General features: G+C 44.0%; 1 protein-coding gene across 2 annotated transcripts; it reads right to left on the bottom strand.

The window, feature by feature from the left end:
* Positions 1–74,362: 74,362 nt before the first annotated feature.
* On the bottom strand, positions 74,363–140,233 carry tmem64 (transmembrane protein 64). 2 transcript variants are annotated; one of them, XM_055633624.1, is made up of 3 exons: positions 139,395–140,233; positions 91,730–91,885; positions 74,363–79,426 (listed from the first exon to the last, which is right to left on the bottom strand). In XM_055633624.1, the coding sequence occupies exons 1-3, from the start codon at positions 140,082–140,084 to the stop codon at positions 79,235–79,237; spliced, it is 1,038 nt and encodes a 345-aa protein (XP_055489599.1). In that variant the 5' UTR covers positions 140,085–140,233; the 3' UTR covers positions 74,363–79,234. The 2 variants fall into 2 exon arrangements, with proteins under 2 accessions (XP_055489599.1, XP_055489600.1); XM_055633625.1 differs by lacking the exon at positions 91,730–91,885.
* Positions 140,234–144,179: the final 3,946 nt, after the last annotated feature.

The raw sequence follows: 144,179 nt of genomic DNA, 5'->3' as shown, positions 1-144,179 counted from the left end.
TTACAGCGCCAGAGACTCGGGTTCAATCCTGACCAGGGTGCTGGCTGCACAGAGTTTGCACGTTCTCCCTGTGACCTGTGTGGGATTTCTCTGGGATAGACAATAGACAATAGGTGCAGGAGTAGGCCATTCAGCCCCTCGAGCCAGCACTGCCATTCCATGTGATCATGGCTGATCATTCACAATCAGTACCCTGTTCCAACCTTCTCCCCATATCCTTTAACTCTGCTATATTTAAGAGCTCTGTCTAGCTCTCTCTTGAAAGCAGAGAACCAGTCTCCACCAGAGGCAGAGAATTCCACGGATTCACAACTCTCTGCGTTAAAAATGTTTTTCCTCATATCTGTTCTAAATGGCTTACCCCTTATTCCTAAACTGTGGCCCCTGGTTCTGGACTCCCCCAAGATTGGGAACATGCTTCATGCCTCTAGTGTGTCCAAACCCTTAATAATCTTACATCTATATAATTAAAAGTGTCATCTTGACCACTTCCTGTCTGCGCTGTATATTGATTTTAGAGAAAACGCTATCATATATTGCTATGATTTTTGGTGTTCTTACTCACAGTCCTCCTCCACTGAGCAGGCCCTGAGGATTTTCCCATCGATGAAAAATAAAAAAGTTATGCGTGTTTAAAAAACCTTGAGATCCTCTCGCCTGTCAATCACTACGATGAAGGTAATCCGAGGAGGGACAGGACTACAAAACCCCGGATGCCTGGACATGACTCAGTCACTCTGCAAGATAGCGAGGGAGAGGACATGACTCTCATTCTAAGCTGAGAATCATCTGAACTGTGAGTCTGCAATGTACTTGCAATAAATGATCTGTTAGCCCTTAATGAAAATGCAATGAGCTGTTTGGCCTGCCCTGTGCTTGAAACTGCAATGGCAATGGAAATCAAAAGAAAATGCAGTGAGCTGATTGGCTTGGCCTGCCCTTTGCTTGAAACTGCAATGGCAATGGAAATGAAATGAAAATGCAATGAGTTGTTTGGCTTGGCCTGCCCAGTCCTTGAAAATGCAATGGCAATGGAAATGAAATGAAAATGCAATGACCTGTTTGGCTTGGCCTGCCCTGTGCTTGAAACTGCAATGGCAATGTAAATGAAATGAAAATGCAATGAGCTGTTTGGCTTTTCCCGCCCTGTGCTTGAAACTGCAATGACAATGGAAATGAAATGAAAATGCAATCAGCTGTTTGGGCTGCCCTGTGCTTGAAACTGCAATGGCAATGGAAATGAAATGAAAATGCAATCAACTGTTCGGCCTGCCCAGTGCTTGAAACTGCGATGGCAATGGACGTGAAATGAAAATGCATTGAGCTATTCGGCCTGCCCTGTGCTTGAAACCGCAATGGCAATGGAAGTGAAATGAAAATGCAATTAGCTGTTCAGCCTGCCCTGTGCTTGAAACTGCAATGGCAATGAAATTAAAATGCAATGAGCTGTTCAGCCTGCCCTGTGCTTGAAACTGCAATGGAAATGGAAATGAAATGAAAATGCAATGATCTGTTTGGCTTGCCCTGTGCTTCAAATTGAAATGGAAATTATATGAAATGAATTGTTTGGCCTGCCTGAAACTATTAATTTCAGCCCACAAGGCCCCTATTAGCTGAGAAACCAGTCCCTTTTGCCCAAGTGCCCGTATTAGCCCAGGAGGAGCATTTTGACTCAAAAGTCCGATGCCAGGTCAGGAAAAGTCCATTAAAAGTGCCTTTGACTGAGATTTCAATCCGATTTTTTTTGAGCCCCTTCGGTCCAATTAGGCCTATACTAGCCCAGGAGGAGTCCCTTCGGCCCATCAGTAAGTATTTCCCCTGCAAGTATTAAACCTCACCCTAGTATTTTTCTCCCTCCCTTCATTGGCTCCCTGTGAGATCCAGGCCAGGATAGACTTCCCTCCTTCATTGCTGTGAACTGCAGAAAAAGAAGAAAAATGTCTAAAATTGATTATCCACCCTCTACTCCTTCTCTCTCACAGTCTCTCTCACCTGGGCAGAATTTCTGGTTGTTTCAGTGCTGCCAGCCCACCAGGCCTGAGTGACTGAGCTGCCAGCTGCCAGCCCAAGAATCCATCGGCCCACAATGTCCATACTAGCCCTCTGGAAACCATTCCCTTTGGCCCACAACTCCCATACTAGCGCTCCTATTACTGATTAATTACCTTGAATTTCAAACCGACCAGCTTCAAATGATGTCATCTTTGAATTTCAATCCGACCAGCTTCAACTGATGACATCACGATGGCTCGACTAGGGGGAGGGTGAATTGCTATTGCAACACGCAGGGCAAGTGCAATTGGATTTTTTTTTAAAAGATCACTGCTGAGGAAGGCAAGGGGAGTACTGGAATCTTATGTTCGGGAACGGCTTGCTTGGGACGACCACGCCTCCCGTGGGGGTTACGGATAGAGAATGGGTGCATTGGGGGAGCAGACCCAATGGCTCTACACTTGGTCTAGTATGACAATAAAATACTCTTGAAAGGCATTTGTTGTGTAATTTTTCATGTCAACAAGTTGTCAATGTACCCCTTGGGAACATTTGTTTTGCTATTGCATCAATTACGATTCAGCCTCAACCTGTGTGAAAAACAAGCAGTGGGGTAAATCATCCATCCGATACTATCAGATTACCTAGGGCAGCATAGTGGTGCAGCTGGTAGAGCTGCTGCCTCACAGCGCCAGAGACACAGGTTCAATCCTGACCTTGTGTGCCATCTGTGCGGAGTTTGCACGTTCTTCCTATGACCACGTGGGTTTCCAGTTTCCTCCCACATCCCCAAAGACACGTGGTTTTGTCAGTTCATTGGCCCTCTGCAAAACTGCTCCTAGTGCCTAGGGAATGGATGAAAAAGTAAGATAAGGTAGAACCTGTGTGATCGATGGTCGGCATGGACTTTGTGAGCTGAAGGGCCTTTCTCCATGCTGTATCTTTCCAATCAGTTCAGAAAATTTTCAATGGACCGCTTGAGAACTTCTTTGTTTTGCTTTTTGCATGGGTTTCAGTGTGAAATCCAAGCAATAGGAATACAACTTCCATTAGATGGTATCAGACCACCAGTCAAGTGTTACTCTGTTAGTGCAGCTACTGGGGTGGGAGATTGCAACCTCACGTGGTCCACCCTGCTTCGACTAATGCAATCAACCTGACGTGCACAAACAAGATCAAATAGAACAAGTTGACCTACAATTTTTAGTACGAATTAGTACGAATTAGTACGTATTAGTACGAATGCATTTCGTTGTCTACAACTTTAGGCTGTGCACGTCATACACAAGAAGAAGAAGAAGTGCAGTTACTTTCCAACTCACTGCAATAGCTAGATGAAAGCAAATATACTTAGTGCGGCAGACCTGCATCCATTTCACAATGCCTCGTGCAAATGCAATGTTGTAATGAGACATTTTAACGGTAAATTATCAAGCCTTGGATTTTCTGCCAAATGACAAATATCAATTTACTCCTGCAGCGAATGTAAATTATTTATGGGCAAGATGAAGCTCAATTGAATTTCTAAATCTAATTCTGCGTGATTGCTAACTGTCTTATGTCAAGATGATGAAAGTTTGGTCCAAGGTTTGGTGATGCATCTGTGGAACTCATTGCCACAGAAAGCAGTGGAGGCCTAAACAATGGATATTTTTAAGGTGGTCTGATAGATTTTTGATTAGTACGGGTGTCAGGGGTTATTGGGTGAAGGCAGGAGAATGGGGTTGAGAGGGAAAGATAGATCAGCCACCACTGAATGGCGGCGTAGGCTTGATGGGCTGAATGGCCTAATTCTGCTTGTATAATTTATGAACGTGAACTTAAGACCAAAGCTATGGTTGTTAGATTAGTAAATGTATTCATTTTCTGCCTGGTTCCATTCTGTATCTTTCAACCTTAATCATTGATTTTTTTTTTGGGGTGGGGGGGGGGGGGCAGCACAGTGGCGCAGCTGGTAGAGCTGCTGCCTCACAACACCAGAAACCCAGGTACGATCCCGACCTCAGGTGTGGAGTTTGTACATTCTCCCCATGACCTGCTTGTGTTTCCTCTGGTTTCCTCCCACATCCCAATGACATGCGGGTTTGTAGGTTAATTGGCCTCTGTAAATTGCCGCCTCATGTGTAGGGAGATGATGAGATAATGGGATGACATAGAACTGGTGTGAACGGGTGATCGATGGTCGGTGTGGATTCTGTGGGACGAAGGGCCTGTTTCCATGCTGTATCTCTAAACTAAACTAAACTAAACTATTGAATTTATGTGAATTGACTTGAACTATTGAATTGAGGTGACACAGTGGCTTGGCAGTAGAGTTGCTGCCTTTCAGCGCCAGAGACCCAGGTTTGATCCAGACTACTGGTGCTGTCTGTACGGAGTTTGTACGTTCTCCACGTGACCCATGGTTTCTATGAGATAATCGGTTTCCCCCCTCTGCCCCTCTCCCCATAACCTCTGATACCTGTACCAATCAAGAGGTGTAAGTGTGCGGGGATCGCTGGACGCTGCAGACTTGGTGGGATGCTGGGCCTGTTTCCGCACTGTATCTCTCAATTGAACTAAACTAGTGAATTGGGAAAAGAAACATTTGGAAAAGATACGATACTCAAAGAAGAACGATTTTCTTGCCATTTAATGAACATCAATCAAAAACCAATAGTCTCCAGCTTGTTATAAAGCTTGTATTTCATTTAGGCATCCAATACTCAGTGTTAACTGCTACAGGCTTCATTCCTGGCATATTCTATTGAGCAATCAAATAACATTATCAACTGGCAATAAAAAACAACTAAACAGCAGGTGATGAAGACCTGAAAAAGATAACATGGAAACTGTTTCAAACATTGAACACCAGCATTTAGAAGGATGAGTGGGAATTTTATAGAACCATGTAAAATTATTAAGGGATTGGACAGGTTAGAACAAGCAAGAAACATGTGCCCGATGTTGGGGGAGTCCGGAACCATGCGCCACAGTTTCAGAATGAGGGGTAAGCCGTTTAGAACTGCGATGAAGAAAATCTTTTTCACACAGAGTGTTGTGAATTTGTGGAATTCTCTGCCTCTGAAGGCAGTGGAGGCCGATTGACTGAATGCATTCGAAAGAGAGTTGGTTAGAGCTCTTAGGGCTAGCGGAATTAAGGGGTATGGGGAGAAGGCAGGAACGGGGTACTGATTGGGGATGATCAGCCATGATCACATCGAATGGCGGTGCAGGCTCGAAGGGCCGAATGGCCTACTCCTGTACCTGGTATCTATGTATCTAGTAGCATCTCTGGTCAGAAGCCGTGTGTCAGTTCTGAATCTTTTACAGACACATCTGTCTTCTCAACAAAAACTGCCCAATTTTTCCAACAATTAGTTTTCATGACACAGTTCCCAATTAATCCATGTGTAGGAAGGAACTGCAGATGCTGGTTTAATTGGGAACTTTGTAATGAATCACATGCGATGGCATGCAAAACAAAGCTTTTCACTGTTCCTCCGTACACCTGACAATAATAAACCTGAACCTGTAAACATAGAAAATAGGTGCCGGAGGAGGCCATTCGGCCCTTCAAGCCAGCATTGTATACAGCATTGTTGTAATAAAGCCAGCACTGTCTGCCATTTGTGGATATTCAATGTGCTACATTCATTAGCATTAGGATTGTATTTTCAATGTAGTTGCACCATTGCATTTTGGTTTATTCAGATGCATTACAGTGAGCTTTTTGAATTATCTTTGGGCAACAATATTTTTAACATATCTGCTGGGTTGCTGACAGACGCTGTCAAAGGTGACTCATCAGTCTTCAAGTCTTGTTCGTACGTGATATAACCAGAGCAACACAAAGTGGAGATGGATCGAGAGAGTATCCTCCCACAGGCATGAGATCTTCCCGTTGCTTTATAGCAAAGGCTTGGAGTGAAGCAACCTGTGTAGTATCTGTTTGGAAGCCTGTGGACGTCTCTTTGATCGGGTCCCTCGCAATAGACAATAAACAATAGACAATAGACAATAGACAATAGACAATAGGTGCAGGAGTAGGCCATTCGGCCCATCGAGCCAGCACCACCATTCAATGTGATCATGGCTGATCATCCACAATCAGTTCCCCGTTCCTGCCTTCTCCCCATATCTCTTGACTCTGCTATCTTTAAAAGCTCTATCTAACTCTCTCTTGAAAGCATCCAGAGAATTGGCCTCCACTGCCTTCTGAGGCAGAGAATTCCACAGATTCACAACCCTCTGTGTGAAAAAGTTTTTCCTCATCTTCGTTCTAAATGGCTTACCCCTTATTCTTGGCCCCTGGTTCTGGACTCCCCCAATATCGGGAACATGTTTTCTGCCTCTAGCGTGTCCAATCCCTTAAAAATCTTATATGTTTCAATAAAATCCCCTCTCATCTTTCTCAATCCCAGTGTATACAAGCCCAGCCGCTCCATTCTTTCAGCATATGACAGTCTCGCCATCCCGGGAATTAACCTCGTGAACCTACGCTGCACTCCCTCAGATATAACAAGAATGTCCTTCCTCAAATTTGGAACTACTCTTCTCCTCAGATATACCATCTCCATGCACGGCATGTTTTGCCTGGGAAGCATGCAGAACAAACTCAATGTATCTCAGTGCACGTGATATTTTATTACCAATACACGGCTCTCCATTCAGGTGCAGTTTAGAGACAGAGTCCAGAATTATTTTAGAGAGTGAAGAAGGGTCCCGACCCAAAACCCTGCCCATCTATGTCCTCCCGAGATGCTGCCTGAAGATAGACACAAAAAGCTGGAGTAACTCAGTGGAACAGGCAGCATCTCTGGAGAGAGGGAATGTGTGACATTTCGGGTCGAGACCCTTCTTCAGAACCTACTTCTGAAAAAAGGTCTTAGACATAGAAACATAGAAACATAGAAATTAGGTGCAGGAGTAGGCCATTCGGCCCTTCGAGCCTGCACCGCCATTCAATATGATCATGTCTTACCCTGAAACGTCACCTATTTCTTTTCTCCAGAGTTACTCCAGTACAGTTACGCTGAATTACTCCAGCTTTTTGCATCTGTCCCAATTAATCCATTCACACCGTTATGTCCCAATGTTTGTTTTAGTGTCTCTCTGTGTGTCTTGTGTGGGGGATGGTGAGGGGGAAACCGCTTTCGATCGCCTCCTCCACGGAGAGGCGACTTTTTCTATGTCGCCTCCCTCGCGGCCTAACATGAAGGATTGGTGCGGCCTTTCCCGGAGTCGGGCCCGGAGCTTCAGCAGCGGGTGCAGCGTGGACTTTTTCTGATCGCTGGCCCGTGGACTGTTCAGCTTGAAGCTGCGGTCTGCGGAGCTCAGATTCAGATTCAATTTTAATTGTCATTGTCAGTGTACAGTACAGAGACAACGAAATGCATTTAGCATCTCCCTTGAAGAGCGACATAGCAAACGATTTGAATTAAAAAAATAATAATAAGTGTCCGGGGGGGGTGATTGGCAGTCACCGAGGTACGTTGTTTAGTAGAGTGACAGCCGCCGGAAAGAAGCTGTTCCTCGACGTGCTGGTTCGGCAACGGAGAGACCTGTAGCGCCTCCCGGATGGTAGGAGGGTAAACAGTCCATGGTTGGGGTGAGAGCAGTCCTTGGCGATGCTGAGCGCCCTCCGCAGACAGCGCTTGCTTTGGACAGACTCAATGGAGGGGAGCGTGGAACCGGTGATGCGTTGGGCAATTTTCAACACCCTCTGCAATGCCTTCCGGTCGGAGACAGAGCAGTTGCCATACCATACTGTGATGCAGTTGGTAAGGATGCTCTCGATGGTGCAGCGGTAGAAGTTCACCAGGATCTGAGGAGACAGATGGACCTTCTTCAGTCTCCTCAGGAAGAAGAGACGCTGATGAGCCTTCTTGATCAGAGTAGAGGTATTGTGGGTCCAAGAGAGGTCATCGGAGATGTTGACTCCCAGGAACCTGAAGCTAGAAACACGTTCCACCTTCGTCCCGTTAATGTGGATGGGGGTGTGCGTGCCACCTCTGGACTTCCTGAAGTCTACAATGAGCTCCTTGGTCTTCTTGGAGTTAAGGGCCAGGTTGTTGTCAGCGCACCATGCTGCTAAGTGCTGGACCTCCTCCCTGTAGGCCAGCTCATCGTTGTTGCTGATGAGGCCAATCACCGTTGTATCATCTGCATACTTGATGATGGTGTTAGTACCATGTACAGGTGTGCAGTCATAGGTGAAGAGGGAGTAGAGGAGGGGGCTCAGCACACAGCCCTGAGGAACGCCGGTGTTCAGGGTGAGGGTTGAAGAGGTGTGCTTGTCTAACCTCACAGACTGGGGTCTGTTGGTTAGAAAGTCCAGTATCCAGTTGCAGAGGGAGGGGTCGATGCCCAGGTTACCGAGCTTCTAGCCACAGGCGCGGTGTCCGGAGCCTGGGATCCCTCCACCCTCATCTCACCCATAGCCATAACAACACCAGCTCCACTGTTTCCTCCCATTATGATTTTCCATATGAATTGAAGAAACAGGAAAAAGGTGGCATTAAACTTGCATCTCTGTCTATGATGCCCAGCCCACGCCCCATATCAGTACCATCGCCACATCACGGCCGCAGGGAGATAACAACCAAGCGGAGGGCGCCACAGCCCCCCCCCCCCCCCCCCCCTCCTGTATTGATGGCAGTCCTGAATATTATTGAGACAAGGAAGGGTTCAGCCGTAGACACATTACGAAGGAATCAGCTGAACCCAAGGTCGCCTACGTCAAACTATGGCACCTTCTGCATTCCTGTTGTGACTACTAAGAGAGTAAACAAAGGGAAACTTAGACACACTGCTAACCTTACAAATCTAATACCTATTACATCCAAACCAAAACCAACCATAAAGCCTATCAATAATACCACCAGGATGGGTCTGCTTAATGTTCGGTCTCTTAATAACAAATCATTTTTAGTCAACGGTTTTATTACCACCTCTAAACTGGATTTTATGTTTTTAACTGAAACATGGCTAGAACAAAATAACAGTGCAACCATTCTGATCGAGACAGCTCCTCCCAACTATAACTTTTTTGATGTATGTAGATCTGGAAAAAGAGGTGGAGGGGTTGCTGCTATATTTAAAAATGTATTTCAGGGGAAACAGATATCACTTGGTGATTTTCCATCATTCAAATACCTTTGTGTTGTATTGAAATGTTCCCCCTGAGTTCTATTAATTATTTACAGGCCTCCTAAATATTATGCTAATTTTTTCGATGACTTTACAGAATTATTGTCTAGCATCTCCACTGACTTTGACTGTCTAGTTATAACTGGTGATTTTAATTTTCATACTGATGATTTGAATGACAAGGGTGCAAAATAATGTTTTACTATTTTAGACACATTTGAACTGTCTCAACATGTGAAAGAGGCTACTCATTGTAAGGGGCACACTCTGGACTTGATTATCACAAAGGGTCTCAATGTTTCTGATATTTTCGTGACTGATCCTTCATTGTCTGACCACTTCTGTGTTTTCTTTAATATATCTTTTATTCCCGACATAGACAAAATCAAATACTGTCAAAAAACGGTATATAAATGAACATTCTAATGTACTCTTTAAAAATGCCATCTCCTTGTTACCACCTCTAAACCCATGTTCTGCTGATGATCTGGTAGATAACTTTAACTCCAAAATTGTGAAAGTTATAGACGTCATTGCACCTGTTACGGTTAAAACGATTTCTGGTAAGCAAAAGGCACCCTGGAGAAAAGCTGCTTTTGTAACAGCCCAGAAAAGAGAATGCCGGAAAGCTGAACGCATCTGGCGGAAAACAAAACTTCATATTCACCATGACATCTATAAAGAGAGCCTCCGTGCCTACAATTTAGACTTAAAAAGTGCTAGAGAAACATTTTTCTCCAATATCATTAATTACAACACTAATAAGGCAAAAACCCTTTTTGCAACTGTTGACAGACTGACTAACCCCCCAACACAAATCAGATTCAGATTCAGATTCAATTTTAATTGTCATTGTCAGTGTACAGTACAGAGACAACGAAATGCATTATAAATGCAAATACCACCTGAACTCCATTCCACGCAGAAATGCAATGAGTTTGCATTAATTTATACAGAAAAAATTGAAGGCATCAGACGTGCCATCAATATCACCGCTTCAAATAAAAATGTTGGATCACCACCCTATTTAGGCAAAGGTAATGTGGCAATGATGACATGCTTTAATGTCATAGACTCTAAAACTCTTGTGGAAACGGTGACACAACTAAGGCCATCCACCTGCCGCCTTGATGCTTTACCTACCAACTTCTTTAAGAATGTTTTTGACTGCCTAGCAATAGACATACTGCAAATAGTTAACAGCTCTCTTCAATCAGGCAATTTCCCAAAAGCCTTGAAAACTGCAGTTATTAAACCTCTTTTAAAAAAGCGGAGCCTAGATGCCTCTAAAACTGCAGTTGATTAAACCTCTTCAACTTTTCCAAAAAAGCGGAGCCTAGATGCCCTCAGTCCTGCATTATTAACACTCACTAGGCACAGTCTTAGACCAATATCATCAAACCAACCAACGTATCTTCTTTATTCATAAGTAAAATCATTGAGAAAGTTGTCCTCCGGCAACTTAATCACTTCCTGGCTTCAACTGACTGCTACGACAACTTCCAGTCAGGATTTCAACCTCTTCATAGCACCGAGACCGCCCTTATTAAAGTTGTAAACGACATCCGTCTTAACACAGACTCTGGCAAAGTTTCAATATTAATGCTATTAGACCTCAGTGCTGCATTCGACACTGTTGATCACTCAATACTTTTGGACAGGTTGGAAAAATGGGTGGGGCTCCTGAAGAAGGGTCTCCACCCAAAATGGCACCTATCCACATTCTCCAGAGATGCTGCCTGACCTGCTGAGTAACTCCAGTACTTTGTGTCCATTTGTGTATGAACCAGAATCCACAATTCTTTACTCATAAATACATCGTAGAGCTTATTATAATTTGTACAGTATATTTTTCATTTAAATTCTGTATACTTTTGTTCCTTTGTTAATAAAATTCTCTGAATCGGGCTATTTTGGTATAAAATTGCTTTTCGATATATTGGGATAATTAAAGCTTCGGGGTTGAATAAGTTATGACACTTTGCAAATTTATATGTTAAGCAAACAGTGTAATTGCAGTCGAGAGAAAATGTTGCTTTCTCTAAAACAGTTTTAATATCAGAATATTAAAGGCAGTTATGGAAGCATAAACGATACTTTTCAGAATTTTAATGCTGCAGCTTAATCTACATACAGTATAGATAGACAGAAGTGCTGGAGTAACTGAATGGGTCAGGCAGCATCTCTAAAGAAAAAGGATGGGAGATGTTTGGGGTCAGGACCATTCTTCAGACAGGAGGACAGTTTAGAGGCTGGAAAGTACTCTTGTCATTAGGGATTGAATACGTATGTTGCTGTTTAAAAACAGGCAAAAATAGGTTACTTTATATAAAACTGTATACAGGGACTGTCAACTGAACACATTATAGAGGCACAGAGTCATAGGCTCATACAGCACAGAGACAGGCCCTTCAATTTTAGTTTATAGATACAGTGCGGAAACAGGCCCTTCGGCCCACTGAGACCACACCGACCAGCGATCCCAGTACTCTAGCACTACCCTACACACACCAGGGACAATTTACATTTACCAAGACAATTAATCTACTGACCTGTGCTTCTTAGGAGTGTGAGAGGAAACCGAAGATCTCGGAGAAAACCCACACAGGTGACGGGGAGAACGTACGAACTCCGTTCAGACAGCACCCGTGGTCAGGATCAAACCTGGGTCTCTGGTGCTGTAAGGCAGTAGCACAGGTGGCCACAACTTGTCCATGCTGACCCATCTATACTAGTCCCACCAACCTGCATTTGACCCATATCACTCTAAACTCTAAACTACATAAACTATTATTGTTATTATTGCACAATTTGTGTTTGTTTTTGTATGTGTACACATGTGTGTATGTTTTCTTCTTCTTCCCTCTGGAGAATGGGGTCGAGAGTGAAGGATAGATCAGCCATGTTTGAATGGTGGAGTAGACTTGATGGGTGGGTGGACCTACTCACCATCACGAAGCTGGCTGAGTCCGGAGCGGGAGGAGCAGTGGTGGCGCGCTGCTGCGACCCGACCCTCGGAGATTCGGAGGCTTACCGCTGGTCTGGTGGACAGTGACACCGGGAGCCCACGGGTCCCTGCTGGGAGAGCGCTTTTCGGGGCTTCCGCAACAGCGACTTCTCCCGCCCGAGTAGCAGGGGTCGAGGATGACCTGGAGCGGGGCCTTACATCATCGCCCGGCGCGGCTTCAACTGCTGCGGGACTTTGCCAGAGCCCGCCCAGGGCTCCAACAACAAGACCCGGAGCGCGGCCTTGCATCACCCGGCGCGGCGTTAGTGGCCGCGGGACAATTGTTATCGCCCGCCGGGGGCTCTGACTTTGACTCTGACATCAGGGGGAGAGGGAAGTGCAGGGGAGAGATACGTTTTTTTTGCCTTCCATCACAGCGAGGTGGAGATGCGCTGTGATGGATGTCTGTGTAAATTGTGTTGTGTCTTGGGTCTTTTTTTTCTTGTATGTATGACTGCAGAAACAACATTTCACTTGAGCCTCTATGAGGTTCAAGTGACAAATAAATTGTATTGTATTGTATTGTATATTGTATTGTATTGTATGGGCCGAATGGCTAAAACGAGAGTTTTGCGGACAGGATCTACAGTGAGGTTGTCACGCCAAGGACACAGGAAGAGCGAAGGTGGGTGACTGTGAGAAAGGGGAGTAACCGTGGAGAGCGGGAGACCCCAGTGGCTGTGCCAAATGGAAACAGGTACACACTTTTGGGAGCTGTCGGGGCAGACAACGCTTCCAGTCCAAGCGGCGGACAGGTCGGTGGCTCCAAATCTAGCGATGAGACTCGACTGGCGAGACCGGCGTCGGGCAGAGCTATAGTGGTGGGTGACTCCATTATCCGAGCTACGGACTGGAGATTCTGTGGCGACTGGCGAGACTCGAGGATGGTCGACTTCGGAACATCCTCGAGAGGGAAGGTGACAAGAGAAGAGTTCAAGAGACATTTATTATCACATGCACCAATTGGTACAGTGAGATTTGAGTTACCGTACAGCCATACGAATAAAAAGAACACAATACACGACAGAGTTTAACATGAACATCCCCCACACAGCGGAATCAACGTTTCCCACTGTGAGGGAAGGCAATAAAGTTCAGTCATCTTCCTCTGTGTTCACCCGTGGTCGGGGCCTTTGAGCCGTCCGCAGTCGCCGCTAAGGACGGCCCGATGTTTCAGGCCCTCTCACCGGGATGATCAGAGCTCCCGCCGTCAGAATGGAGAACACTCTCAGTGGCTTGGAGTTTCGGAATCGGCCACTTCCTACTGGAGACCGCGGCTCCCAAAGTCCACAGGCCGGGCTGGACGGAGCTCCAACACTGGCGATCCTCGGCAAAAATCCTAGACCCCGCGTTGTTAAAGTCAGCGCCGCCCGCGGCTGGAAGCCCCACAAACCACAGCTCCACGGGGTAAACCAACAGGTCCACACGGTGATCCCCGGTAAGGCATCGCCCGCTCCGCTTGCTGCTGAAGCTCCACGTGCTGCTTCAGTGCTGCGTGCTGCTGAAGCTCTGGCCGGTCTCCGGCAGGAAAGGCCGCGCCAATCCAGATGGTAGGCCGCAGGGGGGGGGGGGGCGAAGATGTGACTCGGAGAATAGACCCATCCCGACCAGGAAGTGACTGGGAAACGGTTTTCCCCTTCCCCTCCCCACCTCCCCCACATAAAAAAGATTAAGAAACCTCCAGGAACATACTTTTAAATACACTAAAAATAACAAAAAACGTGAAAGGATGTACAGACTGGTGGCGGTTGCTTCCTGTACCTCGTGCTAGTGAGGGCAGGAACGGAGATGAATGTGTGGCTGGAGCGCTGGTGCAGGGAGCAAGGATTTAGCTTGATAGACCATTGGGATCTATTCTGGGGTTGGAGCAACCCGTGCAAAAGGGATGGGTTACACCTTAACTGGAGGGGGACCAACGTTCTGTCAGGCAAGTTTTTCTAGAGCTACACGTGTGGGTGTAAACTAAATAGCACTTTAGGGAGATCAGATTGTTAATGCGGACCGAGCTGAGGTGTCGCTTGGTGTCACCGATGTAGATCAGCTGACATCTAGAGCAGTGGATAGCAAAGATGAGCGGGAAGCCAGAGGATTGGGACACTTTTAAATAGCAACAGATGATACCTAAAAAGGTAATACGGGGAGAAAAAAGATGAGGTACGAAGGTAAGCTAGCCAAGAATATAAAGGAGGATAGTAAAAGCTTCTTTAGGTATGTGAAGAGGAAAAAATTAGTTAAGACCAAAGTTAGAACCTTGTAAACTGAAACGGGTAAATTTATTATGGGGAGCAAGGAAATGGCAGATGAGTTCAACAGGTACTTTGGAACTGTCTTCACTAAGAAGGACACAAACAATCTCCCAGATGTACTAGTGGCCAGAGGATCTAGGGTGATGGAGGAACTGAAAGAAATTTACATTTGGCAGGGTAGACTGATGGGACTGAAGGCTGATAAATCCCCAGGGCCTGGTGGTCTGCATCCCAGGATACTTAAGGAAGTGGCTCTAGAAATCCTGGAAAACATTGGTGATCATTTTCTAATGTTCTTTAGATTCAGGATCAGTTCTTGTGGATTGGAGGGTAGCTAATGTTATCCCACTTTTTAAGAAAGGTGGGAGTGAGAAAACAGGGAATTGTGGACCAGTTAGCCTGACATCAGTGGTGGGGAAGATGCTGGAGTCAATTATAAAAGATGAAATAGCAGCACATTTGGATAGCAGTAACAGGGTCAGTCCAAGTCAGCATGGATTTACGAAGGGGAAATCATGCTTGACTAATCTTCTGGAATTTATTGAGGATGTAACTAGGAAAATGGACAAGGGAGACCCAGTGGATGTAGTGTACCTGGACTTTCAGAAAGTATTTGATAAGATTAGTGTGCAAAATTAGAGCACATGGTATTGGGGGTAGGGTACTGACATGGATAGAAAATTGGTTAGCAGACAGGAAACAAAAAATAGGGATTAACAGGTCCCTTTCAGAATGGCAGGCAGTGAGTAGTGGGGTACCGCAAGGCTCTGTGCTGGGACCGCAGCTATTAACAATATACATTCATGATTTAGATGAAGGGATTAAAAGTAACATTAGCAAATTTGCAGATGATACAAAGCTGGGTGGCAGTGTGAACTGTGAGGAGGATGCTCTGAGGATGCTGGGTGACTTGGACTGGTTGGGGGTGTGGGCAGATGCATGGCAGATGCAGTTTAATGCGGATAAATGTGAGGTTATCCAATTTGGTTGCAAAAACAGGAAAGAAGATTATTGTTTGAATAGTGTCAAGTTAGGAAAACGGGAAGTACAACGGGATCTGGGGGTCCTTGTTCATCAGTCACTGAAAGTAAGCATGCAGGTACAGCAGAGAGTGAAGAAAGTGAATGGCATGTTGGCCTTCATAACAAGAGGAGTTGAGTAAGGTACTTCTGCAGTTGTACAGGGCCCTAATGAGACCACACCTGGAGTATTGTGTGCTCTCCAATTATGGTCTCCAAATTTGAGGAAGGGCATTCTTGCTATTGAGGGGGTGCAGTATAGGTTTACGAGGTGAATTCCCGGGATGGCGGGACTGACATATGTTGATAGAATGGAGCGGCTGGGCTTGTATACTCTGGAATTTAGAAGGATGAGAAGGAATCTTATTGAAACATATAAGATTATTAGGGATTTGGACGTGCTAGAGGCAGGAAACATGTTCTTGATGTTAGGGGAGTCCAGAACCAGGGGCTACGGTTTAAGAATAAGGGGTAAACCATTTAGAACGGCGATGAGGAAAAACATTTTCACACAGTGGGTTGTGAATCTGTGGAATTCTCTGCCTCAGAAGGCAGTGGAGGCCAATTCTATGCTTTCAAGAGAGAGTTGTATAGAGCTCTTAAAGATAGCGGAGTCAGGGGATATGGGGAAAAGGCAGGAACGGGGTACTGATTGTGGATGATCAGCCATGATCATATTGAATGGCGGTGCTGGCTCGAAGAGCCAAATGGCCTACTCCTGCACCTACTGTCTATGGTCTATTCTGCTCCAAGAACTTCTGAACTCTAGATGTGAAACTCGATCTTTTGAAAAAAGAGGCTTTAAAAGTTACATTTTGAGGAGTGTTGAGTTAAATAAATGATCTGGGCAAAAATAAATGATCCTTGCTCGTCTTCCTTTGTGCCACAAGGACACCTCCCGCAGCCGAGCTTGAGGGTGCAGCAGGCCAGACCACGGTTCCCTCTCGTACCAGCCTTGCTCTTCACCCATCACGTCCGTCATCATCACCGGCTCCATCCTCCCGGTCTCTGGTCTTCGGGAGACGAGCGGGAACCTCTCATGCGTATTTTGATCGGAAGGCAGAAGTTAAAAACCTCCACCATTTTACTTGCAGATTAATCTGGCTTGCAATCAGGATTCTGAGAGCAGATATCAGCCAAGCATGAAAGAAAGCCCTTCACTTATTATAGAATGCTGAATTGCTGGCTTAATATTATGTATTATTTATTCAAATGTACAGAGGTAAAGAATCCAACATCTATATTAAAAAAATATGCTAGCACAGTGCACGTACTGCATTTAGTTTAGTTTAGAGATACAGCTTGGAAACAGGTCCTTCGGCCCATCGAGTCCGCACCTTCCAGCAATCACCCATATACTAGTTATATCCTACACATCAGAAGCCAATTAACCCACAAACCTGCACATCTTAGGAGTTTGGGATGAAACCGAAGAACTCGGAGAAGACACTAGTGTGAACGTTTCCTGCATTAAGATACTTGTTTATCACATCTAATAGTTTGGTTGCTCACTATCTTTACTCAGCCTAGTTTTACTCTGCATTTTCTTTTGTTTCTTTTGTTTAGAGAACTTTTCTCTGCATTTGTCTTTTGTTTAGTGCGGAAACAGTCCCTTCGGCCCACCGAGTTCACGTCGTCCAGCGATCCCTGCACACTAACACGATCCTACACGCATGCGCTCTACAATTTTACCAAGCCAATTAACTTATAAACCTGTACGTGTGGGAGGAAACCGGAGCACCCAGGGAAAACCTACGCAGGTAACGGGGAGAATGTATAAAATCCATACAGCAAGCACCCATTTGCCACTTTCATTTCACTGCACATCTCGTATGTGTTTGTGACAAATAAACTTGACTTGACTTGACTTGATTGAACCCGGGTCTCTGACACTGTAAAGCAGCAACTCTACCGCTGTGCCCCTTGCTATTAAATAGGGCAGAATTTGAACTTTTTTGTTTCAATATAATCAAGTTCTGAAGAAGGGTCTCAACCCAAAACGTCACCTATTCCTTTTCTCAGAGATGCTGTCTGAACCGCTGAGTTACTCCAGCTATTTGCATCTATCTTTGGTGTAAACCAGCATCTGCAGTTCCTTCCTACACAATACATTCTAATAGCTGGCAGCTGAGATTTGTGAGTGAGTCAATTATTATTCAGCTCTCAGCAGATATAAAGTACCATGACAACATCGTTCGCCAATCATGAATATATCCCATGGTCCTCTGTGGCACTTCGAATATCTATATGTATCTGAGTGTTACCCTAGCCATGATTATTTGTAATGTTCAATGATAACTGGCCTTCAGCTGAATTACAATTCACCCACTCGCAGACTGCTCAATAGGATATTAACAGCCTTACTGCACCTGTCTTGTGGGAGAACATGGTGTTACATGTGAATAGATTGTAATCGGAGATCGTATTATTGTATAACTTCTGTGCTCAAATCCCAGCATGGCATAAGTACGATGAGCTCTCAAATACCGGTGTGTTTTATACAAGTCCTGAGGGCTTCTTATGCTGAGTTTCGCCCCTCGTGGTATGACTCTGGGTTTGTCTCCGATTCACAAGATGGTCATCTGCAAAATAAAAACATTGGGTTCTCAGAAATGCTGAAGGAACGGTTATGGATGAAGCATAATCATAACAGCTGATCAGATTAACCCGCTTAAATGCTCAGAAAGTGATGAAAAATGGTGTTGTGAAATCGCTTCATCGCATGATTAGGAAGAAGGCACAAGGAATTTCCTGAGGCTTTCTTTGTAACTCCAATGCCCAGCTTATTTATCCTGGCTGAGTGGTAAACCTTATCGTGAAAGCATCTTAATTGAACTAAAATAAGATAAGTTGCAACAGGCACTCTTTTTTTTAAACCCGTGATTTATTTAGTTGTCATTGGATATCATGGAAACATATATCTCTGCATTAGATGGAGTCATGATGCAGCTTTATCTGGCACTGGTCAGGCTGCATTTGGAGTATTGCGCGCAGTTCTGGTCGCCCCATTACAGGAAAGACGTGGAGGCTTTGGAGAGGGTGCAGAGGTTTACCAGAATGGTGCCTGGATTAGAGGGGTTCAGCTACAATGAGAGGTTGGAGAGGATGCAGAGGAGGTTTACCAGAATTGTGCCTGGATTAGAGGGTTTCAGCTACAAGGAGACGTTGGAGAGACTTTAATTGTTTCCTCTGGAAAATTGGAGGTTGAGGGGAGACTTGATAGGTATATAAAATTATGAAAGCATAAATAGTTCCTTCGGCCCATGCGGACCAGTAATCCACCCCGTTACACTAGCATTACCGTACACACCAGCGACAATTTTACCAGAAGCCATTAGCCTACAAGCCCGCAGTTCTTGGGCTAGCAGAACTGTTGCAACGGTTTTAAAAGCCAAGCCAAGGCAAACAATTTGGCTGCAGCCACTCGACAACCCAAAGTAAAGCATTTTTGTGAACACAGACTTTTTTTTAAAAGGCGAGACAAAGATAGATCAGCCATGATGGAATGGCAGCAGATGGGCCACCCATTCAACCTAAATTCATTTTGTCCCTGGAACACATATGAGGAAACTTTTTTATTCAAAAGAAGGCGACGCAAAAATTACAATAAGTGGGCAGCCCAGCATCACTTGGTACCAGCCGTATCGAGGGGACTCACCGCCAGTGGGGGAGTGTAGGGGACGTGCGTTCAGTGTTGTATTCGCAGCTCAGAGAGCAGTATAGACCCTTCGATTCCTGGGTCTGGTAGAGACTGAGTGAGGGACTACACTTCCGGGTTTTATAGTCCCTCCCCCCTGCCGCCAGCGGGGGCAGCAGAGAGAATGGCAATTTTTTTTTAAACATTAATATCTCTCTGATTTTTCATCAATGGGAAAAATCCTCCAGTGCCGGAAGGCAGAAGGGGGCTCTGAGCGAGGTGGCAAAAAATGACGGCCATTGGTGGCGGCGTTCTCTCAGAAATCGCAGCACAGTGGGCCAAAAGCGGTCAAGATCAGACATTTAGAAATATAGATGAAAGGACTGGACAAGCTAGATGCAGGAAAAATGTTCCCAATGTTCGGTGAGTCCAGAACCAGGGGCCACAGCCTCAGAATAAAGGGGAGGCCATTTAAGACTGGGTGAGTAAAAACGTTTTCAACCAGAGAGTTGTAAATTTGTGGAATTCCCTGCCACACAGGGCAGTGGAGGCCAAATCAACGCCGAGGCAACTTGACGTGTAGATGGAATCAATGGAAGGAAGGCTGGTTTGTGTGATGTCTTGGCTGCGTCCACTATTTTCTGAAATTTCTTGCGGGTAGAGCAAAATTAGGCCATTTGGCCCATCAAGTCTACTCCGCCATTCAATCATGGTTGATCTTATCTTTCCTTCTCTACCCCATTCTCCTGTTTCCTCCCCATTACCCCTGACACCCATACTAATGAAGAATCTATCAATCTCCGCCTTAAAATATCCACGGACCTGGCCTCCACAGCCTTCTGCGGCAATTAATTCCACAGATTCACCACCCTCTAACTGAAGAAATTCTTCCTCAGATCCTTCCTTATGTTACATCCTTTTATTCTGAGGCTATCGCGTCTGGTCCTAGACTCTCCCACGATAGACAATAGACAATAGGTGCAGGAATAGGCCATTCGGCCCTTCGAGCCAGCACCGCCATTCAATGTGATCATGGCTGATCATCCACAATCAGTACCCCGTTCCTGCCATCTCCCCATAACCTCTGACTCCGCTATCTTTAAGAGCCCTATCTAGCTCTCTCTTGAAAGTACCAAGAGAATCGGCCTCGACCGCCCTCTGAGGCAGAAAATTCCACAGACTCACAACACTCTGTGTGAAAAAGTGTTTCCTCATCTTCGTTCTAAATTGCCTACCCCTTATTCTTAAACTGTGGTCCCTGCTTCTGGACTCCCCCAACATTGGGAACTTGTTTCCTGCCTCTACCATGTCCAAACACTTAATAGTCTTATATGTTTCAATAAAATTCCCTCTCATCCTTCTAAATTCCAAAGTATACAAGCCCAGCCACTCTATTCTCTCAGCATATGACAGTCCCGCCATCCCGGGAATTAACCTTGTGAACCTGCGCTGCACTCCCTCAATAGCAAGAATGTCCTTCCTCAAATTTGGAGACCAAACTGCACACAATACTCCAGGTGTGGTCTCACTAGGGCCCTATAGACCTCTTTGCTCCTATATTCTACTCCTCTTGGTATGCCATTCGTTTTCTCCACTGCCTGCTGTACCTGCGTACTTACTTTCATTGACTGATGAACAAGAACCCCAGATCCCGTTGTACTTCCCCTTTTCCCAACTTGACACCATTTAGATAATAATCTGCCTTTGGTTTTTTTTGCTACCAAAGTGGATAACCTCACATTTATCCACATTAAACTGCATCTGCCACTCACCTCACCCTGAATTCTCATAGCATCCTCCTCACAGTTCACACTGCCACCTAGCTTTGTTAATGTTACTTTGAATCCCTTCATCTAAATCATTGAGGTATATTGTACATAGCTGCGGTCCCAGCACCGAGCCTTGCGGTACCCCACTTGGCACTGCCTGCCCTTGTGAAAGGGACCCGTTAATCCCTACTCTTTGTTTCCTGTCTGCCAACCAATTTTCTATCCATGTCAGCACTCTACCCCCAATACCATGTGCCCTACTTTTACCCACTAATCTCCTATGTGGGACCTTATCAAATGCTTTTGGAAAGTCCAGGTACACTACATCCACTGGCTCTCCCTTGTCCATTTTCCTAGTTACATCCTCAAACAATTCCCGAAGATTAGTCAAGCATGATTTTACCCTCGTAAATCCATGCTGACTCGGACCGATCCTGTTTCTGCTATCCAAATGTGCCGCTATTTCATCTTTTATGTTTGCCTTCAGTATCTTCCCCACCACCAATGTCAGGCTAACTGGTCTGTAATTCCCTGCTTTCTCTCTCCCACCTTTCTTAAAAAGTGGGATAACATTAGCTACCCTCCCATCCACAGGAACTGATTCTGAATCTATAGAACATTGGAAATGATCACCAATATGTCCAGGATTTCTAGAGCCGCTTCCTTAAGTACCTTAGGATGCAGACCATCAGGCCCTGGGGATTTATCAGCCTTCAGTCCCATCAGTCTATCCAACACCATTTCCTGCCTAATGTGATTTTCCTTCAGTCCCTCCATCACCCCATATCCACTGGCCACAAGTACATCAGGTAGATTGTTTGTGTCCTCCTTTGTGAAGACAGATCCAAAGTACCTGTTCAACTCATCTGCCATTTCCTTATCCCCTGTAATAAATTCACCTTTTTCAGTCTTCAAGGGTCCAACTTTGGTCTTAACTAATTTTTTCCTCTTTACATACCTAAAGAAGCTTTAACTATCCTCCTTTATATTCTTGGCTAGCTTACCTTCGTACCTCATCTTTTCTCCCCGTTTGCCTTTTTAATTATCTTCTGTTGCTCTTTAAACATTACCCAATCCTCTTGCCTCCTGCTCATCTTTGCTACGTTGTACTTCTTCTCTTTTATTTTTATACTGTCCCTGACTTCCCTTGTCAGCCACGGTCGCCCCTTACTCCCCTTGGAATCTTTCTTCATCTTTGGAATGAACTGATCCTGCACCTTCTGTATTATTCCGAGAAATATCTGCCATTGTTGTTCCACTGTCATCCCTGCCAGGGTATCTTTCCAATCAACATGGCTCCATCGTCCCCTTTGTTCAACTGTAACACGGACACCTCCGATTTACCCTTCTTCCTCTCAAATTGTAGATTAGAACTTACCATATTATGGTCGCTACCTCCTAATGGCTCCTTAACCTCAAGTTCCCTTATCAAATCTGGTTCATTACACAACACTAAATCCAGAATTGCTTTCTCCCTGGTAGGCACCAGTACAAGCTGCTCTAAGAATCCATCACGGAGGCACTCCCTTTCTTGGGGTCCAGTACCAACCTGATTTTCCCAGTCTACCTGCATATTGAAATCTCCCCATAGCATTACCTTTACGACATGCCAATTTTAACTCTTGATTCAACTTGCACCCTATATCCAGGCTACTGTTTGGGGGGGCCTGTAGATAAATCCCATTAGGGTCTTTTTACCTTTACAATTCCTTAGTTCTATCCAAACTGACTCCACATCTCCTGTTTCAATGTCACCCCTTGCAACGGACTGAATTTCATTCCTCACCAACAGAGCTACCCCACTCCTTCTGCCCACCTGTCTGTCTTTTCGATAGGAACATCCTCTCCACGTCCACTCTATCCAGACCTTTCATTATTAAGTAAGTTTCAATAAGTTCCTCCCTGCAGACTAACCAATGCATCGAGAGGAGCTGCCAGTCTGCTGGGATTCACTTGAACACACTGGAGAAGTTCCTCATTTATCTCAGTCTGCATAATCTGCGCCTGGGTGCAGTGACTCGGACATGTAGTTTGATCCAGTGAACTAAAACATTTGGCAACTATGCTTAAATATGTATATACGCATCTTGAGAGACCTCAAGGATCAATCTCATCAGACGTCAAAGAAAGCAAAGTTGCCTTGGTGAAAGAACTCAGGCAGAGAGTGTGTAGATGGAAGGAACTTGTGATTCTCTGTCTCTTTTCACTGAATCGCTGCCTTACAGTGGCGCCAGAGACCCAGGTTCGATCCTGATCATGGGTGCGGTCTGTATGGAGTTTGTATGTTCTCCCCACATGGGTTTTCTCTGGGTGCTCTAGTTTCCTCCCACACTCCAAAGACATACAGGTTTGTAAGCAAATTGCCTTGGTAAAATTGTACACTGTGCGTAGGATAGTATTAATGTGCGGGGATCGATGGTCGGTGCGGACTCATGCGGACTCCGAAGGGCATGTTTCAAGGTTCTAGGTCAGTTTATTGTCACATGTAGTATCAGTTAAGATGCAGTGAAACGTGAGTTACCATACAGCCATATTAAGTGAAAAGCAACAAGACACACAACCAGATAAAAGTTAACATACACATCCATCACAGTGGATTCCACATTCCCACTGTGATGGAAGGCAATAAAGCTCAATCTTCTTGTCTTTGTTCTCCCGCTGTTGGGGCAGTCAAGCCATCCGCAGTCGGGGCGATCAAACCCCCGGCAGCCGACGATCGAAGCCCCCTGTCAGAGTGATCGAAACTCCCACGTCGGTGAGGTTGAAACTCTCTCCACAGCATGGAGTTGTCGAATCGGCCTCTTCTTACCAGAGCCCGCGGGCTTCACAATGTTAAAGTCCACAGGCCCCGTGGTTGGCTCTTCCATTCCCGGCAAAGGGATTGCAAGCTCCGCGATGTTAAAGTCCCGCTGACTCTGCTAGGCTAGGAGCGCCGGGTCGGTTTTGAGGAAAGGCCGCCAACTCCACGATGTTAGGCCGCAGTGGGGACAGAGACACGATATGGAAAGAAATGGCATCTCCATCGAGGTAAGAGAATGAAAAGAAAGTTTCCCCCCCACCCCCCACATAAAACAAACTAAAGAACACTAAAACATACATTTAACACATACTAAAAATAACAAAAAATAACAAGAAAAGCCAGACAGAGTGTTGGCGAGGCAGCCTCTGTTGGTGGTGCCGCCCGCTGTGTCTCTAAACTAAACCATGCTGTATTGCTGAAATCCTTGGCTTAATCAGCTGCATATATACATGTCAGCACAATATATGCAGATAAAGGCAACACAACGGCATAGCACATTTCGTTCTTGGCCTATTTTAAATTATGAGGTCAATTATGTTCCATGTTTGAAGGTATGAAAGGGCTTTGTATCTTAAAGATTGTAATTAGGGCTGTGACTGAAGATGTTTGGTATATGAATGACCATTTGAATATCTGTGTCTCTCACAAAGTGCCTTCTTTGCGATATTTTTGGGATGTACCTGTTTATAGATTTGCACCTTATGAAGATCTGTGCATACCTCAGTTACTTTTTTTCACACTGAATAACTTGCACTCAAGTCCTACTTACAGTCTGCGTGTATCTCTTTGTAATTTCCTGCTTGAATTAACATGGTTTATTGTGATTCCTAATTTGCTTTCATCTGCAAACTTGCATTTACAGTTGTCTCATTCTTTCATCCAAGTAGTTATTATACCTCACGCTGCCTCCGCAAGGCCACCAGCATAATCAAGGACATCTCGCACCCTGGCCACTCCCTCTTCTCTCCTCTCTCATCAGAAGTGGGAAAACGCACAGCTCCAGATTCAGGGACAGTTTCTTCCCAGCTGTTATCAGGCAACTGAACCATCCATGCAACTGGAGAATAGTCCTGAACAATTATCCACCTCGAAGATGGATGCAAAATGCTGAAGTAACTCAGTGGGACAGGCAGCATCTCTGGAGGGAAGGAATAGGTGACGATTCGGGTCGTCTGAGTTACTCCAGCATTTTGTATCTATCTTCGGTGTAAACCAGCATCTGCAGTTCCTTCCTACACATACCTCATTGGAGACGCCCAGGCTATCATTAATCGGTCTTTACTGGCTTCATCTTGCATTACACGTTACATAGAAACATAGAAACATAGAAACATAGAAAATAGGTGCAGGAGGAGGCCATTCGACCCTTCGAGCCAGCACCGCCATTCATGTGATCATGGCTGATCGTCCCCAATCAATAACCCATTCCTGCGTTCTCCCCATATTCCTTGATTCCACTAGCCCCGAGAGCTCTACCTAACTCCGTCTTAAATCCATCCAGTGATTTGGCCTCCACTGCCCTCTGTGGCAGAGAATTCCACAAATTCACAACTCTCTGGGTGAAAAAGTTTTTTCTCACAGTCTTAAATGGCCTCCCGTTTATTCTCAGATTGTGCCCCCTGGTTCTGGACTCGCCCAACATTGGGAACATTTTTCCTGCGTCTAGCTTGTCCAGTCCTTTTATAATTTTATATGTTTCTATAAGATCCCCCTCATCCTTCTAAACTCCAGTGAATACAAGCCTAGTCTTTTCAATCTTTCTTCATATGTCAGTTCCGCCATCCCAGGGATCAATCTCGTGAGCCTACGCTGCACTGCCTCAATCACAAAGATGTCCTTCCACAAAATAGGAGACCAAAACTGTACATGATATTCACGTTATTTTCTTTATCATGTAACCGTACACTGTGGATGGCTGGATTGTGCCCATGTATAGTTTTTCCGCTGACTGGTTCGCACGCAACAAAAGCTTTTCACATGTGATAATAAACTAAACCAAACTAAACTAAAGCAGACTAAACTAGAATGGAAAATATTGGTATTGGTCCAATACAGCTAGCAAAGGAATTCAACTTGTTGTACCCTATCAAAGAATGGGCCTTTTATCCAAATTCTCTATCTCGTAACGACCCATGTCACAAGATCTTCTCTGCCTGCAGGCCTGTTCATTTTTACCAATACTTTCTGATGTAAAACAGATCTTCTGATGTCTATATAAAAACATACACTGCACATCTATCCACGGGTTGAAGAGCTCCTGGAGCGGGGCCTAACACCATTGCCCCGCGCGGCTGGAACGGCCGCGGGACTTTGCGAGCGCACACCGGGGGCTCCAACACCAAGACCCGGTGTGCGACCTCGCACCACCCGGCGTGGCTTCAATGGCCGCGGGACAATCGCCATCGCCAGCCGGGGGCTTTGAATTTGACTCTGACATCGGGGGGGGGGAGAGTGCAGTGGAGAGATAAGTTTTTTTTGGCCTTCCATCACAGTTATGTGATGGATGTTTATGTTAAATGTAATTATGTTGTGTCTGGGGTCTATTTGTGTGTAATGTATGGCTGCAGAAACGGCATTTCGTTTGGACCTCCAGGGGTCCAAATGACAATTAAATTGACTCTTGACTCTTGAGCATCAAATTGCCAAAACTTATTCAATATAGGTTGCAAACTCACCATCTATAGACTTTAAGACTTTAGAGATACAACGCGGAAACGAGCCCTTCGGCCCGCCAAGTCTGCGCCGACCAGCGATCACCCCGTACACTAGCACTATCCTACGCACTAGGGACAATTTACAATTCTTTACCTTGAACCTAGAAACAGGCCCTTCAGCCCACCGAGTCTGCACCGACTATCGATCCCCGCACAAAAGTTCGGAAGTGGCGGCGCTGCCCTAGCAGCTGTAGCTCGCCTGCAGTCCGTCTGTTTTTTCTTTTTTTTTGTTTTCTTTTGTCTTGTTTTAGTTAATTTTAGTTTAGTAGGTTGTGTATGTGTAGGGGGTGGAGGTGGAAGAAACATGTTTTTGGTCTCTTTCTTCGGGGGGATGCGACCTTTTTCTGTCGTATCCCCCATCTCCGTCTGCGCTGAGGCTTAGTGGCGGAGCTGGCGGCCTCCAACTGAGACTGACCTCCGGAGGCCAAGCCAGCCAAGACATACCAACGCGAGGCTGGCCGACTTCGGGGCTGTGGTGGCGTTGCGGCGGCGATGACCCAACTTCGGGGCTGTGGCGGCGTGGAAAATATTGGTATTGGTCCAATACATCTAGCAAAGGAATTCAACTTCTTGTACCCTATCAAAGAATGGGCCTTTTATCCTCATTCTCTATCTCGTAACGACCCATGTCACAAGATCTTCTCTGCCTGCAGGCCTGTTCATTTTTACCAATACTTTCTGATGCAAAACAGATCTTCTGATGTCTATATAAAAACATACACTGCACATGGATCCACGGGATGCAGAGCATCAAATTGCCAAAACTTATTCAATATATGTTGCAAACTCACCACCTATAGACTTTAAGACTTTTGAGATACAGCGCGGAAACAAGCCCTTTGGCCCGCCAAGTCTGCGCCGACCAGCGATCACCCCGTACACTAGCACTATCCTACACACTAGGGACAAGGTACAATTCTTTACCTTCAACCTTGAAACAGACCCTTCGGCCCACCGAGTCCGCACCGATTATCGATCCCCGCACATTAATACTATCCTACGCACAATTTACAATTTTACCAAGGCAATTAGCCTACAGACCTGTATGTCTTTGGAGTGTGGGAGGAAACCCGGAGCACCCGGAGAAAACCCACGCGGTCACAGGGAGAATGTTTAGACTGTGCACAGACCGTATCTTTAGTCAGGATCAACTCTGGGTCTCTGGCGCTGTAAGGCAGCAACTCTACCGCTGCGCCACCGCTGCGCTATCGCATCAGCCTCCATCACCACCCCAAGTGTAAAAAAACTTGCCCCGCACATCTCCATTAAACGTGTTCGCTCTCAACTTATAGCTATGCCCTGATTCTGACTGTCTACCCTATCCATGCATCGCATAAATTTACATACTTCTATCAAGTCTCACCTCAACCTCCGATGTTACGGAGAAAACAATCCAAGTCAATGCAATGTCTTCCTGTTGTTGAACCCCTCCTTTAAGGCAGCACAGTGGCGCAGCGATAGAGTTGCTACCTTACAGCGCCAGAGACCCAGGTTCCATCCTGACTAGGGGTGCTGTCTATAAGGAGTTTGTATGTTCTCCCTGTGACCACGTGGGTTTTCTCTGCCTCAGAAGGCAGTGGAGGTCAATTCTCTGGACGCTTTCAAGAGAGGGTTAGATACTCTTAAAGATAGTGGAGTCAAGGGATATGGGGAGAAGGCAGGAACGGGTACTGATTGTGGATGATCAACCATGATCACAATGAATAGTGGTGCTGGCTCGAAGGGCCAAATGGCCTACTCCTGCACTTACTGTCTTTTCACTATTGTCTCCAAGAACTTCAGTTTCCTCCCACACTCTAAAGACATACAGGTTTGTAGGGTCATTGGCTTGGCATTAATGTAAATTGTCTCTAGGATGGTGTTAATGTGCGGGAATTGCTGGTTGGTGCGGACTCGGTGGGCCGAAGGGCCTGTTTCCGTGCCGTATCTCTAAACTAAACTTAACTAATCCAGGCAGCATTCTGGTAAACCGCCTGTGCACCCTCTCCAATCCCTCCACATCCTTCCTGTAATGGGCCGACCAGAACTGTATGTGATACTCCCAATGTGGCTTAGCCAACGTCTTACAGAGCTGTGTTCTTATGGAGCTGAGCTATTGTTCTTAGATCCCCACCGCTATTTGCCCTTTAATTGTTTGAATAGTCGCAATTCCGATGCATGGGTTATTCAGTTAAAGTTTTATTTCTGTTTTTTATCACCACAGAAGCTGCTTCACCTGGCGGGTATTTTCAGAATCTTCTGTTTTGAACGTCATAAATTCATAACTCATTTCGATCAACTCAAACTTGTATCCCGTCTCATGAGCCCCAATGATGGGGCTGCTTCCAAGATGGGGCTGCCCAAACCCAGGCGATTATTTGCGCGCTGGCCACAGAAGCAGATCTACAATCACATATTACAATCGCTCCACACTCTTAAATCTCTATTCTTACAGCACAATCTCTCACACTGTAAATAGCCCGATTATAATCACTTTATCTTTATGATGACTGGTTAGGACGCAACAAAAGCTTTTCACTGTACCTCAGTACACGTGACAATAAACTAAACTGAACTGAACTGATAAATTCCAATAACTCCCACAGCTGATGTTAAACTGACAGCTCTATAGTTATTTGCATTCCCCTATATTCAAAAATAACTGTGTAATATATTTGCTAAATCTGGGCAAACTTTGAAAATGATAAGTGAAGTTTCTGCATATGTTTTATCAACTTTAACTCTCTTGTTCGGAAAACATCAGATCTTGGATTTTCCTTTATTTATTATATGTCTCATTATTTTCTCTGCTCCTGCCATTAAATTATAATATTTCTTCCATAGATATTCCTTCTATGTTCTCGTGCTTGGTTGACATTTGATTTTTTTTTTCACTGAGAGAACAAATACATTTGTTATCATTTGTCAAATCTGATTTATTGTTCTCTATTCTGCAACTAGGGCAGCGGGCAAAACATAGTCTTCTTCTTGCGTATGGTGTGCACAGCCTAAAGTTGTAGGACAACTTGTTCTATTTGATCTTATTTGATTGTGCACGTTGCGTTGATTGCATTTGTCGAAACAGGGCGGACCATGTGAAGTTTGCAATCTTCCACCCCGTAAAACATAGTGAAGTTCTTTATATCAGATCATGTCACCCACTGCATCCTTCTGTCTAGTTTAGTTTAGAGATACAGCGCGGAAACCAGTCATTTTGCCCACCGAGTCCGCACCGACCAGCGATCCCCGCACATTAACACTATCCTACACTAGGGGCAATTTAAACATTTTTATACTAAGCCAATTAACCTACAAACCTGCATGTCTTTGGAGTGTGGGGGGAAAACCGAAGTTCTCGGAGAAAACCCATGCAGGTCACGGGGAGAACGTACAAACTCCATATAGACAGCACCCGGGATCGAAGCCGGGCCTCTGGTGTTGTAAATGCTATTAGAAACATAGAAAACTAGAAACATAGAAAATAGGTGCAGGAGTAGGCCATTCGGCCCTTCGAGCCTGCACCGCCATTCGATATGATCATGGCTGATCATCCAACTCAGTATCCCATCCCTGCCTTCTCTCCATACCCCCTGATCCCTTTAGCCACAAGGGCCACATATAACTCCTTCTTAAATATAGCCAGTGAACTGGCCTCAACTACCTTTTGTGGCAGTGAATTCCACAGATTCATCTGTGTAAAAAATGATTTTCTCATCTCGGTCCTAAAAGACTTCCCTCTCATCCTTAAACTGTGACCCCTAGTTTTGGACTTCCCCAACAGAACAATCTTCCTGCATCTAGCCTGTCCAACCGCTTAAGAAATTTGTAAGTTTCTATAAGATCCCCCCTCAATCTTCTGAATTCTAGCAAGTACAAGCCGAGTCTATCCAGTCTTTCTTCATATGAAAGTCCTGACATCGCAGGAATCAGTCTGGTGAACCTTCTCTGTACTCCCTCTATGGCAAGAATGTCCTTCCTCAGATTAGGAGACCAAAACTGTACGCAATACTCCAGGTGTGGTCTCACCAAGACCCTGTACAACTGCAGTAGAACCTCCCTGCTCTTATACTCAAATCCTTTTGCTATTATGGAGCGAAGGAAATAGGCAACGTTTCGGGCCGAGACCCTTCTTCAGACACCAAAACACCAATAATATACAGCTTGGTGAGTTAATTGGCTTTGATAAAATTTGGTAAAAATTGCAAATTGTCCCTACTGTGTGTAGGACAGTGTTAGTGCGCAGGGATCGCTGGTCGATGCGGACTCAGTGGGTCGAAGGGGCCTGCTTCTACGCTGTACCTAAACCTAAAACTAAGAAACTATGTGGGTAAATGCTTAAAATGGATGAACTTTGCAGGCATGTCCTTCATCCTTAAAATGTTAAAGCCATTAATCTCCAGAGTTTAAACATTGCATCGATAATTAGACATTGCCAACAACAACAATTGTATTTTGAATTTGTTTTTTCAGGTAAAAGGATTATTTTTGATTAAAGGTGACTGTTAGCCTGGAAGTGGCTGTTTTACTGAGAGCACGAGCAATCAGTCACAAGGTTATTCTTCCCTCAGAGTTCAGGCTGCAGATATTTGTTTGCATTTGATTTTTTTTTTTTCGATGTACTGGTTGCCTTGGCAACAAAGCACGTATGAAGGTAATGATAACAAAGGTAAGATTCCAAACAAAGTTCCTTTTTTTTAACAGCAGGCGGGGTGGTGAGTCAGACATTTGAAGCATATTTTCCAGTACTGTCAAAACTCATAAATTCATAATTTCATAAGTGATAAGAGCAGAATTAGGCCATTTAGCCCATCATGTCTACTCCGCCATCCAATCATGGCTGATCTTACGCTCCCTCCTAAACCCATTCTCCTGCCCACTCCCCATAACTCTTGACACTTGTTCTAATATAACCATATAACCATATAACAATTACAGCACGGAAACAGGCCATCTCGGCCCTACAAGTCCATGCCGAACAATTTTTTTTCCCCTTAGTCCCACCTGCCTGCACTCGTACCATAACCCTCCATTCCCTTCTCATCCATATGCCTATCCAATTTATTTTTAAATGATACCAATGAACCTGCCTCCACCACTTCCACTGGGAGCTCATTCCACACCGCCACCACTCTCTGCGTAAAGAAGTTCCCCCTCATATTACCCCTAAACTTCTGTCCCTTAATTCTGAAGTCATGTCCTCTTGTTTGAATCTTCCCTATTCTCAAAGGGAAAAGCTTGTCCACATCAACTCTGTCTATCCCTCTCATCATTTTAAAGACCTCTATCAGGTCCCCCCTTAACCTTCTGCGCTCCAAAGAATAAAGCCCTAACTTGTTCAACCTTTCTCTGTAACTTAGTTGCTGAAACCCAGGCAACATTCTAGTAAATCTCCTCTGTACTCTCTCTATTTTGTTGACATCCTTCCTATAATTTGGCGACCAAGATCTATCATTGGCGATCAAGATAATCAAGAATCTATCATTCTCTGCCTTTAATATATCCACTCTTTGCCTCCATAGCCTTCTGTGGCAATTAATTCCACAGATTCACCACCCTCTGACTAAAGAAATTCCTCCTCATCTCCTTCCTAAAGGAACGTCCTTTAATTCTGTGGCTATGACCCCTCATCCTAGACTGTCCCACTAGTGGAAGCATCCTCTCCACATCCACTCTATTCAGACCTTTCACTATTCGGCCTTTAAGTCAACAACAGCTGCTCAAGATGTGTAGGAAGGAACTGCAGATGCTGATTTACACTGAAGTTAGACAGGAAATGTCAGAAGAAAGGTTTCATCCCGAAATGTCATCCATCCTTTTTCTCCTGTGATGTTCACTGACCCGCTGAGTTACTCCAGCACGTTGTGTCCAACAACAGCCCAAATTTGCATTTTAACTTTTAACTACAGTTTTTTAAACTTTATTTTAACCTCATATTTCACTTGGGCAGGAAATTCACTTAGGTATGAGATTGATTACTCTTACTTGAAGTAACCTTGCTTTCCTTCTCTGTCTGTCACTTCCCCTTCCTTGAAAGATACAAGCATGGAACCAGACCCTTCAGCCCACCAAGTCAATGCCAACCATCGATCACTAGTTCACACTAGTCCTACGAATAATTCTATGAACATGAGAAAATAAAGATTGGCAAAAGATGAAAAAACACTAAGAAGTTTCCAACACCGGTAGCTGGAACTAATTTACCTGCAGAAAGAACTCTGAATTATATAGATTACTAGACTAAGTGGGACCCGTTGGGTCTCATGTTCACACGGGAGGGCTGATCCACCAACGCAATATTCCAACTCTCCACCAATTCCAATATTGGTGGCCAGTGGAGGGGTGGGAGGGGGCGCACTTTCTGGAGCGCTAGTATTGGTGTTGTGGGCTGAAGGGACTGGTTTCCAGAGGGCTAGTATGGACATTGTGGGCCAAATGGATTCTTGCGGTGGCAGCTCAGTCACTCAAGCCTGATGTGCTGGCAGCTCACTCACGGCTGGTGGGCTGGCAGTTGACTCACGGCTATTCTTTGAAATTCCATTTCAAGCAGGGTGCAAGGCACCAAATTCAAATGCAGCTTCCTACCATTTCAAGCAGGGTGCAAGGCCACCAAATTCAAGTGCAGTTTCATACCACTTCAAGCAGGGTGCAAAGATACCAAATTCAGGTGTAGTTTCCGACCATTTCAAGCAGGGTGCAAGGCCACCAAAATCAATATACAGTGCAAACAGGAAGTTGTCAAGTTTAGACTTTCAACCATTTGCTGTGCTTTATTTCAAACCAACCACCACCAACAATTTGCTGGGCTTTATTTCAAACCAACCACATTTTCATTTTCAAACCACATTAAGGGCACTCAAGGTCAGTAAAACCACACTTACAGTTCAGTAGACTAGTGTTCATTGTAATTCACAGCTCTGAGAGACGTGACCCTCTCGCTCCCCCATTTTGCAGAGACTTAGGCACTCAACACTTCCAGGTTTTATAGTCCCTCCGGAAGGGGTATGGCCTTCAGGAGAAAGAATCTCAACATTTTTAAACACTAATAACTCTTTTATTTTTCATCGATGGGAAAAATCCTCTTGTCCTGCACAGTGGAAGGGGACTCTGAGTAAGATGGCCAAAAATCACAGCCATAAGTGGCAGCATTTTTTCTAAAATCAATATACAAAACAACAGGAATTGGTCAAGATCAGACTTTAGATGAATTGCACCAATTAGTTTGTAAGGTTTAGTTTTGTTTAGTTTAGTTTAGTTTAGTTTAGTTTAGTTTAGTTTAGAGATGCAGTGCGACAACAGGCCCTTTGGCCCACTGAGTCCGCACCGACCAGTGATCACCCCATATATTAGCACTGTCCTACGCACTACGGAAAATTAACAAATTTTTAACCAAAGCAAATGAATCTACAAACCTGTACATCTTTGTAGTGTGGGGGGAAACCAGAGCACCTGAAGAAAACCCACGCAATCACAGAGAGAACGTACAAACTCGGTACAAACAGCACTCATAGTCAGGATTGAACCCGGGTCTCTGGCGATGTAAGGCAGCAACTCTACCGCTGCGCCACCATGTTTGTAAGGTATGAATAAGAAAATACAAATACTTACTACAACCTCTTGAAGTTTGAAAGCAGAGGCCCCAAAAGGCATATTTTGAAAAGTGTTGAATTAAATAAATTTACTAGTGATTTAATCACTAATAGGTAGGCCACCCTTCAGCCATCCTAGCTGTTGGCCGCTTGCTCCAAACCTCGGCTAGAGCAGCGTCGCTTGTGGCGGAAGAGATCAATGCAGGAGTGACAGTCTCTGTTGCAAAGGTCACAATTGTGTGTGGTCTCTGGTCCGTTGAAGTTGCTGCGCTCCTTTCTGTGCGCTAATAGATAGGGGAGAAATGCAGTAAAAGGTCATTTTCAGCATAGTTTAGTCATATGTACCGAGGTACAGTGAATAGCTTTTTTTGTTACGTAAGTCTGTCCTAACCCAAATCATCACCTATCTATGTTTTCCAGACAGAGATGCTGCCTGACCCATTGAGTTCCCCCAGCTCATTGTGTATCTTTTAGGTTGATTACTGACTGCTGAGTTAAAATGATTTTAGATATTTTTGTAATGAGAAATCTATTTTCCCCCTTAGTAAGCAAACCTTACCAAGTTTATCATTCAATAAATAAAGGAACATTTTTTTTTTTAATTATTAAATATTTATGTTTCCAAACAGCATCTGGTTGAATGGCCATTTGGATTATTTTTTGGATTTTAGAGATAGAGTGTGGAAACAGGCCCTTCGGCCCACCGTGCCCATGTCGACCAGCGATCCCCGCACACTATCGCTATCCTACACACACTAGGGACAATCTACAATTTTACCAAAGCCAATTAACTTATAAACCTGTACGTCTTTGGAGTGTGGGAGGAAACCGGAGCACCCAGGGAAAGTCCAGGCAGGTCACGGGGAGAATGTACAAACTCCATACAGACAAGCACCCATAGTCAGGATCGAACCTGTGTCTCTGATGCTGTAAGGCAGCAACTCTACCGCTGCGCCACCGTGCCGCCCTAATTGAATCCTTGCAAGGGTGGTATTGGATATCTGGGTAAACCACCAGAGACAGGACCTCTGTGCATGTATTTCAATGATATCTTCTGCAGTGCTGCATGGAGTAGTTGGTTACTCCACAGGTACTGGTGTGGGCCGTGGAATTAACACCCACTGCTGACTCAGAGGGACGTAGTGAGTAAACTTTTCATCTTTTTTATCGGGTTTTTTTTTTTAACAAAGCATACAAAATGTTCCAGCAAGAGGTGAAAGCCTCTTCACAAAATAGTGGGAGGCTGTGAAGCACCCTCTGAATTTATAGTTTTCCAGAATTAAAATGAGTCATGAACATAATGGTTATAACAAAAGGTTTGCCACAGTGGAAACAAAACAGAAATCAGGACTGATTGAAAGGAGGCTTAATCATCTATTCCACACAAGGGCACACTCAGTGAAAGGCCCGGATAGAGTGGATGTGGAGAGGATGTTTCCACTAGTGGGAGAGTCTAGGACCAGAGGCCACAGCCTCAGAATAAAAGGACGCTTTAGAAAGGAGATGAGGGGGACTTTCTTTTGTCAGAGAGTGGTGAACCTGTGAAATTGATTGCCACAGACAACTGTGGAGGCTAAATCAATGGATTTTTTAAGGCAGAGATTGACAGACTCTTGATTAGTGCGGGTGTCAAAGGTTATGGAGCAAAGGCAGGAGAATGGGGTTGAGAGGAAAAGATAGATCAGCCGTGATTGAATGGTGAAGCAGACTGGATGGGCCGAATGGCCTAATTCAGCTCCTATCACTTATGAATTGGTATAATTGTAAAGTGTCTCCAGATCTGAGAATAAAAGGGAGGTCATTTAAGACTGAGGTGAGAAAAAACCTTTTCACCCAGAGAGTTGTCTTCTTCTTTCGTGTGGCGTGCACAGCCTAAAGTTGTTGGACAACTTGTTTTATTTGATCTGCCGTTTGTGCACGTCAAGTTGATTGCATTAGTCGAAACAGGGCGGACCACGTGAAGGTTGCAATCTTCCACCCCCCCAGAGAGTTGTGAATTTGTGGAATTCCCTGCCACAGAGGGCAGTGGAGGCCAAATCACTGGATGGATTTAAGAGAGAGTTAGATAGAGCTCTAGGGGCTAGTGGAATCAAGGGATTTGGGGAGAAGGCAGGCACGGGTTATTGGTTGGGGACGATCAGCCATGATCACAATGAATGGCGGTGCTGGCTCGAAGGGCCAAATGGCCTCCTCCTGCACCTATTTTATATATATATATGAACTTGTGAACTTATCAATTGGAATTGCCACCATTGTTTGTAAAACTCATTGATGTCAGTTTTCTCCCATTCGTTTCTTTCATGCCCACTTTGCAAATGAGGGCGTTCATCTTTAAGTGTGAGGTCTCTTTAAAATAACATCAGACCTTAACTTCTTTCTTCCACCTTCCCTTGAGCATTTGGTCTCTGAGATTGTTTCCTCTGCATCACTGTGGAGAAAGGCAGCAGGTACGTTTGACTATCTCACACAGCATTATTCGTATGTAGGGCAGCACGGTGGCGCAGTGGTAGAGTTGCTGCATTACAGCGCCAGAGACCCGGGTTCGATCCTGACGATGGGTGTGCTGCCTGTACAGAGTTTGTACGTTCTCCCCATGACAGAGTACGTTTTCTCCAGGTGCTCCGGTTTCCTCCCAAAATCCAATGTACCAGTTTGTAGGTTAATAGGCTAAGAGTCATACTGCAGAGTCATAGAGCAAACATGTGGAAACAGGCCCTTCGGCCCAACTAGCCCACACCGGCCAACATATCCCAGCTACACTAGTCCCACTTGCCTGCGCTTGGTCCATATCCCCCCAAACCTGTCCTATCCATGTACCTGTCTAACTGTTTCTTAAACGTTGGGATATTCCCAGCCTCAACTACCTCCTCTGGCAGTTTGTTCCATACACCCACCGCCCTTTGTGTGAAAAAGATACCCCTCCGATTCTGATAAAATATTTTCCCCTTCACCTTAATCCTGTGTCCTCTGGTCCTCGATTCACCTAATCTGGGCAAGAGACTCTGTGCATCTACCCGATCTATTCCTCTCATGATTTTATCCACCTCAATAAGATCACCCCCCATCCTTCTGCGCTCCAAGGAACAGATCCCAGCCCACTCAACATGTCCCTCCGGATCAGACCCTCGAGCCCTGGCAACATCTGTGTAAATCTTCCCAGTACCCTTTCCAGCCTGACAGCAAGCCTTCTGTAAATTGTCCCAGGAGTGTAGGATGGTGGCAGTGTACGGGGTGATTGCTGGTCGCTGGGGGCCGAAGGGTCTGGTGCCGCGCTCTATCTCCAAAGTCTAAAGAAAGGTTTTGACCTGGGAACACCCAAAGGAGAGGCCTCCTTGGCAACACCTCAGTTGACGGCTCGAGCTAACCAGAATGGCAAAGCCCAGGAAAACCATTCAAAATCAGATGGTTACAATGGCCTTTGTTACCTAGACAAATGTAACAATCGTATAATCCTATTGTGGTCTCATAAAGAAGAAATGACAGCACGGTTAATCGCTTTATGTTACTGTTGTGTGTGTGTGGGGGGGAAATGGAAGAGCTCCCTGCTCTTCTGTGAATAGATCCAGGAAGTGTTATTTTATCAACGTGTCTAGACAGGCAGAGACTTTAAAATGTTAATCTGCGAAAAGAAGTGGCAGCTAAATTGGAAGGTGGATCAGAGCAATGCTGGGATCATGATGCACAATTAACCTGAGTGTTTGTTGATTAGTACGGGTGTGAGAGGTTATGGGGAGAGGGCAGGAGAATGGGGTTAGGAGGGAGAGATAAACCAGCCATGGCTGAATGGCGGCGTGGACTTGATGGGCCGAATGACCTAATTCTACTCCTTTTCCTTATGACCCTATGAAGAAGGAGGACTTTCATATGAAGAAAGACTGGATAGACTTGGCTTGTACTCGCTAGAATTTAGAAGATTGAGGGGGGATCTTATAGAAACTTACAAAATTCTTAAGGGGTTGGACAGGCTAGATGCAGAAAGATTGTTCCCGATGTTGGGGAAGTCCAGAACAAGGGGTCACAGTTTAAGGATAAAGGGGAAATCTTTTAGGACTGACATTTTGTACACAGAGAGTGGTGAATCTCTGGAATTCTCTGCCACAGAATGTAGTTGAGGCCAGTTCTTTGGCTATATTTAAGAGGGAGTTAGATGTGGCCCTTGTGGCTAAAGGGATCAGGGGGTATGGAGAGAAGGCAGGGATGGGATACTGAGTTGGATGATCAGCCATGATCATATCGAATGGAGGTGCAGGCTCGAAGGGCCGAATGGCCTACTCCTGCACCTATTTTCTATGTTTCTATGTTTCTATGATAAGTGCAGAATTCATGCAAAATATGACCTCCCAGTTTATTTTCATGAATATACAATCTAACATGTGCTGACTGCCCTGTTTATTGAAACCAAAGTTAAAAAAAGAAAGAACATTTTGGAAATGTTCAACAGTCCAATCAGCATCCGTAGAGGGAGAAACGTAGACAACAATTTGAGATCAATAAGTGATTGGGTGGGAGGGAGGGAGAGAGAGAGGGAGGGAGGGAGGGAGTGAAGGTGTGAAAGAGAGCAAGAGAGAGAGGGTGGGTGGAGAGAGGGGGGGGGGGGGGGGAGGGAGAGGGAGAGGGGATGGGGAGGGGGGGGGAAGGGAGAGAGGGAGAGGGAGAGGGAGAGGGAGAGAGGGAGAGGGAGAGGGAGAGGAGGGAAGGAGGGGGAGAGATAGGGAGGAGAGGGAGGGAGAGGGAGGGGACAAACGGGGTGTGTAACAAATAGGGGGAGAGGGGGAGAGGGGAGAGAGAGGGAGAGGGAGAGGGAGAGAGAGGGAGGGAGAGGGAGAGAGGAGAGGGAGAGGGAGAGGGAGAGGGGAGGGAGAGGGAGATGTGGAGAGAGTAGTAAAAGGGAACACTGTGGATGCTGGAGAACAGAAGACTTAAATACCCGAGATCTCAGTCAGCATCTGAGGAGAGGGAATGGAATTAATGTGTCAGGTTGATGATCATTCAGCAGAACATAGACAAAGCCTAAAAGGGGAGACATGGAATGCAACAGTGATGGCACCCAAGTTTCAGGGGCTTCATTGATTATGTTATAGTGTGCACCCATCGTTGTAACAGAAAACTAGATTTACTATCAACCGTTACACTTGTGGATAATAGAAACATAACATAGAAAATAGGTGCAGGAGTAGGCAATTCGGTCCTTTGAGCCAGCACCACCATTCAATATGATCATGGCTGATCATCTAAAATCAGTACCCCGTTCCTGCCTTCTCCCTATATCCCTTGATTCCGTTAGCCCTAAGAGCTAAATCTAACTCAATCATTTGATTCTGTAATCAAGACCTAGTGTGTTACATGATTAAGTCTTTCTGTAAGCTCCATTCTGCAATCAAGATCAGTTTTACAGTTAAGTGTGCAGGAAGGAACTGCAGATGCTGGTTTAAACCTGAAGATAGACACAAAACGCTGGAGCAACTCAGCGGGTCAGGCAGCATCTCTGGAGAGACAGAATGGGTGACGTTTCGGGTTGGGACCCTTCTTCAGCTTACTTTCATAGACTGATGAACAAAGGACCCCCAGATCCCGTTGTACTTCCCCTTTTCCCAACTTGACGCCAGCTAGCTTTAAGAGATCTCTCTAACTCTCTATTGAATTTATCCAGTGAATTGGCCTCCACTGCCTTCTGAGGCAGAGTATTCCACAAATTCACAACTCTCTGTGTGAAAATCTCATCTTAGTTCTAAATGGCCTACCCCTTATTCTTAAACTGTGGCCTCTGGTACTGGACTCCCCCAACATTGGGAAAATGTTTCCTGCATCTAGCGTGTCCAATCCCTTAATAATTGTATATGTTTCCATTAGATCCCTCTCATCCTTCTCAATTCCAGTGAATACCAGCCCAGTCGCTCCATTCTTTCATCTGAGCCCACGCTGACCTGTGATCCCCGTACACTAACGCTATCCTACACAATTGGGACAATTTATAATCTTTACCGAAGAGCATCTAACCTACAAACCTGCGCATCTTTGGAGTGTGGGAGGAAACTGGTGCACCTGGGGAAAACCCACGCAGGTCACCGAGGAGAACGTACAAACACGGTACAGACAGCACCCGTGGTCAGGATTGAACCCAGGTCTCGGGCACACTGTGGCAGCAGCTTTACCGCTGCGCCACCCTGCAGTTTCGCACATTAATCTCCCGTTCCCAGGTCAAGAGGAAAAAATCTGTAAAAGTATATGCAAGAGCTACAGAGTCTAGGAAATCTACACAGATTTTTGAAAAACCTTCGAAAATTAGTAGATTCATAAAATCAGTCGGAACATGTGGAGTCAGTCAGTCAGCAGAATTAAATGATAGACAGCTGCAAAATTAATGAAGAGCTTTGAGAGGTTTTGATTAGGCAGAAATTGGCCACTAATATCCTGCAGGAATATTCACTGGTGCTAATATTGTGCATTAAATACATGCATTATTTGAGGTCAGAACTCATTGGAATGCTGTTGGGATTTGTAGATGAATTAGGGACTGTACCAATTTAGGATGATGGAAATGGACTTAAGGCTTCAGATGGCTTGTTTTAAGAGACCACTTACACTTTGGAGCACATGTAACCACTAGGTAGAGGCTCAGTAATAACTCCAGGAGTGCAAGTGCTTGGAATATATGAAATGTAGTTAGCTACAGAAGCAAAAAATATATCATTCAGAAATCATTCTTGGCCAGTTTAGGTTTTCTTTGAGTAGGAAGGAACTACAGATGCTGGTTTATATCGAAGAAAGATGCCAAATGCTGGAGTAACTCAGCGGGTCAGGCAGCATCTCTGGAGAAAAGGAAAAGGTGAAGTTTTGGGTCAGAACCCTTCTTCAGATAGTGTTTGACAATCTGAGTTACTCCAGCGTTTGTGTCTGTTGTTTTCTCCTCTCTGGAATGTTCCACTGGGAGATGTCAGCTAAACTTCTGACACTTTCCATCAAGGCTTCAACATGACTATTGGTTTCTTAAGCAGACGTGGAGTAACTAATGCCCACAGATACTGGAGCGGGAGGAGTGGGCCTGCTGCCAGGTGCGGCGGCAGGCAGTAGATTGGGCTGTTCGGTACTTTTTGTAACGTTGTCGGCGCCAACACGTGGCGCCATTTGTGCACTGCCTAGGTACCCAGGTTGTACGCAAAACAAAGCTTTTCACTGTACCTAGGTACATGGGACAATAAAGTGACATTAATTCATTTATTCATTAGTGTGAAGATGGCACGGTGGCACAGCGGTAGAGTTGCTGCCTTACAGCGCTTTCAGCGTCAGAGACCCAGGTTCGATCCCGACTACGGGTGCTGTCTGTACGGGGTTTGTACGTTCTCCCCGTGACCACCTGGGTTTTCTTCGAGATCTTCAGTTTCCTCCCACACACAAAAGACGTTCAGGTTTATTGGCTTGGGTTTGTATACTTGGTATAAGTGTAAAATGTCCCTCGTGTGTGTAAGCTTGCAGTAATATGCGGGGATCGTTGGTCTGTGCGGACTCGGTGGGCCGAAGGGCCTGTTTCCGCACTGTATCTCTATATTAAACAAAAGAAGGGTCCCGACCCGAAACGTCACTCATCCTTTTCCTCCAGAGATGCTGCCTGGCCCGCTGAGTTACTTCACCACCTTGAGTCTACCCACAGATTCATATCCAAGTACGAGTTGGGAGAAGATGGAAAATAGTTTTTTCAAATATATTTCAAATTTTTTCCATGAACATACAACTGGGTTGACAAACCCATAGCACCCTCTAGTGTATCAATCTATATAACCGATTAAAATATGTGCAATTTGAAAAATATCAGTTTTACCTCTACCTTGTTATATTTTGGAAATTATTTTTGCCTGGGTTACGCTCTATAAAATGGATATGAAATTGTACTGGTTATATTAGATTACATTTCTGCTAAAATGTATTGGTAATTGCAAATGTTAATCTTCCATGAAACATAGAATAATAGCAAATAGGTGCAGGAGTAGGCCATTCGGCCCTTCGAGCCTGCACCGCCATTCAATATGATCATGGCTGATCATCCAACTCAGTATCCTGTACCTGCCTTCTCCCCATACCCCCTGATCCCTTTAGCCGCAAGGGCCACATCTAACTCCCTCTTAAATATAGCCAATGAACTGGCATCAACTACCCTCTGTGGCAGAGAATTCCACAGATTCACCACTCTGTGTGTGAAAACATAAAGCAGTGCTATTGGTCAGTATGTAGTTTTCTTTAAATTAAAAATTGTAGATATATGTGCATATATTTCTTATATATATATTATTATTGTGCACAAGGTATATATATATATATATATATATATAATATATATATGCTTGTATATAGAAATATATATATAATTTTAAAAATCTGTTTTAATTTATACTTTCTGAAGTATTAATAAAGTGCACAAGGTATACATTTATATAATATATATATATCTTGTGTACTTTATTAATACTTCTGAAAGTATAAATTATATATATATATATATATATATATATATATATATATATCTTGTGTACCTTTATTAATACTTCTGAATATATAAATTAAAACTGAAACAATTAATATGTAGACACAAGGAACTGCAGATGCTGTTTTACAAGGTGCTGGAGTAACTCAGCAGGTCAGGCAGCATCTCTGGAGAACATGGATAGGTAATTTTTTGGGTCGGGACTCTTCTTCAGACTGGCTTTAAAGCATGTTTAGCTCTCTACCTGTGGTTGGCTTAATTTCAGATCTTGAAAATATTGCATCGGTAAATGCTTTTGAACACATCAAAGATATTTTCAAACGTGACTATTAGAACTCACACCATTAAGTTAAAACTCTCTTTGCAGATACCTCAAATGACTGCAATGGACCACAGTCAGAGAAGACCCACTTTCTTGATCAACAATATTAGGCTGCACACGCAAATTGGAGGAACAGCACCTCACATTTCACTTGGGTAGATTACAAACCAGTGATATGAATATTGACTTGTCTAATTTCAAGTAACCCTTGCATTCCCTCTCTCTCCGCCCCTCCCCCGCCCATGTCGCCCTGCCAGTTACACTGTTTTCTGTCAAGACATCCCTTCGTTATCACCTCTTCCACAGCCAACAATGGACCATTGTGGGCTTCACCTCTCCTTGGTCATCGGTGTCAGCTCTGGTTTGTTCTGAACGTTTTTGTATCTCTAGTTTTCCTTTCCCCGACTCTCAGACTGAAGAAGGATCTCGACCTGAAACCTCACCTATTTCTTTTCTCCAGAGATGCTGTCTATCCTGCTGAGTTACTCAACCATTTTACATTGAAACATAGAAACATAGAAAATAGGTGCAGGAGGAGGCCATTCGGCCCTTCGAAGCAGCACCGCCATTCAGTGTGATCATAGCTGATCGTGTTTTATCAATTAACCCATGCCTGCCTTCTTCCCATATCCCTTGACTCCACTAACCCCTAGAGCTCTATCTAACTCTCTCTTAAATCCATCCAGTGACTTGGCCTCCACTGCCCTCTGTGGCAGGGAATTCCATAAATTCACAACTCTCTGGGTGAAAACTTTTTTTCTCACCTCAGTTTTAAATGACTTCCCCTTTATTCTAAGACTGTGGCCCCTGGTTCTGGACTCGCCCAACATTGGGAACATTTTTCCTGCATCTAGCTTGTCCAGTCCTTCCAGTCCTTGTATAATATTATATGTTTCTATAAGATACCCCCTCATCCTTCTGAACTCCTGTGAATACAAGCCTAGTCTTTTCAATCTTTCCTCATATGACAGTCCCGCCATCCCAGGGATCAATCTCGTGAACCTACGCTGCACAAGGATGTCCTTCCTCAAATTAGGAGACCAAAACTGTACACTTTACTCCAGGTGTGGTCTCACCATTTTGTGCCTATCTTCGGTGTAAACCAGCATCTGCAGTTCCTTCCTACACATTTAATCTTGTGTACCATCTGTATGGACAACGTTAGTCCGATGGTTAGACATCTTCATTCTCATACTGGAAAGATTAGCAGGCGATGCTTTTGCACATCATCACGCTGTGGAGTATTTCAACTGTCTTGTTCCCCTCCACATCTCTCTCACTATGCTTTTGTATATTGAACAATATATTTACATAAATGTAGCAGTCATTCATTAATAATTGAGGCTACCTTTTCATGCCTGGCATATTATTGCAATAATGAGTTGCAAATGACTTTTAAGAAACTTTTTTGAAGGCATCAATTATTCTTCACACGAAAAGAAACACCAAAGAGATAAACAGTGATGGGTTTATGAAACATCATTTGATCACAACCTGCTCCTTGTATGCAGTGATACCTTTCAGAGAGCTCACATATTAACAGCTTTAAGCACAGTGTTGATAAAGTACAGATGATTACAGAAAGCTGCCGCTGGGAGACAGCAATCAAAGATTAAAAAAACGTTTTAACTTCAAAATCCCTTCATGAATATTTAAGAGATATTAATGGAAGCACTGAAAGTAAAAATCAAGAGGATCTTTCAATTTCTTCATTCAAAGAAGATAATGCGTTCATACACTTTGTTTTGAAGCTTTGCCATTTAATTACATGAGCAAGCATTGTTACATTGAGGTTGTTGCTCCAACTTAAAGAATGAAGGAGGAACATTGCCCTTTTGACCATCGTGATAATGAACAAATACTTTATTTGTTGCCACATGTGACAAGTCACAGTGAGATTCTTTATTTTGCCTCTTCATCTGGGGCAAAGCGGAATCTCCGGATTGCCCGCAATGCTCAGGCAAGGGGACGTTGGAACACATCCTGAGCTGTTGCCCAAAGTCTCGTGGGCAGGGCCGGTACACATGGCGTCACGATCAGGTTCTTAAACCCATTGCAGAAGCCATCAGCATGGGAATCAGCAGCTGTAGACGAGAACGCCCCACCACCCAGATGATCACCTTCGTGAAGGCCGGAGTGCAGCTGCCAAGAACCACAGCAGCCAGGAATCAGTCAGGAATCCTGGCGACTGCGCAGGACTGACAGCTTTCCGTAGACCTGGTGAAACAGCTGAAGTTCCCACAGCACATTGCCACGACCACCCTGAGGCCAGATATCCTCCTGGTCTCAGAGGCGACCAAAAACATTGTCTTGTTGGAACTGACAGTGCCGTGGGAGGACCGTCTGGAGGAGGCCCACGAGAGGAAGATGGCCAAATATGAAGAACTGGTCATAGACTGCCGTAAGCAGGGCTGGAAGGCAAGGTGTATGCCCATCGAGGTTGGCTGCAGAGGTTTTGCAGGGCAATCGCTCTACAAAGCCTTGAGTGCACTGGGCATCAACGGAGTGGCGAGGAGAAGAGCCATCAAGAACACCACAGAGGCAGCGGAGAAGGCCTCCAGATGGCTCTGGATCAGGAGAGAAGGTCCATGGGGAGGAGTGAATGCCACCTGAACACAAGTCGTGGTCTGATCAACCACGGCTGGGTCGCCTAGGTGAGGGTGTCTGATGTTGAAAGACCCGAAACACCCAATGACCCTAGGTTACATCACTGATGATGTGTTCAGGTGCATCTATCGATGTATTTGTATCAATGCATCCCAAGGTATGCAAAGAAACGCCACATAAAGGGCGCCGATTGGATCCAATCTGGTTGGATCAGAAGAATATGGTGATTCTTGTCTTTGCAAAGATGGGTTTTACATGAAATAAATGAGTTCAGGTCACAATAAGAGTCAAGTTTTACTGCCATGTGTTCCAAAATAGAAGAATTAAATTCTTTCTTGCAGCAACACAACAGATATAGAGTCATAGAGTGATACAGCGTGGTAACAGGCCCTTCAGCCCAACTTGCCCACAATGTAGCGGCCAACATGTCCCAGCCTGCGTTTGGCCCACATTCCTCCATATCTGTGGTGGAGTCATAGAGTGAGACAGTGTGGAAACAGGCCCTTTGGTCCAACTTGCCCACATGGGCCAACATGTACCAACCACACTAGTCCCACCTGCCTGCATTTGTAGTACTCTGTACTCTATAGTACTCCATAAAACCCATAATAAACAGTAACCTCTTCATTTCCTCTCTCTCTCCATCCCTCCCCCAGCCTAGTCATTGTACTGCTGAGTTTCACTGTTTGTATCACTCATTATCACCTTTCCCACAGCCAACAATAGACCATCGTGGGCTGAATCTTTCCTTGATCATCGTCGCTTTTTGCAAATCTATCATTCATTTGTTCCACGTACCTTCTGTATCTCTCGTTTCCCTCTCCCCTGACTCTCAGTCTGAAGTAGGTTCTCGACCCAAAACGCCACCTATTCCTTTTCTCCAGAGATGCTGCCTGACCCGCTGAGTTACTTCAGCTTTCCGTGTCTGTCTTCGGTGTAAACCAGCATCTGCAGTTCCTTCATAAACAAAAAAAAGTTTAGTATATATTAAAAAAACCACAAACAGACAAATAAATAGAGAATAGTAATGCAAAGTCAAAAATAATGTCCCCAAGTCGGATGTCAAGGGTTATGGTGTGAAGGCAGGAAAATGGGATTAGGAGGCAGAGATCAGCCATGATTGAATGGCGGAGTAGACTCGATGGGCTGAATGGCCTAATTCTACTCCTATAACTTGTGAACTTGTGCACTTGTGAAGCCTATTTTGAGGTTGTGCGGTTTAATAGCCTGATAGTTGTAGTGAAGAAGCTGCTCCTGAACCTGGACGTTACAGTTTTCAGGTTCCGATACCTTCGTCCCGATGGCAGGAGTGAAATGAGAGTGCGGCCAGGGTGGTGTGTGACTCTAATGATACCGGCTGCCTTTTTGAGTAACGTGGCATAATAATATATAATGTGGCACTTTGACTGCAAAACCATTATGACTCACTTTTATTCATCTATTTACATTTTCTTATGTCGCAGTAAGATATAGTGTACCAACTCTTAAACCAGTTTAGTATTTTCTGCTCTGCGTCATTTTAATGCAACATTCCACAATTGGAATATGGAACTAGCATGATTCCATTCATGGAGGACCACAGTGAGGGGGGGGGGAGGGGGAAATGGAATGGAGGACCCGGCGTGGGGGGGGACTATTTGGGGGGGGGGGGGGACAAAAAAGGGGGGGGGGGGGGGGGGGCGTGCTTTGTAACTTTGTCAGTGCCGTAGGTGGCTACTATTTGTGTACATTGTGTACGCAAGCAAATAATCTCACTGTGCCTAACATGTGACAATAAAGTATCCCTATTCCTATTCACTGGAGTTCTCTCTCTGAAATCTCTTTGTAGTAAAGTACCTCTTTAATCATCTTCTTAATTTTGCATTCTTTGGTTTATTCATTCTAGCCATTCTTGCAACTTACAATTAACATTGCCATTCACTGCCTCCTTTAGAGTGACAATTCCATTCATTCCATCTTGATGGTGAGGCTTGATAAGTACTTGGAGTATTGTGAGCAGTTTTGAGCCCCGTATCTTGAGGAAGGATGTGCTGGCGTGGGAGAGGGTCCAGAGGAGGTTTACGAGAATGATCCCAGGGATGATTGGGCTAACATGCGATGAACGTTTGATGGCACTGAGCCAGTTATGGAACACATTAAGTCCAGTATACCAAGCGACCTTGACCCACTGCAATTTGCCTACCACCACAACAGGTCCACGGATGATGCCATCGCCCTAGCCCTGCACTCATCCATGGAACACCCGGATAAGAGAGACACCTACATCAGACTCCTATTCATAGACCACAGTTCTGCCGTTATACCATCCAAGCTTATTACCAAACTCACAGGACTTGGAGACAGGACTCCTCTCTGCAACTGGATCCTCAACTTGCTGTTCAACAAACCCCTATCAGTGAGGATAGGGGACAAATCATCCTCTGCAATAATACTCCATGCTGGTGCTCCACAAGGATGCGTTCTCAACCCCCATCTTTACTCCTTGTACACCCACGACTATGCAGCCATCTACAAATCTAATTCGATTTTCAAATTCGGGGGAGACACCATCATTGTGAGCCGCTAATCAAATAATGATGAGACGAAGTACAGGAAGGAGATTGAGAACCTCGTGTCCTGGTGTTGAGACAACAACCTCTCTCTCAATGGATATCATAAGGTCATTAGGAATAGAAGTAGAATTAGGCCATTCGGCCCATCAAGTCTACCCCGTCATTCAATCATGGCTGATCTATCTCACCCTCCTAACCCCATTCACCTGCCTCCTCCCCATAACCTCTGACACTTTTACTAAATCAAGAATCTATCTATCTCTGCCTTAGACATATTCACTGACTTGGCCTCCACAGCCTTCTGTGGCAAAGAATTCCACTGATTCACCACCCTCTGACTCAAGAAGTGACTCCTCATCTCTTTCCTAAAAAAATGTCCTTTAATTCTGAGGCTATGACCTCTAGTCCTAGACTCTCCCACTAGTGGAAACATCCTCTCCACACCCATTCTATCTAAGCCTTTCACTATTCTGTACGTTTCAATGAGGTCCCCCCTCATTCTTCCAAACTCCACCGAGTTCGGGCCCAGTGCTGACAAACGCTCATCATACTCCACTGACTAATTCCTGGGATCATTTGTGTAAACCTTCTCTGGACCCTCTCCAGAGCCAGCACATCCTTCCTCAGATATTGTGCCCAAAATTGCTCACTTATGGAATCCACACATGGATATGGAAAGATGCTGTCTGACCCGCAGTTACTCCAGCTTTTTGTGTGGATGGAGGTAGGCAGGCGAGACTAGTGTTGGTCGGTGTGGGCAAGTTGGCCGAAGGGCCTGTTTCCACGCTGTATCACTCTATGACTCTATGTAACTGGCTCCAAGCCATCATTCGATACAGCAGACAGCGTTTTGACTAGTGGAAATGTTCTACTGAATGCAGCAAATAACTCTTCATTCAAAAATAGACACAAAGTGCTGGGGTAACTCAGAGGGTCAGGCAGCATCTCTGGAGACCATGGATAGGTGACGTTTCGGGTCGGGACCCTTCTTCAGATCTGTGATCAATTTAGCAGTGCTCGTTAGTTGCAAGTTTTTGTGCGGCCAAATTAATCACGATTAATTTGATGTCCAGGCTCAACATAAAGGTGCAGCAAGGTTAACTTTAGCAATAATTGTGCAGGAGCCTAGTTGCTAATCTCAGCATCATCCTTTAATACATTTCATTAGAGCAGTAGAGTTTCATTTTGTTATAGCGCAGATTATCATTGTTCTGACATAGAATAACAAAATCTGTTGGAACTCACTCAATATCACCAGAGCACCTTCAGTATGGAGCGTATCGTTGCGTCACAACTTCATTCCCACCTCCTTGCATATAACCTACTTGAACCCCTCCGATCTGGCTTTCGCCCTCTCCATAGCACAGAAACTGCTCTCCTCAAAGTCCTCAACGACCTCCTCACCTCTGCTGACACTGGCTCCCTCAACATCCTCATCCTGCTCGACCTGAGCGCAGCCTTCGACACAGTGAACCATAACATCCTGCTCACCAGACTCAAAGACCTTGGCATTGAAGGCTCTGCACTCAGCTGGCTCCATTCCTACCTTTCCAACAGATTCCACTTCATCTCTCTCCACAACCACACCTCTGCTACAGCCACAGTCACTCAAGGCGTTCCCCAAGGCTCCGTACTCGGCCCCCTCCTCTTCATCATCTACATCCTCCCCCTTGGTCAGATACTCCGCCACGTCAACCTGGACTTCCAGGTTGCGCCGATGACACCCAGATCTACCTCGGCACCAAATCCCCTCACAACCCCCCCCTCTCCCATATCAACTCCTGTTTGTCAGCTATAAAAACCTGGATGCAACACAACTTCCTCAAACTCAACAGCGATGACAGAATTCCTCCTCATAGGCTCCAAAACCACACTCAGCAAAATCAATAACCCCACTCTCACCATCGACGGCACCACTGTCTCCCCATCTCCTCAGGCCCGCAACCTTGGCGTGATCTTTGATTCCACCCTCTCCCTTGAGCCTCACATCCGCCATGTCATTAAAACCTCCTTCTTTCATCTCCACAACATCGCCAAACTCAGACCCTCTCTCACAGCTCCCGCTGCTCAAAGACTCATCCATGCCTTCATCTCCTCCCGACTGGACTATTGCAACTCACTTCTCCTTGGCATCAGCTCCACCTACATCAACCGACTCCAACTGGTCCAGAACGCAGCTGCCCGACTCATCACCCACACCAAATCCTGGCATCACATCACTCCAGTCCTCAAACAACTTCACTGGCTTCCCATCTCCCACCGGATCACCTACAAAATCCTGATCCTCACGTACAAAACCCTCCACCATCTGGCCCCCCCATATCTCACTGACCTCCTCTCCCCCTACCAACCCTCACGGTCCCTCAGATCCACATCAGCTGGTCTCCTCTCCATCCACAAGTCCAACCTCTGCAGTTTTGGGGACAGAGCCTTCTCCAGGGCAGCTCCCAGGCTCTGGAACTCCCTCCCCCAACTGATCCGCAATTCCATGTCCCTCACCATCTTCCAGTCCCGCCTCAAGACCCATCTCTTCACCTCTGCCTATCCTTAGCCCCACGTCCCCCTCCCTTTTCATCAGTGCATTAATTGCCTCATATTGTGTTTTGTATTGAATTCTGTCTTTACTTTGTGTACTAGTCATGTCTCTACTATTTATTTCATTCCCCTTACATGTTTTTCCTCAATCTGCTAAATTTTTGTAAGGTGTCCTTGAGACTCTTGAAAGGCGCCCATAAATAAAATGTATTATTATTATTATTATTATTATTATTATTATTATTACATGGCCAATGTGAATTCAAATCATATCATTAAATCATAAGACATAGGAGTAGAATTAGGCCATTCAGCCCATCAAGCCTGTTCCCCCATTCGATCATAGCTGATCTGTTTTCCCCTCTCAACATCAGTCTCCAGCCTTCTCCTCGTAACCTTTGACACTCTTACTAATCAAGGACCTATCAATCTCCGATTTAAAAATATCCAGTGACTTGGCCTCCACTGTCGTCTGTAGGAAGGAATTCGATACGATATGATACGATAGGATAAACTTTATTCATCCCCAGAGGGCCAACAGTCACAACACACGACATGAAGGTACATGAAAAGTTGAAATTCAAAGTGAAAAAAAAGAAAAGGACAAGCGACTGTTACATAGAAACATAGCAAATAGGTGCAGGAGTAGGCCATTCGGCCCTTCGAGCCTGCACCGCCATTCAATATGATCATGGCTGATCATCCAACTCAGTATCCTGTACCTGCCTTCTCTCCATTCCCCTGATCCCTTTAGCCACAAGGGCCACATCTAACTCCCTCTTAAATATAGCCAATGAACTAGCCTCAACTACCTTCTGTGGCGGAGAGTTCCAGAGATTCACCACTCTCTGTGTGAATCTCTATGTGACTGTTGGCTGGCTGCTGTGTGCACGGCGCCTAAACCGGAAGCAACGAACAAACAAACAAACGCAGGCTTATCCCCTGGGCAGAGGATTCTAAAACCGCACCCCCCCTCCCCCACACCGGGTCCCCCTTTGTTCTCCCACCATCCCTCATGGCTGTCCCCCCCCACGCTGGGTCCTCCATTGTTATTATTCATGATGGTCCCCCCATGCTGGGTCCCCATTGTCTTCCTATCCCTCCTCCCCTCACACTCCACCACCAACGAGCTTCCCGCTGCCACCACCGAGGCTCCGCTGCGGCCAAGGCCCCCGTTGCTGCTGAGGCCCCCGTTGCTGCCGAGGCCCCACCAAAGGCCCCACCAAAGGCCCCACCAAAGGAATTCCAATGGTTCACCATCCTCTGGCTAAAGAAATCCATCCTCATCTCCATTCTGAAGGCATTTCCCTTTTGCTGAGGCTGTGCCCTCCGATCCTAGACTCTCCCGCTATTGGAAACATCCTTGCCACATCCACTCTATCCAGGCTTTTCATTATTCAGTAGGTAATGAGATTCCCCCTCATCCTTCTAAATTGGATGGACCAAATAGCCTAATTCTGCTTCTATGTCTTATGGTCTTAAAATGGAAAGTTAAATTAATCTCATCGGCCTGCATATGAATAATATCTCTCCATTCCCTGCACATGCATGTGCCCATTTAAAAGCCTCTTAAAGTACACTATCATACCAGTTTCCATCAGTAATGTGTTCTGGGCATCCACCACCTTCTGTGTGAAAAAGACTTGCTCCACACATCTCATTTAAATTATGTCCCCATTCATCCTCTAGACTTAATTGTTTAGGTACCTTTAAATGTTCTGCAAAGCTGCAGGAAGTAAGAATTCCGCTGTTCAGGCCCAGTGCACATGGGAATATACACTCTTTACTTGACTCCTGCCGTGTTTTAGACAATAGACAATAGACAATAGGTCCAGGAGTAGGCCATTCGGCCCTTTGAGCCAGCACCGCCATTCAATGTGATCATGGCTGATCATCCACAATCAGTAGTTTATTTTATTTTGTTAGTTTAGTTTAGTTTATCTTATTATTATCATGTGTGTACCAATGTACAGCAAAAAGCTTTTGTTTGCTTGTTACCCAGTCAAAGAAAAGTCTGAACAATCAAGCATCCACAGAGCAGGTACAGGATAAAGGTACAACATTTAAAACACAGGTATGACATTGATGACCGATCAGACAGTTCAAAGTCTCCAATGAGTGTGATGGGAGCTCAGGGCCGCATTCTAACTGATGAGAAGATCGTTCAGTTGCCTGATAATAGCTGGGAAGAATCTGTTCCCTGAATCTGAAGAAGGGTCCTGTCTCGAAACCTCATCCACCACTTTTCTCCAGAGATTGTGCCTAACTTGGTGAGTTACTCCAGCACTTTGTGTCTATTAAGGATACAAGGATACAAGGATACAAAGGACATTTATTATCACATACACCAATTGGTGTAGTGAAATTTGACTTGCCATTGCAGCACACAAATAAAGATAAGACACAACATCAAAGAATTTAACAGTAAACATAAAAACATAAAGACATCCCCCCACAATGGTTCCCACTGTGGGGGAAGGCATCAAAAGTCCAGTCCCGTCCCCTGTTCACCCATAGTCGGGCCTATTGAGGCCTCTGCAGTCGCCGATACGGCAGCCCGATGCTTCAGGCCCTCTCGCCGGATGATGGAGTTCTGGCGTCGGGTGAACACTCTCAGCGACTCGGAGTGTCTGGAGCGGCCGCTTCCTCCCCGGAGACTGCGGCTCCCGAAGTCCACGGGATTATTGGTATAAACCAGCATCGACATGTGAATCTGGAGGTATGGTTTTCCAACTTCTATACCTTGACTAAGGTGTGTTCTCACCAGCAGTAGTGTTAACAGTGTCAACAGAGGGTGGTGAAAATTGCCCAACGCATCACCGGTTCCTCGCTCCCCTCCATTGAGTCTGTCCAAAGCAAGCGCTGTCTGCGGAGGGCGCTCAGCATCGCCAAGGACTGCTCTCACACCAACCATGGACTGTTTACCCTCCTACCATCCAGGAGGCGCTACAGGTCTCTCCGTTGCCGAACCAGCAGGTCGAGGAACAGCTTCTTTACGGCGGCTGTCACTCTACTCAACAACGTACCTCGGTGACTGCCAATCACCACCCCCCCCCCCCCCGGACACTTATTATTATTTATTCAAATCGTTTGCTATGTCGCTCTTCCAGAGAGATGCTAAATGCATTTCGTTGTCTCTGTACTGTACACTGACAATGACAATTAAAATTGAATCTGAATCTGAATCTGAATCTGAATCTGAACATCCACTCAGTGACTCAGGTACAAGAAGTAGGTTTAGTTTGGTTTCCAGATACAGCGCGGAAACAGGCCCTTCGGCCCATCGAGTTTGCCCCGACCAGCGATCCCCGCACATTAACATTGTCCTGCACACACTAGGGACAATGTTTACATTTATACCAAGCCAATTAACCCACAAACCTGTACGTCTTTGGAGTGTGGGAGGAAACCGAAGATCTCGGAGAAAAGCCACGCAGTCATGGCGAGAACTTGCAAACTCTGTAGAGACAAGCACCCGTAGCCAGTATCAAACCTTGGTCTGTAAGCGCTGTAAGGCAGCAACTCTACCGCTGCGCCACCTTGACGCCCTGTGTTCACGGTATCCACATTCACAGAAAGTGGAGCAGCTCTGTGGAGTACAAGGCTCCCCAGTGACTTGTAAACCTTCTATCTCGTTAAGAAGAACGCTACAAAAGAAGAGAGTTGAGGAGACGGAAGGAATTTTAGATGCAGGAATCTTAAGTTAAACACAAAATACTGGAGTAACTCCATGGGTCAGGCAGCTTCTCTGGAGGACATGGATAGGCAATGTTTCGGGATCACACCCTTCTTCAGACTCCAGAGGCAACGTTTCAGGCCAGGATCTGACTGAACTACATCTTATGCAGTATCTTCAATCCAATCTTCTGCTGAAATTATTGGAAATTGTGGAAATTCAAAAATGCAATACCCCCCCATCAAAAACACAGCATCATATAAATATCTCAGCAAATGGAATGATGTATCATGGAGTGGGCCATGAAGTCATACAGCACGGAAACAGGCCCTTCAACCCAACTTGTTTCTCCCGAGCAAGTTGCCCCCATCTACACCAGTCTCTCCTGCCCGCTCATGTCTCATATCCATCTAAACCTCTCTATCCTTTCCAAAACGATCCTTTGGGGACCTAGCGTGGGGGGGGGGGGGGGGGGGGGGGGGGGGGGGTCTGCCACAAGGGAGGGGGGAGAGAATAATGGACAAAGGAGGACCAGGCATGGGGGGGCTGCCTTGAGGAAGGGGGGAAGAACTAAGGTGGTCCTGGCGGGGGGGGGGGTTGGAAGTTGTAACATTGTCAGCACCCTTTATTGGCGACTATTTGCATACCTTGGGTATACGAGCAAAGAGTTTCACTATGACGGGTCACATATGACAATAAAGTATTCAATTCAATTTAATTCTTTCATTTTTTTAGAGCTTTTTAGAATAATTGTGGGGTGGGAGATCGCAATCTTCACGTGGTCCGCTCTGTTTCGACGAATGCAAATACCTGGCGTGCAAATTCGAATAAGATCAAATAGAACAAGTTGTCCTGCAACTTTAGGCAGCGCACGTCATACGCAAGAAAAAGAAGAATTGTCCTTCAACTAACAAATGTTACCAAGACTCTTAGTTTTGAGTGACATGTCTTATTTCCGATTTACACCACAACATTCACAGACGGTCATCACTTCACATCATAAGCATGGCCCCAAATCCTCCAGGGGTTACTTTAAGTAAATTAGCACATAAATATTAATATTTGATTTAACCAGAGAGCAGACACCTCATCAGATTACCATCTCTTCCACATGTGACATCAGTAAACCATGCGTGAAATTCTAAAATACCTTCAATTAATTCATCCAAATAATTAACTTGTTTTCTGTAAATCTGGATGACATGTTAATCAGCACAAAATATCCGACAAATTAAAAGTGATGAATTATATTAGTGCAATGTACACAAGTATTTTTCTGTGTCATTATTTTTATGTTGTTAATTTGCTGAAGCTAAGATTTTGACCCTGGGGCAAAGGAAGGGTTTGTAATCTGTTGGGAAATAGGTGAGTTTGAGTCATTTCTAGCTGGTTGCTAGTTAAAGGGTAGACAGAGCTGAACCCAGTGACGTAGATAATGATGAAAGGTCACACAAAGCAAAATGCTTTTATTCTTACATCTTCTTGATCTCTCGGCTCTGTTTTTTAATGTCATTTAATTATTTCGCAAATGCCTTGATCAATAATTATTTTCATGTGTAGTTAGTGAATTTGCTTCCCTTCAAATGAATGGACGTCTTTCAATAAAACTCGTAATGTGTTGACAATGGTTTTCCATTTCGGTTATGTCAGGTACTTATTTTCATAACAGGACTGGGTTTTGAGTTTCATTTGTCACACGGTCTGTGAATTATTCTATGCGTTAATGATTTCATGCCTTGAAAACACTGGTTTGGCTTTTAATCTTTAAGCAACTCAGAGGCATTCAGTTTAATCAGTGATGATGGTGCTCTTTCAACCAAAGTATGAGGTGATAATCTGTTAAGTAACAAGCATCTGTTCCCTTTGTTCCCAATGATGCAACCTGCAACTTGAGTGAATAAACATAAAACATTTATATATCCACTGATAAGCAAGTTAAAAAAAAAAACTGGCAATTAAATTGAAACCGAATACATGTAGAGTATTAACGGTTACAGGATTGGCAAATTTAACACAGAAAATTATGGTTTAAAATCATGTTCGAATTTTTGGGGACATTTTGATTCCTGCAACAGGTTGTTTGATCCAGAGACTATAGAACATTGGAAAATGATCACCAATGCATCCACCTCCTTGAGTATTCTGGGATGCAGACCATCAGGCACCATCCTGGGGATTTATCTGCCTTCATTACCTAACACCATTTTTTGACTAATGTGGATTCCCTTCAGTTCCTCCCTCCCACTAGGTCCTCGGTCCCCTAGTATTTCTGGGAGATTGTTTCTGTCTTCCTGAGTGAAAACATAACCAGAGTACTCTTTTAACTGTTCCGCCATTTCCTTGTTTCCCATTATAAATTCACCTGTCTCTGATTGTTAGAGACCATAATGCATTTGTCATCACTAATCTTTTTTTCTTTTTTAGATATCAAAAGAAGCTTTTAGTAAGTTTTTATATTTCCCGCAAGCTGTCTTTCGTGCATTTAAGAAACAGATAGACAGGTACATGGATAGGACAGGTTTGGAAGGATACGGACCAAACGTGGGCAGATGGAACGGGTGTAGCTGGCCATGTTGGCCGGTGCGGGCAAGTTGGGCCGAAGGGCCTGTTTCAACACTGTATCGCTCTTTGACTTTATGGCCACTAATATATCTGTTTCAACCGCAACCCCCGGGAGCCAATTCCAGGACCTCACCACCCTCTGTGCAAAAGACTAGCCCCCTCACAACTCCTTTAAACTTTGCCCCTCTCACCTTCAAACTATACTTGGAGAGCTTGGCACATTGGCAGAATGCTATTCTCCTTGTCACTTGAACCCAATAATTTACAGTCAATGTCTTTTTATTTATTTTACTGTATATTACTCAATATCACGTGTTGAGAACGATATGGGCCAAAAGCAGGCAGGTAGGTAGGTGGGGCAAGTAGGTCGGCATGGGTAAGTTGTGCTGAAAGGCCTGTTTCCTGTTTGGCTCCATGACTAGAGGCCATAACTTTAATGAGAGAGGGCCAAAGTTTAAATAGATGGTATAAAGAAGAATCCTAAAATATGAAGAGTAAAAGGGTAGTAAAGGAGAGAGAAAGTCCCCATCGGGATCAATATGGTGGTTATAGTGACATAGTGTCATGCAGTGTGTAAACAGGCCCTAAGCTAAAGGGCCTGTCCCACTTAGGCGATTTTCTAGGCGACTACAGGCGACTACTAGGCTGTTGCCACATGGTCGCTGGGGTGTCGCCAGGATGGTCGTGAGTCGTCTCCTCAGTCGCCCAAAGAGTCGTAGCGTCTTTCTGGTCGCCACTGGATTTTCAACATGTTGCAAGATTTTTCGGGGACAATCGCCCGACTGTGGGTTGACGCCAATGAGCGTAGCTTGACTTCTCCTGACACTGGGCTGAATGTGTCTTTTTCAATACCCAATGCAGACAGTTTAATTTACTGCCTCAATATAGGACACAAAGAATGGGCAACTGTGCATTTGTCCCGAACTGTAAACAAACAGGAAGAAAGGCAACAATAAACAATTATTCACTCAGACAGCTTCCAATCTGTTCTAATTTTCTGTTGATTTAAGATCCATATTTTCATTTAGGTGCCGGAAGAACAAGTAAATAAAATAAACAGAAAATAATCAATGCACCAGGGTGTATGTAAATTCTGTTTCCAGGATTGTGAAGCCAAAACTGGAACGATATCAAAACTAACCTCTCATTTGTCGCTTTCAGTCACAACATCTCACTTCCGTTGCAATCATTTAGTTTAGAGATGCAGCATGGTAACAGCATAAATATCTCAAAGGAAACCAGAGAAAGACGGTGAAAAATCCATCAGCTTCTCTTTTCTAAAGTTATGAAGCCTTGAGTGAAGTACTGATGTTCCCAACAAACTTGTGGCTAAATTTACCTCGCGCTGCTAATTGTGTAACATTTTCAGATCAGATATTTAAACTTAATATGGGCAAAATTGATCAATTTGTTAGAAATGTTACATCTACAGTGAGGGCTGTGGAGGGTTGAGGTCCCGACCGCGGGGGAAAATGGAGGAGGACTGGCCAAATTTTGTGCCTTCCACCACAGTGATGAATGCTGTGGTGGATGGTTTGTGGTAAATTTTTGGTGTGTTTTTGTGTGTTCTTTTTCATTGCACCGCTGCTGGCAAATACATTTCACTTGCACTTTATGTGCAATGTGACGAATAAAACTGATTGTTGATTGTTGATTGTTGATCAGTATTCATTGACTTTAATATCATCAGTAACGAGGAGGTGTGTGGCTGTTTTTGCCAGATTTACATAATTTCTAGGGCAGCACGGTGGCGCAGCGGTAGAGTTCCTGCCTTATAGCGCCAGAGACACGGGATAGATCCCGACTGCGGGTGCTGTCTGTACGGAGTTTGTTCGTTCTCCCCGTGACCGCGTGGGTTTTCTCCGAGATCTGCGGTTTCCTCCCACACTCCAAGGTCGTACAGGTTTGGTGGTTAATTGGCTTGGTATAAGTGTAAATTGTCCCAAGTGTGTGTCGGATAGTGTTAATGTGTAGGGATCGCTGGTCGGTGCGGATCCGGTGGGCCAAAGGGCCTGTTTCTGCACTGAATCTGTAAACTAAACTAAACGATTGGAATTGTTTTATAAAGTAATTAAATAGTACTGCACAGGAGCAGGCACTTCAGTCTGCAATGTCTGTCCTGAACATGATGCCAAGACCAACTCTGACCTGCCTGCACATAATCCATAAAGAAATATAACAAAATAATGACTATATTAAAGCAGCAGCTTTGTCTCAGATGTGTTTGGAAGCTGGGACAGTAAATATTATTACTAGGCATTAAGGTTCAAAGTAATGCAATTATACAATAATCCAAATACACTTTATTGTCACATGTACCTAGGTACAGTGAGATTCTTAGTTTTTGCATACAATGCAGAAAGTATGCACAGTCACCACATATCTGGCACCATCAAAGTTGCTAAGGTACACATTAGAGGTCCCTTGCATCTCCTCCAAAGAGGTTCAACTCCTCCAACCTCATCTACTGCATCCACTGTTCCAGGTGTCAACTTCTCTACATTGGCGAGACCAAGCGCAGGCTTGGCGATCGCTTCGCCCAACACCTCCGCTCAGTTCGCACTAACCAACCTGATCTCCCGGTGGCTCAACTCTTCAACTCCCCCGCCCATTCCGAATCCGACCTTTCTGTCCTGGGCTTCCTCCATTGCCAGAGTGAGGCCCAGCATAAATTGGAGTAACAGCACCTCATATTTCATTTGGGTATGAGCGGTATGAACATTGACCTCCAATTTCAGGTAGTCCTTGCTTTCTCCCTCCTTCCCCTCCCCTTCCCAGTTCTCTCACAGCCCACTGTCTCCGCCTCTTCCTTTCCTTTTCTCGGCCCCCTGACATCCGTCCGTAGAAGGGTCTCGACCCGAAATGGCGCCTATTCCTTCTCTCCATAGATGCTGCCTCACCCGCTGAGTTACTCCAGCGTTTTTGTCTACCTTTGATTCTTCCAGCATCTGCAGTTCTTTCTTAAACTAAATGGAGGATCTGGTCATTATGCTGGTGAGTTCAAAATCACTGGGGGAGTGGTTCCACTTTCTATTGCTGCCAGTACTGCCAGTACCATTCTTCATCATTCGTGATTGCTCCTCCGACTTAAATTGCATTTTATAAAATGGAAATGACAAGTATTCCTTTAGGGTCTGATTACATTGTGTGATTTAGATGAGAAATAACACTTCATGAATGACCAACAAATAGAGACATATGAATGCATGGGACATGTCGTCTTCATCTATCACTAACTAATGTGGGAGCCAATGGAATAGAAACTTACAGGACTAGAGGGCTAGTGATTAGCTCTGTCAGCTCTAACCATCCAGGCAGCACGGAGAAAAATCCACAGCCGCACAATAGGCAGAGTTTAATTTTGTCCTTTTTGTTTGTACAAAGGATTGAGGATGAAATCCATCAGACCCATCAATGCTCATCCAATCAAAGAGTCATAGTCATACAGTATGGAAACAGGCCCTTCGGCCCAACTTGCCCACACCGGCCAACATGTCCCATCTACACTAGATCCACTTGCCTGCATTTGGCCCATATCCCTCCAAACCTGTCCAATCCGTGTGCCTGTCTAAGTGATTTTTAAACATTGGGATAGTCCTTGCCTCAACTACTCCATCTGGCAGTTCATTCCATACACCCATCACCATTTGTGTGAATGAGTTACCCCTCGGATTCCTATTAAATCTTTCACCCCCCCTTACCTTACACCTATGTCCTCTACTCTGGACAGGCAACTCTGTGTGTCAACCCGATCTATTCCTCTTTGGATTTTATGCAGTCCTTTAGCTGGTGCAACCTATGTCCTTGACCCGTTCAATTACTCGTAGAGCTAACACTTCAACAGAAAGTTGAAAAACGATTGTGTAAATAGACTCTGAAAACTCTAAAAACTCCTTCCTGTATGTTCTGCCATCAACACTCGCCAGAAATCCCCATAACTAACCATACACTTAAATATATGATTCCTTTAAATACGTCTCAATGCCATTGGGACTGGAATTCAAAATACATTGCGTAGAAAGGTACTGCAGATGCTGTTTACACCGAAGAAAGACTCCACAGTCAAAAAGGCACACCAGAGGATGTACTTCCTACGGCAGCTGAGGAAGCACAATCTGCCACAGGCAATGACGGTCCAATTCTACACGGCCATCGTAGAGTCTGTCCTCACCTTCTCCATCATGGTCTGGTTTGGCTCAGCCACCAAGCACGACACCTGGAGGCTGCAGCGAATCGACCGATCAGCAGAGAAGATTATTGGCTGCAACTTTCCTTCCATTGATGAACTGTACACTGCAAGGGCCAGGAAGTGAGCGGGCAAGATCTTCTCTGACCCCTCTCACCCTGGCCACAAACTCTTTGAATCACTTCCCTCTGGAAGACGACACCGGACTGTCAAAGCTGCCACAGCCAGACATAAAAACAGTTTTTATCCACAAATAGTTGCTCTACTCAACAGCCAAAAATCTGTAGCCTCCCTTTGATCTGGTATTTTGTTGGTTCACATGCTTGATCAATGGTATTTTATCATGAATGTTTTATTATTATTAATGTTTAGTGTTTTCTGAGTCATTCGTAACTGTCACTGTATGTCATGTTGTTACTTGTGGGCGGAGCAACAAGGCAAATTTCTTGTATGTGAATACTTGGCCAATAAACTTACTTACTTACTTTCTTAAAATGCTGGATTAACTCAGCAGGTCAGGCAGCATCTATGGAGAAAAGGAATAGGTGACGTTTCGGGTTGAGACCTTCATCATACAGAAGGGTCTCGACCTGAAACATCATCTATTCCTTTCCCTTTTCTCCACAGATGTTGCCTGACTCATTCAAAATACACGGTGGCCTAGCGGTAGAGTTGCTGCCCGAGACCCGGGTTCGATCCCGACTGCGTGTGCTGTCTGTGCAGAGTTTGTACGTTCTCCCATGACCAGCGTGGGTTTTTCCCGGGAGCTCCGCTTTCCTCCCACACTCCAAAGACGTACAGGTTTATAGCTTCATGGGCTTGGTAAAGTTGTAAATTGTCCCTAGTGTATGTAGGATGGTGTTAGTGTGCCGGACTAGCTGGATGGCGTGGACTCGGTGGGCCGAAGGGCCTGTTTCCGCACTGTATCTCTAAACTAAACAAAACATTGCATCAGTCCCAAAGATCATAAGGTCGTTTGCTGATAGTAGCAGGATTAGGCCATTCGGCCCATCAAGTCAACTCCACCATTCAATCATGGCTGATCTATCTTTCCCTCCTAACCCCATTCTCCTGCCTTCTCCCCATAACCCCTGACCCCATGACTTACTATATTTCCCATATTTTCAATAGTATTAGCCAGATCTGGAATAAATCCTGCTGTAACCAGTATTTCAGGAATGCTATTTTATTGAAAATAATCCACAAATTCATCAACCCTACACAATAACATGTTGAAAAATTGCAATTCATTTGATGTTACCCTTAAAACCACATTAAAGATTCATCATTTTTGCTCAGGATGCACATAAATTTTAGTGTAAATACCACAGTCTCAGGTTCATTACAAACTTCTCTTTTGTTCCCATCAATTCCTTTTTTCGTCCCATCAATAATCAACACTAAAGGTGTCACATCGTTCAAAATGAAACAATTGTAACCAAACTGATGAAAAGCTGCCCCCTGCTGTAAGTTTACATGTATTGCAAGAATTATTTGCACCACATCAGACTTCGTGAAATAGAACCATATTATTTTAACACAACAAAGAAGTCTGGAGATAAACCCAAAGCCAAAACAACTCAACAAAAAGAGAAAACATTTGCTAACATGCTTAATAACTTTGTGCCATCAGTACTGCAGTCTATTATTTTTCATCCAGTCAGTGGAGAATACACACCTTTATCCAGTTAAATTACAAGATTAAATTTCAGTCTAAAGAAGGGTCTCGACCCGAAAAGGCACCTAGTACCTTATCTCCAGAGATGCTGTCTGACCCGCTGAGTTACACCAGCTTTTTGTGTCTATCTTCGTTTTAAACAAGCATCTGCAGTTCCTCCCAACAAATAAATTATAAGATACCGTATATACCTTCAGCAATTTGGAATGTTGTGACTATTAAAATGCTTCAAAATTATTTGTCTGTACTGTATTAATAATATAATTTTTTACGCAAAGGTAGAATACTTAAGCATTTGTGGAATTTGTTTCCACGGGGGGCGGCTGGATATAATTTAAAACGATGTATAAACTCGTAGATGCAAAAAAGCATTCATTGGGATGGCGAAAGCAGGGACATACTATTAAGATAGATGGCCAACTCTCTTCATCTTAAATGCTAGAACAGGCTCAAAGGGCCAAATGATCTTCTGCTATTATTGTCTACGTTTAAATGATCAAATCTGGTAAACCTTTTCAAAGAGCTAATTTTCAACAACATATTACGCTTTTAGACATTGTAAAAATATTGTGCTAGACCATCAGTGTTCTGCAGTAAACCACCGCTGGCCTTGGTTATTTCTTCTCGAATTGGTGCATTTTGCAACTTGGAATCCATATCGGATCACACCAGCGCAGAAATTATTTGGATGTAACATACAGCGTAATATGCACACAATATACAGCGATTAATGCAATCGCAAAGGAATCTTATTACTAAAGCATTTCTCAGAATTATAGCAAATTTCTACAAAAAATAAAAAAATAAACATGCTCTGTTAAACATCACGTAAATCTAGGAATTGGCTCCATATCAACCTATTCAAGAGCCCAGAGTGTTTAATTGTCTTATGGACCAACACGGAACAATGAAATTCTTACTTACAGCAGTATGACAGGAACTTGAGAACTAGTCCATTCAGAAATATACTGATATATTAAATACGCTAAATCTAGATCCTTTCTGTGCTGGTGTGGTACTCTAGAGCCTTAAAGTTGAAATATACACTAATTCTAGAATAAATAGCCATGGCCTGGCGATTTTTTTTAAACTGTAGCCTACTGATCAGACATAATGAATGTTAAATATAACACTTATTAAATATTAATGGTTCAAAAACATGATCTACAGGAACTATTTTTCCGATTAATAGTCCATGAAACATTAAATTGTATTCCAAGATTCTGCTCACTTTTTCATTCAAGCTAACTGCATGAATAGCTTCATCGCCTTTGTATGCAATCATTTGAACGCAGCTCTAAGAATCAGCACTCAAAACTGCTCTTTTCCTAAATACTTTCTACAGAAAATGTAATTAAAATACTAATTTCTAACTGCAAGGAAATGTTAAGTACTTAAAGGATTTTTACTAGCACAGGCAAGTTTAAATCTGCACATATGGAAGTAAAAAGTTCTCTTTGCTTATTTATATTCTAAACAATCATTTTGCTGAATGATTGGGAAGAAACAATTTGCTTTAGTTCAGCCCATTGCATCTCCAGGACAGGGAAACACTTTTTTAAACCACTAAAATAAATGCTGTTATGTAGAAAAACACAAACTGTTGTCTACAAGTAATAGAGACCACTATTTTTGGCAAAGTTTCATTACTTTGTATCAATTCAACATGTCTATTTGTTTACACAATTTAAATGAATGCACTCCAGTAATTGACTCAATAAGTTGCAATACTTTTTAACAAATCATCTCATCGAAATCCATCACGTGGCTTAAAGAAGGTAGCAAATTTAACAAAGCGAAACACTCCTGGGTTCTTCAGAGGAATGACAGCAAACACTTAACTTCAAGGGTGGTGCAGCGGTAGAGTTGCTGCCTTACAGCGCCAGAGACCTGGGTTCGATCCAAACTACCAGTGCTGTCTGTATGGAGTTTGTACATTCGTATGGGACCAATACGGGATATCTCCAGGTGCTCTGGTTTCTTCACACACTCCAAAGACGTACAGGTCTGTAGGTTCATTGGCTTGGTAAAATTCTAAATTGTCCCTAGTTGTGTACTTCCGATGCCAGAACTCCATCGTCTGGCGAGAGGGCCCATAACATCGGGCCGCTGTTGCAGCGACTGCGGAGGCCTCAAATAGGCCCCGACCTCAGGTAAACACAGAGGATGAAAACTTCAATTTTTTTGTGCCTTCCCTCTCAGTGGAAAATGCTGATTCTGCTGTGAGGGGAAGTTCATGTTAAATTCTATAGTGTGTTGTATCTTTTCTCTTTTTTATTTTATATGGATGTATGGAAACCTAATTTACAATAAACAATAGGTGCAGGAGTAGGCCATACGGCACTTCGAGCCAGCACCGCCATTCAATGTGATCATGGCTGATCATCCCCAATCAGTACCCCTTTCCTGCCTTCTCCCCATATCCCCTGACTCCGCTATTTTTAAGAGCCCTATCGTGCTCTCACTTGAAAGTATCCAGAGAACCGGCCTCCACTGCCCTCTAAGGCAGAGAATTCCACAGACTCACCACTCTCTGTGAGAAAAAGTGTTTCCTCATCTCTGTTCTAAATGTCTTACTCCTTATTCTTAAACTGTGGCCCCTGGTTCTGGACTCCCCCAACATCCCTATTCTGGAACCTGCCATCCCAGGAATCAACATTCTGGACTCCCCCAACATTGGGTACATGTTTCCTGCCTCTGCTTCCCGGGGGCATGAACATCGAATTCTCCCAATTTTGTTAGTCCTTGCTGTCTCCTCCCATCCCCCAGCCTTCGGGCTCCTCCTCCTTTTCCCTTTCTTGTCCCCGCCCACCCCCTCCCCCGATCAGTCTGAAGAAGGGTTTCGGCCCGAAACGTTGCCTATTTCCTTCGCTCCATAGATGCTGCTGCACCCGCTGAGTTTCTCCAGCTTTTTTGTGTAACCTTATACGCTGCACTCTCTCAATAGCAAGAATGTTCTTCCTCAAATTAGGGGACCAGAACTGCACACAATACTCCAGGTGTGGTTTCATTAGGGCTCTGTACAACTGCAGAAGGACCTCTTTGATCCTATACTCGATTCCTCTTGTTATAAAGGCCAACATGCCATTCGCTTTCTTCACTGCCTGCTGTACCTGCATGCTTACTTTCATAGACTGATGTACAAGGACCCCCAGATCCCGTTGTACTCCCCCTTTTCCCAACTTCACGCTATTTAGATAGTAATCTGCCTTCCTGTTTTTGCTACCAAAGTGGTTAACCTCACATTTATCCACATTAAACTTCATCTGCCATGCATCTGCCGACTCCCCCAACCTGTCTAAGTCATTATGCATTCTCATAGCATCCTCCTTACAGTTCACACTGCCACCCAGCTTTGTGTCATCTGCAAATTTGCTATTTTCTTTGTTCTATGTAAATTTCTTCTATGTAAAGCACTTTGGTTTCAACGCGAGTTGATTTAAATGTGCTATATAAATAAAATGTACTTACTTACTTACTGGTGTGTAAGATAGTGCTAGTGTGCAGGGATTGCTGGTCAGTGTAGACTCAGCAGGGCGAAGGGCCAGCTTCCCCGCTTTATCACAAAACTAACCTAAACAAAGTCATAGTCTATGATATTAGGGCAATTCATGGAGTTATACAGCGTGGAAACATGGCCTTCAGCCCCACTTGCCCACACCAACCAATATGCCCTTTTAACACTAGTCCAACCTGCCTGAGTTTGGCCCATATCCCTCTAAACCTGTCCTATCCATGTACCTTCTTCTACTTCATCTTCTTCTTGCATATGGCGGGAACAGCCCAAAGTTGGAGGACAACTTAGAAACATAGAAAATAGGTGCATGAGTAGGCCATTCCGCCCTTCGAGCCTGCACCGCCATTCAATATGACCATGGCTGATCATCCAACTCAGTATTCTGTACCTGCCTTCTCTCCATACCCCCTGATCCCTTTAGCCACAAGGGCCACATCTAACTCCCTCTTAAATATAGCCAATGAACTGGCCTCAACTACCTTATGTGGCAGAGAATTCCAGATATTCACCACTCTCTGTGTGAACAATGTTTTCCTCATCTCAGTCCTAAAAGATTTCCCCCTTATACTTAAACTGTGACCCCTTGTTCTGGACTTCCCCAACATCGGGAACAATCTTCCTGCATCTAGCCTGTCCAACCCCTTAAGATTTTGTAACTTTCTATAAGATCCCCCCCCCCCTCAATCTTCTAAATTCTAGCGAGTACAAGCCGAGTCTATCCAGCCTTTCTTCATATGAAAGTCCTGACATCCCAGGAATCAGTCTGGTGAACCTTCTCTGTACTGAACTTGTTCTATTTGATCTTATTTGATTGTGCACGCCAGGTTGATTGCATTCGTCAAAACAGGGCGGACCATGTGATGGTTGCAATCTTCCACCCTATCCATGTACTTGTCTAAATGTTTCTTAAACGTGACCAAGGGATTAGTCAAAGGTACACATTTTTACGAGTGACCATAGGGTAAGAGGCACATTAAGAGGTTTGGTGAGAGAATTCAAAAGTAGTGTGACTTAGCAACTGAAGGCATGCCCACCAAACATGGGGAATTATGGGATAGTCAAGAGGGCAGAATTGGAGAAGTGAAGATGACGAGTTTAGGACTAAAGAGAATTATAGATAGAGAGATGCAATGTCATTGAAGAAATTGAAAACGAAGGTTAATGAGATTACTGCGGTAGAGTTGCTGCCTTACAGCCAATGCAACGCCATAGACCCAGGTTCAATCCTGACTATAGGTGCTTGTCTGTACAGAGTTTGTACGTTCTCCCCGTGACCTGCGTATTCACCGAGATCTTTGGTTTCCTCCCGCACTCCAAAAACATACAGGTTTGTAGGTTAATTGGCTTTGTAAATATAAAAATTACCCCTAGCAGGTGTAGGATAGTGGTAGTGTGCAGCAATCGCTGGTCGGTGCAGATCAGGTGGGCCGAAGGGCCTGTTTCCATGCTGTATTTCTAAACTAAACTAAAATGCGACCTGCCATTGATCAGCAAATATCTGACTGGGTAATTAGGAAGGTGATAGGACAAGAGAGGGGAGAGAGAGAGTGAGAGGAGAGAGATAGTGTGACGGAGAGAGAATGAGAGATTGAGAGTAACAAAAGCACAGATAAACTTACAACTATGGATGAAGTATCCTACAACGTGCAAATTTGGCTCCACTGCTCAACTTGCCCATGACAACCACGATACCCATTTAAGCTAGTCCTGTTAGCCAGTGTTTGACCTTTTCTCTCCAGACCTTTCCGATTGATGTACCTGTCCAAATGTTTTTAAATGTTTTTATTGTACCTGCCTCAATCACTTCTTCTGAAAGCTTATTCCATACAACTTTCAGCCTCTGTGAGATTTTCCCCACAGGTTTCTATTAAATCTTTCCCCTCTCACTATAAACCTGTGCTCTCTAGCTCTTGATTTCCCAACCTTCGGAGAGACTGTATTACACCCACCCTATCTATGCCTCTCTATTTATAGACCACCATAACATCACCCCTCAGTCTTCTACTCTCCAAGGAAGCAAAACTGAACACAATACTCCAAATATGGCATCATAAATCATCTTCCACAACTGCAACATAACATCCTAAACTAGTATACTCAATGCTCTTACTAATGAAGGACAGCATAACAAACAACTTATTCACCAGAGAAAGACACAAAATGCTGAGATAACTCAGAGGGACAGGCAGCATCTCTGGACAACATGGATAGGTGAGGTTTCGGGTCGAGACCTTCTTCAGACTGATCGGTGGGGGAGGTGGAAGAATGCTTTTTTTTTTTTAATTTTAATTCCATTTCAATTTTATTTTTAATATGTTTTATTATTTATTTATTATTTATTTTTATTATTTCTTTGTGATTTTTTTAATGATACTGCCTGTAAGGGAAATTCATTTCGTTGTCTCAAATTGAGACAATGACAATAAATTTGAATACAATACAATACAAAGGAAGAGAGGAGCAGAACAAACCATGGCTGGTATTAAGTGAACTCAGCCGACGGGGGCTTTGATATGCAGATTGTTGACAAAGGCTAGAGACAGGTACAAGCGAAAAAGATAGTTGCGAATTGTGTAGCGCAAGGATAGAAAAGTTGCTGCATTTCCTCTTTGCTCCCATAATTCTGCTCTCCCCACACCCAACTAGAATATGTTGTCGCCGATCAACTGGACTCTGACAACTTGCATTCCATTTCCAGACACACTTCGTTTGCTGGTGCACATGGAGACTGGTAGAGTCCCAGTTACCGAGCTACTCTGAAATTCCACCCAGAACTGTCAGCTTTTATGAAGATTTTAACCCTTGAAATCATGCGCACTTTCTTATCGATCACAATACAATCTCAAACCACCAATACAAATACAATAACACTGAGATAAATAAAACTATATGCTAATCTGATGAAGGGTCTCGACCCGAAACGTCACCATTCCTTCTCTCTAGAGATTCTGCCTGTCTCGCTGAGTTACTCCAGCATTTTGTGTCTACCTTCGGTTTAAACCAGCATCTGCAGTTCTTTTCTATACGTGTTATTTAATCCTTTATCTGTATTTTATTTTAGGAAGGATGATTATCAAGAACCTGGTGCTCTAGGTTACAGCTAGCTGTACGTCAAAGGATGTCTATCAAGAACCTTGTGCTATACGGCAAAGGATATCCAAGGGTGCTGCACAGCTACCTTAACCCTTGTCATACTGAACCTTCCACAAATAAAGCTCCCTTGGTCTTCTCCTTTCACCCCATCAGCCTTCACATCCAACAAATCATCCTCTTACATTTCCAGCACCTCCAATCTGATCACACCACTAGTCACAACTTTCCATCTCCACACCTTTCAGTCTTTGGCAGAGATTACGCCCTCCGTAACTCCTTGGTTCATTCATCCCTACTCACCCAAACCACCCCCTCCCTCCCTGGGTACTTTCCCCTGCAACTGCAGGCACAGTAATATCTCCCAGGGCCCTAGAGGTCCTTCCAGGTAAGACAGAGGGTCACATGCACCTGGTCTAACCTCATCTACTTTCAAAAGTTGCTTGGCCTAATGGTATGCAATTTCCTAAGAAATGCTAGGAACTCCACTTGGAACTGCGTGTAATTGCTCACCTATCTTTGAGGAAGATAATGACTCTTGTAGAAACAAGGAAGTGCAGATACTGGTTTTCAAAAAAAAAAAGACAAAGTGCTGGATTAACTCAGTGGGTCAGGCAGCATCTCTGGAGAACATGGATAGGCAATGTTTCGGATCAAGACCCTTCTTCAGACCTGGTCTTTATAGAATCATAGAGTGATACAGTGTAGAACCAGGCCCAACTTGCCCACACCGGCCAACATGTCCCAGCTTCACTAGTTCCACTGCCTGCGCTTGGTCCATATCTCTCCAGTCCTATCCATGTGCCTGTCTGTTTCTTAAACATTGGGATAGTCCCAGCCTCAACTATCTCCTCTGGCAGCTTATTCCATACACCCACCACCTTTTGCGTGAAAAAAAATACCCCTCAGATTCCTATGAAATCTTTTCCCCTTCACCTTGAACCTATGTCCTCTGGTCCTCGATTCCCATACTCTGGGCAAGAGATTCTGTGCATCTGCCCGATCTATTCCACTCATGATCTTATGATTCTTGATGTGTTGTGTATTCATTCATTTATTGACTCGCAAACTCGGAGACAACCTCTCTGCTGCCTTCCCACCTGCTTTCTAACATTGATCTTGCGGAGGGCAAAGTTTAAGCCTCTTTCATACTGTAGTTTCCCAGCAGTTGCACTGTGTCATGCATTGTTTTTTGTGACCCAGCAAACAGCGTATAAACATAGATATGTCTTGAGTAAATGACAGCAGCATGAACATTACACTTACAACACTTTTGAAGGGTGTTTTGGAGGTTATAACAATTTAATTATTTGGCTCAAAAGGAGACTGATATTGATAAGAAATGTAATGTTGAGGCTCTCTATAAGGTGCTGGTCAGGCCACATTTGGAGTACTGTGAGCAAATTTGGGCCCCAGATCTGAGGAAGCATATGCTGGCTCTGGAGAGGGACCAGAGGAGAATTACAAGAATTATTCCAGGAATGAGTGGTTTAGCATATGATGTGTGTTTGACAGCACTGGGCCTGTACTCGCTGGTGTTCAGATGATTGAGGAGGGGGGTGAGGGGGGAAACACCTCATTGAAACTTACAGAATAATGAAAGGAATAGTGGATGTGGAAAGGCTATTTCCACTAGTGGGAGAGCCTACGACCAGAGGTCAGAGCCTCAAAACTAAATGGTGCTCTTTTAGAAAGGAGGCGAGGAGGAACTTCTTTAGTCAGAGCGTAGATAATCTTTGGAACTCATTGCCACAGAGGACTGTGGAGGCCAAGGCAAGAGGATATTTTTACAGCAGAGATAGAGAAATTATTGATTAGAACAGGGTCAAGGGTTATGGGAAGAAGGCAGGAAATTGGATTAGGAGGCAGAGATCAGCCATGATTGAATGGCAGAGTAGACTCAATGGGCCAAATGGCCTAATTCTACTCCCATAACTTGTGATAAGTACATGGACCTGCTGAATCCAAGGCTTGCTGAATGACACATATACCAGCATTACATTGGGGAGCCTACCTTACCAATACTATATTAGTCAATGCTGGTGAGCATCAGATTTATTACTCGTTACATAGGATCACCCAGTCTGGAGATGAGGAAGCAAAACTATATATTTTTTAAAGTAGAGACACAAGGAACTGCACATGCTAGAATCTTGAGCAAAACCCCAAATTGCTGGAGGAACTTAGTGGGGCAGGCTGCATCTGTGAAGGGAATGGACAAGTGACGTTTTGGGCCAGGAACCATCTTCATACCGATTTGAAGAATAATACTGATTTTAAAATTAATAGTTTAAAAAAGTTATTTTTTTCACTAAATTTATTGCTTTACTTTAAGTATGGTTTTTAAATGTCTTTTGAAAAAGTGACAAAACACACTCCTATCTTTGATAAAAGACTGTGCTCCATGACTAGTGCCTTATCAGGACTGTGTGGGGCACAGCCTCAGCAGGACACCATCAAAGACCTGCTTACTGCTGAGCAGAGTGAACTTAATTACTGGAGCTCCCCATAACTGCAAATGGGTGGGGCATTGCAAATGTGTATAAAATCCATAAGGGGGGAAGGGGTGGTTAGATAGGGTGAATGCATAGTCTGTAATCTGGAGTAAAAATGTATAACCCAATGGTTTCAAGTTTAGCAATCCAAATATTTATACGTACATTTTGACAGTGACTGAGAACATGTTATGATGGGGTATGGTTTGGGTGAGGGATGGAAAGAAGTATGGAGAAAAGAAGACTTGCATGTATACAATGTCTTTCACCAACTCAGGATATGCCAAAGTTCCATACAGTCATTGAAGCATGTTTTTGAAAGATGTCCAGTGTTGTAATAAAGGAAGCAAAACTCGCAGTGGGTTCCATAGAGCTCCCACAAACAGCAATGTAAGAACATTTAGGGTCATTTTTACTTCATTGAGACGTTCATTGCTCTATCCAAAAGATGGTATCTCCAAGCCTAGATTTGTGTGCTCCAAACTCTGGAGAATTCACAATTACTCAGAGCACAAAAGTTGAGTTATGAATCTGTTTTTTTTAAAAAAAGCACGATTTTGCATGTGTAGTCAGGGAAGTATTTTAGCAACCATTCAAGAGACATTAAATAATTGGAATCACTTGTTAGAATATAAGTTTTAATTTTGACAAGCTTTTTATTCTTTAGGTCCCACACTGGCAGTGGCTGGCCATATCAATGTAAAGTTTATGAGCATCAGATTCTTGATGGAGATTATTCACACCAAACTTTAAATAACTATGGTGACATTTCTGCCAAAATCACCTGCCAATGACAATAAACGGTATTGTATTGTGTTTGCAGCTGATAACTGGAAACCTCTACATACATTACGTACCACTAATTATACATGATAGCATGGTGCCATTATATCAAGCCGTTAGCAAGCAGAATTCATATTTGAGAAAACCTTAATACTTTTCCAACAAATATAAATGGTGGTTCACTTTAATTGAATTCAAACCTTAATTAAATTGTCCACTCTACGGCAAAAGGTTGGGATAACATTTTTGCATCAGTTTAACTTTTGTTTATAGAGAAGTTACAGCTGTATTTTACATTTATTTACAATAAAAAAACTATTATGTAATCAAAGCTTCGAGTTCTAAACTGTTGGATCTGTACCCGTTTCACTGATATTCATAGGCAAGCAGGGAACAAGGTAAAAATATATTCTTTAATAGTGTGCTTTTCTAAAACTTCATACAACCAAACACTCCTCTGAGAAGGGGATTTTTGCATTGATTAACTTGGTGGTGATCTGGTTCAGATGCAAACACCATAGAATTTTTAAAGGATTTAGAAAGAGCATATACATGATCCATGTCTTTCAAATTGTAATCAATAATATAGATTTCCAAGGTAGACAAAAATGCTGGAGAAACTCAGCGAGTGAGGCAGCATCTACGGAGCGAAGGAACAGGTGACGTTTCGGGTCGAGACCCGAAACGTCACCTATTCCTTCGCTCCATGGATTAGATGCTGCCTCACCCGCTGAGTTTCTCCAGCATTTTTGTCTACCTTCGATTTTTCCAGCATCTGCAGTTCTTTCTTAAACATAGATTTCCAAAATGTGCAAAGCATAATCATCTTGCTTTACTGCCTTCCACCATCACAATTCAGAGCAGAATTATACAAATCCAGTATGTCCATTTTGAGAAGATTCAAATTATTTATCAAATATATTTTCACCACTACATTTATTACTTTGGGTATTCACTACACTACCACTGTTTAATTTTTGTTCCATGATTAGTTTTGTTTAGAGATACACCATGGAAACAGGCCCTTCGACCCATCCAGTCCACGCCGACCAACGATCTCCCATACAATAATTCTATGTTATCCCACTTTCGCATCCCACATACTGAGGGCAATTTACAGAAGCCAATTTACCCACAAATCTGCACGTCTTTGGAACGTGTGAAGAAACCAGAGCACCCGGAGAAACCCCACGGGGTCACAAGATGAACGGACAGACAGCACCCGTAGTCAGCATCAAACCTGGATCTCTGGAGCCGTAATGCAGCAACTCTATCGCTGCGCCACTTTGCTGCCCCCTGTTATCCTGAGAGAATTTGTAAAGCATTTCCATGGCTCAATGGCCATACAACTCAAAACACGATGTACATGTCAAATAAAAGACAATTCAGGAGTACTTGATATATGCCAGCATTGCATTGTGATTAATTCCAGTACCTATTATGCACCCATGTTATAAAAACAAGAGTACAAATAGCATTTGTAACATGCAACCCTGTTTCAACATATGCAGAAAATCATTATATCATGAAATGTAAATAAAGTGGCTATCAGATTCCCATCAAGGAAAAATTAGTCTGGCACAGTGTAACATGCAAACAGAAAAAAGACATTCATTCAAAGTATTTGTTCAGAACATTTGCGGCAGGCATCTCTGCTATTTATTGCGTCATTTATCAACATACTTGCTATTTAATCTGCTGTAAAAGATGATAATGCAGTAAATGATGCTGAACATAAAATGAACTAAAATATTTTATCTCACCATGAATGAAAATATTTCTGATCCTGTCAATGTAATGAATCTTTAGATTTGTCACGAGATACAGGTAGCTGAAAATTCCATTAATCAGATGGATGGCCAGTCAAATAATTAGGCTTTTGTGTAACAGCAACAAGTGTTTTATTTCATGGGTTTTTAATTTAGAAAAGCAACTAATTTAATGGATTATTATTTAAAATGCAGAGCAAAATTACCCAAACACTCCAGAAGTGGACACACCACTGAGATTATTGCAGACCTCTTTAATAACAAATGGGATCATAGTTTGCAAGATGTAGAGATTAATATATCAACATTTTGATAAACCCCTCAGTACCAAAATGTTCACACAATACAGTAACAAAAAGCTTTAAGAAATTAACATGTACAATTGATTAGTTTCAGATAAGCTTCGAAAGTGTGCAAGCACGCATACATTTTCAGAAATGCATGGTACATTTTGAACCCGTGCAAATTGGAATAAATCGCAAAAAATATATCACTTTGTGATTGCATTTTTACTTCCATATTCCGATGAATAGGAGCATGCTCTTGTGCATTATGTTCCTATACCTATCTGGTTCAAACTGAAGATTATTAACAGGTAATGCCTCTAGATTAATGCTGACTCTACTGTACAGAATAGTATTTAGCCTAATTCATTAATAACTGCTTCAACAGTTGGGTAACAATGTCAATTTATATTTGGAAATGTTCTCTGCTGCCACCCTTTAGAAACAGTATTTGATTAAAATATATTTAACTAAAGTGCATATTGCAGTGACATGAGTTATCCGGGCTGCTACTCTTCAATTAGAAAGCTACAAGCAAATGCAGAAATATCTCTGAAGATGATGTTCATCTGATCAGCAAAACAACGGAGGTGTTTTAACCAAACTCAAGGAGGACGCTTTGATTGTTTCATAGGGCTGAAGATTGATGGAGGATTAGTGGAGCTGGTAAACGAGAAGATACAGGCGCAAGGAGCTGGAGCAGAGGGGTATAGGAAATAGGGAGAGGTGCACCCTTTTCAAGGAAAGGAGGAGGGGGCCAGGTAGCTACGGAAAGAGAGGGAGGGGTGTGAAGGATTGGGAAATACGAGGATAAAGGGTCAGGGCACCAAATGGAAAGAGATTCAGTGGTGTCTACTCTAGGTACAGGTGGAAAAGGAAGTGACAAGGCAGCTACAGGCAAGGCCATCTTTCCCCGAGTGTACCTCATCTTGCATATATGCTGACAGGCGCTCATACACATGGTAACCTAGTACAACCATTAACATCCATGTAACTGAGCCTGGTCTACGGTCGTCTTGGAGATTGCTGGGCCAGGATCAAGATCTTAGTTTGATATATCCAAGTGATAGCTGGTTGTGCAGTGGCCATCCCACATTCAGATATCAAACACAGGCAACTTTCACTCAATGAATTCTGGGCACTTATGGGCAGCATCAACAGGGAGAGATGCAAACAATGCTCCTTTATCAAGGCCCATAATCTCTCAAGCTCACAAGACATTGCCACCCTGGGGTGAGACATAATGGGCAGAAAAATACCAACTCAAAGCACGACATCTGCAAGGGCAACCGGGAAATGGAACACTGACTCCAATGGGGTGTTTTTGCTGTCCAGTGAGCTATTCTGCCATCTCAGTGACTCACCAAAGGGATAAGTGAACACTTCGTGACTCTATCGCCCCAACACAGAACTAACACGCTACAGCCATCATTGTACATGGCCCAACCACAGAAGCAACAGATGAGACCAAGAATGGCTTCTACTCTGACCCTGAAAGAAACCCTACCCCGGCAACTGCGAACTGATCCTCCTAGGTGACCCGTGTAGGAAGGAACTGCAGATGCTGGTTTAAACCAAAGATAGATACAAAAAGCTGAAGTCTGAAGAAGAATCTCGACCCGAAACGTCACCCATTCTCTCCAGAGATGGCTGCCTCTCCTACTGAGTCACTCCAGCTTTTTGTGCCCATCTCCCGGGTGACCTCAATGCTCGGGTCACAACAGATGCATTCCTCTGGCAAGGCATGAAATGAGAATAGGAAAAACAATTACAGTTTAGTCCTCCTTTAGTTTAGAGATACAGCCCGCCGACTCCGCGCTGACCAGCGATCCCCGCATATTGACACTATCCTACACACACTTGGGACAATTTATACATACAACAAGCCAATTAACCTACATACTTGTATGTCTTTGGAGTCTCCTCCTGACAATATTCTTGCAGGCCCAGTCTTGTTATGACCAACACCAGTCCCAAAACCTTATAGCAACACCCCTGACTCAGGCATTGGTTCTTGTTAAATTATTTCACAGTCTGACCTAAAAACTAAATATAAATATATAATGTATACAATGAATTTGGAACAATGACCTCATTAAATCTGCTTCATAATTTAATAAGATAATGGCTATTCTGATTGTACTCCACGTTCCCCACAATTCCCCACACCTTTCCACTTGTTAAATATCTAGTTGCTTTTGCCATTAAAATATTTAAAGGCACAGTTGTTACTGCTCTTTGAGAAAGCACTCCAAAAACTCATGATCCTTAGAAAATATTTCACATCTCTTCTTAAATGGGCGACTCCGTGCTTTTCAATAGTTCTACATTTGCCTACTGAACTAAGCATCCTCTCCACATCTATCCGATCAAAATCACTCTCACTTTTCTAGACCCCAGCGTAAACAAACCTACCCTGTCCGATGACTCCTGAGAAGACAACACACGATACATTCCCGATACCCAGTCCTGAAAACCTTCTCCAAACTGCTTCTAGTACATGAACTCCTTCCTTAAATAGGGAGATCATTACTAAGCATAAAGCTTCTTTTTAAACGCTCCACTCCAGTTGTGGTCTCAACAATGTCTTACATAAGTTCTGTATTCTATTTTTCTAGCAATAGATGAGAACATTGTTAACTCCTAGTTACATGAAGTGTTTGCTAGGCAGGGTGATGGGAACTCCAAAAGGAATTTAGAAACTAGTGAAACAGAGCTGGAAGGAGACATTAGAAACGTAGTAAACAAAATAAGTAGACAACAAATATAAATTCAAGCAACAAAGAGGGTTAAAGCATAGAAAGTTAGTAAAATGACAAAGATTCAATATCTGAATACGATTTAAAAGTAAACAGGTATGATCTCTTTGCCACTGTGAAAATTTGGTTGAAGAATTATGAATTAAATATACCAAGGAATCTGACATTTAGGAAGAACAGGCAGGAGGACAACCAGGTGATAATATCAATAAGGGAACAGATTGGCACAGTGGCGAGAAATCAACGCAGACCAGAATCAATATGGGCCAAGGTAAGCAATAACAACCGGCAGAAAACATTGGTAGAAGTTATCTACATGCTATCAACCAGTAGTTGTAACATTGAGCATGTCTTAGATCAGGAAATTCGAGGTTCACATAATAAGATGAAAGATGAATTTACGGAATGTGCCAGAGATGCATTTCTAGATTAGCATGTTAAAAAGTGACTGGGGGAAAAAGTTATTTTAGATCTTATCTTATCGTGCCCAATAAGGCAAGTTAATTGATAATCTTGTTGTAAAGGGGGCCTTAGCGAAAGAGTGATGATAATATTAAAGGTGTTGACACCGAGTTTGAATTCAAGGCAAAAACCATGGTCTTAAATCCAAGCAAAGGCACCAAATGAAAGCACGGGAACATTTGGGTGCGTTTGGCTTAAAAGAACACATTGAAATGTATGACAATGAACAGGCAATGATTAGCATTTAAATAAATAACATTGTAAAACAAAAAGAGATATTGACTCATCCTTGACCATCCCTTCTGTATTATGCTTGGGTCACTTCCCATTTATCCGGCAGCCACCCCTCAGCAGAGGCAGATGAAATACAACTGGGCCTTTAGTGAACCAGAACAGCCTTGGGTCATCTGAGGAAGATCAGAAACTCATACATAGCAGTAACTAGTGTACCTGGCAGCAGAGATTCCTGCCCTTATATTTCTGAGTCAAGGACTACCTACATCAGAGCACTGAAGAGATAATGCCAACTGCCTTCAGAAAATCCTCCAAAGCTACTGCCATGATAACCTGGGAGAGAGTATTGTGCCAATGGTTCGCTTATCATGGCAGTCCTTTGGGATTAGGCATCCCCAGCATAAAGGACATAATTGCACTTGCATTGCTCCAATGTTCAGGCCATATTGTTTACATGCGCGACACCAGTCTCCCAAAACAAACATACTATTCAGAGGTCTGTCTAGGGAAGTGAACCAAGCAGATGAAGAAAGAGTTAAGTAACTCCTCACAACCTTTGAAGACGTAACATTCTCTTGGAATCTCTGGCCATGGTCGTTCAAAATGGAGGAGCGTTCAGAATGGCATCAAGAATCTTGAGTGCCACCATCAGGAGCACACAGGTGAGCAAGGAAAATAGGAGTGGGCCACCTTCCAAAATGTCCACATCTAGCACCTTTGCCCCGCCTGTGGCAGAGTTTCACATTGCCCTCAGAACTAGTTCAAGTGAAGTCAGTCAGGCTTAATCCCAAAGGACTACCTACAAAGAAGACATTTGTATGCTCAAGTTAAATTCAATTGTTCTGATCTGTGCATCTAACAGTTCATTTCTCTCTCCACGCCTGGGAACAAACTTTGGTTCTTGCTCTCTTGACCCTGTGTATCAACGAGGGATGGTCTTATTCAATGCACCAGTGCGAAGTGTACTAGATTGCGAAATATTGCACTTTCCAAATATTTTCCAAGATTAATAGTCTAGGAGGCAATCCTCCTTACCTTTCTGGTGGAGAACATGTTCGTTAAATCCTGCACAGCACAGAAATAAATGATTTAACTGAACAACATGTCGGGCTCAGTTATCAAGATATCACTTTTATTTGATCGTTCACCTTCCTCTCTTTTTTCGCCAACAATTGTACTCCATCATGGTATGGCTTCAACTTGTATCTATTCTAGGTGTCAGCCATTCTCTTACCTTTACTTTTAAAGCAGTTGTGTGAATCCATACCTACTAATGTATAATAATTAGGCATTAGCCTCATAGGCATTTAACTTAAATTAGTACTAACTGGCACGTTTACAGTTCCAGGGATGTGTGCAATTATCAGTCAAACAATATTAATCCCAGCACTTGTCAGTGTTGAAGTCCTCTTATTACAGAATGTAAAGCTGGCTCCATTTGGGTGACCGCCTTTAATCAGTGAAGTCTTTAGCTCCATTTGGCAAGCAAGAATGGCTGCATCCAGTTCTGTATGTGCCCTGTGCACAACATAAAACATCAATCCAACGCTTATGCATATCTGTAGCAGAAAGAAAGCAAAAATAACCATCAGGATTGTGTATAATTTCCTCAGTGCATGTGCTGTACTTCCACAAATTTTTTTATTTTATTTTCCGTTAAACTTTCCGTGTGATCAATTCAACATCAAAATAATGGTAAAGTCATTTTGTTTTAGTCAGCAAAGATGGTGGAGGTAAAATGTGTTCTGAATAAACAGCGCTTTATGGCAAATTGTGTTAAAAAAAAATGATTGTAACAATGGGGAAAAGGGAGTTAGGGGGGCTGGAGTTTTTCAGATGCACAATAACAAAGTTATTTTTCTCACAGGATTAAAAAACGTTTTCTTAATATCTATAGGTTTTGTTACTCCAAGCTAAAAATATTAAAACTGCACGTTACGTTGCTCAATAGAGTTTGATGCATAAGCACTAGTGAAGTCGGCAGCCTAGCTAACTTTTTTTGTTGTTTATCATGGTCCTTACAGAGTATGTTTACATATCTGTTGGGCTGCTGCAAGTAAGAATTTAATTGTTCCATTTTGGGACAATAAAACAACTCTCGACTCGACTCCCGAGAACGAAGTGAAAACTGATAATTGAGCGAAGGTTGTGCATAAACAGGATTTATTCCTCCCCCTCAAGACTTTCTTTTTGAAGCGATTGTTTCTGCTTGTCAAGTTAAGGGCCTGTCCCACTTTCCCGAGTTACTCATGAATTCTCCTGAGTTTTCCCCTTGCTTCAAACTCGGAGAATGTCCGTAGTGAGTCCGTAGGAGCCCATAGTGAGTATGTAGGAGTCCGTAGATATTTCGTAGCGGCTCGTAATGCCAGCCGTAGATACTCGGGGCATCAGGTAAGTCGGGACGTTTTTTCAACATGTGGAAAAATGTCCATGAGTAAAAAAAAAAATAGCCCCGAGCCCCGACAGTACCCACAGCTGGCTATTACCGTAATTCTCCGAGTTTGAATCAAGGGGAAAACTCGGAAGAATTTGTGAGTAATTCGGGAAAGTGTGACAGGGGTTTTATAAAGTAAACTGTAGCCACAAGGTTTCTTTGGTTTGTACGAGGTAGACACAAACTGCAGATGCTGGAATATTGAGCAAGAATAAAGTGCTGGAAGAATTCAGTGCATCTGGCAACATTTCCATCACAGAAAATGTACAGGTCACATTTCGATTCAATACCCTTCTTCAGTCACAGATAGACCGTCGGGGGAGAAAGCTGGAAATGAAAGGTAGGGGTGGGGCGAAGCTTGGCAGGTGACTGATGGATACAGGCGAAGGGAGGATGATTGGCCAGAGGAATGGAAATGGGCGAAAGGGGGTAGCTAAAGAAGAAGGATAAAAGGGATCTATGGACCTCGGGATGGGAGATAAGCTTATGGAGAGGAAAGGAGCAGGATGACTGGGTTTGTGGGGGTAATGTGTGCACACTGGGCTGAGGTCAGGGAAGACCAAGAGAACGAGGGAAGGGTATTACTTGAAATTGGAGAATCCAATGTTCAAATCACCTCGCTCACACATTTCTCCCATCACCCCAGTCACCTGCTTCATTCCCCTTGTCTTACGCATATCAGCAAATTACTCCTCCCCCTCACCTACATCCACCTAGCACTTGCCAGGCTTTGCCCCACCACCTCTCATTTTCAGCTTTCTCCCCACTACTCCATCAGTCCGTGGAAAGGCCCTGACCCGAGACATCGTCTGTCCATCCTTCCCAGATGCTGCCTGACCTTCCCAGTTGCTCCAGGACTTTTGTATGTTAACAAAACAAATCTATAAATAAATGATCGAAAATTGTCATTAAATGCAGATGGTTGTGCCATGATAATAATATGGGGTTTGTGATCAAGTACACAGATCTCCAGCAGATATCTCCAGATCAACTACTGAGCTGGAACGTAAGTTGGAGACACTGGGTGACGTATCTGAATTGTTTACACCAAGCTTCATTCATGTGCAGGATCAGTGGGTCCTATCTCAAAGCCCAATGGGAATGTGAATGGAATTGGGTGAGAATCTTGTCACTGATGCCATTGAACAGGTACAAAATACTTTGCTACATCACTGTCTGTGAAAATGTGGATAAAATGCATTTGAAAGATGCTTTCTTCAGCACCACAAAGAGGTTATTCAAAGAATGGAAGGTACCAAAAAAGCTGGAGAAACTCAGCGGGTGCAGCAGCATCTATGGAGCGAAGGAAATAGGCAACATTTCGGGTTGAAACCCTTCTTCAGACTAATGGGGGTGGGGAGAAGAAAGGAAAAAGGAGGAGGAGCCCGAAGGCTGGGGGATGGGAGGAGACAGCAGGAGGGCTGAGCAAGTGGAGGAGACAGCAAGGACTAACAAAATTGGCAGAATTCAATGTTCATGCCCCCAGGATGCAGACTCCCCAAGCGGAATATGAGATGCTGTTCCTCCAATTTCCGGTGTTGCTGTTCAAAGAATGAAGTTGGAAACTACAAAGGGAAAGCTGAAGGGCTTCAATAATCATAGGAAGGTCTCAGATAATATCCTACTGAGTCTAAATACCCACCACCCATTTTGGGACCCATTCTAAATCAGCGTGGAAGGAGATCAGAGGAAGTGCTAGGATCCAGTCATTATGGCTGTTAACTGGGCAAGTAAAAACAGGTTAAGAGGTCGTTTGGAAAGAACCAGCAGCTAACAAATCTTCCAAGGATTATGTTCCCTGGATTACTCTCTGATCCACACACAAATCGCCATTCAGATAAGGAAGATGAACACGCAACTAGAGGGGGTAATGCGGGAAAGAGGGATTCCACTTTGTGTGATAGTGGCATCAGGCCTGCGACAAGAATGAATTGCATCTTTGTGAGCAATTCCCAAATTAGCCGAGGCAAGGGACCTAGCGTAAAGAATATAGAGGACAATCAGGAGGACTTGTCAAGGGATCTGTTGAGTTCGGAGAGGTAGACAGTTAAGGGCCTGTCCCACCTGGGCGACATTTTCGGCGACAGCCTGAAAAGAGGTTGTCGCGTTGTGGTCGGGTGACGCGTGGTGACGCAAGTAGTGACTCGTGGGTGACGTGCAGTGTCTCCCTGCTGCCCCAGGATTTTGGGATGTTCAAAATCCAGGGGCGACAGTCAACAGTCTCATCATGTCATGCACCCTGTCACACGCTGACGTATGCTGTCCTGCTGGTAACGCCAGGTTAGAGTTAGGGACCACAGATGGGCTGTAAAATATTCTTCTTTCATTGCATGGATTTTAAACATTAATATATTAAAATTAATACAATAAAGAAGGGCGGGAGAGGGAGAGAAGGGGATGTAAGGGGAGGGGGGAAGTGAAGAAGGGGGAGAATAGTGGAAATTCTGTTTAATTGGGGAACAAAATAGTCCCATCTTTGCTGACTAATTTTATTTTCCACTTTGTTTTCACTGCTGAAGTTCCTACTTAGTTTCTGATGACCATGTATTCCTTTATGATTCAATGATACTTTATTGTCACCAGGGCTCGAAATTAGCGGTTGCCCGGGTGCCAATGGCAACTTACAGTCCCGCCGGGCAACCTAAAAGCCCTGTCATTTTGCCCAGCTTGGCAAGCAACCGGGACACCTGCCCGCCATCCGTGTCCAGGTCTCGGCTCTCGGCTCAGCGCTAGCTCTCGGCTCTTGGCTCGGCGCTAGCTCTCGGGTCTCCGCTCGGCACTAGCTCGCGGCTCGGGTCTCCGCTCGGCACGGCCGCCGAGCACATCATCGGTCGTGCTTGTGCGCATGTGTGACACTGCACATGCGCACTGCCACGGCAATTGGTCGGCCTCACTGCGACTGCTGAAAAACAACACAGAATCACTCTCTGGAGCTGCAGTAACTCCCTGGAGTAACTCTTGCTTCTTGGTTTCCTGGTCCTCCAAAAACATTCATAGAAACATAGAAATTAGGTGCAGGAGTAGGCCATTCGGCCCTTCGAGCCTGCACCGCCATTCAATATGATCATGGCTGATCATCCAACTCAGTATCCCGTACCTGCCTTCTCTCCATACCCCCTGATCCCCTTAGCCACAAGGGCCACATCTAACTCCCTCTTAAATATAGCCAATGAACTGGCCTCAACTACCCTCTGTGGCAGAGTTCCAGAGATTCACCACTCTCTGTGTGAAAAAAGTTCTTCTCATCTCGGTTTTAAAGAATTTCCCCCTTATCCTTAAGCTTGTCCTGGACTTCCCTAACATCGGGAACAATCTTCCTGCATCTAGCCTGTCCAACCCCTTAAGAATTTTGTAAGTTTCTATAAGATCCCCTCTCAATCTTCGAAATTCTAGAGAGTATAAACCAAGTCTATCCAGTCTATTCGAAATGGAATTTAAACTGGTGGACCCACCACCGCCAAACTCTGAAAAATAACAGCCTATTGCCTCTTATCTATTCATTTATTGTGTAAATATATGGTCTATAGTATATAGACACATTGAACTTTTACCTCCTGTTCTGTATTATGTTTACATATTCTGTTGTGCTGCAGTAAGCAAGAATTTCATTGTCCTATCTGGGACACATGACAATAAAACTCTCTTGACTTGACTTGGACTTAGCTACCTTAAATTTAGTTGTGTCTGGTTGGTACCTATGGTAGGGTGAAGACTATTCCATGCTTTAATTGTACGGGGCAACTCCATGGAGCAGCCAGCATCTCTGGATAGAAAAAATTGGGTGACGTTTCGGGTAGAAACCCTTCTTTACATTTCCTCTGGTTTTAGTGTTTTTAGTTTAATTTAAAGATACAGCGTGGAAACAGGCCCTTCAGCCCACCGAGTCCACGCCGACCACCAATCACCCGTACTCTAGTTCTATCCCACACATCAGCGACGTAAGTCAAGAGTGTTTTATTCTCTCACATCCCAGTTAGAACAATGAAATCCTCACTTACAGCAGCACAACAGAATATGTAAACATAGTACCCTGTAAACAATCTTATAAACGAGAAAACAAAACTCCATACAGACAGCACCCATATTCAGGATCAATTCCGGGTCTCTGCCAATGTTAGACAGCAAATTTATGGCCAATGTACTGCCCCAATAGCCTTGAACTGAATTAAAACATACAGTAGCCATAAAGGGGGACATAGCGTCACTTAGAGATTTAAGACTGAAAATGGATAGTTTCCTTTTTATATAGTAACCAAAGTTATCAACGTATAATTTTTTGTGTGTTGGAAAATAAAATATAGTGGCACAGCTGGTGGACTTGCTGCCTCACACGCCAGAGATCTGTGTTCAATCCTGTTCTCGGGCACTGTCTATGTCGAATTTGCACATTCTCCCTGCAAGCGTGTGGGTTTCCTCCCACATCCTAAAGACGCATTGACTTTGTAGGTTAATTGTCACTGTAAAATTGCCCCAAATGTGCAGGGAGTGGGTGAGGAAAGTGGGCTAACAGAACGTGTGGATGGGTAGACAAAAATGCTGGCGAAACTCAGCAGGTGAGCAGGTCTGGATTTACGTATAAGCTAGACAAGCTTAAGGTTAGGGCCTCGAGATCTAGGGGGGCCCTACTCACCTCGCTGCCTCACCGGACCCGTCGAACCTCGCCGCCTCACCGATCATCCGCCCACCAGGACCTCCTACTCTTTGCCCGCTGACCCTGGCCACTCCACCGCCCTCCAGCAGCCCGCAGCCGTCGCCTTACCGGCAGCCTGGACTCAGCACCGGGCCTGAAGTCTCCACGCTGCAGACTCCCACTCCCCTGGGTTTTACTGCGCTGGGTCCTAGGGCTAGTCCCCCAACCCTGGTAACCTCAGTGGCTGTTTCACTGGGTCTTCCCCATTCCCCTCAAAACATGTGACCCCTGCTCTTCCCCACCCACACTACAGTCCTCATACCCCCTACCCCCTGACCACCCACCACCATATATCGCCTTGGCCTCAGCCCACTCACCTGCCTTCCTCTGGCCCCAACCCTGCCATGTGTTCACCTGACCTCCCCCTCTCACATACCGAACCGCTCTATGATCTTTGCTCAGCAGAGGCCTCACCCAGGGTCGACCTTAGGAGGTGCGGGGCCCAATTGGGAACAATTTTGGTAAGCCAAGGTCTGTAGATTCATCGAAATATAATTAAAGTCTATTATAGACGTTATATCTCTATGGTAGAAAGGAAAGTAATCAAAATGTGTGTTTAACAAGTGCATGCGACTAAAAGTGTCACACTGTCACTGTCGGGTAGTCATGGTCCTCTAGTCGTGGGGGTGGGGGATTGGGGGGCGGCTCACAAGTGAAATAGCTTAGGGCCTCTCTTCATCTAAATCCGGCCCTGCAGGTGAGGCAGCATCTATGGAGTGAAGGAGATAGGCGACGTTTCGGGTCGAGACCCTTCTTCAGACTGATGTCGGGAGGGGTGGGGGCGGGAAACAGAAAGGAACAGGCGGAGACTGTATGCTGTGGGAGAGCTGGGAATGCAAGGGGAAGTAGGGAGAAAGCAAGGACTACCTGAAATTGGAGAAGCCAATGTTCATACCGCTGGGGTGTAAACTACCCAAGCAAAATATGAGGTGCTGCTCGTCCAATTTGCGGTGGGCCTCACTCTGGCCATGGAGGAGGCCAAGGACAGAAAGGTCGGATTCGGAATGGGAGGGGGAAGTGCTGCGCCACCGGGAGTTCAGGTTGGTTATTGCGAACTGAGTGGAGGTGTTGTGCGAAGCGATCACCAAGCCTGCGCTTGGTCTCACCGAGGTTGATCGTATTCTGAATAACCATATTTTTGTTTGGAAGTGGAAAGAGATAATAGAAATTGCATTCATTGCTATGTGTAAAAATAGATGAGATATTGTATTGCAATTTTGCTGCATGTCATTGTGGTATATATCATGTCTTGAATGGTGAATATGTTTAGTTTGTGACTTTACATGAAGCAGAAATAATATGTGAATGCTTCATTGAGCATAATTCCGACTGGTAACTACGCACTTCGTCCGAGCACATTATCGCACGCGTCATGCAAGCCATCTTAAATGACCACCTAAACTGTCATTTGGCAACCTGAAAAGCTGCCGAGGTTGCCCGGCTGGCAACAGGGAAAAAAAGTTAAGCGAGAGCCCTCGTCACATGTACCTAGGTACAGTAAATTGTTTGATTTTGCATACAAGGCACAAAGTACACCGTCAAAGTTACAAAGTACACATTATAATCCCAATGGTCCTTCTTTGTTCTTGGCGGCCAATGCCAACAGAGTCATTGAGAGGATCATAGAGTCATACAGACTGGAAACAGGCCCTCGTCCCAACTTGCCCACACCGACCAATGTCTCATCTACACGTCCCACCTGCCTGTCTTTGGCCCATATCCCTCTAAACCTGTTCTATCCATCTACCTGTGCAAATGTTTCTTAAATGCTGCGATACTACCTGCTTCAACTACCTTCACCACCAGCTCGTTCCATACACCCGTCACCCTCTGTGTGGAAAAAGGTACCCCTCAGGTTCTTATTAAATCTTTCCCTTACTATGGGTGCTTTAGGGAAGCAGGTAGTGAGTTTTAGGGAGAGAACTCTAGTTTTTAAGAAAGATGAAGGCACAGACAACTTCAATATCTTTCCACATTTGCCCATTCCGTGTTTTTTTTCAGACGTTCTTTAGCATAAATCATTGCCATTTGTATGCTTTCTTTACTAACTATGCATATTCTTTGAAACATGACTGTGCTGTTTGCTGACTATAGCAGCAAAGAGGAACCTTCCTTCGCAGTTGCATCTAGAAACATAGAAAATAGGTGCAGGAGGCCATTCGGCCATTCGAACCAGCACCACCATTCATTGTGATCATGGCTGATCGTCCCCTCTCAATAACCCGTGCCTGCCTTCTCCCCATATCCCTTGACTCCACTTTTTCCTGCATCTAGCTTGTCCAGTCCATTTATAATTGTATATGTTTCTATAAGATTCCCCCTCATCCTTCTAAACTCCAGTGAATACAAACCTAGTCTTTTCAATCTTTCCTCATATGACAGTCCCAGGGATCAATCTCGTGAACCTACGCTGCACTGCCTCAATCACAAGGATGTCCTTCCTCAAATTAGGAGACCAAAACTGTACACAATACTCCAGATGTGGTCTCACCAGAGCCCTATACAACTGCAGAAGAACCTCTCTACTCCTGAAATCCTCTTGTTATGACTTCCTCGTCTGCAGACCTCAATCAGTGGTCAGTAACAACATCTCCACCTCACTGGTCGTCAACACTTCTACTCCTCAAGGCTGCGTGTTTAGCTCCCTGCTCTACCACCCATGACTGTGCGGCAAAGTGCAGCTCCAATGCCATCAATAAACTCGCCAGCCACACCACTGTAGTTGTCCGAATCACGGGTGGCGATGAGCCACCATACAGTACAGAAAAAACCTACTCGATTAACACAATAAATCTCTTCCTGAACTTCACTCAAACCAGGGAATTAATCAATAACTTCACAAGAGGAAGTTGGGAGACCAAATGTCAGTTTTCATTGGTGGGTTAGCGGTGGAGTCAACAGCTTCAAATTCCTGAGTTGTTAATATCTAGCATGACTTGTCCTGGACCCAGCACATAGATTTAATTGTGAAGAAGGCACACCAGTGCTTCCACTTTCCTGAAAGTTAAAGAAATTTGGCTTGTCCCCAAATACTCTAACTAGCTACGACAGGTGCATCATGGAAAGTAACCCGACTGGTTGCATTATAGCCCGGTACTGCAATTCCGACAGGCAGAAACGCAAGAGGCTGCAGTGATTCGGACAACCACAGTGGTGTGGCTGGCGAGTTTATTGATGGCATTGGAGCTGCACTTTGCTGCACAGTCATGGGTGAAAAGACAGTAGAGCAGGGAGCTAAACACGCAGCCTTGAGGAGTAGACGTGTTGATGACCAGTGAGGTGGAGATGTTGTTACTGACTGCATAGATTGAGGTCTGCAGATGAGGAAGTTATAGATCCAGCTGCGAAGGGAGGTTCCTCTTTGCTGCTATAGTCAGCAAACAGCACAGTCATGTTTCGAAGAATAAGCACAGTTAGTAAAGAAAGCATACAAATGGCAATGATTAATGTTAAAGAATCATTGAATTATATGAATCTTAATGCCTAGTAATAATATTTACTGTCCCAGCTTCCAAACACATCTGAGACAAAGCTGCTGCTTTAATATAGTCATTATTTTGTTATATTTCTTTATGAATTATGTGCAGACAGGTCAGAGTTGGTCTTGGCATCATGTTCAGGACAGACATTGCAGACTGAAGTGCCTGCTCCTGTGCAGTGCTATTTAATTACTTTATAAAACAAGTCCAATCGTTTAGTTTAGTTTACAGATTCAGTGCAGAAATAGGCCCTTTGGCCCACCGAATCCACACCGACCAGCGGTCCCTACACATTAACACTATCCGACACACACTGGGGACAATTTATACTTATACCAAGCTAATTAACCTACAAACCTGTACGACCTTGGAGTGTGGGAGGAAACCGCAGATCTTGGAGAAAACCCACGCGGTCACGGGGAGAACGAACAAACTCCGTACAGACAGCACTGTAGTCAGGATCTATCCTGGGTCTCTGGTGCTATAAGGCTACAACTCTACCGCTGCGCCACCGTGCTGCCCTAGAAATTATGTAAATCTAGCAAAACAGCCACACACCTCCTTGTTACTGATGATATCTATATAATTAAAAGTCTCATCTTGACCACTTCCTGCCTGCGCTGTATATTGAGTTTAGAAAAAACCCTACCACATATCACTATGATTTTTGGCCATCTTACTCACAGTCCTCCTCCGCTGAGCAGGCTCCGACGATTTTTCCCATCGATGAACAATTAAAAAGTTATGAGTTTAAAAAACCTTGAGATCCTCTTGCCTGTCAATCACCACGATGAAGGTAACGCCCCTTCCGGGGGAGAGGGGAGGACTATAAAAACCCGGATGCCTGGACATGACTCAGTCACTCTGCAAGATCGTGAAGGAGAGGCCACGACTCTCATTCTAAGCTGTAAATCAACTGAACTGTGAGTCTGCAATGTACTTGCAATAAATGATTTGTTCGCCCTTAATGAAAATGAAATTAGTTGTTTGGCCTGCCCTGAGCTTGAAACTGCAATGGCAATGGAAATATAAATGCAATGAGCTGTTTGGCCTGCCCTGTACTTGAAACTGCAATGGTAAATAAATGAAAATATAATCAGCTGTTTGGCTTGCCCTGTGCTTGAAACTGCAATGGCAATGGAAATATAAATGCAATGAGCTGTTTGGCCTGCCCTGAGCTTGAAACTGCAATGGCAATGTAAATGAAATGAAAATGTAATGAGCTGTTTGGCTTGGCCTGCCCTGTGCTTGAAACTGCAATGGCAATGGAAAAGAAATGAAAATGCAATGAGCTGTTTGGCTTCGCCTGCCCTGTGCTTGAAACTGCAATGGCAATGGAAATGAAATGAAAAGAAAATGCAATGAACTGTTTGGCTTGGCCTGCCATGTGCTTGAAACTGCAATGGCAATGGAAATGAAAATACAATGAGCTGTTTGGCTTGGCCTGCCCTGTGCTTGAAACTGCAATCGCAAGGGAAATGAAATGAAAATGCAATCTGCTGTTTGGCCTGCCCTGTGCTTGAAACTGAAATAGCAATGGAAATGAAATGAAATTGCAATCAGCTGTTTGGCCTGCCCTGTGCTTGAAACTGTAATGGAAATGAAATGAAAATGCAATCAGTTGTTTGGCCAGCCCTGTGCGTGAAACTGCAATGGCAATGGAAATTAAATGAAAATGCAATCAGCTGTTTGGCCTGCCTGTGCTTGAAACTGCAATAGCAATGGAAATGAAATGAAATTGCAATCAGCTGTTTGGCCTGCCCTGTGCTTGAAACTGTAATGGAAATGAAATGAAAATGCAATCAGCTGTTTGGCCTGCCCTGTGCTTGAAACTGCAATGGCAATGGAAGTGAAATGAAAATGCAACAAGCTGTTCGGCCTGCCTGTGCTTGAAACAACTGTGCCAATGGAAGTGACATCAATGAGCTGTTTGGTTTGCCCTGTGCTTGAAATTGAAATGGATATTAAAATGCAATGAGCTGTTTGGCCTGCCCTGTGCCTGAAATTGAAATTGAAATGGAAATGAGTTGTTTGGCCTGCCTGATACCACTAATTTCGGCCCACTAGGCCCCTATTAGCTGAGAAACCAGTCCCTTTTGCCCCAAATGACCGTATTAGACCAGGAGGTGCATTTTGGCCCAAAAGGTCCATGCCAGGCCAGGAAACGTCCAGAAAAGTGCCTTTCACTGAGATTTCACAGATTTTTTTTAAAGAGCCCTTTCGGCTCATCAGACCTGTACTAGCCCAGGAGGAGTCCCTTCGGCCCATCAGTAAGTATTCCCCCTGCAAATATTAACCCTCAGTCCAGTATTTTTCTCCCTCCCTTCATTGGCTCCCTGTGAGATCCAGGCCAGGATAGACGTTCCTCCTTCATTGCTGTGATCTGCAGAAAAAGATGAAAAACGTCTAAAATTGATTCTCCACCCTCTCCCTGTTTTCTCACTGTCTCTCACCTGTTTTGGGCAGAATTTCTGGCAGTTTCTGAGCTGCCAGCCCACCAGGCCTGAGTGACTGAGCTGCCAGCCCACCAGGCCTGAGTGATTGAGCTGCCAGCCGAAGAATCCATTCGCCCCACAATGTCCATACCAGCCCTCTGGAAACCAGTCCCTTCGGCCAACAACACCCACACCAGCGCTCCAGAAACCTCTCCCCCCCCCCCCACTGGTCACCCAATATTGGAATTGGAGGAGAGGTGGGATATTGCGTTGGAGGCCAGCCCTCCTGTGTGAACATGTGGCCCAACGGGTCCCACTTAGTCTACTTGAATCATAAAGGAATACGTGGTCATCAGAAATTTTGTCGGAACTTCAGCAGTGAAAACAAAGGGGAAAATAAAATTAGTCAGCAAATATAGTTCCCCAATTAAACAGAACTTCTCATGTATATGAGTATATGTCCTGTGTTAGAAGGAACTGCAGATACTGGTTTAAACCGTAGACACAAATTGCTGGAGTAACTCTGCGGGACAGGCAGCATCTCTGGAGAGAGGAAATGGGTAGATTCTGAAGAAGGGTCTCAACCCGAAACATCACCCATACCTTCTCTCATGATAGGCCTCCTGAACCGCTGAGTTACTCCAACATTTTGTCTCTATCTTGAGTATATGTCCTTACCACCTGCAGCTTTACAGAAATATAATTCTTTTTCCATTCGATTCTGCAACATATTATACCATAAATGTCAAAATGTGCTAAATTTAAACTTTGTTGAGTTTTTACTGCTTAAGAATAAAGCAAGAGTAATACAAGAAATATCCCACCTGTAGACTGAATATTAAATATCCACTAACATTCTGTTCGGCTATGACATCTTCCATTGTGCGCAAGGTTGTTCCCAAGTAAGAATTTAAAAGCTGAGTGGGCAGCAGTCCAACTGAAGATGCAACAAGATAATTTGGAAGAGACAAATTGGTAATCTGTAGGACCATAAAATGTAATATTAGTTAATAATACGAGGGATTATAAAACAAGTTACATCAACTTTAGATTTACAAGAACATGGAAAGAGGACAAAGAGCAATTTATATGGACTTTCAAGCCTACTCTGTCATTAGGATTAGGCATCTCTGATTTTGGCTTCAACACCATATTACTGCCCATTCCCAAAAGACTTCGTTAGTCAAAAAAATGTCTCGGCCTGGAATATATCCAATGACAAACATTCAATAGCAGTCTGGTGTAGAGAATGCCAAATATTCCTAATGTGCAGGAGAAATTCCTCATCTTGATTTTAAATGGGTGATCCTGTATTGTGCAGCTATTTTTGGATTCCTCAAATGGAGGAAACATTCCAACTTGCCGAGCTCTCTCAAAATCTAATTTCAATAAAATCACCCTCATTCGTCTCAAACCCAATGTGTACAGATGTAACCGGCTCAATAGTTCCTCATTAGACAATCCTTTCATCAGAAGTGTCAACCTTGGAGTCAGAGACATACAGCAGAAACAGGCCCTTCAGCCCAAATTGTCCATGCTCACCAAGGTGTCCCATCTATGTTCGTCGCAGCTGCCCCCCCGTTTGGCCATTGCCCATATCCCTCTAAACGTTGTATTTTAAATGTTGTTATAGAACCTGTCTCAACTACCTCCTCTGGCAGCTCGTATATCCCACCATCCTCAGTATGAAAATGTTTCTCCTCAGGTTCTCATTAAATCTTTCCACCATGTCTCCTGGTTCTTGATTCCCTGCTATGGGTAAAAGACTCTGTACATTCACCCTATTCCTCTTATGATCTTAAACACAACTCCATAAGATCGCCCTCAGCATCTCTGGATGCTTTCAAGAGAGAGCTAGATAGGCCTCTTAAAAATAGCGGATGATCAGCCATGATCACACTGAATGGCGGTGCTGGCTCGAAGTACCGAATGGCCTACTCCTGCACCTATATCTTTTTTTTTTAAATTTTTATTAGAAGTACAATAATATGGTACCATAGGTACCTAGTATATATTGGCATGTTACAATTCATGTACAGCTTCTTATTATTTTTATTTTATTGTCTATTGTCTAATGTCAATCCTGCATTCCAAGGAATAAAGTTCTAGCTTGCCCAGCTGCTCTCTTATAACTCAGGCCCTCAAGATCTGGAAATATCCTCAAAAATCATATGCACTTTTCCCTATGACATCCTTTCTATAACAGGGTGACAAAAACATAACAATACTCTAAATGCAGCTTTACCAATGCGTTGTACAACTGTAGCATAACATCCCAACTTCTACACTCCCCATGGTCCTGGCATTCACTGTGAATATCTTGCCATCGTTTGACTTCCGAAAATGCAACACCACACATTTATCTACATTAAACTCCATTAACCGTTTCTCAGCCCACTTGCCCAACAGATCAAGATCCTGCTGGTAATTTTTGGATGACCATTTTCTCTATCTGCAATACCACCCACTTTATTGTCATCTGCAAATTTACTAATTACACTTTCTACATTGTCATCCAAATCATTGATACAAACCTCAAACGCGAATAGTCCTAGGACCAATCCCTGAGGCATACCAATAGTGAGTCTTGTAAGTCTTCTTCAAATTACTCCACAATCAGAAACTGCTGGTTCCACCATCAGCAAGTTTCAAATATATATCAGTAGTAATTAGGAAACATTCAAGATGGCGCAGTTTTGCGGGAAAATTCAAGCCCACAAGCAAACCCTTGTTATTTACCCAGTGCTAACCCAACAACGCTTTTCTAATGGAAGATTTGAGTTCAACGACCAGCACAATTAACGCAGTAATCTCAATAAACTTCAAAACAAATTCATAAATATAGATTAGCAGATACACAACTTCCTGGGAAGCAGATGTAGATCTTCTTGGGAAATGGATTAGATGACTAAATATGTTACTAATGCAAGAAAGGTTTACCCTTTAGAACAAATTGGGGATGAGGATAATTGTGAACTTAGGAATTTGATTGTCAAATACTTTTCAGCGAATTCTACCAATTTACATATGGTCAGGCTCCAGGATCAGACACTCGTAGTGCTCTCCCTACTCCTAATCATAACTGTAGTCTGGGCTCAGACTTAAAATGAAAAATCAGCTGCTGATTTAAGTAACACTGAAGAAAATCTTGCAATGAAACCATTAAAATAAATCATAGAGTACAGGTGAACAACCTTTTATCCGGAATTCCGGAAACCGAAAAGCTCCGAAAACCGGACATTTTCCCAGGATGTCTTCTGCACACCAAAGCTCGCGTTTGGCGCTAAACTTGACCCGAAACGACCCACGGTCAACCCAGGTCTGTACTACTGTAGTGGCTGCCTCCTCCCCGGAGGCTGGGGAGACACTTAAACATCTGTAAATCATTGCTTAAATGTTAAGTCAGTTAGTTTGGAGGGCTTTTATGTGAAGGGGGGGGGGGGTGAAGGGATAAACTTTAATTCTTAGTCCCCTACCTGGTCGGAGAGGCGGGGAGTGGGCAATGCCTTACCGGGTCGCCGTGCAGTAAGCTCTGTGGCCGCGCTGTGGGGCTGCCGGCCGACGGCGCCGCCGGTGTAGCCCCCTGGCAACTCTACCCCTGGCTGCGGAGCTGGGGCCCGCGCGGAGCCCCACGATGTTGTGAGTAGCGTTACCGTGGCGACCCGGAGCTCCAATCCCAGCGCGCGACGCCATCGCGGAGCGGGGCCAGGCATCCGCCCGCATTTGGAGCCCGCGCAGCTCCGCGGTATGTTGGGGGGCTCCAGGCGCCGCCAGCGGCGGACGCCCGCACAGCGCTCCATATTGGGAGCTTACGCTCCGGACTTACCCACGGCGACCCGGTAAGGCATTGCCCACTCCCCGCCTCTCCGACCAGGTAGGGGACTAAGAATTAAGGTTTCCCCCTTCACCCCCCCCCACCACCACATAAAATCCCTCCAAACTAACTGACTAACATTTAAGCAATGATTTACAATGATTCCCCGGTCTCCGGGGAGGAGGCAGCCGCTCCAGACTTTTCAAGCCGCCCGCGCTACCTACCTAATCTACGCTAAAAATCTTCCATTCGGAAATCCGAAAAATTCCGAAATCCGAGAAGTGTCTGGTCCCAAGGCTTTCGGATAAAAGGCTGTGCACCTGTAGTTAATTCCTCCAAAGTTCTGAACACAGCAACAGTAAATAAAACCATTACAGGAACTAGGAACTCTATTTATCGCTCCAGACTTGTATATGGAATATTCCATCACAGGTGTTCAGAACACAGATATTAGTCTCTAAAACCATATCTCAAAAAAAGACAACGTAAATTTTTTTAACGTATCTCCAACACAGGTGCATATTAGATAGCAGCTACATTCTTAACATTAACCACACGTCTCAATTAAACACATCCCTTTCCATTGTCCTTCACTCAACATTCTGACCAGGGGAAAGTTGATTAGGTCATATAGGTTGGAGTATCAAGCAAGCTACAGATTTGATTTAATATATTCCTTACAATTTATACCCAAACCTCAAGAACAGCAAAGGTTTGTTTGAGAAGGCAGTTCGCCACCACTTTCTCAAGGGCAACCCCACACAATTGTCATGGACTTGTCAAAGTAACCCTGGAACCCATCATTGATGTTGAAATTACTGTACATGCACTAATCTGGAACATATCCGTGTTATTATCCCCCAAAAGTAATGTCTCAAGCCACCTACGCAAGATGCTGGTTAAAAATAGGTGTAAAAATATTTCAATATCTATCTATCTATCTATCTATCTACCTATCTAACTATAACTAAAACTATGATCTTGTTCTCTTCTGGTTTGCGGGGTTTTTCTATATACGCAAAAAACGGTACGCGATAGCGCTACGATTTTTCGCCAGGTTACTCGCCGTTCTCCTGTGCTGCGAGTGCACCAAGTTTCGTTCCGATCGGTGGTCTAATGTAAAAGGTAGTGAGGTTTAAAAATCTCAAAAACCGCTCTTAAAAACGGCGCATGCGCAGATTGATCTGCTCTCCTGCCGGTCAGCGTCGATTGGTCTTTTCTCCCGTCACTCCGTGGGACGGTATTTAGTCTAGTGTTTTTTTTTTAAATCTACTACACTTTCCAAAAATGAAATAATAAACAAGTTGAACTAACTTTGATTGATGGCAGATTGTGGTGCCAGGGTTACATCTCTTATCTCTTCCAACTTTCTCATCCTACAGACAAGATGGATTCACCAAAGAATGGGGAACATGCATTTAAATGGCATGAGTTTTCAATACGGATTCTGGATTCATTTTAGTCAAATGTCATTCAAAACTTCCACTAAATATAATCTAATCTTTCTTCAAATCTGTCCCTCCTCACTAATCCCAGTGACCTGCCAAATATTTTGTGAGCCGGCCATCCAGAGCCTCCCTCAGCTCCAGTAATGACGTGATGGTGCAGGAAGGGGCGGACCGTCCCGCGGAGTGACAGGAGAAAAGACCAATCCATGCAGCACCGACTGGCAGGAGAACAGATCGATCTAAGGTCAAGTACCACCACTGATAACAAGGCTACACAATACCAGAGTGAGCATCATTAAAAAAAAAAGTATCTGGTTGCAACTTTTGCATTGAACGTGGTGGATAAAAGAGCTAAACTAAATAGCTGCCAGTGATAAAGCAGTTTTTAATAACGACTCTAAAGAAACATTAGACAAGGTTGGGGGGGGGGGGGGGGGGGGGGAGAAAGAGAGTTGGGGGGAGGAAGATAGAGGTAGAGAAGGAATCATTCTGGTCATACTTGACCAAGCCATTCATTCCAGGAAAAACAATCATTGCTCTCTTGGCTATTGCAAAAGTTGGAAGAGTCTGAAGAAGGCTCCCAGCCCAAAATATCATCTGCCCAATTCCTTCCACAGATGCGGCACAACCCACTGAGTTCCTCAATCAGTTTGCTTTATGGTCCAGTTTCCTGCATCTACTGTCTTTTGCCTCTTCACCTATTCTTCTGTCTGCCCACCCCACCAATCCCTCATCCATATCTATCTATCTATCTATCTATCCATCTATCTATCCATCTATCTATCTATCTATCTATCTATTTATCTATACATAACTAAAACTCTGATCTTGTTATTTCCAGTTTGCCCGGTCTTTCAATTTGCGCAACAACGGTACGCGATAGCGTTGCGATTTTTTGCTAGCTTAATCACTGTTCTCCTGTGCTGCGATTGCACCAAGTTTCATTCTGATCGGTGGTCTAATGCAAAAGGTAGCGAGGTTTAAAAATCTTAAAAACCACGCGCAGATCGATCTGTTCTCCTGCCAGTCAGTGCTGCATGGATTGGTCTTTTCTCCTGTCACTCCGCGGGACGGTCCGCCCCTTCCTGCACCATCGCGTCATTACTGGAGCTGAGGGAGGCTCTGGATGGCCGGCGGAGGTTTCCATCGCATCGTTACTGGAGCCGAGGATGGCCGGCAGAGTTTTGCAACGACACACAATTTCCGGAGGGAATGGAAGCAGCCACACACAGCCCAGCCCGGCGCGGGAGATGTCACTAAACAGAAAGCGGAGACTCTGATCCCAGCGGAGGAGAGCGTCCAGCATCCAGCACCCGCTGTGAGTCACCATCGCATCGTCAGATCCAGCCCCTTCCCTTTCTAGTCCCTCTTGCTGGCCTCTGTCTCCATCCCCGTAATGCCCCCATCCCCCACAACCCCCGTTGTTTTGCCCACAGCCCCCCCTGCCCACACCCCCCTGCCCACACCCCCCTCAAACCCACCCCCCTCAGACGAACACACTAAATCATATTATACATAAATAACATATATAAATGATTTGGAGGAGCATATAAATGATTTGGAGGAGGGAACCAAGTGTAATATATCAAAATTTGCGGACGATACAAAAATGGGAGGAAAAGTAGGGGATGAGGAGGATAGGAAGAGTCTGCAAAAGGATATAGATAAGCTAGGTGAGTGGGCAACAACTTGGCAGATGAAATTTAATACTAATAAATGTGAAGTCATTCACTTTGGGAAAAAAAAATGATAGGGCAAGTTATTTTCTAAATGAGGAGGAGCTGCGTTGTAATGCAACGCAAAGGGATCTAGGGGTATTAGTACATGAATCACTGAAAGTTAGTATGCAGGTGCAGCAAGCAATCAGGAAGGCCAATGGAGTTTTGGCCTTTATTGCTAGGGGGATTGAGTATAAAAACACGGAGGTCTTGCTGCAGCTGTACACAGTATTAGTGAGACCACATTTGGAATACTGTGTACAGTTCTGGGGTCCATACTTAAGAAAGGATGTACTAGCCCTGGAGGCAGTGCAGCGAAGGTTTACAAGATTAATTCCTGCAATGAGGGGATTGACATATGAGGAAAGGTTAAGTAGGCTGGAACTCTACTCTTTGGAGTTTAGAAGAATGAGAGGCGATCTCATTGAAACATATAAGATCGTGAGGGGCCTTGATCGGGTGGATGCACCGAGGATGTTCCCAATGATCGGGGAAACTAGAACTAGGGGACATAGTTGCAGAATAAGGGGGGGCTCTTTTAAAACTGAGATGAGGAAGAACTTCTTCACCCAGAGGGTGGTTAATTTATGGAATTCACTGCCCCAGGGAGCAGTGGAAGCAGAAACTTTAAATATATTTAAGACTAAAATAGATGGTTTTTTAGCTGCCAAGGGGATAAGGGGCTACGGGGAGAGGGCAGGGATATGGACCTAGGTATGGTTAGTATAGTAAGACCTGAGTGATCTCCTGGACAAGTGTCGATCGCCTAGATTGGGGTCGGAGAGGAATTTCCCGGATTTTTTTCCCGAATTGGACCTGGGTTTTTATCCGGTTTTTTGCCTCCCCCAGGAGATCACGAGGTTCTTGGGGTGGAGAGGGGTGATAGCGGTATAAAGGGGAGGGTAGTGTCTTGTGTTCTGTGTCTTGTGTCTACTGTTTGTGGGTAAGTGTGTCTGTTTAGTGTTCAGCCATGAGCGAATGGCGGTGCGGGCTCGATGGACCTGGTGGTCTGCTCTCGCACCTACTTTCTATGTTTCTATGTTTCTATGTAACATAACATTTATAAAAGAATGCAAACACAAAAAAGTGTAAAACACAAGCAGAAAAGAAAACAACTCCTTGGTACCACAAGAGTTACTGGTCTGTTGTCGAGCTAGGATTAGAGAGGTGTAGATTAGTTCAAGAACCAGATACGTAAGGAAGTAGCTGTTCCTTGAACATGGTGGAGTGAGACATCAGGCTTCTGTACCTGCTGTCCAACAGTAGCAGTGAAAAGGGGGCATCGCCCAGATCGTTAGGTTATTTGATAACAGATGCTACTTTCTTGAGGCAGCTTGTAATGTAAATGCTTTTGATGGAGGGGAGGGCTAAGCCCACAAAGGACCCGGCTGAGTACATCACTCCCTGCTGTCTCTTGCGCTCCTGTGCATTGGAATTGCCAGGCTATGAAGTAAACAGTTAGGATACTTTTCTACATCTGTAGAAGTTTGTTGGGAGTATTCTGTGACCTGCCAAAGATCTTTAAAGTTTTACAAAGTACAGGCGTTGGCATGCTTACTTCATCATTACAAGCTATGTGCTCGGCACAGGACAGGTCATCCAAGACGTTAACACCGGGCACGTGCCGTCAGGGTAGGCAAGGTAGGCATTGCCCACCCTGACTAAAATTATAAAATGATCATTATTAAATATAAATAGCAAAGGCACGGGAGAATGATGCCAAGGCATAATTCTCCGTGCCTTTCATGCACAGTACATGTAATACGGGAAAGTGTGTGCAGCCCACGTGCCATGGACACTGCTTCAAGCCATCAATTTCAAGCAGAGCTGAAGGCAGCTGAAATCCTGCCTTTGCAGTGTGGACTGCGTACTGCCTACTGCGTATGCGCAGCGCAAGGGGCTATAACGTTCAGGCCCTCTCGCCGGGATAATGGAACTCCGACGTCGGAACGGAAGAACACGCGCGATGTTGAAGCAGCAAGCCCAACCTGGGATCGCCGTTTGAAGCTCTGTACTGTTGGGCTTGCTACTTCAACATCGCGGAGCTGTGGTTTGTGGAGCTCAGCCGCAGGCGGCACTGACCAACATCGCGGAGTCCTGGGACCTTTTGCCGAGAGCCGCCAGCGTGAATCTCCGCCCAGTTCGGCCTGTGGACTTCGGGAGCCGGGGTCTCCGATAGGGAGTGGCCGATTCGGAGGTCCAAGCCGCTGAGCATGTTCTTCCGTTCCGACGTCGGAGTTCCATCATCCCGGCAAGAGGGCCTGAACATCGAGCCACCCGTAGCGGCAACTGCGGAGGGCTTGGGAAGCCCCGGCCACGGGTGAACATCAAAGAAGATCAAAGAGGAGGATGACTGAACTTTGGTGCCTTCCCTCCCAGTGGGAAACTTTGATACTGCGGTGTGGGGATGTTTGTTATAGACTATCGTGTTTTGTGTTCTTTATTTTATTCGTATGGCTGTATGGTGACCACAAATTTCGCTGTACCAATTGGTGCATGTGACAATAAATGTCTCTTGTCTCTTTATAAAAACAAAACAAAATTCAACACTTAAAACAAAGGAAGGCACAGATTGCTGGAGAAGCTCAGAGGGGTCAGGCCGCATCTCAGCTGAATATGGATAGGCGATGTGTTGGGTTGGGACCCTTCTTTAGACTGAAGGGTCCCGTCCTGAAACATCACCTACCTATTTTCCAGAGCATCTATAGTTCCTTGTTTCTATTTATAACAAAGCAACGTTTATAAGCAATGCCACTACTCAATGGTTTGTGTCAACTTATAAAAAATTACATTTTCTAATTGAACAAGAACCTACAAATTCTATGCAACAATCTCTTTAAAGTATTTCCCTTCTAGCCTGGTATTTGCCCCATAAATTAAGAATATTCTATCATTATGCATGTCTGCTTTGCAATTTGCTTGCACATTCCAGTTCCAGTCCGAATATCTTAATGCTCACGATGGCACCCTAGCAGCATGATAAATAGTTCCCGGAATTTCAAAACACTTAAAATCCTTTTACCTTGGATCAATCATTTATATGTCCAGATTTGAAAATGCATCTTTGAAAGCAGTTTATTCAAAGAAAATAAGAGTTGATTGATTCCTGGGGTGGCAGAACTGATACACGATGAGAAATTGGGTAGGCTGGGACTACATTCACTATCGTATGACAGAACAGCAGCAGCATGCAGAATCTTATAAATGTCTAAAGAAACTAGACAGACAAAGTGTAGGGAGGATGTTCCTGATGGTTGGAGAGACCAGAGCCAAGGGTCATGGCCTCAGGATCCAAAGTCTGCCATTTTAATATCTAGATTAGATTAAACCTATTCACCCAAAGGATGACAAACTTGTGGAATTCTCTACCAGTGAAGGCAAAATCATTGAACAAAAAAATGCAAGGAAAAACATATATTTCTTAAATCCAAAGGAGAACAGCAATATGGAAGATAGCAGGGATATGGAAGAGGACGGGGTGACACAGTGGCATAGCTGAAGGGGCTAATGCCATACACAAATTTGGTACAAATGGAGGAATTCACATTGCTTTTTCTCCTGGAGTCCATGTTGACATTGAGAGCAAAGTATTGCAAACCAAAAAGGTAAGCTTATGCTAACAAAGGCCTTAAAAAAGAGACCACTGCAGACTTTCACATCCCAGTGGCAGATGGAGACTGGGTGGCAAGGTTTAGCTTCGTCCAGTGCAAAAGGTAGAAGGTCAATGAAAATAACTGCAATTGTTAGATTCACGCCACCAGAATGGTAGGTCTAATATTAGCAAACAAATAATGGAATAACAGCAGAGAATTAAATCAGTGGTGGAACATAAAACAGTGCAGCACAGAGCAGCACAATGGAGCAGTTGCTGCCTTACAGAGCCAGAGACCTGGGTTCAATCCTGGCTACAGGTATTGCTTATATGGGGTTTGAACATGCCTCCTGTGTTTTCTCCAGGTACTCCAGTTTCCTCTCACACACCAAAGACGTACAGGTTTGTAGGTTAATTGACTGTGGTAAATTGTTCCTAGTGTGTCGGATAGTGCTAATGGACGGGTGATCAATGGTCAGAGTGGACTCAGTTGGCCGAATCTCGTATCTCTAAAGTCTAGGAACAGGTCCTTCAGCTTACAATGTCTAAGCAAAACATGATGTCAAGCCCAACTCTTATCTGTTGCACATTATCTATATACCTCCAATCCTTGTATATCCATGTGCCTATCTAGAAGTCTCTTTAATGCCACTATCTTATTTGCCTTCACTACCAAACCTGGCAGCGCTTTCCAGGCACATGCCATCCATTGTGTCAAATAGAAATTGCTCCGCACATCCTCTCACCTTAAAGCTGTGCCCTCTAGTATTAGGCATTTCCTTTCCAGGAAAAAGGTCTTGACTATCCACCCCATCTATGATATAGTTAATATACTTATATCATGTTTCCTCTGATCCTCCAGTTTTCCAGAGAAAACAAATCAAGTCTATCCAACGTACACAAAAAAGCTGGAGAAACTCAGCGGGTGCAGCAGCATCTATGGAGCGAAGGAAAAAGGCAACGTTTCGGGTGGAAACCCTTCTTAAGTCTATCCAACCTCTCCTGTCAGGCGTTGCGGTGAATTATTCAGAGACATAATGAAATAGAGCGTTACTGAAAGGCATCAAAACAGATCATCAGACGAGTCTGAACTGTGCCAGTTTATTCCTTCATTTGCAAAAATAATATTTCAGGTTTATAACAACAGGGAAGCTATCTCGTACACACAACTTCTCCTTAACAGCATTCCTGTCCAGTTAAATGAATGGATTTGCTGTTAAGAAGCCAAGTCTTAAATATTCTCCAAAATAAATGCTAAAGAATGAATAAATGTCAGCAGTTCCCAAGAGCGTCCAACATCATAGCTTTTTATGTCAGTTGGGAACTAATTTACATCACTGGCCATTGTGTCTGAATTTTCTCTGTCCAGTTCTGTATGTGTTTTGACAGTTTCTGAATTACATGACTCAATTATAAATTACCTTTATTTTCCTGTTTCCTATCTACACTATCCCAGTAGTTTGAAGTGTCAACTGTTTACCTCTGTCTTAACCTTAAACCCAATGAATAGCTCACAGTCTCCTGGGCTACAGAATCTTCACATCCAAGCCTCGTCAGAAATTTGCAGGCAGTGGATTGGACCCGAGGGACGATTCAGGGTTTAGAAAACTTGCATGGGATAGCATTCCTGGCAGCGCTTAGCTCTTCTAGATCATGGGGGTTATCAACAAATCCTGTTGACTCTCCTCCCGTGCATTGCTTTCATTTTTCCTATGGTTCATAGAAGCCTCGCTTAGTCAAACACTATCTTGATGTCAACTGCTGCAGTATTTAGTATCAAGACATCTGGACTATTGATCCAGAGGTGCAAGTTTGAATCTCACCATGAGTTCTGTGGAATTTAAATAAATCCAAGAACCACAACTGCAAGCCATGCCAATTAGTCATGACACCACCTGGCTTTCAGAGAAAAATGTCTGATATGTAGCCAGAGGCTTCCAAAGGTGGATTCACAGCTCGAGGTGCAGTGTCCAGTTCTGGACGTGGGAACACAGGCATCAAAGGTATGCCCAGTGGAGCTGGGAAAGCTATATGGTAAGCAGCACAAAACAATTTGCAAAGGAAAACATAAGGTTCAGAAATGTGGTATGATTAAATCAGTGGGCTGTGACAGTTGTAGAAACAGTGAACAGACAGTTAAAAACATTCAGTGCTCATTAGTCACAAACTGAACTAATCAGCAACATCTCCATGGAGATTAAATTCATAAAGACAGCACCCTGTGCCTAGGATGAGCGAGACCGACAACCCAGCGTCACGAAGTCTCTACTTCTGCAATCAGAAACATAGAAAACAGGTGCAGGAGTAGAGGCCATTCGGCCCTTCGAGCCTGTACCGCCATTCAATATGATCATGGCTGATCATCCAACTCAGTATCCCGTACCTGCCTTCTCTCCATACCCCCTGATCCCCTTAGCCACAAGGGCCACATCTAACTCCCTCTTAAATATAGCCAATGAACTGGCCTCAACTACCCTCTGTGGCAGAGAATTCCAGAGATTCACCACTCTCTGTGTGAAAAATGTTTTCCTCATCTCGGTCCTAAAAGATTTCCCCCTTATCCTTAAACTGTGACCCCTTGTTCTGGACTTCCCCAACATCGGGAACAATCTTCCTGCATCTAGCCTGTCCAACCCTTTAAGAATTTTGTACGTTTCTATAAGATCCCCCCTCAATCTTCTAAATTCTAGTGAGAAGATCATTATTGGTGAGAATAGTTGTGTATTGAGAGATGAGTATAGAAAGTTTTGGTGTAAAACACATTACCCAGTGCCGAAGAAAAGCAAGATCTCCTGCCTTAACGACTACCGACCAGTGGCCTTGACATCCATCATCATGAATAGAAAGGGACTGCAGATGCTGGTTTATACTGAAGATAGACACAAAGTGCTGGAGTAATTCAGCAAGTCTGACAACACCTCTGGAAAAAATGATGGGTGACATTTCTGGTCGGGACCCAACCTGAAACGTCACTCATCCTTTTTCTCTCAGAGATGCTGCTTGACACGCTGAGCTATTCCAGAACTTTGTGTCTATCCACCATCATGAAGTGCTTTGAGGTTATGGAGTGTCTTGAATCTAGTCTACCAAGCAACTTTGACCCACAGCAGTTGGCCTACCGCCACAACAGGTCAACAGCAATGCCATCTTCCTGACCCTACACTCATCCCTGGAAATCCTGGAGAAGGGAGACACCTACGTCAGACGTCTATTATCAACAACTATGCTTTTAATACCATTATCCCATCCAAGCTCATCAGCAAACTCATGGAACATGGAGTCAGCACTCATATCTGCAACTGGATCATAGTCTTCCTGACCAACAAACCACAATCAGTGAGGATTGGAGACAAATCATCCTCTTTGATAATCCTCAACACTGGTGCTCTGCAAAGATGCATTCTCAGCCCCTTATACACCCACGACTACGCAGCCAAGTACAAATCCAACTCAATTTACAAATTTACTGATGACATCACCGTAGTGGGCCAGATCAAATATGTAATCATGTATATAGTCTTTACGCTGACAGAATATCAGGCAAGATAAAGCTTTTCATTTTACCTCAATACATGTAACAATAAACTAAGCTAATGACTGGTTGGAAAGTTGCCATATAATACAGGCAACACACCTTCACCAATACTCCAATCCACCCTCTGGAACACTTTGCACGCCATTCAGTTCAGGGAATTGGTTAAGGACCATACATGTTGACCTTGCTATTGGTTTTCCATCCCATGAATGATTTGAGGCCTTGGAATTCTGCACCATTTTTCTCATGCCCGAAACAAAAGATCAGTTAAACAAAATAAAGTAAGTCATCTGTAGTAACACCTGATACCTGTATGAAAGTAGAGATCCTTGAAGCAGCTGCAAGATTGTGTAAATATGTAAATACAGGCAGATTCCACATTCTCAACTTCCCCTTCCAGTTCATTAAACCAATTAGAAATAAACATTTTCTAATTATATTTTGAGAGAACACAAACTACTTGAAGAGAAAATTGGGCATGAATGCGAGTTAGCGTTTCCAAAAGGTAAACACGGCAAAAATAAAAACCTCAGATCTAGGCCAATACTGATGTTTCACATAAAGTGCACACAGGAGCATGGAAGGGCCTGCACTTATGTCATCTTTCATGATTTAATGACATTTTAAAGAACTTTACCAGAAATAAAGATTGTTTTGAAGTGTAATCACCGTTGTAACACAAGAAACCAAAGTCAATTAGTAGACAACAGAATCTAAAACAAGAACAATGTGATAACAATCAAACCATGTATTTTGCTAATGTTGATTTGAAAATAGAAATAAGAAGTGCAAATACCACATTGCTTTCTCTGCATTCTAGGGAAATGAACTAGGCATGGGCCAATAATGCCAATCAAGGGCGGCACGGCACGGTGGTGTAGCGGTAGAGCGACTGCCTTATAGCACCAGAGACCTGGATTTGATCCTGACTACTGCTGTTTGTCTGTATGTTCTCCCTGTGACCTGCGTGGGTTTTCTCCGAGATCTTCGGTTTCATACCACACCAAAGACGTACAGGTTTGTAGGTTAAATGGCTTAGTACAATGTTTTTTTTATTGTCCCTAGTGTGTGTGTAGGACAGTGCTATTGTGCGGGGATCGCTGGTTGGTGCGGACTCAGTGGGCTGAAGGGTCTATTTCCGCACTGCACTCTGAACTAAACAAAACTAAATTCCTTCATCACCCTCACACTTCTGTTTTTAATTTCCAGAGTTTTCCAACAACTGCCTGTTGGGCTTGTTTGCATTAATATGGGGAAAAAAAACATTCTAACCTCAGGTACACAAAATTGCTGGAGAAACTCAGCGGGTGCAGCAGCATCTATGGAGCGAAGGAAATAGGCGACGTTTCGGGCCGAAACCCTTCTTCAGACTGATGGGGGGTGGGGGGAGAAGGAAGGAAAAAGGGAGGAGGAGGGAGCCCGAGGGCGGGGGGATGGGAGGAGACAGCTCAAGGGTTAAGGAAGAGACAGCAAGGGCTAGCAAAATTGGGAGAATTCAACGTTCATGCCAGCAGGACGCAAGCTGCCCAGGCGGAATATGAGGCGCTGTTCCTCCAATTTCCGTTGTTGCTCACTCTGGCAATGGAGGAGACCCAGGACAGAGAAGTCGGATTGACATTCTAACCTCAGATTCCCTTGGTGATATGCTCAGTACCTTTATGAAGTACTCTTAATTCATCAGCTCAGTTTGTTGCCACGTGCTACATAGCCACCAAATACTCTACCCAGACCCGCTGCCAGGGAATATCAACAGCTCAGTGGCACTGGAGTAGAATTGCAGCCTTACAACATTACAGTTCAACCCTGACTACGGGTGCTGTCTTGTGTGGAGTTTGTACGTTCTCCGTGACCCCATGGGTTTTCTTCTCCGGGTGCCCCAGTTTCCTCCCACATTCCAAAGATGTGCGGGCATGTAAGTTAATTAGCTTCTGAGAAAATTATCCCTAGTGTGTAGAATGGGATAGCATAGAGAGTCATCAAAGAGGTAGATAGCAGTGCCGAACTATCTACCTCTTTGATGACCCTCGGACTATCCTTGATCAGACTTTGCTGGCACTAAACGTTATTCCCTTATCATGTATCTACACACTGTAAATTGGATCGATTGTAATCATGTATTGTCTTTTTGCTGACTGGTTAGCACGCAACAAAAGCTTTTCACTGTGCCTTGGTACATGTGACAATAAACTAAACTGAAAATGATATATATATACACACACACTAGACTAAGTGGGACCCGTTGGGTCTCATGTTCACAGGGGAGGGCTGGTCCCCCGACGTAATATTCCACCTCTCCACCAATTCCAATATTGGTGGCCGGTGGGGGGGGGGGGGCTTTCTGGAGCGCTGATATGGGTTCTTGGGGTGGCAGTTCAGTCCCTCAAGCCTGATCTGCTGGCACCTCACTCACAGCTGGTGGGCTGGCAGTTGACTCATGGCTATTATTTGAAATTCCATTTCAAGCAGGGTGCAAGGCCACCAAATTCAAATCCATTTACCTACCATTTCAAGCAGGGTGCAAAGCCACAAAATTCAAGTGCAGTTTCTTACCATTTTGAGCAGGGTGCAAGGCCACCGAATTCAAGTGCGGTTTCCAACCACTTCAAGCAGGGTGCAAGGCCACCGAATTCAAGTGCAGTTTCATACCACCTCAAGCAGGGTGCAAGACCACCAAATTCAAGTGCAGTTCATTCCATTTGAAGCAAGATGCAAGGCCACCAAATTCAAATGCAGTTTCATACCATTTCATGCAGGGTGAAACCACCATAAAACCACACAAAACACCAAACTCACAGTTCAGTAGACATTCAGTGTGTTCAGTTGATTCCCAGCTCAGACAGAGTCGTGACCTCTCTCTCCCCCATCATGCAGAGACTGAGCAACACCCACACTTCTGAGTTTTATAACCCCTTCCACCGGAAAAGGTGTGGCCTTCATGGCGTGATTAACAGAAGAGAGATTCTTCAACATTTTTTAAACACTAATAACACTTTTATTTTTCATTGATGGGAAGAATTCTCTGCACATGCTCAGCGGAAGGGGACTGAGTAAGATGGCACAGGCACACGCACACACACGCGTCGAGGCCCATTATGGTCAATTGAACATGAGAATACCAATCCTAGCCCACATGCATTAGTGATCATTTCATTTTCTACTTTAGACTTGAGATACAGTGGAACTAGGCCCTTCGGTCCACCGAGACCGCACAGACCAGAGATCACCCCAAGGTGATGAAGAACAGGGAGGAAAACATCATGATTTACACTGTCTAGAGTAGTATTAATAAAATCAAGCTGTCCCAGAAAGTAACCAATACCCAAAACCTCCAAATTAACATGGATTAATCTTCCCAGTAATGCTCCATCTTCCAATTTGTGAGGAAACATTTCCAGAGTAATGCAACACAATTCAGAAATTGTTAAGTAGTTCATTCCTTTTTGCAGCCCAATTTCATTGCCATGTTCTGAAATAAACTACATGCAATAAAGTTCCTAGGCTCCTCTATCCAATTTCTATGATGTACTTCACTCCAATTTATAGGAAAGCAACATGGAACTTTCTGATTAGTAAAGTTATCACCACCATGTCTGAATTTATCATTAAAACAAAACATGGCGAAGTGCTTTAAAGGAAAGTGAAAATTTTACCAAAATAATAGTGTAACTTTAAATAAATTGATTTCATTACATTTGAGAGTATCACGTCTTGATCTTCAACTTTGATTTCTGAGATCAAGATAGAAACTACCAGTGTGTATTTAAAAGATAAGGGTTATAAGAAAACAACTGGAAATGTTGTCAATTCAAAGTTGCTAATAATGAATGGTGCAAGTGTTGGAGAAGCTAAAGTAAACTGCAGACAGGGAATTTAAACATTCCAAATAGTGGACCATAAATTAATTTTAGGGAAAAACAAAAGGCAACATTATTTACTTTCCAAAGCTACCTCTAAATTAAAAGCTAGTCCCTCCCTTCTGAGAGGGACTCAAATTTACTGGGTTTATATTTTAAGCTAAAACTCCTTTTTACCATTCACGTAAAGCTCAGTGTGGCACAATCCAAAATAAATGTTATTATTGAATGGCCATTGAAAAGTTAACACACATTTTAAAATCAGCCATCACACCTAGCCTCAATACCACCCTGACTGAATACCAAAATGCTACAATTCAAGTATTTCTAACTAATCGTAAAAACATATCTGATCTTAGTGCATACACAGAAGCCCGCTTGCAACTTTATGGAGAGATGATCAAGGGCAAATGATCAACATGCTGGACAGAAGAAAGATTCAAGAGATAAAGGCTCTGAAGAATTTCAACAATGGCACACACTTCCAAGAGCAACAAGCAGTGGTTGATGATACAACTGTTAGTGGTTTTGCAGATAGTGAAGATGGTTGTGAACGATTGCAGCAGGATCTGGATCGATTGGCCAGGTGGGCGGAGGAATGGTTGATGAAATTTAATACGGAGAAGTACGAGGTTTTGTATTTTGGGACGTCGAACAAGGGCAGGACCTACACAGTAAATGGTAGGCCTCTGGGTAGTGTTGTACTGGAATTGGGGTTCAACACCCCCCTGTGTGCTTGGGCCCTGGACTTTCTCACCGCCAGGCCCCAGGTAGTCAAGATGGGAGGAAATACATACAAGTCCCTCACCCTGAGCACAGGATCCCCCCAGGGTTGCATCCTCAGCCCCCTACTGCACTCCCTGTACACGCATGACTGTGTGGCTAGGTTCAGCACCAACTCTATAATCAAGTTTGCTGATGACACTGTGGTGGTGGGCCTGATCTCAGCCAACGATGAGAAGGCCTACCGGGAGGAGGTGACTGATCTGGCACTGGTGTCAGCACAACAGCCTCCTCTTGAATATCAAAAAAACCAAGGAGCTGATCGTGGACTTTAGGACGCCACATCATCCGAGGACGTACACACCCTTGAAGATAAATGGGGATACTGTGAAAAGGGTGAGCCGATTTAAATACCTGGGAGTCCACATCTCAGAGGATCTGACATGTACATTACATGCTGCAGCACTGCTGAGTCAGGCAAGGCAGCACCTTTACCACCTCAGGCAATTGAGGAAATTCAGAGTGTCTCTGAGGATCTTCCAGTGCTTCTACTCAGCGGCTGTGGAAAGCACCTTGTCCGGAATCATCACGATTTGGTTTGGGAACTGATCTCCCCAGGACAAGGAGGCTCTGCAGAGAGTAGTGCGTTCGGTCGAACGCACTATGAGAACTACACTCGCCCCCCTGCAGGAACTATACATCAGAAGGTGCAACTCCAGAACCAACAAGTTCATGGGAGACCCCTTCCACCCCAGCAACGGACTGTTCCAGCTGCTACGGACAGCTATGCTGTGAAACCGGAGAGGATGAGAAGGAGTTTCTTCCCAGAGGCCATTAGAACTGCAAACTCCTATCTCACCAGGGACTAACTTTACTGTACCATTTTACTGTTGTGTGGTGTCTTTTTTAAATTGCTGTTTTTTTCTTTTTCTCCTCCCACAAATATGTAATATGTGAATGTGATTCTGTTCCATTCTGTTTTGTAGTTTTTTTTGCACAATCCGCAAGCATTGCCACTTTTCATTTCACTGCACACCTCGTATATGTATGTGACGAATAAACTTGGCGACTTGTAGAGCAGAGGGATCTAGGGGTACAGCTGCATGGTTCCATGAAGGTCAAGTCGCAGGTAGATAAAGTGGTCAAAAAGGCTTTTGGCACTTTGGCCTTCATCAGTCAGAGTATTGAGTTTAGAAGTTGGGAGGTCCTGCTGCAGTTGTATAAGATGTTGGTGAGACCGCATTTAGAATATTGTGTTCAGTTCTAGGCACCATGTTATGGGAGAGATATTGTCAAGCTTGAAAGGGTTCAGAAAAGATTTACGAGGTTGAGAGGGGCGAGATATAGGGAGAGGTTGAGTAGGCTGGGTCTCTATTCCATGGAGCGTAGGAGGATGAGGGGAGATCTTATAGAGATATCTCTTATAGAGGTAAAATCATGAGAGGAATAGATCAGGTAGATGTACAGTCTTTTACCCAGAGTAAGGGCAACAAGGACCAGAGGACATAGGTTCAAGGTGAGGGGGAAAATATTTAATAGGAATCCGATGGGTAACTTTTTCACACAGAGCATGGTGGGTGTATGGAACAAGCTGCCAGAGGAGGTAATTGAGGCTGGGACTATCCCATCATTTAAGAAACAGTTGGACAGGTACATGGATAGGACGGGTTTGGAGGCTTATGGACCAAGCACAGGCAGGTGGGATTAGGGTAGATGGGACATTGTTGGCCAATGTGGGCGAGTTGGGCTGAAGGGCATGTTTCCACACTGTAATAATCTATGACTAAGCATTGGATTGCTCTATTTGGTAAACTCCCGTAAAAAAGTGTTTATTGACAGGAGGAAACTGGAAGAGAGTCATACAGTCATGCAGCACAGAAACAAGCCCTTTGACCCAACGCCCGCCTGCTCACATTCAGCCCGTATCCCTCTGAATCTTTCGTATCAATGTGCATGTCCAAATGAGGAGGCAAAAAGAACCGTACACATCAATAACCACAGATACTGCAGCACCCCCACACCTCTATGAAGTGTGGAAAGCATTTTGAGACCCCAAATTGGTCGAGTCAGCCATCTCAGTGCACATCACAACACTCTAGCTAGATTTCATGGACTTTCTCAAGCAAAGAGTGATTGAAACATTTATGGAGACAGTACAGCTAAAGTTATTGATCAGCAAAATTAGTTGGACCCTGTGCTGCTTTTGATGCGTCATAATCACAAGTTCTCTCTGCATCATTCCTTTGTCTAAAATGATACAGGTCAAGATCCCTATCAACAGACACAATGGGCGGCACGGTGGTGCAGCAGTAGAGTTGTTGCCTTATAGTGCCAGAGACCTGGGTTCAATCCTGACTAGAGGTGTGGAGTTTGTACATTTTCCCTATGACTGCACAAGTTTTTTCCGGATGTACTGGCTTCCTCCCACATTCAAATGACATGTGGGTTTGCAGGCTCCTTGTTAATTGGCTCCCGTAAATTATCGCGCGTGTGTAGGATGCAAAACTGGGCTACCATAGAACTAGTATAAACGGGTGATCGCTGATCTGTGCGGACTCGGTGGGCCAAAGGGCCCGTTTCCAGGCTGTATCTCTAAATTTAAAAACTAAACCGACAAAAAGTATCTCAGAGTAATTAAAGTAGTTACAAATATACAAAATACAAAGCAAAACTTTCTCTCAAAAGTTTAAAAGGGGAAGATCTTGTCTGGAGTGAAAAAGTAAAACAAATAGAGCAATGCGCCATGTAATTGGGGGGGTTTACAGACAAACAAGCTTGAGTTTCAGTGATTAAAGACAGTTATTGGAGGTGCTGCTTCAACACAATACTGGGGCGGCACTGTGATGCAGCGGTAGAGTTGTTGCCTTACGGTGTCAGAGACCCAGGTTCGATCCTGACTGCGGGTGCTGTCTGTATGGAGTTTGTACGTTCTCCCCTTGACCTGCATGGGTTTTCTACGTGAGCTTCCTTCCACACTCCAAAAGGGTACAGGTTTGCAGGCTAATTGGCTTGGTAAAATTGCAAATTGTCCCTAACGTGTGCAGGATAGTGTTAGTGTGCGGGGATGGCTTGTCGGGCAGACAGTGGGCTGAAGGGCCTGTTTCTGCACTGTATCGCAAAACTGAAAATGCAAGGTTCCTTGAATTTTGCAATGGATTGTATTCCCAGGGAAAATTCCATAGTGAGAATTCATAAATTGAAATTTGTTTCAATGTAAGAACACTCATTGTGTTCAATTGCTTAAGAATATTGGTTTAAAAAAACCCCAAGCATTTAATACAATACATATTTGAAACAACCAAATATTTTTTATTAACACTTAAATCTTAAGTTACTCAGTGAATCAAAGATCCAGAGGAATCTTTATGGAGTATATACACCCTCCTGTGAGAGAATCTAAATCCGAAGTTTGATCCTGGCCTCAGGGGCTAACTGTGGAGTGTGGAGGTTGCACGTTTTCCCTGTGACAACGTGGTTTTCCTCCATGTACTCTGATTCCCCCACACCCCACCCCACTTCCCCAAAACGTGTGGGATGTAAGTTAATTGGTCTCTACTAATTGCCCCTAGTGTGTAGGGAGTGGATGCTAAAGTGAGATAATAGAACCAGTGTTAGCGGTTGTGATGGTCAGCATGGACTCGAAGAGCCTGCTTCTGTCCTGTATCTTTCAATCAATCAGCCACTGCTTCCAAACAAGGGTCCATTAGAGCAACAAGGCAAATATCCACATTGAACTAATGGATACTCACGAAAGTACTGGATTACTCCTTAAAAAAAACCCCAGCCATTACCCTGTAGTAGTCTTTCAAATCCTACTGGCTGCCCTTAGACCTAGAAGCTGTGCACAGGACTTACACCCACCACTTCTGGGATCTCTTTCAAAATGTAGATCAATGCCGTGCAATGCAATGTGTCAATATTTCCAAGCCTTCCAATTTGGTGTCACACTTGTCCATTCCTCTCTCGACCCGATCATTAGGAAAATCTCCTGGAAGGCAAGAGCAGCAAATGTCCAGAGTTGAGGGCTCTGTTGTGCATTGCAAGGGTAATTTAATTTGTTGTTACAATTTAGCTTGTGTAACTGTGTCAATGCTCGCTATTATCGCCTTTGTGTTCCTGCTTATCATCCTCCAGCAGCTGTCTTCATCTGCACCTTCCCTTGGCCTTTTTATTTAAACCTCTAGTTTAGCTCCATCAACCATCTGTTCATCTCCCAGGTCCACCCCTCCCTGGCTTCATCTCCCTGTCATCCTTCATCCCTCATTAGTCCACCAATCACCTCTGGCTACTATCTCACCCCTCCCCTCTTTGTACTGGTCATCTCTTCTCATACTCCTGATGCAGGGTTTCGATCCACAATGTCAAAAATTCCTCACCTCTTCTCCCCTCCGCACTCAGCTCAATGGCTGAGTTTCTCCAGTATATTGTTTGCTGCTCACTATTATCTATGCTGCACTAATAAAGTGTTGACACAGCTGCCCTGGTAATCTCTATTGCTGTAGTAAATAATATTACACTGCCAATAGACAATGGAAACACATTGGAGGCTGTTGTCTAGTTATCAGAGACATTCCTAATAGCACTCAGACTTTATGCTCTTTGCAGCCCTCTCGAAATAATATGTTATTCATCACAGTGAAGAGATTCATGATTGGGGACATCTACCCGAGATAAGGCAGCACAATGGCACAGTGTTAGAGTTGCTGCCTTACAGCGCCAGAGTCCAGAGTTCGATCTTGACTGTGGGTGCTGTCCGAGTTTATACGTTCTCCCTGTGAGAAGTACACATCTCCTCGTGGGTTTAACCCGGGTGCTCCAGTTTTCTCGCACTTCCCCAAAGATTTGTGTGTTTGTAAGTTGATTGGCCTTAAATTGCACCCAGTGTGCAGGGAGTGGATGTGAAAGACATGCAGGTTTGATGGGTTAATTGGCTCCAGTAAAGATTGTAAATTATCCCCAGTGTGTAGGATCGTGTTAGTGTACAGAGATCGTTGGTCAGCATGGACTTGGTAGGCCGAAAAGCCTGTTTCCATGCTGTATCTCTAAACTAAACTAATCAATGACGTTATAGTGAAAGCGTACAGATTGAGTACCTGCATTGATCCAATAAATTGTGCAACTGGGCATTTACCCCAACCTCCAATCCATAATTGGCCCAGGTCTGGATGAATGTCAAGATCTGCAGTGTGTTAGCCTGAAAATTGCCAAATTAAACATGGGGAGACAATTTATAGCAAGTAATTGCAAATTGGCAGCACTGCCAACAATTGTTTTTGTTGAAAGGGGTAAACCGAGGAACAGCAATTGATCACTTTGAATCTGTTACACCGTATTCCATTTTGATGCATTTAAAATTCTTGTTCTAGCACCAAAGCAGGCCCTTCTGCCCAACTTCCCCACAGCAACCAAGATACCCCATTTATGTCATACCCACCTGCTCACGTTTGGCCCTTCTAAACCTTTCCCATCATGTACCTATCCAAATGTTTTAGTTTAGTTTATTATTGACACGTGTACTGAGGTACAGCGAATAGCTTTTTGCTGTGTGTAACCAAGTCAACGAAAGGACTATATACGATTACCAATCAAGCCATCCACATTGTATAGAAACAGGATAACGGGTATAACATTTAGGTCAAGATAAAGTCTGTTTAAAGAGAGCTTAAAGATGGGAGGTCAGGACCGCATCAATTTCACCCAAGCTACATTAACACAGTTGGAGTAAACCATCAAACACCTGATCAGATGTAGTTTCTAACAGGGCTCAGACAAAGGAAAAAGTAGAGGTGAACACAGATTTAGCAAGTTTAGGTCTTCAGCTGTAAATTAACCTGCTACCATTGATGGTGGAACTGTCCAAATCCTTAAGGTTGAAAAGGGAAGAAGAGATACTCTGATGAGTTAAAAGCGACACTCTGGATATCCTGGAGGGATACACAGCTGTAGGAATTAAGGAAATAAAGGGGCAAGACCAACAGCAGTTTTAGAACAATAATGATAACTTTAAAATTGAGACAATGTTAAAAAAAAAGCACATGCTTCAGAAAGTATATTTAATGAGAGACACAGCAAAATCATAGATCATGGAAACAGGCCTTTCGGCCCAACTTGCCTATGCTGACCAAGATACCACGTCTACACTGGTCCAACCTGCCCGCGTTTGGGCTCGACCATCTCCTCTGACATGAAACGGGAAGCCAGAGGAAATAATTAAATTAAGTGAAGTGGGAGCAGGGGAATGTGTATGCATCCAGGCGGGGCAGAGGGGAAATGAGGGGAGAAAGGGGAAGGTTAGTTACCTGAAATTGGAGAATACACGAGGAGCCTGTTTTAACTTCGAGGCTATCTCATGATCAGCAAGAAGCAGGTGGTAAATTTAAGCCACAAGAAAATGAGAAACGACCTAAACAGTGACCCTAAACCTACAACTGAATAGCCAAGAATAAAAACAGATGGCTGACAGCTCATGCAGCAAAACAAAGTAGGAGAAATCAAAGAAAGGGCTACACAGAAACAGGTGATATCCCCCTCTAGATTGCACCACATGTCCTCTCATTTAAAAAAAGACAAACTTTTGGAGTAATTCAGTGGGTGAGGCAGCATCTCTGGAGAACAAGGATATGTGATGTTTCAGTAATTTCGACCTTGTCAAGTCCAGAAATTCTGAGTGATCCAAAAGATAATTTTATGTCATGTAACTTTTGGTGAGACAATCTAAAAAAAAAGGTAACTATTTGCTATAACATCTTTGCCTTGTTTTTAGCATTTGTTGCTATATTAAACAGTTAAAACATTTGGATATTTGGAACTAGAGAGAGGCAGTTTAAGTTAGTGCTCTCTCCTTTAATACCAGCGAGTTTAACACAGCCATGAGTCCAAATGCAGAAAGAATGATCAGGATAATTGAAGCAATATTATAGACTCACCGACCTACTATTCAGGATAAGCAAGTGTCTGAGATATTACATAAACGGTCACTTTAACCAAAAGATCCTCTGATTACGATCTCAGCCCACTCACGCATCATTTCCATTTATAAGTTTAGCAGACATATCTCTCAATAGTTTTTTTTAAATCAACTTCCATGCCTTGTAAGTTTCTAGCAGTCATCTATATTATTATTAAAACTCTTCAACAAGAGGAGTCGAGTTTTGGAGCAAATAGGTCCTACTGCAGTTGTACAGGGCCCTAGTGAGACCACACCTGGAGTATTGTGTGCAGTTTTGGTCCTCTAGTCTGAAGAAGTACATTCTTGCTATTGAGGGGGGGGGGGGGGGGGGGGGGGGGGGGGGGGGGGCGGGAGATGCCCCTTCCCTATATACCCTCACTCTCCACCTCTCTACCTCCCTCCCTCCCTCTCTACCCCCCTCCCTACCCCCACCCCTTCTCCCTCGCTACTACTTCTCCCATTCTTGGTTCTTGGTTTCATGGTCCTCCAAAATATTCCAAATGGAATGGGAAGAAAGCTACTTTAAATTTAGAGTTGCATCTGGTTGGGTAACTATAGCTGGGTGGAGATTATTCCATGCTTTAATTGTGCGGGGGAAGAACGGATTGCTGTACACATCTGTCTTTGTAGCTGGGATCACAAATTGGATCGAATGCCCTCGTCTGCTCCAAATTCGTTTAGGTTTGGTGTAGGTCTGGTAATCTATGTCGAGCTGACTATTTAACATTTTGTAAAAACAGGTCAAACGGTGAGCTTCACGTCTGTCTTGGAGAGGGTTCCACCCCAGAGAATTCAGAAGTTTGGTGACACTCACTTCTCTCTCATAGGTGTTAGTAACAAATCGAGCTGCCTGTCTTTGGACACGTTTGATGGAAGAAATGTTTTTATTTGTGTATTGGTCCCATGCTGCAACTGCGTAGTCCAAATGAGGTATAACAAGAATGAAGTATAGCTTCTCCTTGGCAGAAGTTGAACAATGATGAAAGTTGCACCTCAGAAAGTTTAGGACACCTGTTGCTTTCACCGTTGCATGATGAGTCTGACCATTCCAACGCAGATCATTCTGCTATTTGATGCCAAGATACTTGGCTTGTTTGGATTCTTCAAGGGTGGCACCAAGTATATGTGTAAGATGTTTTACCTGGTTCCTTTCTGGTGACACGCATGGTTTCACATTTGGAAGGGTTGAACTGCATGCCCCATTGTTGTGACCACTCAACCATAGTATCGAGATCCTTTTGGAGAGCATCTTCATTATCAGCTGACTTAATTGGACGGTACAGCAAACAATCATCAGCGAATAGTCTGGTTGTACTTGCGACTTTTTCATGGATGTCATTTATGTAAAGCAAAAATAGATGTAGGCCAAGTACTGTGCCCTGAGGTGTATCACTCAACACTGGATGCCAATTGGAGCTCTTTCCGTTCACACACACACGCTGAAGACGTTTTGTCAGGAAACTGGAAATCCATCGTTTCGTGTTGTAACGAATACCATAGAAGTCAAGCTTCCGAAGCAGTCTCTGGTGTGGGATGACATCAAATGCTTTAGAAAAGTTCAGCACAACTAAATCCGTGATGACGTTACTATCAAGGTGCTTGGCCAGGTCATTTGGCGTCAGGATAAGCTGAGACTCACATGATCTATGCCTCCTAAATGCATGTTGGTTGTCAGCAAGAATGTTATGTTTGCTCACGTGTCGCATCAGATTACTATCAATTAAATGCTCCAGCAATTTGCAGCAAGTACTTGTTAATGAAACAGGCCGATAATTCGCTGGGTTGGTGGTTGAACCCTACTTAAAGAGAGGAGTGATGTTAGCCTTCCTCCAATCCAGCGGAACATCACCCGAGTCGAGCGATTGTTGGAAAATGAACTGCAAAACTGGAGCCAGTTCTTCGGCTGCGATCTTGAGGGCTTGATTCTGTATCTGATCTGGTCCAATTGCTTTTGTGGTATTGATGTTGAGCAATAACTTCTTGACACCTTCAACCTCAATTTTAATAGCCGGCATATCAGCATACAGCGGGCGGTAGGACTGGAAATGATGAAGGCTCCACATCTTCCCGGGTGAAAACGTGTTGAAATTGGTTTGCAAGAGCTTCTGCTTTCGCCTGGTCCTCAGTGATCAGACAGTTGTTCACTTTAAGCATCTGGACACCAGTGTTGTCTGTCCGTCTGGATTCCACATATCTCCAAAAAGCCTTGGATTGCTCTCCCCCAAGAATAGAAGAAACATGTTGTCTATGAGCACTCCTTATTGAACGATCGACTTGTTTTCGCACTCTAGTAAAATTGTACCAGTCCAGGTTTGTACCCCTTTTTTTGGCACGGATATAAAACTTCTCTTTCTTACTGCAGAGACGTTTCAGTTTTGCCGAAAACCAAGGAGGACGCATACGGCCCTCAATGAGTTTTTGAGGAACATGATTTGTAACAATATTATTTAAAGAGTTTCTCAGCCACACCCAGTTGTCTTTTACGGATCTTTTATCTGGTTGCAGGTTGAAGAAATCTTTTCCCAGTTTTTTTGCTAAGACTTTAAATTCCTCGCTGTTCACTTTTTTCCAGAGGGAAATTTTACGCGGTGGTTTTGAAGGAACTTTAAGCTTTAAGTGCAGTTTTGCTTGGATAATATAATGATCGCTAATTCCAGCACACGATGAAACTTCCGAAATTAAATCTGGGTGTGAAGTGAACAATAAATCTAAAGTATTTTCGGTGCCACTTGTCTCATCACGCCTGGTAGGGAAAGTGACTTTTTGGGACAGGTGATTTTCCCGAGTAAGGTCAGCTAGGGCTTCCTGGAGAGCCCCTTTTGGTTCGCTTTGTATGCCGTCAGACCAATCTACACCCGGGACATTGAAATCGCCCCCCAGGATGATAAGTGGAGAGCATGACGAGGCGTTGATTTTGGAGATGTTTGATCCAAGATCTAAAAGAGGCTCTGTTTTTATGTCAGGTGGTCGGTAAAAGCTTCCGATCTGTAACGACTGACCCTCGAGTGTAGCTTGACACCAGATTTGCTCAGAGTCGCTGTCTAAGTCTGTTCTTTCAAAACCAAGAATGGTATTGTTAACTCCGATGAAGACACCGCCTCCATGCGTGTTTCTGTCCTTTCTAAACATTTGGAGGTGAGGAGGGAAAATCTCAGCAGATTTGATTGATGGGTCTAGCCAAGATTCAGACCCCATAAGGACATCAGGGTTTTCAGTTTCAATAAATGAATTGATCACAGCACATTTTCCTCTTATACTGCGGCAATTTATAACAGCGATTTTGATCCCATGTTCATTGCTGACATCATAGCGATCAATATCTTTGTTGGTACCTTAAACCTCCTTATGAGCATCACCATTACACGCATTCCTTTGTCCATTAACATGTTGACGGGTGTGATAATTGGTATAGGGGGAGTATGGAGGATTGTCATCATCAGGGTTATTACATTTACCATCTTTCCCAACAACGGTCCAGCCATCCTTTGTCTTCGCACATTTCAGCAGAGGGTTTTTTCTGCTTTGGATGTTGGTGTTGCTTTGGATGTCGTTCCACAAGGCCACCCAGAAGCAGTTTTGGAAGTGTTATTTTCGGTAAGTGGCTAACACAAATTGGGCTGGATGATATTAAATTCTCATGATTCCATACGTTACAATCAGGGTCATCACTCAGAGATGTGAGACTTTCAAATGAATTGCTCAAGTTGAGCATACTTGTAAGGTCGCTTGACGAGTCAAAGAATGAGCTAGCAAGGTTGATGACATCGCACAATGGGCATAACCAGATGGCATTTGGATTTTTGGAGTGCAAACCAAAAGTGTCGTTTGACACATTGGAGCAGTTCAGGTGAAACCAACTTGTGCACATCGTGCACTGAATGCCAGAATCTTTAACAGCAAATGAGCACAAACCACACGGGTACTTTGGGTTACGTCCACGGTGCTGACCTTTTGGGCCAGGGTTGAGGTTGATGTCCCCAGCCAGTAAATTGACAATAATGAACAATGGTAGGCGACTTCTAGGGTAGCCTAGAAAGGGGGTAGCTGAGTGTTTCGACCCATTTCCACTAAAAGTATTTACGTACTTCTTCTGGACACTAGATTTTGACGGACCAGAGTCACATTCATGGAAAATCCTCAATCCAAGTTGGGAGAAGGCAATCATCAGAACCAAATACAACACTGGTGTTGATGTGTTTCGTATTCTTCCAGATCCAAGCATGGTACTAATTCAATCTTTGATTTTAGAAATCCAACATGGCACTCGACTACTTCTCCCACTCTACCACCCCTCCCTCTCTAGGGATTGAAGAGGGAGGGTGAAGAGGAAGAGGAGGGAGTTTTGGGGGACGAGGAGAAATTATCCGCGCCTGCCCAGTAGGGGGCTATGTGCGAGTGGTGCAATATTGCGTTGGTGGAATGGTTTGCGTTGGGGAAACGGGTGAACGGTGGAATTTGGGGAAGCAGGCCCAATGGGTCTGCACTTATCCTGCACAGTAATGCCTCCATCTTCTATGTCACAACGGGAACCCGTCAGTCGCACGTGCGCAGTTCGGAGCTATAGGTGAGTGGTAGAATATTGCATTCGGGGACCAGCTCTCCCGTGTGATGCCACCCCCCCCCCCCCCCCCCGCGTTGGGGGACGGGACCCAACGGGTCCCCCTTGACCAGTTATCTTTTAAAAAAAGCACAGGAATTACTATGGTTTCTTTAGTAACATTCACCACTTTGTGAACCCATAGGTAGGATACCCTTTAGGAACCACAAAAAACAAACTTAATTATTGTTATTTTTCATTGAAGGTTTAAATTTCCTTAACCAATTCGCAATTCAACTAACCAGGACTAAGAACATCTGTTAGCTAATAATAACCATGGAAAATTATCCTATATTTCATTTACCCTCCTCAAAAGTATAGTCATCAATATTACAAATAGTACAATGAATGAAGTCTAATGAATGTTTTTAAAAAAGTAACCAAGCAATGCCAGCCCCATATTAGCTGACAGCTCAATTATTTTCTTCCAGAAGGCACAAAGAGATTCTATCCTAATCAAACAATCTTGGCAATTCAATAGCTTTGCTAAAATCTTGTTCAACATATAAAGACAAGTTAACTGGCACCTTGTATATGTAATCCACCACCCAGTTTCTCAAAATACTCGGATCCCATACAAAATACCTTCAAATTTATTTGCAAATTTGAATTTCCTATTATAATATTCTTATTGGAAGTATTTTTTTATTAGGACATAAGACAATCTCAAAAGCATATCCTTTATAATTCCTTTCAAGATTATAAGATTCCCACAAACACTCTCCTGGCTTGAATGACTTTTCTATTCAGCATTCCACCAGGCCTAGAAAATATTGACGAGCCTTTTTCATTAATCTAGACCAATTACTAAATTATAACTTCAAAGACAGTTTTGGAATTTTAATAGATTAATTTCCAACTCCTGCATGAAGATTTCCCACTTCTACATGAGTGCTTACATTATTTCTTTCATCTAGTAGATCAATAAAATACTGAATGTAAATGTATTCAATATGAATACAATCTATTTTTTTCAAAAAAGTGTAACTCTCCATTCTTGCAGATAAATTCCCATCAATATTAATATTGCACTTTACATTTTGAAATTGAACTTTTTGATCTTGATCTTTTTACCACCCTCTCCCGCCCCAAAATAGGCGAGCATTGACCTGCCAAGCATTTCCTGCATTTTCTGTTTCAATACGATTAAAATCATAATCTTGATTTAACCACGTCTCTATAAACATCGATACAATCAGCAGCTACTATAGGAGTTAATTTTTAATCAAAACAATAAAAACTGGCAAGCAGTAATGAAATGAGCAAAGTTGACAAAGTAGCTCGTATGCATGTAATAAACAAATTTCAAAGTGTATTTTTCTGAAGAGATTTTGACACACACAGTACTCTCAAACCAAATTTCACCACTGCAAATTTTCCTGCACAATTTCCATTGGCTAAGCATCTTTCCTATTGTTATGGCTTTTTAATTCATTACCTTGATCAAATAAACAGCAACCAATAAGTTCTCCAAAGTAAAAAAAAAAAAACAGGTGATGGGAATCTGAAATAAACCACAAAAAAAAAAAATTGCTGAAGATTTTTAGCACGCCAGGAAGTATCTGTGAAAGACAAAGTCAATAGACAATAGGTGCAGGAATAGGCCATTTGGCCCTTCGGGCCAGCACCACCATTCAATGTGATCATGACTGATCATTCCCAATCAGTACCCCGTTCCTGCCAACTCCCCATATCCCCTGACTCTATTTTTAAAAGCCCTATCCAGCTCTCTCTTGAAAGCATCCCGAGAACATGCCTCCACCGCCCTCTGAGGCGGAGAATTCCAGAGATTCACAACTCTCAGTGAGAAAAAGTGTTTCCTCGTCTCCGTTCTAAATGGCTTACTCCTTATTCTTAAACTGTGGCCCCTGGTTCTGGACTCCCCCAACATCGGGAACATGTTTCCTGCCACTAGAGTCCAAACCCTTAACAATCTTATATGTTTCAATGAGATTCCCTCTCATCCTTCTACACTCCAGAGTGTACAAGCCCAGCCGTGCCATTCTCTCAGCATATGACAGTCCCGCCATCCCGGGAATTAACCATGTAAACCGACGCTGCACTCCCTCAATAGCAAGAATGTCCTTCCTCAAATTAGGGGACCAAAACTGCACACAATACTCCAGGTGTGGTTTCACTAGGGCTCTGTCCAACTGCAGAAGGACCTCTTTGCTCCTATATTTAGCAATGTTACAAAATTTTGAGATTTTAAAAATCAAGTCTGCAATTTATCCCATCAGATAAAGCATAACAATAAGTTTAATTTGACACCAAATTCACTTTCATATCTCAAGTATTAAAAAAGTTATGGCCATTTTCATACTCGGAAATTAGCATCTTGTTCCCTATTGATTTTCAATGGACATTACAAAAAAGCTGTGATCTTGGATAATCAAAGGCCCATTTCTTAAGGAAAGATTAACATTTTTAAATAGCCTAAGTGTCCAAAGATTATTCACAAATAATTCACAATAATAACATGATTTTTATATCTAATTTACATTAATTTATAGGCCAAATGGAAGGAATTTAGTGTTCAATTGCTGTAAATAAATGCACATTTAAATCGGCTTTCTAGTGGGTTCATGTGGAACGCGCTGGTTTAGAATGTTGACAGCGCGCTAGATTAGTGCCTTCAAATGCCGAGAAAAATACTGCGGGATATAAAAAGCCCAAAATGAACTATTCGTTATAGATAACTTGATATATAGGGTTATATATATGCCCCATTTAATGTAAAAATAAGGTACATACCTTTAATTGTTTGCTTTATAAAACCCTGGGGCTGCGAGATGTTGCGGAATCAGAGAGTAATTTTAAACTATTAAAACTATATTATCGAGGCCTATAAAACTAATAATACCTTTTGCGACCGGGTCTTGCAGCGATTTTTCGTTAATGATTTACTAGGCTGAACATCTGCGATTAGTACAGCCTAGTAAAAATCGCGTTTTAAACCCGCCCCCTCCAAACAGCGCCAAAATCACCGACATGGCTGAGGGCAGATTCCCAATGGCGATTCAGGTAGGTTTTGTAACATACCTACTATATTTAATTCCTCTTGTTATAAAGGCCAACATGCCATTCCCTTTCTTCACTGCCTGCTGTACCTGCATGCTTACTTTCATAGACTGATGAACAAGGAATCCCCAGATCCCGTTGCACTTTCCCTTTTCCCAACTTAACGCCATTTAGATAGTAATCTGACTTCCTGTTTTTGCTACCAAAGTCAACATTTCATAGAACAGTACAGAACATAAATGCCCTTCAGCCCACAATGTCTGTGCCAAATATAATGTCAAGATAAACTATTCTCATGTACTGCATATGATCCATATCGATCCATTCTCTGCATTTCAGGTCAATAATCTTTTAACAGAACAAGGAGCGTACAAAAACAAAATGTTTTTTTTTTTAATTTGGGAAGGCAGAAAGATAGTAGGATATGTTTGTGATAGGCAGGAGACCAAAATAACTAAGGCTTTTGATGCCATTTAAGAGAGGGTGGGGGAAGGCTTTTCAGCTGATCTTGTTGTAGGTGTAAACAGAGGGAAATGAATGAGGGCAGACTAATAGAAGAAAAGCCAAAATGAGAAATGCAGACTAAAGCTGGAAATTTGAAGTAAAAAAAAAAAAAATGGAGGCAGCACGTCAAGTAACATCTGTGGAGATAAAAAACTACCTATAACAAATTGATGATCTTTCATCAGAGTTACCTCATCCTGATGCAAACAGGAAAGGATTGTTTATGTTTATCTGGAATTGTTGAGTAATGAGTCAAGATTGAATGGGTGGTACTGTTGAAACAGTGAAGAAGCCCAAAAATAGAAATCAAAAGGCTAGGATTGAGAATTACAGACATGGAATTGGAAGCTTTGTCCTTTGTGGACTGAATTGAGGCTTTTTGAAAAGAAGTTATGAATCTGGTTTGGATTATTTTCAACACAGCTGAGTCTACATTATGTGTACTGAATGTAGCACACTAGATAAGAAAAAGTGTACATGAATTGTTCTTCACCTAACAACAGGGACTATAAAATATCTAGATATGGTAATAAAATGGGTAATCAAATCGAGCAATTTCCATTTGAGGAAATCAAAGAGTTTATATCGACAATCCAAGACAGACAATAGACAATAGGTGCAGGAGTAGGCCATTTGGCCCTTCGAGCCAGCACCGCATTTCAATGTGATCATGGCTGATCATCTCCAATCAGTACCCCGTTCCGGCCTTCTCCCCATATCCCCTGACTCCGCTAATTTTAAGAGCCCTATCTAGCTCTCTCTTGAAAGCATCCAGAGAACCTGCCTCCACCGTCCTCTGAGGCAGAGAATTCCACAGACTCGCCACTCTCTGTGAGAAAAAGTGTTTCCTCATCTCCGTTCTAAATGGCTTACTCCTTATTCTTAAACTGTGGTTTAACGCTGGTTCTGGACTCCCCCAACATCAGGAACATGTTTTCTGCCTCTAGCATGTCCAAGCCCTTAACAATCTTATATGTTTCAATGAGATACCCTCTCATCCTTCTAAACTCCAGAGTGCACAAGCCCAGCTGCTCCATTCTCTCAGCATATGACAGTTCCGCCATCCCGGGAATTAACCTTGTAACAGCACCTGAACTTTCAAGCAAGAGTGACACATGATTATCGAGCAAACATGTTAACAGTTTTTCCTCCACAGGTGCAAGATATTTCCAGTAATATTTCATTTTGGACCTATTCTGGCATCTTGAATATTCTACAAAGTTATTCAATGCTGGGCTACATAACTCTACAGAGAATCATTTGATTGCAACAACGCAGGGCAGCTCATTCCCTACTCATTGCTATCCAGAAGTTAGGAAGAAGTGAGAGGCAGATGCTAATGCATTTAGCCTCCCACTCCCTGCTGGATTCAACAGAGTGCAGGAGCAGAATATAAACATCTTGAGCTTTTCATCAAGGAGGGCTGTCATATGTAGCATCGTCCTTTCATCTGAAATAAAGTTATTTGATTTTTACTTTTAATCTTTTTTCTTAATGTCCTTCATTAATTTCTAGTACTTCGTGCTAAATTAATATAGTGTTTAAATAATTAAAATATGAAGCACAGTGCCACAGCTAGTAAATCTGCCGCCTCACAGTTCCAAAAATCTGGGTTTGCTTCTGACATCCTATCCTGTCTGCAAGGAGTTTACACATTCGTCTTGTAACTACATAGATTTCCTTCCAATGTAGAGTGCTTTGGATTTTTTTCCACATCCCACACACATGCATGTTGATAGATTTAAGAAAAAAACAAAGCACAGGAGGAACTCAGCAGGTCAGGCGGCATCTGACAATAGACAATACATGCAAGAGTAGGCCATTTGGCCCTTCGAGACAGCACTGCCATTCAATGTGTACAAGCCCAGCAGCTCCATTCTCTCAGCATATGACAGTCCAGCCATCCCGGGAATTAACCTTGTAAACCTACTCTGCACTCCCTCAATAGCAAGAATGTCCATCCTCAAATTAGGGGACCAAAACTGCACACAATACTCCAGGTGTGGTCTCACTAGGGCTCTGTATAACTGCAGAAGGACCTCTTTGCTCCTATATTCGATTCCTCTTGCTATAAAGGCCAACATGCCATTCACTTTCTTCACTGCCTGCTGTACCTGCATGCTTACTTTCATAGACTGATGTACAAGGACCCCCAGATCCCGTTGCACTTCCTTTTCGCCATTTACATAGTAATCTGCCTTCCTGTTTTTGCTACCAAAGTGGATAATCTCACATTTATCCACAGTAAACTTAATCTGCCATGCATCTGCCCACTACCCCAACGTGTCCAAGTCACCCTGCATTTTCATAGCATCCTCCTCACAGTTCACACTGCCACCCAGCTTTGTGTCATCTGCAAATTTGCTAATGTTACTTTGAATCCCTTCATCCAAATCATTGATGTATATTGTAAATAGCTACAGACCCAGCACCGAGCCTTGCAGTACCCCACTAGTCACTGCATCTGTGGAGGGAAAGGGACACAACGTTGAGTCAGCACTCTTCTACAGACTGAAGGAGTTGGGGGTAGAAAGCTAGGAAAGAGAGGTAGGGGTGGGCAACGCCTGCTGAGTGACATGTGTATACTGGTGAGGGAGGGTGGTTAGATTGGCAAAGGTGGATAGTGACTAATGCTGGCAGTGAAATGGAAAGAATGGCGTCAGATATTCATGCCATCGGATCGTAGGGTATCCAAGGGGAATAGGTGGTGCTGGAAGATGAGCGCAAGTCACCTTTGCACAGATTTAGAGGCCACATTAGGAGCACTGAATTAAGGTTGAGGTTGGACGAGATGCAAATTAAGTCGATGGGTTAATTGGCCATTGGAAATTGTCTCGTTGTGTAGAAGAATGGTAGAATCTGGGGAAAATTGATAGGAATGTGGAATTAATAAAATGAGATTGATGTAAGATTAGTATATTGGTATATTATTGCCATGTGTAGCAAAATAGTGAAACCTGCATTTACATTCTATCCAGTCAAATCTTATCATACAGGACAATCTAGCCGTACACAAGTGCAGGTGGTGCAATGAGAGAAACAATTAGAGTGCAGACAGTTTACAGCGCTACTGTTAGAACAACAGAGAAAGTGCAGAAAAAATATAAATGCAAGAGCTGCAATGAGGTAGGTTGAGGGATCAAGACTACACCGTTTGCTGATATGAGGTCCATTACTTAATCAATGGGGACAAAGTATGTGCTTTCAAGCTTTTGTATCTTCTGCCTGACAGGAGAAGAGAAAAGAGGGAATGATTGGGGCATGCGAGCCTTGATTCTGTTGGCTACGTTCCCTAGGCAGTGTGAAGTGCACCCTATGACTAGAGGTGGGGTGGGGGAAAGGGACTGCAATTTCTAGTGATCTTGGGCAAAGTAGTTGCGATGCATCCTGATAGGCTGCTCTCTGGAGTACTGAAGTAGAAACTTTTGAGAGTTATTGGAGATATGCCAAACTTTCCTCATCCTCTGAGGAAGGAAGTAGAGGCATTAATGTGCTTTCTTGGCTGTGGTGTCAATGTAGTTGGACCAGGAGAAGTTGTTGGTGATATTTTCTCCTAGGAATTTGAAGTTCTCACACACCTCGACTACGGCAATATTGACATTGACTGGGGCATTGTGTAAATTGGAGGTTGATGGTTATTGCCGATTTGTTGGTCTACGGGTCCGTTTCCGTGCAGTATTGTTGCTATTGAGGGAGTGCAGCGTAGGTTTACAAGGTAATTCCCGGGATGGCAGGACTGTCATATGCTGAGAGAATGGAGCAGCTGGGCTTGTACACTCTGGAGTTTAGAAGGATGAGAGGGTATCTCATTGAAACATATAAGATTGTTAAGGGTTTGGACACGCTAGAGGCAGGAAACATGTTCCCGATGTTGGGGGAGTCCAGAATCAGGGGCCACAGTTTAAGAATAAGGAGTAAGCCATTTAGAACTGAGACGAGGAAACACTTTTTCCTCACAGAGAGTGGCGAGTCTGTGGAATTCTCTGCCTCAGAGGGCGGTGGAGGCAGGTTCTCTGGATGCTTTCAAGAGAGAGCTAAATAGGACTCTTAAAAATAGCGGAGTCAGGGGATATGGGGAGAAGGCAGGAACGGGGTACTGATTGAGGATGATCAGCCATGATTAAATTGAATGGCGGTGCTGGCTCGAATCGCCAAATGGACTACTCCTGCACCTATTGTCTATAGTCCATAACATCTCACATTATCAGAACCATAAAAAATTGCTCAATGTCCCTTGACAGAAATGAGCTGTCAATTACAAGCTGTAAAGATGCCAAAGCAAACTGAACTGAGGGAATGAATCACCCTGCAATTTCACAGCAAGGATTCAGCTGATTTGTCTCAAAGAGCTGGCATTAAATGAGTATTCTATAATATTCATAATATTATAAAATCTCACATCCCCAGTTGATTGTACGGAAATGCAGGTACTGGTTTACACACGAGGACACAAAGTCCTGGAGTCACTCAGGTCAGACGGCATGTCTGGAGGACATGGATAGGTGACGATTCAGGTTGGGACCTTAGTGGATTGTTTTGCAACAGTCAGAACTATGAAAAAATGTTATAGCCCTCTACTCAATGGTGAGAGTCTTGTGTAAAGATGGGGAATGCTGGCAGTTAACACGTTGTCATAAGAATGTGAAAGGCCTGTATTTTAACATGCCTTGGAAAATCAGGTTGACCTTTCAACCTGGAGACAAGGAACTGCAGATGCTCGAATTTTGAGCAAAACAGTCCTGGAGGAACTTGTACGCCACAGTAGCATAGCCATAGAGCTGCTGCCTTACAAGGCCAGAGACCCGAGTTTGATCCTGACTACGGGTGCTGTCTGTATGAAGTTTGTATGTTCTACCTGTGACCGCGTGAGATTTCTCCTGGGTGCTCCAGTTTCCTTCCACACTCCAAAGACGTACAGGTTTGTAGGTTAATTGGCTTTGGTTAAAAAAAAATATATATTGTCCCTTGTGTGTAGGATAGTGTTAGTGTGCGGCGTGGTCGCTGGTGGGCACTGATTCAGTGGTTCGAAGGGCCTGTTTCCGCACTGTATCTCTAAAGTAAACTTAGTTGGTCATGCAGCATCTGGGGAGGGAATGGACAGGCAATTACTCGAATCGGGTCCCTTCTTCGGACTGATTGCATCAAAATCATTCCCTCCATGGATGCTGCCTACCCACTGAGTTCCTCCAGTACATTGTGTTACACATAAGGAAAATGAAAACAAGCTTCAGATGCAATTCCAGACACACCCATCAAGGAAAGGTTCAGATCATAAGTAGTGAAATTACAATCTTGACACATGATACTAACCTGCGGCTCAAATAGCCATTCACCAACTGAAGACCATGTAAATCTAGGATTTGTTTCCTGCAAGGTCAATACAGAGTATAGCAAATTCCTAAAAAGCATGGGGTCTTAAACACTACATATTTCACCAATAACTGCTATTTTGAAATTCAAATGTTTATCTGATGGTAAAGGTATACGCAGACACCCTTTTCAAAGCACAACTCAAGCGAATATTCTACTACATTTAGGTTAGATTAGTCCCAGGGTATTTGACACCTGTCACCATTAAGCTGTTTTGTAAATCCTGCTCCCTGTAGGTTTACTTTGTGTTTTCCTGCAAGATTTTCATTTGTAAACTTGCACTCAGGTTTCAGAATCCAAATAAAAACACAATTATTTTTTATGCAGCAATAGGGAGCAGTGCATGGAACAATGCTGTGTCATTAATAAGGGATCTATGATTCAAGTACTGCTAATACTCCAATTTTTGAAAATTGTTTGCTTCAAATCTGACCTCTGAAAAAGTCAATTTATGATTCTATGTGGCACTACATTATTGGGTGCAATGCCTTATTACAAAGCTATCCCCCCCCCCCACCCACACAAATTTGATGATGCTGCAGGAACGAAATACAGCAACATCTTTTATAATCAGCCTGCTGGACTGCAGTCAGAAAAAAATCTGTATTATTATTGACGAGTCATGTCCACACCGACCATTGATCACCCGTTCACACAAGTTCTACGTTATCCCACTTTCTCATCCACTCTCCACACATTATCATTTATGGCTTTCAGTCACAACATTTCACTTTTGTTGCAAGGATTTAGTTTAGAGATGCTGCGTGGAAACAGGCCTTCGGCCCACTGAGTCCATATCACCTATCGATCATCCTGTTCACACTTGTTCCATATTATTCCACTTTCTCATCCACTCCCTAGGCACTTGAGACAACGCTAGAGGCCAATTAACCTACAAACCCGCACGTCTTTGGGATGTGGGAGCAAACCTAAGCACCCGGAGAAACTCAAGCAGCCACAAGAAGAACATGCAAACCGCATACAGACAGCGCCCGAGGTTAGGATCAAACCCAGGACTCTACCAACTGTGCACTCTGCTGACCTTTTATTTCTTTGAATATCCAAGGAAGAATTATTCTGGCATTTATTTTACAGGCCAGTTGACAAAAGTTGTCTTCTCACCTTTCCACATTTCAAGATGCAAGCGTTATTCTCCGTTTTGGACAGTGAAGGAAACTTTGGGGTCATTTACCATCACCAATATGCTAAAAGTTCTCAGATTTCCAATAGCAAGATAGAGGCCATCAAGTCATCTTCTAAGCACCAACAACCTCTAAATCTACTAGCAAAAAAAAAAGCTCACCAATGTCATTTTCCAGGTCAACTGAGGTTCTAATTACACTCAGATGGCCTGAGGGTCTGGCCATGTTTGATGTCAAAATCCCAAAGATTTGCATAACAGAAAGTGATTACCAGCTTAACAAATACAAATATTCAAGGGTGTTCTCAAAGTACAGGTGCACAACCTTTTATCCGAAATTCCAAATAACAAAAAGCTCCGAATAGCAGACATTTTTTCGGTCCTTGAAGAAAGGTCCTTGAAGACGTTCACTGAGGGCGGCCCGCAGAGGTGAGAGCGGAACCCCCAGTCGGTCCTCGAAAGAAGGGGAACTAAATCCCCATTCATAAAAGAGAAGGTGAGGGTATATTGCGCGGGAGGGTTAATAATTAACAATCTGCTGCTGCCTGCCCGCTGAGTTAAAAAGTTCCCACGGTAGACTCACGATACACAGTGTATCGTGAGTCTTGCCTGGGAACTTTAACTCAGCGGGCAGGCAGCAGCAGATTGTCACTCCCTTCAGTTTTACCCCACCTACACCCATCTGCTTCCCGGACATGTGTGTGACCCCATCCCTCCCCTCTCCAGCTCCCCGCCCATTGCACGGGCGCGGGGGCTTTGCACTGTCTTCACTTCGGCGATGCCAGCAGGTCAGTGCCAGTCACCGGAGACGTCAGGACCAATGGGACACCGACCCACAGGCCCACTGCAAGCATGGAGATCCCAGAGACCCACAGCCAGCAGCAGCCCAGCCCCGTTCCAACTACAGAGGAAAACTGTAAACTGGCCGGAGACATCAGGACCACCAGAAGCCGCTCCCCGATGGGCCGCTACGGCGACAAGTGGCAGTTCGCCCACAGCCCGAGCTGCGCCCCCTCATCGGGACACCGACCCCAGGCCCACTGCAAGCACGGAGATCCCAGATCAGCAACTCCAGCCCAGTCCCGCTCCAACTCCAGAGGAACATGCTCCCGGTAGTGGCAGAAGCTGATGGTGTGCAAGGCATGTCTTGTTCTTGGGGTGGCGCAGCTCGGGCTGTGGGCGAACTGCCACTTGTCGCCGTAGCGGCCCATCGGGGAACGGATTCCTCTGGAGTTGGAGGCAGAGGGGGGTATTGTACTGTTTAATCGCCCCCTGCTATCCCAGGGACAGGGAGACACAGCGGCTTTTGAGAATGGTGGGCAATCACTTCCAAAGTTCTGCCCACACAATCAGTACACCTCTCCTACACTTGTCTCCCGCACTAAGATCATCTCGCAGAGAATGATCCCAGCCTAACCCTCCCTATTCGCTCCTATTCTGCAAAAAAAAACCGACATTGAAGACTCAAACTCGCGATCGAGTAACTGCCGGGATCGAGGCGCAAACTCGTGACCTTGCGGATATGAGCTGAGCACTCTACCACTGAGCCAGCCGTTAAAATCTATGATTCTTAAAGCCGAAAAATTCCAAATTACGAAAAGTGTCTGGTCCCATGGCTTTCAGATAAAAGGTTGTGGACCTGTACCATGAAATGTGTAACATTACCATCAACATGTGAGAATTCTTGGCTATGATCGTTCAAAATGGAGGTGGATACTTCACGGTGCATTAAGAGATTCAAATGCCCAGTACGAACAGTAGCACTGGGAGTGTCTGCAAGTTGGCCACATCTGTCACCACAGAACAGAAGTGGAAACAAGTCATCCTCGTTCTCAACGGACTATCAAAGAGGGATGTTTTTTCTACCTTTATTTTCTCTACCTGCTATTTAAATCAAAGTTGTTGATCGCCTGCGGTGAATCTAATTACTGGCATCAGCGAGTCCGAATTCCCTAGGATGTTATACCTACAATAAATCTCCATTAAGTTATTTTGTTTTTTTTAAACCGTACAAATATTGCCAATTTCCTGTGATTCTCCTTTCAGGTGATCTTTATTAGCTTCCTTTATACTTTTTTTCCCCATACTCTGTAGACCAATTGATCGACAAACCCACACATCTTTAGGACGTGGGGTGGAGCTAGAGCAGGTACTTTGGATCTGTCTTCACTAAGGAGGACACAAACAATCTTCCTGATGTACTAGTGGCCAGAGGATCTGGGGTGACGGAGAAACTGAAGGAAATCCTACAGTAGTAAATTAGCAGGAAAATGGTGTTGGGTAGAATCTGATGGGCTTTGACTGAAGGCTGATAAAACAAGATCCCCAGGGCCTGAAGGTCTGCAGTCAAATCCCATTGTTACTTAAGTGGCTCTATTTTTTAAATTGTGGAAGCATTGGGACCCCTAAAACGAAATTTTCCAATACATATATTACATAAATGGCGATTGTCTGTTTAAAGCTTGGGCGACCGGTTTTGGCCATCGCAGAGTCCGCTGCGATTTTCGAGAAACTCGGGGCGGGAGAAGTCGCCGCCGCAGAAGCCCCGAAAAGCCTACGGCCGTCCCATTTTCGGCCTCCGACCTCCGGCACTCAGAGCCCCCCTCAGCGCCGTATGGACACTGGCCAGCTCCGAGGCATTTTTCTTCCTGTTGGAGGCCGCTCCTCGTCGATGAAAAATGACAGATATCGGGTCTCCAATTCAAAAGTTTTTACAAAATTCCACATTCTCTCTGCTGCTCCTGCTGGTGGGAGGGGGAAGGACTATAAAACCAGGAAGTGATGTGCCTCAATTAATTTCTAAAAGCTGGAGCTCTGTCAATTGGATAGTTAGTGTGTGACGCTGCATGCCGCCTCCCCCCCTCACAACCGCACGTTGGGGGAACAGACCCAACGGGTCTACACTTGGTCTAGTATTCTATAGATTCAGGATCAGTTCCTGTGAATTGGAGGATAGCTAATGTTATCCCAATTTTTAAGAAAGGTGGGATAGAGAAAACAGGGAATTATAGACCAGTAGGCCTGACATTGGTGGTGGGGAAGCTGCTGGTCAATTATATAAAGATGAACAAGCGAAACATTTGTATAGCAGTGACAGGATCGGTAAAAGTCAGCATGGATTTACGAAGGGTAAATGCTTGACTAATCTTCTGGAATTTTTTGAGGATGTAACTAGGAAAATGGACAAGGGAGAGCCAGTGGACGCAGTGTACCTGGACTTTCAGAAAGCATTTGATAAGGTCCTACATAGGATATTAGTGGGCAAAATTAGGGCACAGGATATTGGGGGTAGAGTGCTGACATGGATAGAAAAATGGTTGGCAGACAGGAAACAAAGAGTAGGGATTAACGGGTCCCTTTCAGAATGGCAGGCAGTGCCAAGTGGGGTACCGCAAGGCTCGGTGCTGGGACCACAGCTATTTACATATACATCAATGACTTAGATGAAGGGATTCAAAGTAACATTAGCAAATTTGCAGATGACACAAAGCTGGGTGGCAGTGTGAACTGTGAGGAGGATGCTATGAGAATGCAGTGCGACCTGGACAGGTTGGGTGAGTGGGCAGAGGCAGTTTAATGTGGATAAATGTGAGGTTATCCACTTTGGTAGCAAAAACAGGAAGGCAGATTATTATCCAAATGGTGTCAAGTTGGGAAAAGGGGAAGTACAACGGGATCTGTGGGTCCTTGTTCATCAGTCAATGAAAGTAAGCATGCAGGTACAGCAGGCAGTGAAGAAAGCAAATGGCATGTTGGCCTTCATAACAAGAGGAGTTGAGTATAGGAGCAAAGAGGTCCTTCTGCAGTTGTACAGGGCCCTAATGAGACCACACCTGGCATATTGTGTGCAGTTTTGGTCTCCTAATTTGAGGAAGGACATTCTTGCTATTGAGGGAGTGCAGCATAGGTTCACAAGGTTAATTCCCGGGCTGGCGGGACTGCCATATGCTGAGAGAATGGAGCGACTGGGCTTGTATACTTTGGAATTTAGGATGCGAAGGGATCTTATTGAAACATAAGATTATTAAGAGTTTGGACACACTAGAGGCAGGAAACATGTTCCCGATGTTGGGGGAGTCCAGAACCAGGGGCCACAGTTTAAGAATAAGTGGTAAGCCATTTAGAACGGAGATGAGGAAACACTTTTTCCACACAGAGAGTTGTGAGTCTGTGGAATTCTCTGCCTCAGAGGGCAGTGGAGGCCAGTTCTCAGGAAATTTTCAAGAGAGCTTGATAGGGCTATTGAATATAGCAGAGTCACGGGATATGGGGAGCAGGCAGGAAAGGGGTACAAATTGTGGATGATCAGCCATGATCACATTGAATGGCGGTGCTGGCTTGAAGGTCCGTATGGCCTACTCCTGCACCTATTGTCTATTGTCGCCCAGAGGAAACCGAAGTTTCCTTTGTAGCACTGCGAAGAATGTCTCTATATTCTAACAAAATGGCTATTATGAACCACTTATTCTAGGAAAAGTGTGGAAGGAAACCGAAGATCTCAGATAAAACCCACACGGTCACGGGGAGACCGTACAAACTCCGTACAGACAGCACCTGTAGTCGGGATCGAACCCGGGTCTCTGGCGCTGTAAGGCAGCAACTCTACAGCTGCGCCATCGTTCCACATTTTAATCACATGCCATCTTTCAATTAGGGGGAATGGCCCTTATTGAATTACACCTATTTGAGTTTGTTCTAAACTTCTCAATATCAAAGAAATTGTTGCAGGAAAACAAAGTGCCAGATCACAACTATTCTCAACAGGAGAAAGAATACCTTTGGTCCATTTTAAACAATACATCCATTTGATTTGGTGAAGCGTCCTCTCGCTATCTGCTCTCCTCAATTCAATAGCATTTTAATAATCACTCAACTTTCTAATCTCACAAAAATACTGAGTTTGTGCAACCTGCCCTCACACTCCATTAAGACCTCACAACAGTTATATGCTCAAATTGAATACAGTGATCACATTATCAAAGTTAAACCAACAGCACATACAATTGAGACAATAACTTAGTCGTTTTTGCGATCTCACAGCCCAGAAATAAAGGCCAACATTCTATTCATCCTTGTTGTTAGTTTTTCTTTTAAATTCTCTTGGGCTGTTGTCAAGGCAAGGATTAATTTCAACCAACAAAACCACACTGAGCTCATATTACTCCAGATGCCTAATGAATCTCTCCCTTTAAAATGTTGCATAATGCTTTACATATAATCAGTGGCCTTCAACCACCTTGGCTCTTGCGACATAATGCAAATTAACTGGTAGCACATTTATCCTTGACATCCTCAAAAGCTATTCCAGTTTTTAACATATTGATAAGCTATCAATAAAAAATAACTCCCAGACCAAAATGATTACATTTATCTCTATAATTATTTATGCAAATGTATGCCCAATTAAAAAGTGATTTAAAAAACAATTGTGATCCTGAGATTTATAGAGAAACTGTTGGAGATTATGGGCAAGAAAGTCATAATAAGCCTTTTAGATACTTATTCAGACAACAGCAGCATTGTCTTCAGTTCTTGACATCATACTACCGGAATGATGTGAAACCCTTAGAAAGATACAGAAGAGATCAACTTGAATGATTCCAGGGGTAAGGAAACCAGATACTATTCTGGTAATGTAGCTTTTCAAGGTAATTTAAAAACCATTTTGACAGAATTATTTTAAACCATAAATGGGCTGCACGGTAAATTGAGAGAAACCTTTCTCTTTGGCCAAACTGTGAAGAATATGAAGTTTGTAATCTTTCCATAACCTAGCTACTGCATCCTTTGTTTTAGTTAGCAATAAGTATTTTGTCATGAAATTCCATCTCTAAATGAGATAAAGTAGTTTTTGTGAACACTACCAAAAATAAAAGTTGCAAGCAGGGCTTCTGCAATTTCTTTCTCAGTAGTACCCCATTGGGCACAATCTAGAAACACTGACACATCCACATTATCAATATGTGGCTCACAGCTATTACAGAAATTTAAAATTTGAATAGGATAGAAATGTGCTTGCATTACAGTTCAACCTCAGGTGACTCTAATGTGCATTAGTAGCATTAAATTACCTGCCAAAAACAAAGGTGTGCGAAAGGTGTTACTATCGGCATATGCAGATCCAAATTATACTTCCAATTTCCACATAATTGCACCCATTTACCCCCATAATAACCTTCACCATCAACACGCCAATAGAAAGTCCCAATTAATAACCAAATGGCGGCTTTTTATTGTTAGGAAAGGGTAAAAAAAATTAAGAACATTTAAACTTTAGAAATTTCTTTTAGAAATATTTAAAACTCAGCAATGGCTACAAATGCAAATTCTTTCGAGTGCTAGAAATGCAAGAGCTAAGATCTTGGAGGTACTCAGCTAGCCAGGCAGCAATGGTAATGAAACAATTAATGTTTAATCAACATCATTGATCCAAAACAATCCATGTCTCTCTCAATTGCCTGCTCTGAATATTTCTGGCAGCAACAAAAGATGTAGAGCGCCAATGACTCAAAGTCCAAATAGAGAATACATGAAATGTTAAAACCATCTGATACACTCAAAGACTTTCAAGGAGAAAGAGCAAAGTTTAAAGATGTGCAGAGCAAGTTTTATTTATACACAGTCAGTGGTGGGTGCCTGGAACATGCTGCCAGGGGTGGTGGTGGAGGCAGATACAACAGTGGTGCTTCAGAGGCCTTTAAGTAAGCACATGTGAAGGCAGATGGGATTAGTTTGTCTTGGCATGCGGCACAGACATTGTGGGCCAAAGGGCCTGTTCCTGTGCTGCACTGTTTAATGTTCTTGTTATCCATTATGCTATTACTTTATAAAGCAATGTAATAATGTAAGGTGCTTATACTCAGGAGGGATTCAATCCTTCTTTCATTTAACCTCAATTTAAACAATCACCTGCATCAACAAAAATAATTTAACATCGATTCCCGCAAGTCAGGTTTGACTTCGCTATTAGGGCAACAAAGTCAAGTAAAAAAACGTGAGCTATGGACTAACATCAACTACGGTCTGTTTGAACGGCACAGTATTACACAATACTTTAAATAAAATTTTAAGTTATTGTGAGCTGCACCATGATAAGCATATTGCTGCTCTCATTCCCCAGCTGCCACATATTCTCCAGACTGGAAGAACTGCCAATTAGTCCTTATGGAAATTTAACAAGCAGGAGTTGTCCCATGACACAAAATTGGACAAAAAGCTTTAGCAAAACACTAGGAAGATTATACTCCAGTGCCAAAATACAGCCCATGGAATCATGATTAAACTAATCTATATATCTGATCTATCTATCATCAAGTTGGGAGGTCATGTTGCAGTTGTATAAGACATTGGTGAAACCGCATTTAGAATATTTTATGTTCAGTTCTGGGCACCATGTTATAGGAAAGATACTGCCAAGCTTGAATGGGTTCAGTGAAGATTCATGAAGATGTTGCCAGGACCAGAGCGTGTGAGCTATAGGGAGAGGTTGAGTAGGCTGGGTCTCTATTCCTTGGAGCGCAGGAGGATGAGGGGTGATCTTATAGAGGTGTATAAAATCATGAGAGGAATAGATCAGTTAGATGCACAGAGTCTCTTGCCCAGAGTAGGGGAATCGAGGACCATAAAGGGTATTAACTCTTTCAGAGCTAGGTTCAAAGTGAAGGGGAAAAGATTTAATAGGAATTGAGGGGTAAGTTTTTCACACAAGCTGCCAGAGGAGGCAGTTGAGGCTGGGACTATCCTGATGTATAAGGAACAGTTAGACAGGTACATGGATAGGACAGGTTTGGAGGGATATGGGCCAAGCGCAGGCAGGTGAGACTAGTGTAGCTGGGACAAGGCCAGTGTCGGCACGTTGTGCCAAAGGGCCTGTTCCCACATTGTATCACTCTATGACTATCATGTAGGAATTTCACAGTAAAACACTCTTCACCATCTATAATCTATCTCTTTACCCGTCTATCACCTCAAAATAATACATCCTGCAAAGTTCAATAACTCAATTTTAAATAAAATGTTAGATTTCCATCCCAATTTACGGGGCAATATTGTGTTTCCAGAGAGCTGGGAGAGACATGGCACACGTTTCAGGTTAAGCTACATTACTTCTCGGCGACGAGCTACAATAAGAGTAAGGTTGTGGTGAATTTTCCCTGGGTTGTTATCGTTTGCAGTTGACCCACATCCAAGTAAATCTCTTACTATTCCTATACGCATACTAACCGAGAACACTGCATTCTGCAGCCCGAAGGGAATGGGTGTGAGTCTGGCCAAAGCCACCACCTTCAATCCGCTGCCTCCTTCCACCACTTTGACCACTGCGCTCAGTTGCTCGTTGGCTCGGACTTTGGCGGAGACCCACGCCGACAGCAGCCGCTTGCAAACCAGGTGAGCGATGAACGTCCCAATCAATACGCCGGTCACCACCAGCCCGAACCCCAGCACGAATCCGTAGAGGTAGCCGGCAGCCACGTTCAGCACGATATAACCCCAGCTGCAGGGGAAGGAGACGGCGATGAAACCCACGACGAAGAGCAATGCCCCGGCCAAGCTGTCCAAACTCTCCACCCACAGCAGCAGATCCTTCAGGTAGCGCCGCACCAACGCCAGGGATGTGAAGCAGACGATGGTCAGGGCGCAGATCAGAAGAAAGCTCTTCAAGCAGCAGTTGTTGAGGCAGTAAGTGGCCTTTGGGTCCCCCAGGATGGGCAGCTCGTTCTCCATGCCTTGGTGCTGCAGGTTCAATTCCGACTTCACCTGCACTCGCTCCAAGTCCACTGCTTCCGCCTGGCTCAGCAGCAGCGAGTCGGGGCAGGGTCTCTGCAAGCTCCGGCTCAGCGCCAAGTGACCTTTGCTCAACTTCTTCAACACTTTGGTAAAAAACAGCCAGGACACGACGCCAGCGTTCCACATAATTGAAACGGGAAGAATTGTCTTTTTTTAATCCACGCTTTGCAAATTAAAAAAAAGTCTCCTTTCGAAATAAATCTCCAAATGAGACAAGGAAAAAAATCCGATACGATTTGGAAAGATGCGTCCACTTTTTTTTTTTTTTGGGGGGGGGGGGGGGGGGGGGAAATTTTACATCACTGAATGTTTCTGCAGACCTGGGGTGGAGTTAGTGAGACTGGAAGTGATTCCCGAGCGTTGCAGCAGCGTTTGTTGCTCTTACTAAAAGAGGAGGGAGGGTTTGAGAGGAGAGAGAGGGAAAACGGGGAATGAGGCCGAGCAAGAGAGATTTTTTTTTGTTGGGGGGGAAAACGTGATGTTCCCGAAGGCCGAAAAAGGGAGAATTTTGTAGGGGGATGAGACGTTTCCGAAGGCCGAGAAAAGACGATTTTTGATTGTGGGGCGAGATGTTCCCGAAGGCCGAGCAAGAGAGATTTTTGTTGTTTTCTCTTAACGATCTCTGGCTGTCTCTCGTGTGTCAGGGCGGCTGCGTGGACTGGATGAAGAATCCTGCCACGTCTTCTTGCTTGAAGACAAGACGCGAAATGCTGGAGGAACTCAGCGGGTCAGGCAGCATCTCTGAAGAAAAGGGATAGGTGATGTCTCTGGTCGAGACCCTTCTTGTCTCATCCTCTCTCTCGCTGGTGTTCTCCGAGGGAGCGGGAGCGTGGTTGCTAAAATGAAGATAGAGAGAGAGAGGGAGCAGTGGAGAGAAAAAGTGGTGGGAAAACAGGTATAGAGAGGCAGTGGAGATAGAGGTAGACTGAAGAAATACAGGTATATATATATATAGAGAGAGAGAGAGAGAGAGGCAGTGGGGGGGGAGGAATAGTGAGTCAGTGGAGAAAATAATATAGAGGCAGTTGAGAAAAAAAAACAGGTATAGAGACAGGCAGTGGTGAAAACAGGTATAGAGACAGGCAGTGGTGAAAACAGGTATAGAGACAGGCAGTGATGAAAACAGGTATAGAGACAGGCAGTGGTGAAAAACAGAGAGAGAGGGGCAGTAGTGAAAAAGTTATAGAGAAACAGTGGTGAAAAACAGGTACAGTGGAGTAAAACAGGTATAGAGAGAAAGGCAGTGGAGAAAAAAACAGATGGAGGCAGTGGAATAGAGAGGCAGTGCAGAATATACAGAGGCTGTGGAGAAAAACAGATAGAGGCAGTGGAGAATATACAGAGGCTGTGGAGAAAAACAGATAGAGAGGCAGTGGAGAATATACAGAGGCTGTGGAGAATATACAGAGATAGGCAGTGGAGAAGAACAGATAGAGGCAGTGGAGAATATACAGATATAGAGGCTGTGGAGAATATACAGATATAGAGGCTGTGGAGAATATACAGAGAGGCAGTGGAGAATATACAGATATAGAGGCAATGGAGAAGAACAGATAGAGAGGCAGTGGAGAATATACAGAGGCTGTGGAGAAAAACAGATATAGAGGCAGTGGAGAAGAACAGATAGAGGCTGTGGAGAATATACAGAGAGGCAGTGGAGAATATACAGATAGAGAGGCAGTGGAGAAGAAACACAGATAGAGGCAGTGGAGAATATACAGAGAGGCTGTGGAGAATATACAGATAGAGAGGCAGTGGAGAAGAACAGATAGAGGCTGTGGAGAATATACAGAGATAGAGGCTGTGGAGAAGAACAGATAGAGGCTGTGGAGAATATACAGATAGAGAGGCTGTGGAGAAGAACAGATAGAGGCAGTGGAGAATATACAGAGAGGCAGTGGAGAATATACAGAGAGGCTGTGGAGAATATACAGATAGAGAGGCAGTGGAGAAGAACAGATAGAGGCTGTGGAGAATATACAGAGAGGCAGTGGAGAAGAACAGATAGAGGCTGTGGAAGCGAGTCTCTCTCTCTCTCTCTCTCGCCGCCGCCTAGCGGGGCCCCGGGAAGGCGCGAGCCCGGCTTCCCCTGGACGCGCGCGGCGCCCTCGGCGGTTGCAGGCGGCTCGCGCCGCGCCTCCGCCCTCCTCCCCCGCGTCCGCGTTGTCGTTGTCGTTGGGTCGCGAGCGCCGCGGCCGCCATCAGCCTCCCCTCAGCTCCGGCTCCGGCTCCGGTTCCCGCTTCAGTCGCCGCGCTGCAGCCAGAGCCAAAGCCCAGCCGCCGCCGCCATTCACCCACCCACAATGCTGCTGCTGCTGCCGCCGCCGCCGCCGCTCTTCATCCACGTGACCGAATGGCGCCTGCTTTAAAAAAAACCCACACAAATAACGGTGAGAGAGGGGAAGGGAGGACAGAGAGAGAAGAAAAATATTGCTCGCGGTGCCAGAACGAAACGATAGGTGGTGTCATAGAGTCATACAGTGTGGAAACAAGCCCTTCGTCCCAACTTGCCCACACCGACCAATATGTCCCATCGACACTCGCCCCCGCCTGCATTTGCCCCATGATATCCCTCCAAACCTGGCCTATCCATGGACCTGTGTAAATGTTTCTTAAAGTTGTGATAGCAGGGCTGCCAACATTGGGTGAGAGTTGGCAGTGGGAAATTGCGAAAGACCAAGCCCGAGGGAGCTAGCCACCGAGGAAGGGGGGGGGGGGGTGTCTCGTGTCGTGTCTCCCCCCTCCCCCTCCCCTCCCCCCCCCTCCTCTCTACTCCCCTCCTCTCCCCTCTCCCCTCCTCCCCTCCCCCTCCTCTCCTCCCCCATTGGTATTTTTCAGCTTGAAATTGTGCAATCTGGTGCATACTGTAGCGAGTCTTTTAACCTACACTTGAATGCAATATTTATGCTTTAAATTGTATTAGCTACGAATGAGGTTAGGCTAAATTACATTCACAATTACATTCCACAGTAGAGCCAGGCTCTGATCAACAGGTGCAACACATGAATGAACTTAGTATATTCATGTATGGAAATTAGATTATAATTAAGCACAAGGCCCATGTTGACCAACCTGGGTCTCACTGCACACCTGGTACTACTCTTGGCCCTTCTCTCATTCCTGACCCCGAGTCCAGCCTGACACCTGGCCCCCTATTCTACACTGATCGTAACTGCTTTCCTGCTTAGGTTCCCGATGCTGAACACTCCCATTGTCCCAGCTTTGACTGCACACCTAGTACTATTCCAGTCCTTGACTCTGGATGCACACTTGGCCTTGCTCCGAGCCGCTTTGCACCGACAATATATCTGGCCCACAAATAAAGCCCCATATCTGACCCCCTGGACAGCCTAGATAAGCATCTAGCCTATTAGATGCTTATCTAATGCGGTAATCTTTTATGGGGCACTTCACGGACCAGATTTTGTGTAACAAAATTTTGTACAACAAAATTTGCTACATCCATTGGCTTCCTTGTTATCTAACATGCTAGTTACTTTGTCAAAGAAGTCATCAATTGGCTGAACAATTTCTTATCCATAAAATTATAAATGATCACCAATGCATCCACAATTTCAAGGGCCACCTCCTTGAGTACTCTAGGATGCAGACTATCAGGCCCTGGGGTGGCTGTGAAGGCCAAGTCAATGGATATTTTTAAGGTGGAGATTCATAGATTCTTTGGGGGTCAGGGGTTGTGGGGAGAAGGCAGGAAAATGGGGTTGAGAGGGAAAGGTAGTTCAGCCATGAATGAATGATGGAGTAGACTTGATAGGTCAAATGGCCTAATTCTGCTCATAGAACCTATGGACTTGCGAGGCAATAAGTGGTGGGTGGGGTATCTAGGCCGGCGTGCGCAAGTTGGACTGAGGGGCGAGTTTCCTTGCTGTACGACTCCATGACTACTGTCATGAGTGTTTTATTGTCTGTCCTGAAACAGAAGAATGAAATTCCTAAAAACAAAGATGCTGGTTTATGCACAAAGTGCTAGAGTGACTCAACGGCTCAGGCAGCATCTCTGGAGAAAAGGGATAGATGATGGTTCGGGTCGGAACCCTTCTTCAGTATTCCTGAAATTGATACTTGCCGCAGCACAACATATTATGTAAACATAGAGAATTTGAAGTAAACAGAGATACAGCGTCGAAACAGGCCCTTCAGCTCACCAAGTCTATGCTAACCAATGATTATCTATAGATAGACACAAAATGCTGGAGTAAC

This window comes from Leucoraja erinacea, chromosome 4 (assembly GCF_028641065.1).
Source record: "Leucoraja erinacea ecotype New England chromosome 4, Leri_hhj_1, whole genome shotgun sequence".
Classification (NCBI taxonomy): Eukaryota; Metazoa; Chordata; class Chondrichthyes; order Rajiformes; family Rajidae; genus Leucoraja; species Leucoraja erinaceus.
The sequence above is the reverse complement of the archived record's forward strand: the minus strand, read 5'-3'. Positions and strand labels throughout refer to the sequence as shown.

Excerpts from the sequence above, each read along its gene's own strand:
- tmem64 (XM_055633624.1), bottom strand. The coding sequence starts at position 140,084 with ATGTGGAACGCTGGCGTCGTGTCCTGGCTGTTTTTTACCAAAGTGTTG. Across the intron at positions 91,886-139,394 it reads TGCAGAATGCAGTGTTCTCG|ATTACCAATTTGTCTCTTCC; the intron begins GTTAGTATGCGT and ends ATGGTCCTACAG. Across the intron at positions 79,427-91,729 it reads ATTTAATATTCAGTCTACAG|ATATGCATAAGCGTTGGATT; the intron begins GTGGGATATTTC and ends TTTCTGCTACAG.